Genomic DNA, 141,374 nt, shown 5'->3' on the forward strand with positions numbered 1-141,374 from the left:
TATCTATTATAATAAGTATTTATATGCAAAACTGTTAAGTTTTACTTATTTGCCATATTTCTGGTCTCTCTCGCAAGAACATCAGCTCCGTGAGGGCAGGGAAAGAATCCCTAGCACCTAGCCCACAGCTTGAACTCCATAAATGTCAAGTGAATGAACTCCTTGGCTACCTGAGCCTCAGTCTTCCCATCCGTAGGATGGGTGTGCCTTTACATCTGGAGGTACCCCATGTTCCACATCCTTTTTCAATCCCCCAGAGCGCAGCTCCGGGAATTCCACAGTCAGGGTTTACATTCTCCCATACTCTGGGCGCTGTAGCCCACCACGTGCACCAGGCACGGGCCAGACAGGACTACCACCCCCAGCATGCCTCGCGCGATAGGGACGTACCACAGCCCGTAGGGGTGTCTGGGTCTGACACGGGCGCCGACAGCACGGGAGCAGAGGCGGGCGCCCCTCTAGCTAAGCATCTGTGGTACGTCCCAAACTGGGGGCCCTTCAAGGCCCCGCGCTTCCGAGCTCCGCGCAAACTCTGGCTCTTGTACGACGGAGGTGGTTTGCTCTTCCGTTGCCCCGTGGCTTCGGCTCATCTCCAGCAGGAAGGCGAGGCTTCCGCCCGGCGCAGGGGGTGAGCTGGAGCACGGTGCCCCCAAACCCTAGACAGCATTTGGGGGAGGGGACTCAATTTGGGGGATCCCCTGATGGGCACATTTGGAGGCTCTGGGCCCGGGGTGGCGTTTAGGGGTGGTTGTGTTCGAGTGGTCCCTTAGGAAGTGGCATTTGGGGACCCCAGGATAGTATTTTGAGTCTGTTTTAAGGAGTATCACTGGGAGGGAGGCAGGATTTATATACCCCTCGGAGGCAGGCGTTAGGGGGATGTTTGAGGAGACCCTTAAGGTCCGTGTATGAGTTCTCTGTCCATGAGGCAGGATATGGAGGTGCTCTCCAAAGGGAGAAGCGAAGTTTGAGGTTCCCGAAGTCCAGGCGGAATTTGGGGAGAGCTTGTTTCAAGCAAGGTCCTATGACAGAGGAAACGTTCGGGACCGACGTGGCATTGTGGATGTATCTGTGGCCTTTGTGACCTCTAGTTTTATGATGAGGTCCCCCCGCGCTTAGGTACTCGCGGCGAGGCGACCGGACACGTCGGGGCCCACACGTTTTTAGGGAGAGGGACCCCCCCAGCCCAGGCTGTTGAAGGGACGCTGGAACCCAGTGTGCTGGGCTCTTCCCGAGGGGACGGCGTGCTACCGGGCCTCCGTTGGTCGCGGCTTTTTTCATTATTCATGAGGAGGTGGGATTGCTAAGGAAGCCCATTTTTGCCGCTTTCACACCTGGTCCGCTGGAAGTATCGGCTTGTGAATTATTCACGAGGGGGCGGATCAGCGTGCTGGAGGGATGTGCTGAACGGGCATTCTGCAGTCTCCCGGGCAAACTAGAACTCATTGATTAATCGTAAAGGTGAGTAGCGCCCCGAGTTTTCTGTGGCTTTTGTAGGGGCATTGTGCATAATTCATGAGGGGCGTAGCTTTTGCAGTTTCACCTGCATGACCCGCTGTTAGCTTTCCCTTACAGGTTCCAAGATTTAAGCCTTAAGTCAACCAAAGGGACGAGGCCTCCTACATTGTTCATTCCTTATGGCCCAGTAATTCCAGATTATCCACAAAGGCTCTAGATTCAAATCCCATCGATCCTTGCCAAGCCCTGTGATCTTTGGCAGATCTTTCTGTGAGCCTGAAAATGTGTATGGGCACAATAATGATCAGATGAGTTTACACTCATTTCACACTTTATTAGCCCATTTAATCCCCACAACAATCCTAGGAGATAGGTTATTATTATCCCATTTTATAGATGAGGAAACTGGGACACTGGGAGGCTAAGTAATTTGCCTAAACTTACTTAGTCAGTGAGTGGCTAGGCCAGGATTCAAACCCCATCAGTCAATCTAGTTCCAGAGTCTGTAGTCTTAATCAAATACCGTAATGTACCCTCCACCACCACTTTAATTGCATATACTACTACTGATGTTAGTCATATAGCACTTGTGCATGGCACTGTTCAAAGCCTTTTCTGCCTATTTACTCACTTAAACTCCCATCACACAAGGTAGGTTACTATTGTTCTCATTTTATGACTGGAGAAACGGTGGCCCAGAAAAGCAAAATGTCTAGCCCCTGGTCACACAGCCAGTTGTAGGTGGGTGGAAATGATTTTTGTGAGGGTTCAAGAACTCTCTAAGGAGGTCGCCTTTGAGCTAAGACCTGAAGGCCAGGAAGGAACCAATTTCCTGCTCTGCATTCCTGAGAACAGTGGCACAATGCATGGGAAGAACACATCACCATAATACGTGATCTGTTAAATATGATCTATTATTATTTGAGAGAAGTGTATTGGGTGTTTATTGTGTACCTGAGGCTTTGGTATATAGTTGTATCTCTCGTGACCTGGTCCTCTATCCATCTTACCTATTCAGTAGACATTGGAGGCTTTAGCATTCTGTTTTCCATTGTCCTTCTGTGGTTGGTTGACTCAAGGCATTGTTTTCTTTTTCTTTTCTTTTTTTAAAGACTTTATTTATTTATTCATGAGAGAGGCAGAGGGAGAAACAGGCTCCACACAGGGAACCTGATGTGGGACTCGATCCCGGGACTCCAGGATTACACCCTGGGCCAAAGGCAGGCACTAAACCACTGAGCCACCCAGGCATCCCTCTTTTTCTTTTTAATGCTGAATGATATTTCATTGTCTGGTTAAGACATTGTTTTTTAAATAATGCTCCCAGTTGGGGGTTTCTCTGGTGGCTGAGTATACTCTCACCCGTAACCAGTTTTATATTAATATAAATATATATTTACATAGTTCTTTTATGTTATTATATAATACTTTAATTAAACAGCGCCCTGTGTCAGCATTGCCAGCTCACTCCCTAATCCATATTCTCTGATTTTCATAATAGCACATTTTGCCTTTATGAGGTAAATGGGTTCTATTTCCAGCCCCATTTTACAGTTTTGGAAACTGAAGCACCTGCCAAAGTCATATTAGTGAGTCTGGATTCCGTTGGACCAAGACAGCCCTGGTTCCTGTGCAGTTAGTCAGGGGTGGGGAGAAGGCATCTACACTTCCCCTGGGTTTCCCCTGTGGCTCTGCAGTATCGGTTTTCATTATTCATGAATAGGAAGGCGTGGCTGTGTTGCCTTGGCTGGAGTACTATAATCTCCAGTAGCTAGGGCTGTCTTGAGTGTTTCTGTCCATCCAGCCTCGTACATAATTCATAAGTAACTAGGTGGGACCTTTCTTGACCTCTCTGAGTTTCCAGGTTGAGCCGCTGCAGCAGCAGCATTATTCATTATTTATGAGCCAAGGGAGTGTGTTTTCCCTGTGGTAGCCCTTTTTCCCTGCTTACAGGGTATTAGATGCAGCAGTAGGAGGACCTGTATCTTTTGTTCCAGCCCACCGGGCCTCATGCATTATTCATGAAAAGATGTGGCCTTAATCTCCTTGGCTTCCGGGCTGCTGTGAAGTTATTAATTATTCATGAGCAATGGGGCGTGGCTTCCATGTTTTAACATTGGCTTTCAGGTTGCAGGGAGTTAGTCCTACCACCCGGCCTCGTGCATAATTCATGATCAGGAAGTGTGGCCTTGAGGTCCCTTCTTCGCTTCCTTGGCAGCCTGGATACAACAATATATTCATTATTCACGTTCCATGTGGCGTGGCCTCTGCGTTTTTTGGTGGTTTTTTTTTTTACCTGTTTTCATAGTTACTGCCACCTTTGCCACCAGGTGGAGCTCTTCCTCTTCGAATGAGTCACAGATGGGCCGGGACCATATACATGATTCATGAATAGGCGCGGCCTTCTTGCATCCGGGTTCCTGGGGGGTGGGGCTCAAGGTTTTGTCCCGGCCCCGGGCTCAGCGGTCGCCATCTTGTGTCGGCGGCGGAGGTGAAGGAGGTGGCAGGGACGAGCACAAGTACTACCGCCGGGGGAGGAGAAGGCGGCCCAGGCGGCGGCGATTCTACGCGGCCCAGGCGGCGGGGAGGAGGAGGAGGAGGAGGAGAAGGAGGGTGGCGGCCGGGCTTGGCTTCGGCTCCTAGAGGAGTTGGCGGCGGCGCGACCCGGGGAACCGGCATTGGTAACAAACGGCCTTTCTCAGCGCCTTGGCCGGGGCAAGGGTTTCGGGAAGCATTGGAGGAGCCTGGGTCGGTGCTGGGCCAGGCTGATGCCGGGATGGGCGGTGGTGACTCGGATGCTAGGGATTCGTGTGGAGGGGGGTAGATTTTGGGGCGGGGTCGACATTTCCCATCCTGGACCAGCCCTTAACCTCCGAAATCTGACCTTGGGGTCAGACCCCCTGAGATCTGGGTTTAGAGACTCAGGCCTAGTATCCCTAGTCAGGGACCGGAACCCTATCCAGAACCTTGTATCGCAGGTCAGAACGCCCCTCAATCGCCTGTAGAGACTTAAGGGATTGGCATTTTTGTTGGAAGCCCCCCACCAATGTATGCTTAAAGCCCTACCCCAGAATCTTCTTTCAGGCCCTCCTAGTTCCTCAGTGTTTGCTCACTTCCAAGAGGGGTTAGACCCCGGGGAGGGCCTTCATTTCTGTAAGTCCTCTCTAGTATATTCCTTCAGACCGCTCCCTCAACTCACAGGCATTCTCTGCCCTCAGAACTTCCAAGGAAACTAGACTTTGAAAGACGATTTGGGCCTGGCTTCCGTGTCAGAGATTCCTTCACATCTATAACCCCAACCTGGCCCTAGCATCTTCCATCAGAAAGCCCTCTGGGTCTGGCCTTTCTAGTCAGAGGTTCTCCTTTGCAATTACCTTTAAGATTTTCTTTAATTCTTAGTATTTGCTTTTACAGACTTTTTACTCTAAGGGAATGCCTTGTTTCATGGTCTCCGTATTCTTTTCAGAGACTACCTCTTGTGAGCCTTGGCATCTTCCTGATTACACACTCCTCTAACTCCTGGGATGCTCCCTCAGAGCCTCCCAGAGGACCAGATACCAGGGCAGAACTGTTTGGATACATAATTCTCCCATCACCAATCAGTCTGCCAGCAGCTGCCCTTGCAGACCCTGTTGCCTTCTAGCTCTCTCTATCAAACTCACCTCAAACCCCACCCTTCACTCAGCCTCTGCCTTCAAAAGCCAACCAGGATTGCAGCTTCTCACACAGATCTCTTAACCTCACATAAGGCCCCAGAATCTGCCCTCGGAGTCTTTCAAGGTCCCCAGCATCAGTTAGAGGGCTTTAGGTTTGTAGGATCTCAGCATCATTGTCAGATGTAGATGTCCCTTCCCCCAACAGGCCCAGTTGTCCTCAGTCAGAGTAGACAATCCCCTTCTCAGTGTCTACTCTCAGAGCCTCCATAGGATTCCACAGAATTGGTCAGAGAAACCCAACCCTACTTGGAGACCTAGCTGGTATCTGCTTACCGAACTTTTTAGGGCCAGAACCGTCTGGGCTCAGCCTTCCCCTTCCACTCTGTCAAGCAGCTGGTGTACCTAGCATGTACCAGTCAGAGATACTATCACAAGGCCTTTGTGCTCCATTAGAAATCCTTCCCAAACTCTACCCTAGGACTCCACGTTTGCCTTCATAGCCTTCTGCGACTCTGACATTGATGTCATAGGTTCTTCTCTTCCTACGTGTCCCTGTTATTTTTGGTGAGAGGTTTTTCTGTGCCAACAGCATCCGTTTACAGAGACCACTAGGGCCCTAGCATCCTCCTGATGGAGAGCACCTCTCCCTGCAGGCCCTAGCATTTTCCTGTGGCCTTCTTGGGCCCCAGAATCCCCCACCCATCCCCTGTGTAGCTTCCATGGGGCTCAGCTACTGCCCTCCTACCTCCCTGCAGCCTCAGGGGGCCTCTAGTGCAATTTCCTGGCCTTCCCCTAAAAGATTCTTTCCAAAGAGCTAGATAGGCGTCTTAACGACCTGGCCTGGCTCTGTCCTGCCTTCCCCCCATGACTTCTAACCCCCTCTTCCGTCTCCCTCTGAGCCTCCATGGGCTCAAACAACTATCTCCTGACTTCTTTCTTTTATGTTACCAGGGACTTCTCAGTTAATCCCTCCCAGGAGGCTTGACAGGCCCCAGCATCCTGTTCCCTAACTTCTCTATTCCTGATAACCTGACCCTGTGCCCGCCCCCTCTCAAACCTGCTCCAGGACTCCTCCCTCAAACCTTCTCTGATTTGGGTGGTAGAGAATGTTCAGGCTTCAGAATCACTAGTTTGGAGACCTCAGGCAAGTTCTGAAACTCACTAAGCCCAGTTCAGCTTTGTTGAACAATGGATAGTACGTGCATCCTACTGGGGCCTGAGCATATGTTGAGGGAGAAATGGGGGATCTTTAGCTCCTTTCTGGGGTTTCTGCCCCAGAATCCTCTTGCTTGCCTTGAGACTGGGCTGTTCCGAATCTCTGCAATTGAAATCTCTGCAACAGTCACCCAAATCCTGCTTAGACCCTTGCTGGCAGCAACAGGAATCCTAAGGTAAAAAAATGCAGATATTAAAGATCTCTCTGGACCTGGATCATCTCTGATCTAGGAAGCAAGAGAGATGGTATGTCCCAGATGAGCAAACCAGTGACAAGACAAGGAGATAACTGAGTAACAGAGGCCACTGCAGGTATCCAGGGAGGATCTTACTTAGGTCTTCAAGTTGCTGAGTTTTGACCACAGAAGTAGGCTTTTTTTTTTTTTTTTTTTTTTTTACCCTTCCCAGCAGCCCCTTGAGGATAGTTGTTTGTTCCTGCTTTTGGAGAAAGTAGGGCTCTGAGTAAATGAGATCCCTTCCCCAGGTCAGAGAGTCAGTGAATGGAAAAATCATGATTTGCTTTTGTCTCCATACTAATTCACCAACTTTTTCTTGTCTAGGTTGGTGCTTTGCATTCCCAGTAATTAGGTTGATTGGCTCCAGGGTCCTAGCCAGCCTCCTGCCTTCTGGGTCCTCCTTCCTCACACCTCATCCCTTAGCTCTATGGGCTGGGCCCTGAGCTTGGTCCTGACTCTCTTCTCCCGGGAGGCATTTGGCAAACAGGCCCGCACCAGCTGCATGACTGTGGGCAAGTGATTGAGTTCTCTCTCTGAGCCTTTGTTTTCTTACTTGTGATGTGGGCATGAGGTTATCTCGTTCGTGGGCATTGTTGGGATTAGACAAAGCCCTTTACCCTGTGATTGACGGGCAGTAAGCTCTTGGTAGATAATAGGGAGCTTCTGTTCTCCTGGTTAGTGTGAGAGTGTGACAGGTGCCAAGATGGAATCTTGGGTACCATGGGCGTGTTCGGTGTGTTTGGGGGTCAGGAAAGTCTCAGTGTAGGTGGCTTACAGTGGGGAGAGCATCGGTGGCGAGGGGAAATGATTGAGGGTCCTGTTGTCTCTGGCATGGGGATCTGGTCATACACAGATCTCACTCCCACAGCAGACTCCATTGTTCTGTCTCTGGGACCCAGTGTGTGATGCCTGGCAGGTTAGCTCAACCTCACGAGCTCAGGTTTTCTCATTTGTCTGGCAAAGGTGCTCAGCCCTGCCTTGCAGGGCCGGGACCATCGAGGGGATGAAATGTGATAACCTCAGGCAGCAGCCTAGGCTTCAGGGTCAGCAGATCCTGTCTTGGGCTCTGCTTGGCCACTGTGTTTATGGGAACCTTGGTCGAATCACCAAATGTCCCCAAGTGAATTTTTTCCCTCAACTCTGAGTTGGGGGATGTTATTGATGGTAGTCCAGATCTCACGGAGATGCCTTAAGGACAAAGTGAAGCAAGGCTTAGCGTGACATCTGGCACTGGGAGGATTCCTAATAAATATTCATCTGCCATTATTGTTAACCTGTTTAAGGGACTCCACAGGCAAAAGTGTGTATTTTTTCTTCCCATGACCTTTTTTATTGGCTTGGGCCTTTCCCCTCCCAGAGCTGGGTGGGGGGAGGGGGCTTTGGAAAACCCTCTTCCCCAAGCCCCTCCGGGTACTGGGTCTCCGGCAAGGTGTCTCCTGCCATCATGCTACCCTGATGGAAGTCTAAGCCACATTTCCCTCCTGCACCCCTGTCACGGGGGTTAAGGGGGAGGAGAACGGCTGCTTTTTGTTGCCTGCCTGCTCTGTGCCAGGCTCTGTGGTCTGGGCTCTCTTTCATCACTTCGGCAACTCCGTGGGGTAGGTAAGTGGCACTGTTAGCCCTTTGCACAGGTGAGGCAATTGAGCCAATGGGGCTTGAATGAGGTCTGTCAAAGAGTGGCAGGGTCTGACCTGAGCTGACACCCTCCTCTGACTTTCCCACAAGGACATTCTTCTTGTCACTCCTCTCACCCCGCAGGACTGGAGTCTCTCCCTCATGCTGGGCTGGGGAGAAAGGCGAATGGCCTAGTGGTCAGCAGCATGGATTGCAAGCCAGACCACCTGGGTTCAGATCTTAGCTCTGACAGCTGTGTGACCCTGGGCAAGTCACCTCACCTCTCTGTACCTGCCTCCTCTTCTGTAAAATGGAGATACCAGCCCTTAAGTCTTCCCTTCCCCTACAGTCACCACTAACCAACTGTAATACCTACATGCCCTAGGCTCACCTCTGATACTCCTTTTCCCTTCCAGATGTCCAGCTCGCCGCTGTCCAAGAAACGTCGCGTGTCCGGGCCTGATCCAAAGCCGGGTTCTAACTGTTCCCCTGCCCACTCCGTGTTGTCCGAAGTGCCCTCGGTGCCAACCAACGTAAGTGTCTCCTTCCTGGACCCTGGCAGGTTAGGGTAGTGAGAGTGGTGGGTGGGAGAGCCTTCGGTATCACCGTGCATCTGTCCACGCCCTCCTCTGTTTCTACCCAAACCTGTTCTTCTCCTCTGTCTCTAGGGAATGGCGAAGAACGGCAGCGAAGCAGACATAGATGAGGGCCTTTACTCTCGGCAGCTGTAAGTGGGGCCTCAATTGGGCTAAGCACGGGGAGGGGCACTGGGAGGGGCACTGGGAGGATTGGGTCTGGAGGACGAGACCTTGACCTGGAACACCCCCCAACCCCTCAGGTATGTGTTGGGCCATGAGGCAATGAAGAGGCTCCAGACATCGAGTGTACTGGTGTCAGGCCTGAGGGGCCTGGGCGTGGAGATTGCCAAGAACATCATCCTTGGCGGGGTCAAGGCTGTCACCCTACATGACCAGGGCACTGCCCAGTGGGCTGACCTCTCCTCCCAGGTACCTCTTGCTAGTCCTTCTCCCTTGCTGAGGTGCTGGTCCCCCACCCCCAGACTCGACTGCCACTCCCTTCTTCCCTGGTTCCCCTTTGCAGTTCTACCTGCGGGAGGAGGACATCGGTAAAAATCGGGCTGAGGTCTCACAGCCCCGCCTCGCTGAGCTCAACAGCTATGTGCCTGTCAGTGCCTACACTGGGCCTCTGGTCGAGGACTTCCTTAGTGGCTTTCAGGTACCTTGGGCGCAGTGGGGGGTTGCACACCACCCAGCCTCCTGCCCAGTTTTCTCCAAACCCACTTTTCCTTTGATCATTTGTTCTCTATTAAATGGGCCAGCCTGTGTGCCAGGTTTCACACTGGAGATGCAGGTGGGTTTTAGACCCTGGACCTGCTTTTTCGGAGGGCAGGGGTGTGAATGGGCAGGCCATAGAGCGTAGTGATTATGAGCACAGGCCAGAGCCAGACTGCCCTTGAGTGGGTCTCCAGTTCTATTAGTATGATCTCAGGCAGGTCACTTGATCTCTTCTGCTTTGTTTTCTTTTTCTTGTTTGTGGACTTGGGACCGGTAGTAGTACCTACTTTGTAGAGTTTCTGTGAGGGCTAAGTGCTTAGAATAGCAGCTGGTGCATGATAAGGGCCATCTGGTTATTTGTTAAATAAAAACTCTGAGCCCGAAAGAGGAGCTATGGGAGCTGAGTTTGTGCCCTGGGGCATCCCAGTGGCCGGACCCTGCTGCTGAACCTGAAGTAGTTGTAGGAGCTCACCCTGGTGGGCAAGGGTGAGCATTCGGGTAGAAAGAAAAGTCCCAAGGTACCTGGTTCAGCAGGCATTGTCTGGAGAATTGGAAGCAAATGGGTGTGGTAGGAGTGAGCTCAGACTTTGGCTGTGAAGGGAGGTTTACTTCTGTGTCTCCCAGGGCAAGGCAGGCCTGTAGGCGGGCAGCAGTGGGTGTTGATGCGTAAATGAGTCAGCTCCTCTCTACACTCTCCCCTCCTGGCTGCCTCATTACCTTGTCTGCTACCTTGCCCGCCCTGGTGTAGGGATTCGCATTTCTTTTTGCTGGGTTTCACCCTGGCCGAATGTGATCCGTAGTAGATGCTTTGGGAGACAGTATCCACGGAACCATAGTAGATAATTCTGTGAAAGCTTTAAGGACTCTTCTGAGTCCCCCCTGGTTCCGGCCTTCCTGCATTATTCTCTCCCTCTTGCCCCAGTGCTGGGCCCTTGTCCTGAGCCTCCACCTCTCCACAGGTGGTGGTCCTCACCAACACCCCCCTGGAGGACCAGCTGCGGGTCGGTGAGTTCTGTCACAGCCGTGGTATCAAGCTGGTGGTGGCAGACACACGGGGCCTGTTTGGGTGAGTGCCCCTATCCTCATCCCCCGACCCTTGCCAGGCCTGCGCCAAGACCCCTAAGCTCTCATTGCCTTGCCCCTTGGCCACCCGGGTTTCAGATTCTGTGTGTCCACCCCTCCCCACGTAACATGAGTGCTGTGTGATTCCCAGCAGTGATGGACTGAATTTGCTCAGCAAGTATTTGTTCTATCTCAAGGGATATGTCCGGTCCCCATGAGCATGGGACTCTGGGGCTTCAGCCCTGTTGCCTCCCTTTACAGGCAGCTCTTCTGTGACTTTGGAGAGGAAATGATCCTCACAGATTCCAATGGGGAGCAGCCACTCAGTGCTATGGTTTCTATGGTCACTAAGGTAAGGAGATGAGCCTCAGGGGTCCTAGAATGCCAATGGGCAGCAGCAGGCCTTCTGTCTGCTCCTGGTACCCTGAGTCTGCCTCTGAGGTTCACTCCTCCTTTAATCAGGATAGCCCCGGTGTGGTCACCTGCCTGGATGAGGCCCGACATGGGTTTGAGAGTGGCGACTATGTCTCCTTTTCAGAAGTACAGGGCATGGTTGAACTCAATGGAAGTCAGCCCATGGAGATCAAAGTCTTGGGTGAGCTAAGGCCATGGAGGAATCAGGGGTGGTAGGAGGAATCAGGGGTGGTAGGAGGTATGTCCCTGGGCTCTGAGCGAGGGGAGAAAGACACATGCTGGGTGTCTGAGATGAACCAGGACAGAGTCCCCTGGGTCCAACCAGAGCTGGTGGGCATGGGGTAGAGGTACTGTCTGGTGTTTGAGCTATTCCTAGGAGAATAGGTCCTTGGCGTCTGCGCTAAGCGGGGGGGAAGGTCTTTGGTGTTTAAACAGAGCAGATCAGAGACGATCCACTTCCTGTCTAAGCTGATGTAGACAGGGGCAGAGAATGTCTTCTAGTATAGACTTGGGTCCAAGGGCCCAAGGGGGTTGCAAGCCTGTGTCTTGGGCAGAGGGGACATGGTTTCTGATGTCCCAGCAGGACCTGGGGTGGAGAGTTGGCTCCTGATGACTGAGCTGGGTCAGGGATGGAGTTTGCCTTATCTTGGGGGTATTGTGGGTTTTAGGGGAGGGCCGGTAGCTTGACAGTTTCCTCCTCTACCTAGGTCCTTACACCTTTAGCATCTGTGACACCTCCAACTTCTCCGATTATATCCGTGGAGGCATTGTCAGTCAGGTCAAAGTACCTAAGAAGATCAGCTTTGTGAGTGTGGTGGGTAGTGGGGGTGGGGAGGGGTTGGTCCTGGGCATTTCTAGGCTCTGATGTCCCATCCCCCACAGAAATCCTTGCTGGCCTCACTGGCAGAGCCTGACTTTGTGATGACAGACTTTGCCAAGTACTCCCGCCCTGCCCAGCTGCACCTTGGATTCCAGGCCTTACACCAGTTCTGTGCTCAGCATGGCCGGCCCCCTCGGCCCCGCAATGAGGTGGGTGAGTGGGTGGGCCAGCCAGGCCCAGTGACCTATGTATGCCTCTACCTGTCTGCTCTCCCTTCCTTTTGCATCCCCCCCAATCCCTCTTCCCACAGTGGCCTGACTGAGGTCTTCTTGGTCTTTCCTGCCCCACCAGGAAGATGCAACAGAGCTGGTGGCCTTGGCACGGGCCGTGAATGCTCGAGCCCTGCGAGCAGTGCAGCAGGACAGCCTGGATGAGGACCTCATCCGAAAGCTGGCCTATGTGGCTGCTGGTGATCTGGCCCCTATAAACGCTTTCATTGGGGGCCTGGCTGCCCAGGAGGTCATGAAGGTCAGCACAGTGGGGAAGGGCAGGGCCAACAGTGGCCCAGGCCTGTCCCTGATTCCATCACTTACTGTCCATCTGCCTCAATTAACCACTGACCGCTTCCTCCTCCCCACCCCGCAGGCCTGCTCTGGGAAGTTTATGCCCATCATGCAGTGGCTGTACTTTGATGCCCTGGAGTGTCTCCCTGAGGACAAAGAGGCCCTCACAGAAGACAAGTGCCACCCGGTATGGGAGTGGGGCCCATGGGGAAGATGTCATTGGGGGCATTTCTGGCGAGGCTCCCCCCACACTCTGACCCTCCTCCCTTCGCATTCCTCAGCGCCAGAACCGTTATGATGGGCAGGTGGCCGTGTTTGGCTCAGACCTGCAAGAGAAGTTGGGCAAACAGAAGTACTTCCTAGTGAGTGTGACCCCCTTAGACACCCACTGCCTTCATCTCCCTGGGCCTCTGGCCCCCTCTTCTGGAGTCTCCTGCGTCCCAAGGGAGGGTCTTTTGGTTCTTGTAACTCTGTTGCGTGCCTTTTGCCACTCATTTTTTTATCTCAAGAGAAAGCCTTGTTTGTCCTTCTGTTTCCTCCTCTGGCGCTGCCTTCCCTCAGATGGCTCTGGGTTATTTCTGATAGCCCTGGGACTTGAGGATGTGGCACAAGCCCCACTCCACCTCTCCTGTTGTCTTCTGTCATGGGTAGGGGGTGGGGAGTGTGGAGTGATGCATACTGTCACATTCCCCTGTGTTACCCCAACCAGGCTCTATCTGTCTTCTTCGCTACCTTCTAGGTGGGTGCAGGTGCCATTGGCTGTGAGCTGCTCAAGAACTTCGCCATGATTGGGCTGGGCTGTGGGGAGGGTGGAGAAATTGTTGTCACAGACATGGACACTATTGAGAAGTCAAATCTGAACCGGCAGTTTCTTTTCCGGCCATGGGATGTCACGGTGAGTGGAATGAGGAGAAGGGAGTGGGATTTTATCCTCTCCCTTTCCTCCTGTCTTTTGTTTCCATTCTTTCTGGAAAGGAGGGAGGCCTCTCCATCTTTTTCCTTCAGCTCTTTCAGTTTCTCTGCGACACTCCTTTAGCAAACATTTCTTGAGCATCCTTGCGTTGAATCTACCATTTTTTCATCTTTTTCTTTTTGACCTGTTATCAGTGCTGGTTGGGCCAGTGTGTTGGGGGGTCCCCCCGACCACCCCCAAGTCTGATGATTGACTAGGAGGACTCACAGGACTCATCTTCTAGCCCTATTCACAGTTATGATTTCTTCTAGCAAAATGATGCAGAGCAAAATCAAAGGGAAAAGGCATCTGGGGGAGACCAGACACAAGCTTCCGAGACTCCTCTCCCAGTGGAGTCGCACAGGACACACTTAACTCCCCCAGTAGCAAGTTGTGACAACACGTGTGAAATGTTGCCAACCAGGGAAGCTCGTTAGAGACTCAGTACTCAGGGTTTGTACTATGGGCTGGTCACGTAGGCACCGTCCACTGGGCACATACCCAAATTCCAGCCTCCCAGAAGGAAAGCAGGAGTTCAATAGAAACCACACTTTGCATAAGCAGTCTAGGTACAGTGAGCTGCCCTTAGAAGGTAAGGCCTGGTGAGAACCCTCTGGAAATCCAGGTTCCCAGATGCCGACCAAGGGTTGATCTTGCCAGTAGGCCTTCCCTAGGAGAACGTTTGTGTTAGGGTCACTCTTCTCTGCCAGATGGAGTCTAGGTCATTCAGGGGCTCGAGCTGGGAAGCCTTCTATGGGGGACAGTGCCCTGTTTGCCTGCCTGGGATCTGTTCCCCTTTCTTTTTTCTTTTTTTTTTTTTTTTTAAAGATTTTGTTTATTCATGAGAGACACAGAGAGAGGCAGAGACACAGGCAGAGGGAGAAGCAGGCTCCATGCAGGGAACCTGACTTGGGACTCTATCCCAGGTCTCCAGGATCAGGCCCTGGGCCGAAGATGGCACTAAACTCACTAAACTGCTGAGCCACCCGGGCTGCCCTTTTTTTTTTTTTTTTTAAAGATGTTCTCCTTTCCATTCAGTGATGTCATCGGTAGTCATTGGCCTAGGCACCGCTTTCGGCACTTGGGATACAGCAAGGAAACACAGGTTCTAAGGAGGGAGGACAGACCATAAGCAAGCAATACAGTATAATAAATTTGTAGTTAATGTTGATGAGTGCTGTGCAAAGGAAACAACCAAAGCAAGCTAAGGGAAGTTGGGCCTGTCTGGAAGACAGGTTGGCAGTTTCGATTATAATGGTTAGGAAAGGGCTCAGTCCTGCACACCTGGAGGGTAGAAGGGAGTAGAGACCCCTTTTCTGGGTTCAGAGCACCCTAGGCCAGGATCCTGTTGGCGGGGTGGGATGTAGGAGATGAGCTAGAGGAAGTAGGGGCTAACTCATTTTCTCCTCTGTGGAGGGGGAAGCCAGAGGAGGGTTTTGAGCAGAGGAGGGATGTGACTGACCTAGGCTTTGGAAAGATCCTGTTTTGTTTGAGAGGATGGACCCCAGGCCTGGGTGCTATTACCGGAAAGAACAATAGGTGTTGGGTAGTCATAGAAACAGATGGTGGCCTCTTGCTTCTCGTCTACATTTGTTCATTGCTTCGCTTTCCACTGAGCCCCTGCCACTACTGTCACAGCCCTAGCCATGTGGTACTGTCACAGACTATCTCCTGCTAAATCAGGGAGCCTTCTGAACTCAGAGCCTGGTTTTTCCCAGGCATTAAGTAAACCCATTTTTAGGAGGATGGCCCTGTAGAGGTTTGTTGGGTGAATGCATGAATAACTGAGTTCTGTGTTTCCCTGTCCCACCCTTATCCCCCTTAGAAGTTAAAGTCTGACACAGCCGCTGCAGCTGTGCGCCAGATGAATCCGCACATCCGGGTGACAAGCCACCAGAACCGTGTGGGCCCTGACACAGAACGCATCTATGATGATGATTTCTTCCAAAACCTGGATGGTGTGGCCAATGCCCTTGACAACGTGGATGCCCGTGAGTTTGGAGGCGGGTGAGGAGGTGGGCGGGGGGAGGTGGTGTGCATGTGTGCCATCAGGGATGCCTGTCTTTCCATCCTCTGTTGACATTCCTGTCCTGACACATGTGCCCCCCCCACACACACACACCCTATCCTCCTTAGGCATGTACATGGACCGCCGTTGTGTGTACTACCGCAAGCCGCTACTGGAGTCTGGCACACTGGGTACCAAGGGCAACGTGCAGGTGGTGATCCCCTTTCTGACAGAGTCCTACAGCTCTAGCCAGGATCCGCCTGAGAAGTCCATCCCCATCTGCACCCTGAAGAACTTCCCCAACGCCATCGAGCACACTCTGCAGGTGATCAGCTTTTTTGGGGGGAAGGGGCAGGGAGGGGAGGGAGCAGGCACCTTCATGGCAACTAGGCCCCCTCCCCCTCCGGTGTCACCAGCCAAAGCTCAAGATGTGCTTTCTCTCCAAACTTTCCTCCCTCGCTTCCCATCCCAACAGCCTGGGTTTCTAGAGCGATTTCATTCATCTTTCATTTTGAAAAGTTTTCAACACAGAAAGACAAAGAGCGGTATGGTGAACACTCAGCGTTCGTCACCTAGATGTAATAGTTAATGTTTTGACACATTTTCTTCTTAGATTGCCATATCTTTCCTTCTTTGTGCTGAAGTGTCTCATAGGTATCACAACACTTAACTCCTTAACATTCTAACAGGCATCTGTGAGGGAAGTATGTTCTGCCTAACAGGGTCTCTTCGACCTCGGCATTGTTGACATTGGGGGCCAGGTATTTCCTTGCCAGTGCAGGGTGGATGGGTGGGTGGGTGGCTTCTGCACTGTCTAGTGCTTAGCGGCATCCCTGGCTGCAGGAGGGTGCGGTTGCGGCTACTCACAAGGTCTCCAGACATTGTCAGATATCCCCCCACTCCTCCAGGGGGCAAAATCGCTCCCAGGTGAGGACCACTGCTATCTAACCCAAATCCTGCTTGCACGCTGAACAAAATTACTGGTGATTACCTCCTGCAGTTATTTAGGTCTTTAATGTTTTAGTTCTTCTTCACGTGTCACCAGGTGATGCTCAGAATGGCTTCAACAGCTAGTTTCTCAGGATGATCCTGTGCACCTCTCACCAGGCTGAGTCTTGATAAAGTGAACGCACCTATGTAACTGGTATACCAGGGCCACGAAGGAGAACCTAAGGGTGACCTGAGGATAACGATTGTGCTATCAGAGTGACTGTAGTCTTCGAGAACAAACCATTCAGAGTGTTCAGTTAGGAGCAAGGGGGGGGTTGGCGAGATCCAAACAGGGCAAAACTGGCTTCCTCGGCCACCTTCCTTTCTGCCTGTAGTTCCAGAGTATGCACGTTCATATTTGTGGGCCCTCCATGGTCTCACTGAGCCGTGTGTGACTTTGGATTCTACCTCATCGTGCCTGACTCTTCTGTGAAACGGGGCTGACAGCATTGTCAGTCTCATGGTTGCGAAGCACTTGGCATTTACTTGTATTTGGTGCTGTTTAAGCGAATTTTTGAGTGGATACATCCTTGCTCATTTCTTTGCAAGCCCACCTCATGATAGGTATTACTGGTAACGATATCTGTTTTAGGAAGGAGAATGCAAAGGTAAGTGTTGCTGTGTGTTTCTAAAGTCCCAAAACTAGATACTAGGTAGGAGAGCTGGGGTTTGAACCTAGATGTCCTCTCCTCCCAGCCTTCCACCAGTGAATGCATTTACTGTCTTTAGGAATTTTCAGAGTACAGGAATTCCTTAGGAATTTACAGAGTGTCTGGTTTACTGCTCAGCCCCAGGGCCTGTATGGCAATCATTTTTGATTTGGGTCTGATGGTTTTTTTCTTTTTTAAAACTGGTAAAATATACATAGCTAAAAGTTTGGTTTTTGTTGTTTTTTTTTAATCGAGACATAATGGATCTCTAGTGAGGTACACAAATCCTTAATAATTTTATTCCGTGGCCCAAATCAAGTTCATTCGTTTTTAAATTGAGGCACTGGGGGTGTGGGGAAGATGGGGGAGCAGGGGCGGAAGGTTTCTCTTTGCTCAGAGCAGCGGTGTTCTTCTAACTGGGTTTATTTACGGACAGTCTTTTTTTTTTTTTTTTTTTTTTTTTTTTTTTTAATTTTTATTTATTTATGATAGTCACAGAGAGAGAGAGAGAGAGGCAGAGACACAGGCAGAGGGAGAAGCAGGCTCCATGCACCGGGAGCCTGACGTGGGATTCGATCCCGGGTCTCCAGGATCGCGCCCTGGGCCAAAGGCAGGCGCCAAACCACTGCGCCACCCAGGGATCCCTACGGACAGTCTTTGTAATGACAAATAGCCAGTTGTCAGCTGTCACTCCATGCAGTCCATCTGCTCTGTCTTGCAGTGGGCTCGGGATGAGTTTGAAGGCCTCTTCAAGCAGCCAGCAGAAAACGTCAACCAGTACCTCACGTAAGTAACCAAACGCCCCTTCAGCCCACCCCGCCTGCTAGCCAAGGCATCCCGTCTATTTTTCTTGCCAGTAACACCCAGCACCAGGCACACTTTGCAAATGAATCAGTGAAGGCTCGGGCCTCATACCACTGGGGGTCAGGATTAGCTTTCCCTGGAGAAAGTGGGGTTGCCCTGGAGCCCACTCCTGGGGCTGCTGTGTAATCCTGCCCCTTTGACCCCTCCAATTCCTGATAGAGACCCCAAGTTTGTGGAGCGGACCCTGCGGCTGGCGGGCACCCAACCCCTGGAGGTGCTGGAGGCTGTGCAGCGCAGCCTGGTGCTGCAGCGGCCACAGACCTGGGCTGACTGTGTGACCTGGGCCTGCCACCACTGGCACACCCAGTACTCTAACAACATCCGGCAGCTGCTGCATAACTTCCCTCCCGACCAGGTAATGCCCACTTGCCAGGTCCATTTGGTACAATGCATTTTCCCTGAAATAGGGACCTGCTCTAGGCTCTCCACATGCTCTTTCTGTCAAGCCAACTGTGGCAGGTACCCCCAGGGCATGGGGAATCTCAGAAGAATGATTAAGTCTGACCTGTTTTTCCCATCACCTTGCCTTCGAGCAAGAAACTTGCATTTCTATTTCCTTTGCCAGTGGCAGACTCTGAGCCCTACTCGACTCCCAGGCTGTATAGATTATGGGGGAGAAATTTTGTAGTCAAGAGAGTAGGAATCAGTATGGGTTCAAATCCCAGCAGCATTTGCACTTGGGCAAAATCACATAACTTCCTCGGCACCTCAGTCTTGTCATGTGTGCAGGAGACCTAACAGTAATTTTCCTCATGGGGGTTTTTGTCAGAATTTATTGGTACTTAACTAATAGTAAGTCGGTCTGGTGCGTGGTAGTCGGTAAGAGTTTGTGAGATGGCTGTGTATCTTGCACAAAACAAAGTGCCCAGGAATTTGGCAGTTGTGTGCTCAGTGAGGTCCCTGATTAAGCCTGGCATCAGAACTTCCATCTATAGGACCCTACAGGTGAGGTCTTTCATGACTGACTCCACCGCCCTGTGTGTGCCCAGCCGGGGGTAGTGAGGGCACATCTGGGGCCAAGGCGAGGAGTTAGGCTTGTTAGAGAGGCCTCTGCTCTCAGGTCCTGCCCCTCAAAAATCTCTTTACTCCTTTAGCTCACGAGCTCAGGAGCTCCATTCTGGTCTGGGCCCAAACGCTGTCCACACCCGCTCACCTTTGATGTCAACAATGTAAGTCTCTTCCCTGTGAGTCTCTTAGGTCTGGTGGAGGGTTGGAAGGGGGAAGGAAGGGAGGGCAGGAGGGAGGGAAGGAGGCCTACTCTTCAGGCAAGAGCCGATGTGCTTATTACCCTTCTGGGCCCTGCCTTCTCCCAGCCCCTGCATCTGGACTACGTGATGGCTGCCGCCAACTTGTTTGCCCAGACCTATGGGCTGACAGGCTCTCAGGACCGAGCTGCTGTGGCCACACTCCTACGGTCTGTGCAGGTCCCCGAGTTTACCCCCAAGTCTGGTGTCAAGATCCACGTCTCTGACCAGGAACTGCAGAGCGCCAATGCCTCAGTTGGTGAGGGTGTTTGGCCAGACGGCCAGGAGTCACCACTTCACTTGTCCCCTGCCCGGGCCAGGCTCCCCACCAGTTCTCCACCTCTGGCTCAGCTCTTGCCACCCCAGGCCTGAGGCTTCCCCACACCTTCCTTTGAGCCTCTCTCCTTCTGAAGTGTGAAGAAGGTGGTCAGTTGGGGCAAGTTGTCTCTCTCACTTCTTCCTTCTCCCTACTCTCTGGCCTTCTGTTTGTATTTGCCTTGGAAAGCACAACTTCTGTTTCTGTTTTATGTTTCTCTGGGGGGTATGATCGCCACCAGTGGTCTCTCTCCCTTGACATCTGGCCCCCGAGTTCCTCTGTATGTGTCTTCACCCTAATATCTTCCTCCATATCTTTCCTCAGCACTCCCTCCCCATCTCCCTCCACCATCTCCCTGCAACTCCCCATCTCTCCATCTCTTTCCTCTAGCTCATGCTGCATATCAGGTAAGAGGCCAAATAGTAACTCTCAGGCTTTGCGGGTTATAGATTGTATGCAGCTAATCACCTGTCATGATTGAAGCACAAAAGCAGCCATGAACAACGTGTAAATGAATATGTGTGGCTGTTTTCCAGTAAAATTTTATTGATACAACACAGGGCGGGTGGGCTGACCTTGGCTCGGGGCCTTCGTTCGTTGCTGCCGCCCTGCCCTCCCCCACCCCCCCGGCCCTGTAGATTTATTTATCTTCTCTTCCATACCTTTTCTTATCCATAGACTAGATACTGCACTCGCAGCTGTGGGGATCCCCCTGCATTTACCTTTTATGCCCCCCATCTTCCTCTCCATGGATCTTCTCGCTTCTCCTGCTGTCTCCCCTATCGTCTCTCCATCTCCCTTCCCAAATCTCTGCCCTTTCATGTTCCTCTCTGTATGTTTCTTCCCATCTTTCCTTCCACATCTCCCTTCACTTCACTCCTGTATTTTCTCCACTTTTCTCCTCATAGACATGTGCATACGTGCATGAAGCTGTGTAGCTGTACACGAGATTTATATAACGTATGTAACATATATGTAAAATGTATATAAATGATACATGTAAAGCGTGTATGAAATGTAGAACACCTACATGTCTCATGTCCCCATTCTCCCCTTTTTGATCTTTCTCCCACGCCATATCTTTCCTCTATCTCCATGTCTGCGTGTTCCCCCCCAGTATCCTGTCTGTATATTTTTTTCATCCCCTGTTTCCTTCCCCCTCACTCATATTCTCCGTGTCTCCTCATCTCTTTTTATATAACATTCTCCCTAAGATCTGCAGCTCTCCCATTAGGATTTATCCATGTCCACTTCATCCTGATGTCTTCCTTAGTGTCTCTGGAGAGCTCTCTTTTGATATACCCAACCCCCTTTCTGTCTCCTTCAGGTTTGTGCTCTCTTGTCCTGCTCTGCCTCTCCCTCTGGACCTCCTTTCTCTCCCAGGATAGGTTCCTTTTCAAGTCTTCTCTACGTGAACATGTTTTGCCCTTCCTGATCCCCCTGCCCCAGGGCCCCCGTTTCCACCTCAGACACTGGCCTGGATCTAAAGGGGCTGATGGTGTCCCTTTCTTCCTGCAGATGACAGCCGTCTAGAGGAGCTCAAGGCCACACTGCCCAGTCCAGAAAAGCTCCCTGGATTCAAGATGTATCCCATCGACTTTGAGAAGGTGCTGGGTGGGAGCCGTGGGCAGGCAGGGGGATGGGCTAGACAGAACTGACCTTTGGGAATCTGATGGCAGCCCCAGGCCCTTATGGGAATTGGATCTTGGGCCTGCTATATGGCCCTGAATGTATAGATGTTCCCAGCCATGCCTTTGTGATCTGAGAGCCTGGCAGGTAATTGCAGTGGAGGATACTTGTCTGCAGAGGCCAGGAATCCTCTTCCTCCTCTGACACTGATCCTCTCTCATCCTCTCCCCACCCTTCCCCTTCTCCCTCCCTCATTCATAAAAGGATGATGACAGCAATTTCCATATGGATTTCATTGTGGCTGCTTCCAACCTCCGGGCAGAGAACTATGACATTCCCCCTGCAGACCGGCATAAGGTGAGGGGAGTCTGGACCTGATTCCCCCCCTCACCCCTGGCTTGAGTTCTCTACATTCCATTCATTCAATGTAGGCTCTGAGCCGCTTCCACCTTAACTACCGTGTTTCTTGATCTTCCTGCCTCACAGAGCAAGCTGATTGCAGGGAAGATCATCCCAGCCATTGCCACAACCACAGCAGCTGTGGTTGGCCTGGTGTGTTTGGAGTTGTATAAAGTGGTGCATGGGCACCGACAGCTTGACTCTTACAAGAATGGTTTCCTCAACTTGGCCCTGCCCTTCTTTGGCTTCTCTGAACCCCTTGCTGCACCCCGTCACCAGGTAAGGGCCTGTATCAGGGCAGGTAGGTTTGTGAGCAGGGGGTTTCTTCTGTGGAGCTGGCTTTAGTTTGCTTGCATAGCCTATCACCAGGTGAGGGTTTCTGTCAGCATGCACCTACTCCTTTTGTGCACACCTTATTCATTTATTTCCTTGCCCTGTTTTGCGCTAAGCACTGATGTGAATCTGCCTGTAGAAGCCCTCAAAAAAGATGGAATATTTTAATTGTACCCTAAGAGGTTATTAATAACATAATAATAGCAATCAACATTTACTGGGTGCTTATGGCAAGTACCTTTACTCACTTTATTCATTAACTTCAAATGTTTGCTGAGCACCTGTGTGCCAGATACTCTTGTAGGTAGTAGGATTGTATTTGTGCAACAGATTTTATAACATGATAAATGATTTTAGAACCTCCCAAGAAACAGCAGGGCAAGGAGGACTTGAGACTACCAGGTGGCAGGGGGATGGGATGGGGCCTTCAATTGTGGGATGGTCAGGAAAGGCCCTGCTGAAAAGATGACCTATAAGCCCAGACTTGGGCTCCCTCCCTCCAGAGGGAGACAGACCATGCAGGCTCCTGGGAGGAGAACATTCCCAGGCCAAAGGGACCATTCTCTTCACGGGTCCCAAGGTAGGAGGATGCTTGGTGTGTTTGAGGAAGAGTAAGTTGGTAGAGCGGGGGCGGGATGAGGGGTAGGAGGTTAGGCCAGAACAGGCTCCCAGTGCCTAGGCTTGTCAGTCATTGGTCACCGAAAGGTTTCGGTTGCTAGCTCAAGTTGTGAGAGAAGCCACGTTTTTGATGGAAGAGGCTTGCAGTCTGAGCACATTAGCCTGAGTGGGGGTGGGCAGCAGGGGTGAGGACAAGACTGACGGGGCTAGGCCCTGTGCTGGCCCCTATCCCATCAGCCCACTTCTTGCCCCACAGTACTATAACCAGGAGTGGACGTTGTGGGATCGCTTTGAGGTCCAGGGTCTGCAGCCTAACGGTGAGGAGATGACACTCAAACAGTTCCTTGACTACTTTAAGGTGAGGCCCCTTTCTCACTCTCACCCCCACCCACAGGCAGAGTGTGCTGGTGAGATTCACTAGGCTGCCCACCCCCCGTGACACTGCTGTCCCCCTTCCCCCTCCTCCAGACAGAGCATAAATTGGAGATCACCATGCTGTCCCAGGGTGTGTCCATGCTCTACTCCTTCTTCATGCCAGCCGCCAAGCTCAAGGAACGGTTGGATCAGCCGTGAGTTGGGGGGCTTCTGCTCACATCTGTTCCAGCCCAGTTGGCTGCCCTTTGCCTCTTTCCCTGCCACCCAGCCCTCCCTCACTTTTTGCCTCCCTGACCCTCTGTTCCCCCCACCCCTCAGGATGACAGAGATCGTAAGCCGTGTGTCGAAGCGAAAGCTGGGCCGCCATGTGCGGGCGCTGGTGCTTGAGCTGTGCTGCAACGACGAGAGCGGCGAAGACGTCGAGGTTCCCTATGTACGATACACCATCCGCTGACCCCTGTCCACGCCCATAGGCTGGCCCCAGCCCTGGCTCCTACCCCACCCCACCCCCCAGCCCAGGGCTCCCATCAAGCCTCTGGCAGTGGTCCAGCTAGCCATGCCTGGTGTCCCCTCCTCATCTCCCTCCCTGCACCCCTCTTGCCGCTGCTTTCTACCTTATTTGGAACCTGAATCCTAATAAAGAATTATTAACCCAGACGTGGCATTCCCTGCTGGTTCCAGGGAAGGAAGAGACTTCCCAGAGCTGTCCAGTTCAGGTGGTAGCCCAGAGGGCTCAACCCCACCCCAGCAGCCAGTTGCCTGGGCAAAGAAAATGGGAATTGCCGCTTCTTCCTCCCACCCTCCGTGTTTGGGAAGAATTGGATGGAGGCATAGGGTGGAGGTAGCTGGGTCCATGTGACTGTATTGGAGCTGGGTTCAAATTCCATCTTGTCCAGCTCTAGCTCCCAACTCCCCACCACCATGTTGATTTTGAGAGGTAGTGAAGAGTCATGTTTGAGCAAGCCCCGCAGCTTCTCTAACCTTGTCTTTCGTGAAGAAGAACGTTACTGCAACCCGTCGACCAGGGCTTGGTTAGCATGGCTTATGTCCTTGGGGGGCAGATCCCTTCCCATGTGGCTTAAAGCACTGAGACTCCAGACAAGTCTTAAAATCATGGTTCCCAGGACCAAGTGCCCAAGGTCAACTTCCCAGCTACAGGGGGCTCTAAACAACTGTTGGACTGAGGAAGATCATGACTGTTCAGACTTTAAAGTTTTTATGAAAATATTTGGCTGAGAACATCTGTAGAGGAAAAGCCCCTTTCCCACTCCACCCTGCTCCCCCTCGTGCCTGGTCTGCTTGTCCCAAGGCTGCCTACCTTTAAGAAGAGAGTGGGCTCTGGGTTGTTGGTTAGATAGAGCAGGCTCACCACAGGCTCTACCAGGACTGCAGAGCTGCCCACGCTCGTCCTTGGTCTTGACTGAGTACTCCAGACAGCTGAAAGCGCCAATCAGACTGGCTACCTGGTGTTTGAGGATGCCAATCCTACCTCTCCCTCAGCCAGCCAGAAGCCCAACTTTTCTCCCACTTGGAAATAGACCCCTCGTTCCTTCATTCAAACCTGGGTACTGGGAATAGTATAACCTATCCTGGAACTTGGCCGGGCACTCATCACAGCCTGCCCCACATCTGCTGCCTCCTGGGCCAGCTCCAGACCCCAGGCACAGTGTATGCCCTTGTCCACCTCCATCCTGTGATTATATTTTTTTCCCTTGGCCTACTCTGCTTGGGTGACTTCATCCTTCCATACTTCCTTTTTATTCCCCTCCAGGACACTGGGGACTGAAGTGCTTTACCTCTGGCATCTATTTAGTGGTGATGCTAACTGTTTAAGTGGAGAGGTTTTCCCACCAGAGATACTTTTTCCATTACTGCTGCTCCAGAGTACCCCACACCTCTGTCCACCATTGCTACCATCTGAGACTTGAACAAAAACTTCCTCTGCTCCCTTTCTCTACTATCCCAGCTCTTTGTCCATGATCTATCTCCCCCATTACAGCTCTTGATTCTCCAGACACTTCTGTCCCTTTGTTCAGCACCCCAGCTCCTGGATCCCCTTTACTACCTTACTCATACCTGAAACACCAAGAATAGCTTCATCAAGAACCCCTGAATCCTGGTTGCATTTTAGCTCTCCAATGTGTGCCATTTTCTGTCATGTTTGGCTACCATTGTAACACCAACAAGATGGAAGACGAGGGTTAGTGGGCAGGATTTGGGTCACTTCACTGAGCCCGCCCCCTGCACCCAGCAGGCATGAAGGAAAGGATGGTACGTGGTTTTCTCTTTTCTTGGCCTAGAGCTGTTTGCCACCAAATACTTGCCACAGCAATCCTTGAGTGCTTACTATGTGCCAGGCACTATTCTAGGCATTGGAGACAGCAATGGATCAAAAAAATCCCTGCCTTGGGTGTGTGTTGGGGAAGGAGGGGGGTGCTGCTTATGTTCTGCTAGGGTGAGACCCAGAATAGACAAACACAAGTAAATTGTAAGAAGTTAACTGGTATCATTCGAAAGGACCAGGCCTGGGGGGTCTAGAATGTTGGGGGTGCAGGTAGGCATTTTTAATGCAGGTAGGGAATTCAGGGTAGGCTTCATGAAGGTGACATTGAAGTAAAGACTTAAGTGGAGGTATTAAGCATGTGGGTATCTAGAATATACTAGGCAGGGGGAACAGCAATTGCAAAGTCCCTGGGGCTGGATTGTGGCTGCTTTATTCAGAAACAGCTAGAACGAAACGAATATGTCTGGAGTGAGACAAAGAAGGGTAGGAAATGAGAATGAAGTCAGAGAAATGATGGACCTGATGGTCTAGCCCACGGTGGACTTTAGTCCTTGTCAAGTATTTCCGCTCCCATCGTACTCTGGTAAATCCTCCCTAGTATGAATCTACCAGTGTGATCAAGGCTGCCATAAAACGAAGCCCAGAAGAGGCGGGGAAGCTGGTTTTGGACTGGGGTACAGTGTAAAGATTAAAGATGTCCCAGAAGGCCTGCCAAAAGCTGCCGCCATTTGAGCTGGGCTTGTTGATAGAGTTTTCCAGGCATAGAGCTGTGAGGGATTTAGGTATGCTGTCAGTGCTTTACACACACAGGCATACAATAAATGAAACAGAAAACCGCAGACCTGGGAAGAGCCACGGGGGCGGGGAGACGACTCTGGCAGGCAAGTGTTAGCTGAGAGGTAGCAGGAAAGAAAACCCAAAACCGGGTGCATACGCAAACGCTCCTGTGAAGCGGTAAAGAGGTCTCCCGACCTAAAGTCTCAAGCATGCGCACTAACGCACCTTCCCCTCTAAAGGTCCGCCTTTCCTCTTTTCTCAGCCTAAGCTCCGCCTCGGGAGTCTTGTAAAGGGAAAATGGGAGGGGCCAGAGGCGGGACTAAAGGCGATTGAACGCTCTTTTGGCCAATCATCTTGTGGAATATTCGGCCTATAGTGAGAGAGGCGTTCAGAACAAAAAGAAATGCCCGCCTCCGGCGCTGAAAACCAATGAAAACCGGGCAGAGGCGGGGGTGTGGGGGGCAGTGAATCACGCCTCTCCAGCTTAGCCACGCCCTTCATTCTTGCGCGGCCTCACCCCAGGGGGCAAATCCGATTGGCTGGACGACAACCTCAAAGGGCGGGGCCGCACACGTTTACAGTGGGAATGAGCTAGCGGAGGGGGGGGGGAAGCTGGGCGGGGTTAGACTCTGTCCTATTTAAGGTGGTAAAGGCAAATGATTCTCCAGGTTGCTTCTCCTAGAAAAGTCATCTTCTCGCGAACCTTTAAAATTCCTGCCTTCTGAGGCAGCTCAAGGGACTCAAACTGACAGTCTCATCAGTCTTTTTCTTCCTTGCAAAAGTCCCGTTTGCCACCATGGGGATGTACCAAGTGAGATCAAGTAGGGGGACCGAGTGGTGACCGGCACGCTGATTACTGGCTGCTGCCCACTTCGGTGGGCTAGCAAACTTCTAGCGAAATCGGGACTGAGTACTAAACAACCTCTACACTTCCCCCTGGCGCCGTTCCAGGGCTGGCGCCACATTCCACGGTGGGCGCGCAATGGCCGCGCCCCCTCCCGGTGCGGACGGGTCTTTTGGTACATGCAGTCCGAGGTGAGTCCCCTCCTTCCCACTTCAGCCTTTTCGGCGCGTGCGTGCGCATGCGCGGAGCGCGGCGCGCGCGGCGGTTGGGCCGTTGGGTGTTCGGCCCTGGGATCCGCCGCGTCTCCGCAAGCAGTCGGCTCTGAGCCGCGAGCCGCCGTGAGCTCTCGGATTCGAGCGGGCGCCAGCGAGCCCGGGGGCATCGCCCGCAGCGGCCAAGCTCATGGCCGGCTGAGCGGGACGCCGCCTCCGCCTCAGCCACCGCCGCCGCCGCCGCCTCCTCCTCCTCAGCCGGCGGCGGCCCGGGCCCAGCAGCCATGGCCGAAGACTACTGGGACGGGCGCCTGCGGCGAACAGGAGGAGAAGGAGGTCGCGCGGCCTCATCCCGGGCCGCCGCCCCAGGCGCCGCCGCGCCGGCCCCGCGGCGCTGAGGTTGCTCGCGCGCCCCCGCCGGTGAGCGCGTCCGCGAGACGTGGGGTGGGGGCTGCCCTTCCTCTTGCAGAACCAACCCAGACCCCGGGCGGTGCCCAGGGGTCTGGGCTGCACAGCTGGCATGTGCCCCCTCCCCCAGCGAATTTCCCAGAGTGCACCGGGGCAAGGGTCATTCGGGGCCTCCCTGACCTTGGCCCCGCCCTGGGCCCGGTCTGGGAGCTGGGGATGGGCAGCCCTGTGGGTGCTAATGGGGAGCAGGGTGATCAAAAGACCAAAAGATGTGGAAGTGGGTGGTGAAAGGCTCAAGGTTTGCTAATGGCTTGAGCTTTGGAGGGGTCGGAGCCGGTGATAATAAGTCTTACCGCTGTGTAGGGCTTGACGCCCAGCGTATGCTAACCGGGGGGTGGGCAGTGGGTGGCCCCGACGGTGTGTGATAGGGGAGAGCATGTCAGAGGAATGCTGAGGTATGCAAACGGAGTTATAGGTGCAGAGAGACCCCGTGTGTGTTAATGGGGGATAAGGTGGTAGAGATAGCAGGAGGTATGCTAATAGGATCAGAGTTCTGAAGCCCTATGTGTGGTAATGAGCGTTCAGGATGGTGTTAATACTATGTATTTGTCCATGAGGGACTGCAGCGTGTGGGTCTGGAGAGTGCTCCTGGAGGTCAGGATAGTGGAAGAACTTGGAGCGTTGAGAGTGTGCTAATGGGGGTCATAGCTGTAGAGGGTATGTTCCTGTGTTTATAATAAAGGTCTGGGTAGTATGAGGCCCAGTATATTGCTAATGGGGACAGAGTGGTGGAAGACCTGAGCTGTGTTACTGGGTATCAGAAATCGGTCTATGTGGAGTGGGAGGGCACAGTGGTGAGGGAAATGTCTTAGCAGTGTAAGAGGTTCAGTCTATTAAGGGTTAAGATGGTGTGAAGTTAGTGTGTATCGATGAGGACAAGGGTTATGAGATTCTGGGATGCGATAAGGGACAGTTATGTATGAAATTCTAATGACAGTTGATATGGGTTTAGAGCCTTAGAGGTGCTTAAATGTGTGCCATCAGGGGAAGAGTCAGCAGTATGAGGTCTGGAAAATGCTAGTGAGTGTCAGAACATTGCGAAGACAGTATGTGTTTGTGTCCACGGGGAACTGGGGTGTGTTGAGGTTCCAAAGGGTGCAGTAAGGAGGATCGGGGTCATGAAGGGAACAGGCCTAACTGTGGAGGAGTTGAAGCAAAGAGAAATTAAGGACAGGAATATGTGAAGGTCTAGGTGTGGTAAAGTGGATTTAGAACGATGGAGGGCTGAAGTGTACTAATGGGGCTCCAGGCTGAATGAAGACCTGTGTGCGCTAATGAGGGTCAGGCCATTATAGAACAGTGTTTGTGTGTCCATGGGGAATGGGGCTGAGTAAGGGTTCAGGATGTGCTAATAGGGAGTACTGTGTGAGTTCCAGTGTGTGTTAATAGAGGTCAGGGTGAAGTGAAGGTCCAGCTTGTGCTGACAGGAAGTGGTGGGAACAGGGTAGTGTAGAAGGATCAGAATATGTGTTTAATGATGGTTATAGCCGTGGAGGGGTCTGAGTGTGGGCAAAAACAGGTCAGGGATTGGCAAGTTTCACTTTGTGTTAATGAGATTCAGGGGAGTGTGAAGGTCCAGTGAGTGCTAATGTGGGTCAGCTGTAGAGGGTCCCAAGTGCGTGTTAATAGGGGTCAGAATCATGCACGGGGAACAGTGTGTTAATGGGGGTAAGTGCTTTGGAGAAGCAAACAGGCGGCTGGGCCTGGGAGGCATCCAAGAATGTGGGGTGGTAAGGGTTAAACTAGAGGGGCCCGAGCATATTCAAACAGAATTCTCTGCTCTTTGGGGGCTCTGTATGCTGATGGGGGTTGGAAATAAATGGAGAAATTGCAGGTGCTGAAAGTTAGAATGCAGGGAGGCCTTCTTGAGGGTCCAATATGTGCTTACGGGAGTTTGGACAGGCTGAGGGTGATGTGTTCTTGGTGGGAGTGAGTAAATGTAATGGCTATGTCCTCAGTGGTCAGTGTGGTGTGAAGTGATGAGTGCCCTTGCGTGTGAGAGTATTCTGAGGATGGGGGTATGTCCTCAGGGGTCAGGAAGGACATATGCCCTTTTTTGGTGGAGTTGTGTATCCAATTTCTTGTTCCCTCCCTCACTATTCTAAAATCTAAAAAGCTCAGAAGATGCAAATAATAACATCTAAAAGTTTTATTGTATATTAATGTTCAAGTGTCTCTGTTCACAAAGGTCTGCCCAGGGCACCCCTGCTAGGAATGTTGCATGATAAGCAGGTTTTGTATCCTGTCTTCCTAAAATCCCCAAAAAAACTGAACTCTGGAACATGTCCAGCCCTTGGAGTTTCCAGTTAGAGGTCATGGACCCTGGCTCCTTCTGGCTCCCTCCTCATCTTCCATCCAGCCCTACTTACCGTCCCCCCAGATGTCCCATTCCCTGCCACAACAGGCAAAGCGACTGGGTATTTGTACCATGGATGCAAGACTGCCTTTGGGGGCTGGCCATGCTTCTTCAGCTTCAGGTCCAGTGTGTGGCCTACTGGGTCAGGATTTTTGTTGTTATTCTGGGTTCTCTGAATGGACCTCATCTTCTTTACTGGGGTCTTTCTGCTAGGCTGGCCCCTCCTGGGGGTGGTGAGGTCAGGTAGGCGGAAGCAGGGTGTAGGGACCAGTGAGGTAAGCACCTGATTTCAAGGTAACAGATGACCCACTTCTCTCCTCGAATCTAGCCTCAGCCCCAGCCCCACCTTCCTACCTTCCCACCTTCCCACCTCCTATCTAGCTCTACTTCCCTTGGGCCCAGGGCCATCGTAGGCCCTGCTGTGAGTCCAGATGGTTCCTAGGCCAGGTCTTTCCCCCTCCTTGTTGGCCTAGAGCCCAGGAGGAAGCAGAAGAAGGCCAGCCTAAGCCTTTTGGTGGCCCTGTTCCCTCCAGCAGCCCCATCTAGGTCATCTTCCTGCCGATGCCAGTGTCCCTGGGCCACCTTTTCTGGAGTTGTTCACGAAGAGCCAACTTTACCCTGCCCATCCTGGTAGAGATTGGTCTTAGGCCCTCAGTACCCTGATTCATTAATTTCTGCCATAAGCAATTTTTGAGCATCTACTCTGTGTCAGTCACTGTTCCAGGTCCTCAGGATATAGCCGTGACCTAAACAGAAATCTACCCTGGCGGAGCTGATCTTCTAGTTATGGCGGTGAGGAGACAGACAGTTAAGAATACAGAAACCAATAAATAGATGGTGTCATTTCTGAGGAGGTGATAAGTGCTGGGGGGGGTAATTTGACAAAGAGAGGGAGCTCAGTGTAGTTGAGATTTTAAATAGGGTTATTTGTGCAGGGTTATCCATTAAAAAGGTGATATTTGAACAATGGTCCGAAGAAGGCGAGGGAGTGAGCTATTTTGAAATCTGGGGGAGGGGTATTCCACATACCAGGAATAGCCAGTGCAAAGGCCCTGAGGTAGGACTGCTGGGTGTGGTTGCAGACCAGCAACTAGCAATGATTGAGGGGGAGGTGAGGCCAAAGAGATAATAGGGGTTAATAGGGTAAGACCTAGTGGGCCACCCTTGAGGACTGGGACATTTATTTGGGATGATAAGGGAGATGTATACTCTCAAGTAGAGGAGAAATGAGACCTGGCTTATAAAAATCTGGATGGGACCCATAGAGTCCTAACCTGATTGAAACTTTCCAGCAGCCCTCAGGACAGCTGGTATGCTTTGAGATCCATGCCCCCCACACACACAACCCTACCCAGTGGTTGGGTCTAGGCAAGACTCCCCTCTCCATGCACCCCTCACTCAGGTAGACCAGTGGGGTAGTCCACTTAGTCACCATGACGATGGTTGTTAGGGAAGGTAGGAGCGTCCTTGTGGTTGTGGGGAGCATTCTGCCCTGGCAGTTGGGGGTGATGTGGGGCTGGTGCCGGCGAAACATGCCATTCTATGGGCATGCCCGGGGCCGTATTGGTGGCCCTTCGGTCCTGGGCGAGCCTCTCGCCCCATCCACAGCTGGGTCCATCATTGCCGCTGCACCTGAGAAGGCCTGCTGTGGAGGCCTCTGCTCCCACAGTGAGGCTGCCCCCATAGAGGCCAACACTTCACCGGTTGGGCCCTTACCCTCAGCCAGCCACCCAAGCCTCAATACCCAGGTGTGCTACTTAGGAGCAGGGTCCCCAGGGGCTGGTGGGAGGTACTGACAAGGGTCCCCATCTATGGCAGGTTTCTAGGATTCCCGAGCGGTTCCAGGGCTCAACAGTGGTTGGGTGGGCACTGATACAAATCCATGTCAGTGTGCCTCACTAAGTTGTCTTGGGTTTTAAGGGTACCCTTTAGTAATGGGTACTAACATGGGACCCATTCCCATCTCTATCCCCTGCTCAGGTCGCCATGGATCGGATGAAGAAGATCAAGCGGCAGCTGTCGATGACACTCCGAGGGGGCCGAAGTGCGGACAAGACCAATGGTGCCCCTGAACAGATAGGCCTGGATGAAAGTGGGGGTGGCGGTGGCACTGACCTTGGAGAGGTACCCACTCGTGCCGCTCCTGGGGAACCTCGCTCTGGACGGGGCCCACTCAGCTCTGCACCAGGTAGGTCCACCGACCACTCCTGCCCCCCGAGTCTGGCCCCCAGGTGCTGCCTCCCAGCCGAGCTCCCCCTTAGACTTGTGCTATTTCCGTTTTCCTTTCTCCATTTTCTCTCCTTTCCCTGCCATCTTCTCCACACTCTCTCTGTCCATCTGTGTCCCTTTCCTTGGCTTTGTGCCCAGGCCTCAGGGGGAGAAAGAGTGCCCTGCCTGCTGCAGCTGCCCCAACCTTCCCTTTGCCCTTCTCCTGCACTCTGCACCCCCTTAGGCCTATTGGTGCCTGCCTTCCCAGGGCCTTTGGCTACTCTGCCACTGCCTGCCTTCTGGCCCTGGGCCAGCACCAGTCTCAGCTCACCCCTGGAATGGGGTGCTCCACTAGGTGACTATTGTCCCTCCACCCCTATCCAACCAGTCTCGACCTGTCTGAATTTCCCTGGGCCTTGCCTCCCTCTCCCTGAGGGACTCCAGGCTGCTCTGGGGGCTTGTGTGTACATGTGTGATGAGGGAATGTGTTCTGCTGGGGAGGGGGGTTCCTGGGGCTCCAGACCTCAACTGGTCTGCCCTCCTCCCCCTGTCCTCACTACCAGAGATTGTACATGAGGACTTGAAGATGGGGTCTGATGGGGAAAGTGACCAGGCTTCAGCCACGTCCTCGGATGAGGTGCAGTCGCCAGTGAGGGTGCGCATGCGCAACCATCCCCCACGCAAGATCTCCACTGAGGTGCTTAACCCCCTATCTGGCTGGTGGTGGGGCTAGAAAAGAGGGTTCAACCTGGGGAGGTGGAGCTCATGGCCCTTTTTCTCACCTGTCTTGCCTGCTAGGACATCAACAAGCGCCTGTCACTACCAGCCGACATCCGGCTGCCTGAGGGCTACCTTGAGAAGCTGACCCTCAATAGCCCCATCTTCGACAAGCCCCTTAGCCGCCGCCTCCGCCGCGTCAGCCTAGTGAGCATCTCCTGTTCTGGTCCTCTTCCCCGCCCCTCACGGCTTCTCCCCCACCTCCACCCCACTTCTCTCCCCAGCCAGTCCCCTCCTGTGAGCCTGCTTCAGCCTACCCCTTTACCCCACAGTCTGAGATTGGCTTTGGGAAACTGGAGACCTACATCAAGCTGGACAAGCTGGGCGAGGTGAGAGACAGTCACAGGGCCTGTGGTGGGGATAGGGGTCTGTGAGAACTTCCTGCAGCCTCAAGCTCCTCTCCTATCACTCTTCCCCACACCCCAGGGTACCTATGCCACCGTCTACAAAGGCAAAAGCAAGCTCACAGACAACCTTGTAGCACTCAAGGAGATCAGACTGGAACACGAAGAGGGGGCACCCTGCACCGCCATCCGGGAAGGTACAGACACCCAGGAAGGCTGTCCCAGGCTTCCCAGGCTCTCCCCATGGCACATTATCATGCGCGTGTGTGCACACATACACACATGCCCCATAGTGAGAACAGAGACTGGGGCTTTGGGGACTTCCCTCCTGACACTCCGGGCTTCAGGAGAAAGTGCCCATCATGCAAATATTTAGATAATAAGATAACCAGGAATCTGTTCCTGTTTGGAGAAGAGGCCAAGGAATTAGAGAGCAGGGTACTTGCCTTGGTTCTGAGAGCACCCGTGAAGATGCTCACCAATTTCCTTGACACAACAATTTCTAGTCATAATATCACATGGAATGAACCTGAATTGCATAGGTATTATGTGTGCAAACTCAGTTTCACACAAAGCTGCAGGCCTCTGTAGTGAGGGAAATCAGTACAGAAATAAAAAACAAGTTGTGAAAATCTAATGTCACATAAAACTGGGGCTGCAGTCCCAGGTTCTTGCTCCACGCTCTTCTCTGAGCCTTAGTTTCCACATCTGGAACATAAGGAAACACCTTCTTGGTATTAGGTGGGAAAGAGCCAATGGCTCTCCATCAGCCCAGAGTGCTCAGGGAAACAAGGAAACCCTGGGCTCATCCCTGTCTGGTCCTTGCTCTCACTTCTATCCTGAGGGTGAGGTCCTGACTCTTCCCCATCTCACCCTCATGCTTCCTGCAGTGTCCCTGCTCAAGGACCTCAAACACGCCAACATCGTCACACTACATGACATCATCCACACGGAGAAGTCCCTCACCCTTGTCTTTGAGTACCTGGTAAGGTTGGGTGGCAGTGAGTCCTGGGGGGAAGATGAGGATATGGCCACTATCTCCTCTTCTTTCCACTATCTCCTCTTCTCTCCTCAGGACAAGGACCTGAAGCAGTACCTGGATGACTGTGGGAACGTCATCAACATGCACAACGTGAAAGTGGGTGTGGGGCAGGAAGCAGGGGCACATGGGGGCCCCCACTCACCCACTCCACCCCACAAAATCCCAGAAACAGACTTTTCCCGTTTGGCTTTTTTTGCTGGGAGCCCTTGGAGGGCATTGGGACCCTGTCCTCTTTTGTGAGATAAGGCTCTGAGCTCAGTGTCTGTGTTTGGGAGGGGGAACAGTATCTGCTGGGGGTCAGGCTACTGGATACCCTTTGACCTCTCCCTGCCCTTCCTGGGTCCTAGCTGTTCCTGTTCCAGCTGCTCCGTGGCCTGGCCTACTGCCACCGGCAGAAGGTGCTACACCGAGACCTCAAGCCCCAAAACCTGCTTATCAATGAGAGGGGAGAGCTGAAGCTGGCGGATTTCGGTACCCTGGCCTCCCCCTTCCTCCCAGTGATCCCCCAGCCTTACCCTCTTGTTTTCCCCCTTCCTCATGACCACCTCATCTCAGTTCCTTTCAGCTTTTCTGAGCTTTGCTTCAGACGCCCTTAGTCCCCAGCTCTACTGTCCCCCAGACTGCCTGGGACCTACTCAATTCCAGCTGCCCCTTCTCTCAACCCTTCAGGCCTGGCCCGAGCTAAGTCAATTCCAACGAAGACCTACTCCAACGAGGTGGTGACACTGTGGTACCGGCCCCCCGACATCCTGCTTGGCTCCACAGACTACTCTACCCAGATTGACATGTGGTAAGGACATGTGGAAGTGTGGCAGGAGCCAGTGTGCTGAAGGGGGTGGCTCGTCACAGCAGCCAACCAGCTGACCGCCTCCCCTGTTCACTGTGTTCTCCCTGCTTAGGGGTGTGGGCTGCATCTTCTATGAGATGGCCACGGGCCGGCCCCTCTTCCCAGGCTCCACAGTGGAGGAACAGCTGCACTTCATCTTCCGCATCTTGGGTGAGGATGGTTGAGCCCACTAGGAGCCATGGAGACATTTAGAGGTGCCCTGTGAACACTTAAGAGTAATTTTTCTTCCCTACCAGGAACCCCAACTGAAGAGACGTGGCCAGGCATTCTGTCCAACGAAGAGTTCAAGACATACAACTACCCCAAGTATCGAGCCGAGGCCCTTTTGAGCCATGCACCCCGGTGAGGCTCATGGCAGGGGGTGGGGGGGGCTGTTAAGGACCAGAATGCCCAAACTCAATTTAAAGCAGGTCCTCTTGTCCTTGCGGTAGACTTGACAGTGATGGGGCTGACCTCCTTACCAAGCTGCTGCAGGTAAGCCCACCCTCCTGGGCCAGCCTTGGGGGTTAGGGGATCCTAGGTGTGGGGAGACAGGGAGCTCCAGGGGGAGGGTCTGGGGTGGGGAGGAAGAGAGGCCTACTTGTTGAAGGTGTCAATACACCACCAGTGCTGCCACCGCCCCTGCCCCTATCCCTCTTTCCCCTACTCAGTTTGAAGGTCGCAATCGGATCTCCGCGGAGGATGCCATGAAACATCCATTCTTCCTCAGTCTGGGGGAGCGGATCCACAAACTTCCTGACAGTGAGTGGAACTGGTAGGGGGGTGTGGGGAACAAGACATGGGGCAGATTGTGCAGGGCTCTGGCTAGGTCATCTCTGAGGGGGCACATCCTTGTTCACAAGTGTGGTGTGTTTATTACAAAAACTATTTAGCTTTCAGTTACTTTTTACCTTTCATGGAAATTTTTAAATCTACATGAAAATAGATGCAACATCACTTTCCCTTTTTTTTGTAAATATTTTTTTATAAAATACATATTGAGGGATCCCTGGGTGGCTCAGCAGTTTAGCGCCTGCCTTTGGCCCAGGGCGTGATCTTGGAGTCCTGGGATCAAGTCCCACATTGGGCTCCCTGCAAGGAGCCTGCTTCTCCCTCTGCCTGTGTCTCTGCCTCTCTTTCTCTTTCTCTCATGAATTTATTTCTCTAAATAAAATCTTTAAAAAAAATACATATTGAGAAATGCACAGGTCATAAGTATACACAGCACAGTGAATTTTCACAAACTAAACACACCCATGTAACTGGCATACAGGTCAAGAAATAGGATGTGAGGGTACCTGAGTGGCTCAGTTGGTTAAGATCTGCCTCCAGCTCAGGTCATGATCCCAGGGTCCTGGGATCAAGTCCCATATTGAGCTCCCTGCTCAATGGGGAGTCTGCTCCTCCCTCTCCCTCTGCCCCTCCTTCAGCTTGTGCTTTCTCCTCATTGCTCTCTTGCTCATTCTCACACATGAATTTATTAAATCTTTAAAAAAGGAGAGAAAAAATATGAAAGGATATGAGAAGCTCCCTTGAAGTGCCCTCTTGTTTGCTTTAGGTATTCCTAGCCTCTTCTTAAGGGTTACCCCTATTTGGACTTTTTTTTAAGATTTTATTTATTTATTCATGAGAAGCTGAGAGAGGCAGAGACATAGGCAGAGGGAGAAACAGGCTTCATGGAAGGAGCCCGATGTGGGACTCGATCCCAGGACCCCGGGATCACAACCTGAGCCAAAGGCAGATGCTCAACCACTGAGCCACCCAGGTATCCCCACTAGTTGGATTTCTAACAGCATAGATAAGTTTTCCCCATCCTTGTACTCTACAGAAATGGAATCACACAGGGTATTCTCTTTTTATACTTGATTTAAAAAAAAAGATTTATTTATTTATTTTAGAGAGGACAAGAGTGAGCAAGCAAGTGGAGGGGAAGAGGGAGAGAAATCCTCAAACGAACTCCCAGCTAAGCATGGAGCCCAACTGGGTCTTGATCCTAGGATCCTGAGATCGTGACCTGAGCCGAAACCAAGAGTTGGACACTTAACTGACTGAGCCACCAGGCACTCTAAAGATTTATTTATTTTAGAGGGAGAAAGAGAGAGTAGGCAGTGGGGAGGGACATAAATATAAGGAAAGAATCTTAAACAGTCTCCATGCTGAGCACACAGCCCAACACGGGGCTCAATTTCAGGACCCTGAGATCAGGACCTGAACCAAAACCAAGGGTCTGATGCTAAACTGACTGTGCCACCCAAGTGCCCCTTCATGCCTGATTTAAAAAAACTTCTTAATATGGACACTTTAAAATTATATATATTTAGGGGTGCTTGGCTGATTCAGTCAGTGGAGCTAGGACTCTTGATCTTGGGGTTGTAAGTTTGAGTCTCATGTTGGGTGAAGAGATTACTTGAAAAAAATTAAATAGAGGCCCTTGGGTGGGTCAGTTGGTTAAGCGTCCAGCTCTTGGTTTTGGCTCAGGTCGTGATCTCAGGGTTGTGAGCACCACATCAGTCTCTATGCTCTGCATGGAATCTGCTTGTCCTTCTGCCTCCCTCCTTCCCTCTCTGCCCCTCTCCACACTTCTCTTTCTCTTGCTCACTCGCTTGCTTTCTCTCAAAATCTTATTTTAGAAAATAAATGATACTTATTTATATATTAGATGAAATACTGTGAGTCCCCAAGTACTCTAACATCTCATCAACTTGTGGCCAATCTAGTTTTATCTATATTCCCTCTGATTATTTTGAATCAGATCCCAGATATATCATTCATCTATAAATTTAGCATGTATCTCAAACATTTAATAACTATCGTTATTATAGCTTTAAAAAATTGGCCCACTTCCTGTATCTCCCCAGTGGTTTAGTCTAAATCAAATCCCAGTGTTCATCACCTGGACTCAACAGATGGTAATTGCAACACTGTTATCACACTTGACAAAATTACTGATTTCCCAGTGTCCTGTAATAATCCATATTCCCTAGTTGTAGCTGGTTTGTGTGTAAGGATTATTTGACAGGTGAAAGCCATGCCTCTCAAAGAAAAGGCAATTTTTGGTAATTCCAATAGGGCCATGTGGGCAGTGATCCTGGATGGGCCTATGGGTCATTTTCCACGGTCTGTCTTCTACCCACAGCTACTTCCATATTTGCACTAAAGGAGATCCAGCTACAAAAGGAGGCCAGCCTTCGGTCTTCGTCAATGCCTGACTCGGGTAGGTGTGGCCTCGCCCTCTTTCCCTGCCCCAGCCACCTACTTGCTTACCTACCAACAGCCATCCGCTCTGCTTTCCCCTGCAGGCAGGCCAGCTTTCCGCGTGGTGGACACCGAGTTCTAAGCTGAGTTCTAAGCCACAAACCGAGGCCCCAGCAGGCAGCAGCAGCTGGAGGGATGCCACTCCCCTCACAGGGCAGCCCCCAACTGCATCCTTCTTGCTTGCTGCCTGCCTATCTGCCTGACTCATGCTCGCCTGCCCACATGTTCCCTGCTGCCTGTCCGAACACCCGACCATTGGCCTGTCAGCCCACCCATTGGCCTGTCTGCTGGGTGCTAACAAAGCTCTCATCGCTCCTTCGCCTGGTTTGTCTGTCTGTCTGTCTGTCTCTGTCTCAGTCTCAGTAGTTGCCGGCGGACAGCATGGTTGTGCCAGCCTCCCACACTGAGGCCAGGCCTACCCCTCTTCCCCATCATATCCTCCCCCAGGACCACTGACCGCTACCCGACGGCCAGCCAGGGGTCCGGAGCTAGTCCAGGCTGGGGATCTCGGCTCAGACAGGATCTGGCAATGCCTTGGGTCTGAGGCTTCCCTTGCCTGCTTTCCTGCCTGCCCCACTTGCCTCATGTTGTGTGGGCTTTTTTTTTTTTGTTTGTTTCACTCATTGTCGTTTTTTAATTATTTTAAATGAGGTTTTCATTTTTTAAATGCAATATCTCTGTATACAGACTGGCTGGGCCCCACCCCCTGCGTGTGGCCCTCCCACAGTATTTTGTGCAATGAAGCCCCGCTCTCAGCCTTTCCAAGGCAGGGACACAGCCCCTATTTGGAACCCTGACCATCACTAGACCCTGGGGTTGGCTAAGGGAAAGCATGCCTCGACCATTCGCCTTCCTACCCCACCCCACCCCCACCTGCCATCCCCAGCAGCAGGGGGACCTGGGGACTACGGGAGACTCTCTGGGAGGTGGATGAGGTGGGGGGGGCCCCCACTCTTTCCTTCCTGCAGTCCCACAGCTGGGGCCTCCTTCCTTCTCAGGGTCTCCTTAGCCCAACCCTCCTGCCCCTGTCCCACTCGGTGCTGTTGAGTAGGGGCCCTGCCAGGAACTGACCAACTCTTCAAGGAGCCATAGTGTGTATATGTGCACAAGCAGGGGCAGAGGGGTGCATGGGGGTCTGTGCCCAGGCATTATCCCCTAACCCCTGGGGAGGGTGAGGCAGGGCAGGGACAGTCTCTGGGGTCAGTCCCAGATGGGTGATTACCTCCCCGTCCTCCACTCTAAACCTGGGGCCCTCAAATGGGGTGGGAGGGCTGGGGTGGGGGCCCTCCTAGTGGGGTTTGGGGGGTTGGGTTCCTGAATGCACCATAATCGCTGTATGAAATATTAAAAAGTCTAAAGTGAAAAACCTGATTGCAAGTCCCTGCAGGGGTGGGGGTGGGCTCAGTCCAAGGTGAGTTCTAGGACCTTGGAGAATTCATACCTGGCCCCCGACATCTAGGAGAGCACTGAGATGGGCCAGGGACATGGCATGACTGAAAGCCATCTGAGGGGTTGCACACACAATAGTGGAACATTTTTGTTGAAGCAGGTAGGGCAGGCTGAAAAGAGGATGAGCTAAGAATCCAGGAGAAGAGTGAGATTTACCCAAGAATATGAGAATGCCAGATAGTGTGGGGACAGGTGTATGTAGAGGGACTGTGAGAGACACTTGGAAGACTCCGTTAAACCAAGAGGTGAGGCAGGGAGGACCAGTATGACCACACATCAGAACTGGACACCATGAGGCAGGCCAGGTGGAGAGAGAGTATGAGAGGAAGGATAGATTTTTGGACCACTGAGTAGGTAGGGGAATCATAATGGATCAAATTCAGGAATGGAGCCACTGATGGATGGAACTGGAAGTTTGGATTATTGGTGTCCAGGGAGTAACAGAAATCCTGAGAAGGATGCAGCGGCTTGTGAGAGGCCAAATAGCACAGCCTAGAACTTGGACTCAAGTGTGAGGATAATGGGGGCTTTGATTACCTTTGTCCTGGGAGTTCTGGCCTCTGTCCCAACATCTGGGCAAAGCCAAGGACAGCTTTTCAAACAGAAGAGGTGGGGGTGGGCAGGGCCAGGCAAATACTGCAGGTAATAAACCTAAGGCTGGTTACTGAAGTCCAGGGGTGGTGGCCCAAGAACTTCTAATCATTCCACTGTGCCCCTGTAAACATTTTGGTGATCTCTCGGTTTGCAGCCTTATGGTTGCATGACAGCTGCCATGTTCCCAGAGATGGGGAAGCAAGCGAGGAAAACCGGACACCCTATTTCCTTGTAATAGGGCTGAACCTTCCACAAACTTCTTAGCAGACTTCTCGAGCCATTCTATGGCTAGAATAAGATGATATGGCCACCTCTGGCAGCAAGGGATGCTGGGAAAATGAGGACCCTGCAAAGGGAGACAGGATTGCCAAACCAAACTTAGAAAGGCTGGAATTTACACATCTGCTCTGGGAAGTGGTAGGGTCATTGCTGTGTGCAGAGGTTGGCCTTTGGAAGGTGAGGAAACCAAACAGTCTAGGCCTGGGAAGGGAGGCCTCTTGAATTGTAGGAAGGACCGGCTATCCAATAAATGGGGAGGGAGAGTCTGCAGAGGGGCAATGAGGAAAGGCAATTCAGAGGACCTGACCAGATTAAGCTGGGCTTCAAAAGCAGCTACTTGCCATGTGCCAGACCAAATTCCATGCCATTATAGAGAACCCTGGATGAAAGGGTTGTTCTCTTTCCCTCCCCAGAATTTACACAACTGAGTTGTAACCCCACGGCTGTTCAGGTCTGGGCCAGGGGCTGGAATCACAGTAATAAAGACAATCCCTGCCCTGTAGAGGTTAACTGAAAAGAGTTATGGTATCTAGTGGATGGGTGGGATTTGAAATTGTTCAGGGAGAGGTGAGGGTATTCTGGACACTCCAGGCCCAGGGAGCTGTGTGCACCAGCCTAGAGGTATAGGAAGGCAAGCTGTGTGGTCTTGCTTGTGGGAATGGGTCACTGAACCAGAGCCAGAATAAGTCACTGAACCAGAGCCAGAATCATGAGCCCATCTTGGGGGAGTATGTGAGACGGTCAGGTGGGGCAGCCAACACAGGTAGATAAAGAGAGCCAGAGTGTGAAATGCTAAAGTTATCAACAAGAGGTAGGGCTAGAAGCCTCAGCAGAAAAGGATGGCAGAGCCTAGTGAAGTGGTTCTCAACCAGAGATCTCCACCCCCAGGGAACACTGGCAACGTCTAGAGACACTTTTGGTGATGAGACAATTAGGGGATGATACTGCTATCCAGTGGGTAAAGGGCAGGGATGCAACTAAATATCCTACAATGCTTCCCACAACAGAAATGTCAATAGATCTTGATTGAGAACTCCTGGCCTGGGGCAATGGTTCTAAACTTTTTGGTCATGATCTCTTTAATAGTCTTAAAAATTGAGGACATCTAAAGAGCTTTTGCTTATGTAGCCTCTCAGAATATTCCATCACACACGCAAGACAGCTTGACAATGAAAAAGTATTGTGAAAATAGTTTTGACTTTGTGAATCCTCCTGAGAAGGTCTCCTGAACCAGTAGGAAGCCTAAAACCACAGTTTGGCCTTGTGCTTAAGGTCACAGCTCTGAGTTCGAACCACAGCTCGGTGTTTTTTACTAGCTGGGGCAAAATGAATGTTTCTGGTCCTCACTTTGCCCCTTTGATGTCCGTAGGGGACGGTGATGTTCATCTGTTGCCTAAGGCTACCTTTTACGTGCAATAAAGCATTTAAACAGGGCCAACTATTATTAGTTATCATTGCTATAATGCCAACAAATACACTGGGCCTGAAGCTGACTTGCCTTCAACACGTTTGTCAGGAAAATAAATCTAGTTCAGGCAGGGAAGCAGCCCGTAGGCTTGGGTGGTGACCTTTTTTGTATTAGGTTCTGATGGACAAGAGCAGCGCAGTGAATAGGGCATTCTGGTCAGGCTAACAAAAACTCTCAGGGTAGGGGCCGTGGTTCCCAGCAAAGCATGGGACCGAGAAAGCGCGGAACCTTCGTGTCCCTGAGCACTCCCCAAAATGTCCTCGTCCATAACGGGACCTCAGCCTCCACCTTTCCACACCACCTTTTGCCCTGACTCAACATGGCTTTAAAATCCTACAAGGCACCTTTGTCTTCCTTAGTCCCTAACTGGAGGTTTTGCCCCGCCCATTGGCCGCAGGGATCACCGCCCACAGTCCCACGCCCGCCTAGCCGGTCCACGCGTGCGAGCGTGGGGTCCCTTTCCAAGATGGCAGTAGCCCCCTGGCTGTTTGGGGGGCTCTGTTTCCGTTTCCGGGACCAGAATCCGGAAGTGGCCGTTGAGGGGCCTCTTCCTATCTCCAGCTGCGGTGGCTGTGAGAGGAGGGCGAACGGTGATGGCGGCGGTCGCAGCGAATGTGGCGGCTGCGGCTGAAGACCGAGAGCCGCAGCGCGAAGCGGTGCCGGGCCTGGAGAGCCAGTGGCGCCAAATCGAGAACAGCGAGAGTGGGCGAGAGCGTCCACTGCGTGCGGGCGAAAGCTGGTGAGACAGGGCTGCGAACGGATCCTCGGCTGGGGGAACGTGGAGGCTGAGGTCCGAAGAATTGCTGCGGGGGTGGGGGAGTGGCCTGTGAGACTGAGGACGGGAGGGGCGGGGAAGTGCCTGTGAGTGGATCACCTTGTCTGGGGAAAAAGGCGGGGCCTGTATGGTGGTGCCCCAGGCCTGAGAACTGGAGGTTTGTTTTGGAGAGGCGAGGGGGTGGGGCCGGGAGTGCGTGATGGAACTCGCAACCTGGGAAGGGGCGGTGCCCGAGGCCGAGGGGCGTGGTCTGCGTGGCGTTGAGTAGCATCTGGCGGCGGGGCGGCCTGCGGTTTCTCCGCGCCTGAGAGCTAGGCGGGGATGACGTCAGGCAGAAGAGCGGAATCCGAGCCGTGGGGCTGTGGGCGGAGGGAAGGAGTCGGAGCCTGCGTGGTGGAGGGAGCTGGCGCCTGGGAACGAGGCTTGTGACGGACGCTGAGGGGCGTGTCCTGAGGCCAAGGAAAGACTGCAGAGGGGAGGTAGTGCCTGTGAAGCAGAAAATGGCGCCTGCGAATGAGCAAAGTTTGTGACGCGGCGAGGTTTTTGCCTCTGGCCGAGGCCTTCTTCCCAGGACGGGAGAAAGTGCAGGTGATTGGCACGGGAGGGGCCTTCGCTATTACATTTGTTTTGTGTTTTAGTACTGCTTCGTTTTTGTAATCAGGAGAAATAGTTATTTTAAAAAATGTCAGTGCGTGTCTTGATAAATTGGCTTGTTTTACTGATTTCTTGGCTAACCAGTACTTGAAATACACTGTTTCTGGGTTTATTTTATTTCTCGCCAAGTTGCATCTCATTTTTTAAATTGTGATATACGTAAGACCTAAAAAGATTGCATAAAACGTTTACGTAGCCCAGATTGATGGACATTCTGTAAAAATAAACGGCCTGTGCTTTTCAAAAATTTCAAGGTCGTGAAAGACAAAGGATGAAGAACTGTTCCAGATTGAAGGAATTAATGGGATTTAAAGAATCATAACTAAATGCAATGTGTGATCCTGCATTGGATCCCGGAGCAGAAAAATAAATTATTTAAAAATCAGGATTTTTCTCATAAGATTGATTTCTCTTTTTTTATTGTAAAAGATGTTAATGGGAAAATTGATGAAATTTGACTGAGGCTTGTAGATTAGATATTAGTAGTGATAATTTCTTGCTTTGGATAATTGTGGTTATGAAAGAGAATTTTTTTAAGGGAATACATGCTGAAATTTTTCGGATAAAGAACCATTGTGTAAGCCGCTTACTCGCAAATGGTCGGGAAAAAATAGCGTATGTAAAGATGTATTTAAAGAAACGATGAGGCAAATGGCTAAAATGTTAAATTTGGGAAATGTGGATGAAGGGTATACGGGAATTCTTTATATTATCTTTGCAATTTTTTTCTGAGTCTATTTCAAAGTAAATAAAAGAATAATAAAAATTTGTGAATTCACCATTCAGGTTAAGATTTCAGACCGTTAGCTTAAGAAATCTCCTCCCTGATGGAAATCCCTCTCCCTGCGCCACTATTATTCTGAAGTTTTCAATTTGTTAACATTTTTCCGCTTTTGTATGCATCCCTAAATAGTATTTGTGGAAAAAAAAATAGTATTTGTGGTCTAAGCTTTCATTTCATGGAGGATATATGTGAAATCCTATGCCTAGAGGCGTACCGTGTGCCCTTTGCATCATATCAGGTGGTATACGGTATCCACATTACGTCATTGGTGACGTTAACCTTGAACATTTGGTGAAGATGGTATCTGCCCTGTTTCTCCACTATAAAGGTAGTATTTTTCTCTTTCCGTATGCGGTAATTCTTTTAAAAACATATTATAGCCATTCATTCCTCAAAACGTTTTAACAGCGTCCCATCGTGCAGTGTAAATGCTAAAATTCTTACAACGACTAGCAAGTCTGGTCCCCCTGCTCTGATTACCACTGCCCACCCCCCCAACTCTCTCCATCCAGCCATATTGGACTCCTGTTCCTCAGACACCGCAGGCATGCTCTCACCTGAGGGCTGTTCTGAGTGAGTTTTGCTTATTTTAGAGTTCTCTAATCACAATGTGTTACTCTCCCTGTTACTGGAGAGTTCAGAGACAAATTGAAATTCCCCAAATAGAGAATACGAAATCTTTTTTTTTCTTTTTTAACTGTTGTGCTGTAGCTCTCGGGCAAGGAAAAGCCTCATTCCACCCTGTTGAAAATAAACAATAACTGGATCATCTTTTATAGTTTATTTGGATGTGTTCAAACAGGGTTGGGGGCTTTGGTTCCTGATGCATCATGCCTTTACAGCCTCCTTGTGACAGTACCCTTTAGTTACCCCACCGGTATGGATTTCCTTTTTTGGGTGTTGAAAATGTGTTGGAACTAGATAGAAGTCACGGTTGCACAACATTGTGAATGTACTAAATGCCACCAAACTGTTCACTTGAAAATGGCTAATTTTATGTGAATTTTTAAAATTATGTTCTGTCAAATGAGTGAAAATATCAGTGAGGATGACAAAACATGAGAGACACCTAACTCTGGGAAATGAACAAGGGGTAGTGGAAGGGGAAGTGGGCGGGGGGTTGGGGTGACTGGGTGATGGGCACTGAGGGGGACACTTGGCGGGATGAGCACTGGGTGTTATGCTATATGTTGGCAGATTGAACTCCAATAAAATAAATAAACAAATAGAATTATGTTCTGTCAATAAAAAAAATTACCCCACCAATGTTGGTTCAGTATTAAAGCCAGTTTATCTCTGCTATTGTAGCTGATACCATGAAGCATTTTTCCATAGCTCCATTTTTTAAATGCTTATCTACTTAGGTGAGAGCAAAGCATCTCAAGGTTCTTTAATTTGTTGTTCATTTGATAGAGGTTTGCTGCAGTGGTCAGGAAATTTGTGTTTACAAAGTCACAGACTAATAATCCTCAAATCATATCTAATACCAATATTAATATTTTACACCTTCTTTTCGTCAGCTGGCAGATCTGGGCAAGGGGAAGTAATTTGAACTGATTTAAATCTCTAGGAGAAGCTTATATTTTAAGAGTAAATTAATATCTGTGATAGTATAGCTTCCTTGGCAAATTCCAGTTTTTGAGGATGAACCATCTACAAACATAATTAAATCTGAACTGATTTAAATCTCTAGGAGAAGCTTATATTTTAAGAGTAAATTAGTATCTATGATAGTATAGCTTCCTTGGCAAATTCCAGTTTTTGAGGATGAACCATCTACAAACATAATTAAATCAGGGAGAGGAAAGGGAGTCTCTAGATGGTTTGTGCAGGGTGTGGGTAGTTTTCTAACAGGTAAGCAGCAGGCAAGAGATTCTTTGTTCAGGTAAAAGAAGGAGTGTGGCTGGGTTCAGTGTTGCAGAGTGGATAGTGATGTGTGAAGGGAAAGTGACAGTGTTCCATTAGAGGTGAAGGACTAGCCTTAGAAATGTTGAGCCTTTTCTGTCAGTGGAGAAGTCTGTACAACATGGAGGACCATTTTAAGTGTAACGAAGATGCTAGAACTAAATCAACAGTTTTCACTTCTTTGGTGATTGCTGCGTAGCTCTTAAACAAGGTGGCTATCCCTTGATTTCTGGATATAATGAAAGACTGAAATAAACAAAGACTGGCAATTCCCTTGTCATTGAGTTGGTCCCCCTAGTGCTTGTTCAGACTTTTCATGAACTGGGGGGAGAGAATTTATGAGTTTAGAGTCCTGGAGTGGGAAATCTTTTGGTAGACAGTAAATGTACCAGTCTTTGTTGCTTGAACAGGAGTATGCTTTTTAGCTTGAAAAATAGGCAATTATTGAAAGATATTTGTGTATCTAATTATAATTAATATAATTAAGCTAGGAAGATAAATTTGCTTTTTGATTTGTCATTTTTAAAAAACATTGTTTGTTAAAGAGTACATTATGAACACTGAGTAACGTATATAGAATTATTGAATCACTATATTGTGCACATGAAACTGAGTTAACTATACTAGAATTAAAATTAAAAACTTAATAAAATTGAAAGAAAATACTAAGTTTGGAAAATAAAAGAGCTTTTATAAAAGTTTTAAGTTCATTGAAATTTGGAGAATTTTAATTAAACTTAATTATGCCTATTGCCATTCCTTTTATAGGTCAAAGGAGCAAATCTTTGTGTTATCTCTCAAACATAGTTTAGCCATAAAAGAACATTTTTTAAAAGATTTTATTTACTTATTCATGATAGACATAGAGGGAGAGGCAGAGACACAGGCAGAGGGAGAAGCAGGCTCCATGCCGGGAGCCCGACACAGGACTCGATCCTGGGACTCCAGGATCGCGCTCTGGGCCAAAGGCAGGCACTAAACCGCTGAGCCACCCAAGGATCCCCATAAAAGAACATTTTAACAGTATTATTATTCTGAATTTGGTAAAGACAAATCAACAATAGTCGTTAGGAAAAAAAGGGGATCCCTCCCTCCTTTGGTACATTATTCATGTAATATTTTATAGTAAATAATTCATTTATATGCCTCTGTACATCTATTTAGGCTTATACGGATACATAAATGGTAAGCTTAGAGCAACATGCTATTAGATTTACCGTCTGAATAAGCTAAGCTAACAAAGCTTTGGATAAGTCAGAAATCCTATCTCTTCATTTAGGTCTATATTTCTTTTTTTAAGATTTATTTATTTATTTATGATAGACATAGAGAGAGAGAGAGGCAGAGACACAGGAGGAGAGAGAAGCAGGCTCCATGCCGGGAGCCCAACGTGGGACTCAATCCCGGGACTCCAGGATCGCGCCCTGGGCCAAAGGCAGACGCTAAACCGCTGAGCCACCCAGAGATCCCTATGTCTAGATTTCTATTTCTGATCGTTGTATCTAGTAAATTAATTGATGTATATTGTTATCATAACCAATTTTCTTCACACATGAGAGAAACTAGAGGACAAAAAACATTGCTAGCAATTTTTTCCATAAGCACATATTTCATAAGCATTTCAGCAAATTTGAGGAAATACACATAAGTGGCTTTAGCAAGATCTGTTGTATTTCTATATACTAGCAGGAAGAAGTAGGAAAATTTAAATTTGAAAGATATACCATTTATGATCGCATCTGCTCAAATCAAATACCTAGAGATAAATCTAACAGTGTGGGTGCTTCCCTCTCAGACAATGACAACTATGTCATGACTGCCATCTGGTCTGACAGATGATGAGACATCCCAATTTCAGAGGCATTTTTAAAGTGTTCTTGAAGTGAAGAAATCTGGTAGTCCTGTGAAAATTGGTATAAAACTTGAGTCTCCTGTGAAGACTCTAGAAATTCAGGTTGTAGCCAGGTATGGGGGTTTTGCTAAGGGCTGCAGAATGATTTTTTTTTAATTGCAGTATAGTTGATGTACAGTGTTATATTAGTTTCAGGTGTATGCTACAGAGTGATTTTAATGTTGGTTTTCCTTAAAAATCTGGCTTAAAAAAGAAAAATGTTGAGCAATGATGCCCTTTGCGTTGAAAGTCCCGGTAACCATAATGGAGCTTTACTGAAGAAATTAACCTCATAGACTGTCAGTGGAGGCAGTGAAAGCCACGAGGGTGAGGGATGAGTGGTGGAGGGGTAGGGTCAGTGATGGGGTATTCCAGAAGAGTGATGGGAGATTGGGGCATGTGCCACTGGGATAAGGAGGATGTGTGTTCCTGGCATGAGTCATGTGCGGGGTCTGTGGGGCTCAGTGCAGTAAAAACAACAAAACCCCACCAAAATGTGTGCATGCATGCCTGTCCAGGTTACTCATGACTATTGCAAGGTTTTCTAGCCCTCCGTCTCCCCCATCTCCCTCAGCCTTTTATGAATACAGGAAAGTTGTCATTTTAAAGAATCCCATTTAAGGGTTAAATTGCTAGCACACTAATCACTACAGTGTGAGAGTAGTATTTTAAAAAGTGTTTATTTGAGGTGGTTAACTATTTGGGACAGCCTCTTATGTATCAAAAATCCCGTAGCAGAGCAGATTTCTAAGTGTGGGACCGGGTTTGTGTGTCTGTGTGAGAGAGAGAGGGGCAAATTTGAGCTTTGAGTTCCAAACCCTGGGATTGAAACAGTAACTTGCTAAAATTTATTTAGCATTTTTACTCTGTCAAGTCTTTTCCAGACTTAAGAATTGCTCATGACATTTTATAGAGCCAGGCTTTAGCAGTCCTAAATGTTTATCCTAGGTATAGTGCATACCCAGGGATCCCCCAAAATAAACTTTTCAACACAAAAATCATGAAACATGGTGAGATGCAGTCTTTGAAGGAAAACCTTACGATTCTTTTAGCATTTTAAATTCCTCTCAGTGGGATCCCTGGGTGGCGCAGCTGTTTGGCGCCTGCCTTTGGCCCAGGGTGGGATCCTGGAGACCCGGGATCGAATCCCACATTGGGCTCCCAGTGCATGGAGCCTGCTTTTCCCTCTGCCTGTGTCTCTGCCTCTCTCTCTCTCTCTCTGTGACTATCATAAATAAATAAAAATAAAAAAAATAAAAATAAATAAAAATAAATTCCTCTCAGTTTCTGAGCAGGTTTCCAAAATTTAAATTTCTAAATTTCTAAAAAAATTAATTTCTTATTCTCCATTTATATATTCTTTACAAAGACTGCACACTTAATGAATGGCTAAAGCTTTATAACATTAGGTGTAAATAACAGGCAATTTTCAGCCTAATTCTTTGTTCTATAATAAAACCTCATATTTCCTGGCACCATGGGTGTGAGTTGGTGGTTTGTTTTGTTTTGTTTGGAGTTTTGCCATTTTTTGTTCTTAATCCAGTCTCTTAGTATCCTAAGAAATTTGGTAATCTATCCAAACCTGAGTTGCACTGAATATATTTTGCTTTCAATTATTTTCATATGATGGTGAAACTTTTTTTTCTTGTTGAATTCTGGGAGAGATTTCCCTTTTTTATTGAGTTATAATTGACATATGCCACAGTATTAGTTTTAGGTGTACGTGAAACTTGACATCTTGACTTGCAGCATGTTGATTCTTTTAGTCTAATAACCATGGGAAGTGGTGCCACTAACTCCAGGTAACCATGTGATACCCTTGTTACCTGTCTGGTCCAGGTTCCTCGTGGAACAGCACTGGTACAAACGGTGGGAAGTGTACGTGCAGGGAGGAGACCAGGACTCCGGCACATTCCCTGGCTGCATCAATAATGCTGACCTCTTTGAAGGTACCTGGCCTCTCCCTACCTAGCCCAGCCCCAGAGTTCTTGTCCCCTCTGTCCCTACAACAAATGATCATAAGCCTCTTCACTGAGCTAGGTCATTGATGAGATGGCCAGAGTGACTTACCACTTTCTTACCCTGATTCTTCCTCTGCCCCCGACAGACCAGGTAAACTGGCGCCTCAAGAAGGGTCTAGTGGAAGGTGAGGACTATGTGCTGCTCCCAGCAGCTGCTTGGCATTACCTGGTCGACTGGTATGGTCTAGAGCATGGCCAGCCACCCATTGAACGCAAGGTAGAGCAAATGAGGGAGGGTGCTCGGGTTAGATTCTTGAGGAATGGAGTAGGAGAAAGGCCCTGTAGGCCCAGGGTGGGTCTAGACCTGTGTGTTCACGGGTCTCCATTATGCTGTATAGATACACCTTGTCTGCACTCCTTTCCCCTCAAGTATCTCAGTGTTTCTCAAGTGTGTGTTTGTCTATATGCGTGCTCCTCTGATCTCAGAGGTTGTCGTGCTTGTGCCTGTGTATATGTGCCATGTGGGTACACCTGTGTATGTACCTCCCACCTTCCAGGTTGTGGAGCTGCCCAGCGTCCAGAAGGTGGAAGTGTACCCAGTAGAACTGCTGCTTGTCCGGCACAGTGATATGGACACACCTCACACTGCTCAATTCAGCCATACAGATTCTGTTGGTGAGTCTGAGGGTCACAGAGTGAATTGGCGTTCCCATAGCTCAATGATCTAGGAATGCCTGGGTTTTGGCTATGACCAACTGAGAAGGCATTGGTCAGACTTTGGAGGACCAAGAAGGTATTGGTTAAGTTGGGCAGAGGCCCTGGTTGGAGGGGGTGCCTTATGGTCCTGAGGGTATGTGAGTTGCAGCCTGGTGGCTTAGATGGTGTGGCAGAGAATATTTCCTGGGGGTCCTAAGTCCTGAGCATGCATCAGTCATTTTGCTCAAGGACACAGGTATTGACTCAAGTGTGCAAGGTATGTGAGGATGCATCAGGGTCTGATGCTGAGATGGGTCGATCATTCAGGGTCCCAGGAAGACCTTGAATGTGCTCTGCCACCTTCCACAGACCTCGTTTTGCGCACCGCCCGAGAGCACTTCCTGGTGAGCCCTCAGGAAGAGACACGGCTGTGGATCAAGAACGCAGAGGGCTCTTTCGAGAGGTTGTGCAACACACGTGTCACAGTGCTTGACGCTGCCCTCAAGACAGGGCAGGTGAGGGTGGGGAGGGCTCTCCTGCTCCCCGGCAGTGCTCAGGTTGGTGGAAATGAGGGTAAGGTTCCCATAGGCCCTCCCTGAGTGCCTTCCTGCTTTTCTTTCTCTTCCTCAACTCAGGTGGTCATTATGGAGACCCGAAACAAGGATGGCACTTGGCCCAGTGCCCAGCCACAGGCCGTGTAAGCACATGCAGTATCCATCCCAGAGTGGGGTCCCCCAGTAGGCAGGATGACAGTGCTCATGAGCCCATCACACCTGCATGTAATTGGCCTTCAGCTGATGAGAGTTCCCTTCCACCCTAGGAACACTGCATTGGAGGAGGAGGAGGATTTCCAGGGCCAGCCAGGCATCTGCGGTCTCACCAACCTGGGCAACACGTGCTTCATGAACTCAGCCCTGCAGGTTGGGCGAGTAGAGCTGTGTCTGGCACAGCCACAGGGGTGGGCTCTGAGTGATGAGGATTGAGGGGGGCAAGGGATTGCAGGGCAAGGGTTCAGGTTGGAAGCTGGGGCCCCACAGGTCAGACTTGACTTAGCCATAGTCCTCCCAGAATCACCAGTACCTTTCCCTCTGCTTGCCCCTGCTTTCCTGGTTTCTTCTCTCCTTTGTCACCACATTCTTCCTTCTCTCCCCCGCCTCCCTGCCCACCCCCCTTCCTCTTTGCTTCCTTATTTCGGTCTCTACCTTATTCATCGCCCTCTCTGCCTCATTTTCCTGGGCCCTGCCTCCTGCAGTGCCTCAGCAATGTGCCACAGCTCACCGAGTACTTCCTCAAAAACCACTACCTGGAAGAGCTCAACTTCTGCAACCCACTGGGCATGAAGGGTGAGATCGCAGAGGCCTACGCAGACCTGGTGAAGCAGGCCTGGTCCGGCCACCACCGGTCCATTGTGCCCCATGTGTTCAAGGTGTGACTCAGCCCTGGGCTGCCCCTGCCCCTCCTCCACCCTCCACCCTCCACCTCCACCCCGCCCCAACTGGCGCTCTCTCACTCTGACCACCCTACCCATCTTCTCAGACCAAGGTTGGCCACTTTGCATCCCAGTTTCTGGGCTACCAGCAGCATGACTCACAGGAGCTGCTGTCGTTCCTCCTGGATGGGCTACATGAGGACCTCAATCGTGTCAAGAAGAAGGAATATGTGGAGTTGTGTGATGCTGCTGGACGGCCAGATCAGGTAGGCACTCCTCAGAGATCCCATCTAGAGAGCTCCATTAAAACCACCCGGGATTTTCTGGCCTCCCCAGGGTATCCCACACCCCGCCTGACATCATCTCCAACCCTAGTCCCAGACTGGGCTCCAGCCCAGAGTTGACCCTCAGTCTCCTGCCCAAATAAAACCCAGTCTGATAGTTTCAGATACCCCTAGCTGTAATTCTGTCTCTGGACTTTGCCATGGCCTAACCTTGACTTCAACCCCATGCATATCCACCCCAAACTATGGTTTCCCCTGCCCTGGGCAAACCTTGACACCCACACTGTCAATAGGAGGTCGCTCAGGAGGCCTGGCAGAACCACAAACGGCGGAATGATTCTGTGATTGTGGACACTTTCCATGGTCTCTTCAAGTCCACGCTGGTGTGCCCTGATTGCGGCAACGTATCTGTGACCTTCGACCCTTTCTGCTACCTCAGTGTCCCACTGCCTGTCAGCCACAAGAGGGTCATGGAGGTCTTCTTTGTCTCCATGGATCCTCGCCGCAAGCCGGAGCAGGTATGAAGTGATGGTGATACGGGAATAGAATAAGAAGTATAGTCAGTTTGATTACTCTGCCATACTTTAATGTTGCCCACACTAACTCATCACATACCCTTCTGCTCTTTTGTGGATACTGTTCCTCCCTCAGCACCGGCTCGTGGTCCCCAAGAAGGGCAAGATCTCGGATCTGTGTGTGGCTCTGGCCAAACACACTGGCATGTCACCAGAAAGGGTGAGGCTCTGCAGGCACAGAGAGGGTGGGATTTAGGGGCAGGGAGGCAGAGGGCCTGGGGAGACCTTGCAGACTGACCAGCCTCCTCTCTGCATTCCATTCCCAGATGATGGTGGCTGACGTCTTTAGCCACCGCTTCTATAAGATCTACCAGCTGGAGGAGTCTCTGAGCAGCATCTTGGACCGCGATGATATTTTCATGTGAGTGAGGGGACCAGGGAATTTAGGGGCTACTCAGGAATCTCCTCGTAACCAACTTCCCTGTCCCCTTTGGCCTGACTCCCATGGCACCTGCCTTGTTCAGGGCTTTAGCCATGTGCCTTAGTAGGGCAGGAGGCTTGGGGCTGTCAGTGGGGTGGGCAAGACATCGTTTTATAGGGTGTTCTCTGGTGTTCTCTTTCTTCTTAAATGGTGGAGGCTCATGTTTCTTTATTTTATTCAGTCACTAAGTACCTCCTGTGTGTATCAGAAGCTCGATCTTCATTCCTTAACTCCTGTTGCAGTCCTCAAAAATCAAAAGTGATTTGTGAAATAGGGAACACTAAGATATTTTTTGAACATAAGAGCATTCAGAATAAATTTGAAACCTTTGGACAGCCCAGGTGGCTCAGCGGTTTAGCGCCGCCTTCAGCCCAGGGTGTTATCATGGAGACCCGGGATCGAGTCCCACGTCGGGCTCCCTGCATGGAGCTTGCTTCTCCCTCTGCCTGTGTCTGTTCCTCTCTCTCTCTTTCTCTCTCATGAATAAATAAATAAAATATTTTTTAAAAAATTTGAAATCTTTGGGTAGTGGGATGCCTGGGTGGCTCAGCATTTAAGCGTCTGCCTTTGGCTCAGGGCATGATCCTAGAGTCCCACGTTGGGTTCCCTGCATGGAGCCTGCTTTTCCCTCTGCCTATTGTCTGTCTCTTTCTCTCTGTGTCTCTCATGAATAAATAAATAAAATTTTTATTTAAAAAAAAGAAATCTTTGGGTAACTAAAATATGAAGTGCAGGGGCGCCTGGATGGCTCAGTTAAACGTCCGACTTATGATTCCAGCTCAGTCATGATCTCAGGGTCATGAGATGGCGCCCTGCATTCGGCTTCCCGCTCAGTAGGGAATCTGATTGAGATTCTCTCCCTCTGCCCCTCCCTCCCACTTGCACTTGTGCACACATGCGTGCTTTCTCTCATTCTCACTCTCTCACTCAAATAAATCTTAAAAATAAAAAGCTAAAAAGAATAAAATAGAAAGTGCATCTTGAGTGGAGAAGATATATTTTTTTAAGATTTTATTTATTTATTTATTTATTCATAAGAGACACAGAGGCAGAGAGATAGGCAGAGGGAGAAGCAGGCTCCGTGCACAGAGTCTGATGCAGAACTCCATCCTTAGACCAGGATCACACCCTGAGCTGAAGGCAGATGCTCAACTGCTGAGCCACCCAGGCATCCCCGAGATTTTTTTAAACCAAGGAGTGTTTTCCAAAAACAAAATGGTTTTAGATCCCTTTGTCACTAAAAATTGGTGTTAATCTTCTCAGTGTTTTCCTAACACCAGAATGCTTTGTAAAACATCACAGAAACCAGGTGTTGTACCGTCTACCAGTTTGTAAAGCACATAACGCTGGGTGGCTCTTCAGACCCTTTAAAACACAGTTCTAGGCTGGACTGTGTGGGGTGAGTGGGTGGGGCAACTGGGGCAGCGTCCACAAGTCCCTCTTGAGTGTCCTGATCAGGTGTGACCTGATGTGTCCCCCCCCCCCCCCCGCCACAGATATGAGGTGTCGGGCAGGTCTGCTATTGGTGAAAACTCCAGGGAAGACGTTGTGCTTCCTATCTACCTGCGGGAGCGCACCCCAGCCCGGGACTACAACAACTCCTACTATGGCCTGATGCTCTTTGGGCACCCTCTCCTGGTGTCGGTGCCCCGTGACCGGCTCTCCTGGGATGCCCTCTATCACATCCTGCTGTACCGCCTCTCGTGAGTCTGCCTTCTGAGGGACAAAGGAAGGATGGGGTTTGAACTCAGACCTGGGTGTCGAGTTGCTTGTTGCCAACCCCCATCCACTTCCAAAAGACAGCTAAGCTTAACGTGGCCAGAGGGGAGCTTGTAGGGTTTGCTTAACGTGGCCAGAGGGGAGCTTGTAGGGTTTTTTTCTTTGTCTAAACCTCTGGGTTTACCTCCCTCTCTCCTGGGTGTTGGGGATAACAGGGGTCAACAAAAGGGACAAAGTATACACAACTTTGTCTTATACATGATCGCTCTCTCCTTAAGGGGCATGGCTATTTGGATTTTTACTAAGAGATTTCCATTGTACCTAAAATCCTGAGCGGTGCGTTCTCTGGCTTAATCTCTCCCCATGTTTCTCTGGCTTAATCTCTCCCTAACGAGTCTGTTGCTCAGAGGCCTTCCCTGATCAAAGTTTACAGCAGATCGTGTGTTTGTTTAAAGTGGCTTATCGTACTTAAGGTCCATACTCCTTAGTCATGGCTCACGAGATCCTACCTTGTCAAGCCACCTCTTCATGCGTTTCTATGTCATCTCAGCTGCTCATGTGGGGGTGTGCCAGTGGTTTCCCATCATAAGCAAAGTAGAATCCTGGGCCCTGGCCTCTCTGCCCTTGCATCCCTCCTCAAGAGGCTCCTGTGTTCTCTTGGCAGGCGCTATGTGACCAGACCCAGCTCGGATGACGAAGATGACGGGGATGAGAAAGGTAAGGAAGAGGAAGGAGAAAGGATCGACAAGGATGAGGGTCTATACAAGCCATGCCAGGGCCCGAGGGAGGGTCATGGGGGTGGGGGTCTGGGGTAGGTCCACCTGGATGCGTACTGCTATCTCAGCCGCCTGGGGCTCACACAGACCTGTGCCTGCCACCCTCCCCTAATCCTAGCAGACATAGAGGATAAGGACAACATCCCCAAACCAGGACACGTGGCTGGGGCCAGCTCCCAGGATTCTGGGCCGGAGCAGGCGGGGCCCAGCTCTGGAGTCGCAGGCGGAAGCCGTGCCCCCGTGGATAACTCCCCTGGACCATCTCACTGGCCCCAGAGGGCACGGCGCAAGCACCTGTTCACCCTGCAGACAGTGAACTCCAATGGGACCAGCGACCGCTCAACCTTCAACGAGGATACCCATGGTGTCTCCTTCAGCTGTGAGCCAGGGTTGGGAGGCGGGAGGGGGGTTTCCTTGGCAGCAGGGCCCATGACCACCTCCCTCGCCCCCAGCCCAGCCGTACATTGCCATCGATTGGGAGCCAGAGATGAAGAAGCGTTACTATGACGAGGTGGAGGCCGAGGTAAATGAGATCCCAGTTGTTTCCATCCCCGAAACCCTTCATACCCGCCACTCCCATCCCCTCCAAGCCATGACCACGGAGCTCCCAGGGTCTTGGATTCCTAGCTTCAGAGTCCATGCCCTTCACCACGGGGCATGTGTCTTCTGCCTCCACTCCCTTTCATCTACTGTCCTCACTCCCGGCCATCTACTGCTTCTGGCCTAGGGCTACGTGAAACATGACTGTGTTGGGTACGTGCTGAAGAAGGCTCCTGTGCGGCTGCAGGAGTGCATTGAGCTCTTCACCACTGTCGAGACTCTGGAGAAGGAAAATCCCTGGTGAGGGACCAGTATGGGGGTCTGTGGTGGGTGTAGTTGGGTAGGATGGCCTGCCCAGATCCCTCTTACCTGCACATTTCCCTCCTTTGCCCCACATTCGGACCCTTCCTGCCACTCTGGCCACTAACACCCAGGCTTAGTGTCCCACCTGAGAGCACTTGTCTATTTCTTCTTCCAGTTCTCCAGCTGTGTGCAGGACTGGACTCCTTTGGCTCATATCAGCTTATCAGAGCTCTTCTCTTACTACCCTGTTAGAAGCCTGACCTATCCCTCCCTGTGCCCTTTCCATCTAGCCAAGCATTACTTTGTTCCAAGCTCTGTAATACCATTTGGTGTCATGTCCTAGATCCCCTTTTGTATCTTTCTTTGTTTTTTGTTTTTTTGGGTTTTTTTTTTTGCGGAAGAGTAAACCCTTGAGGGTGAAGACTTCTAATTTAAGTTTTTACCATGTGTCTCTTCTCACTGATCATAATGGTGGGTAGAGGGAGAGGTGCGGGACATGCTCAGTAGATCTTTGCAGAATAAACAAAATATAAAGGGCAACCGAGAAGGTAAAACTAGTCTCAAAAGTTAGAGCAGCATCTCCGTGGAACAGGAGGGGAACAGAAATACAAAATAGTGGCCAAAGGAGTCAGCCATAGGTGGTCAGCTGGTAAGTCCCCAGCAAGTGAGCGAATGGAGAAAACGGAGAAGTGGAGGGACAGAGGCATGCTCTAAAATAAGATGAACAGGGGATCCCTGAGTGGCTTGGTGGTTTAGTGCCTGCCTTCGGCCCAGGGCATGATCCTGGAGTCCTGGGATCAAGTCCCACATAGGGCTCCCTGTGTGGAGCCTGCTTCTCCCTCTGCCTGTGTCTCTGCCTCCCTCTCTCTCTCTCTCTCTCTCTGTCTCTGTCTCATGAATAAATAAAATCTTAAAAAAAAAAAGAATGGCTTGTGGAGCAGAAACCAAGCAAAACACACACTAGTATAAAAGCAATGTAGTACCTGATGAATGACAGGATTTGAATGTGTCAGGAGAGCAGATGAGAGGAAGGGGCAGGTGGGAAGGAAGAGCAGCATCTCTGTGGACTGCTCGGGGCCCATGGGACCCACAGAGAATGCGGTAGATGCCCAGCCAGTGTGTGTGCTGACTTGGGCTCTGGTTTGTAGGTTCTGCCCCACCTGCAAGCAGCACCAGCTGGCCACCAAGAAGCTGGACCTGTGGATGCTGCCCGAGACACTCATCATCCACCTGAAGCGCTTCTCCTATACCAAGTTCTCCCGCGAGAAGCTGGACACCCTTGTGGAGTTTCCTATCCGGTCTGGGCTAGGGCTGGAGAAGGATGGTTGGGGTGGGGGGAGGCAGGGAGTACGGAAGGGGCGCACTGGGAGTAACTGTCCTCTCCCACAGGGACCTGGACTTCTCTGAGTTTGTCATCAAGCCGCAGAATGAGTCCGCTCCAGAGCTGTACAAATATGATCTCATCGCAGTTTCCAATCATTACGGGGGCCTGCGTGACGGACACTGTATGTGCCGGGCTGTGGCAGGGCTTCCCCGGGGTCGGGGGGCAGGATGTCCCGTGTGTGACTAAGATAAGTGAGCCGGTGGCAAGGTCATCATGGTGGGTGGAGTGGGGAGGGACCGGGGGGACCCTCTCTGGGGTAGGAGAGTAGGTGTGGACAGCACCCCTCTCTTGCAGACACAACATTTGCTTGCAACAAAGACAGCGGCCAGTGGCATTACTTCGATGACAACAGTGTCTCACCTGTAACTGAGAATCAGATCGAGGTGTGATCTCCACCCTTCCTTCTCCCCCTCTCCTGACCTCTGGCCCGCAGCCAGCCCACGCTGACTCCTGTCCTTTTCTTGCAGTCCAAGGCAGCCTATGTCCTCTTCTACCAACGCCAGGATGTGGCGCGTCGCCTGCAACCCCAGCCCAGTTCATCTGACCCCCCGGCATCTCCTGCCTGCGGTTCCCCACCCAACTCTGAGTTCATGGATGTAAACTAAGGGGCTCTGTCCCTGCCACAGGGAAGGAAGCCATCTCTGCTCTCTTCCTTCCCACATCCATCCACCCCCACCCTCGCCCTCCTACCCGCGTTAGGTGCCCCGTGCCAGGCATTGCAGGCCTGATTGTGGCTACTGTTCTCCTGTGCCGCTTATATTGCTCTCTCCCGGGGAAGAGGAGGTTGTGTCTCCTCCCGGCAGTGTGTTCCCCGCCTGTGTTTGCCCCTTAGAGCATTAATCTTCCCTTCTCTTCTCTATTTATGGTTGTCCCCTTCCCTCTGTCCTCAACCTGGGGTGTTCTGAGGGGGTGGTGGTGGGGTGCACCTGAACACAGAGTGTATTTTCTTATCGAGACCCTGTACCTTCTGCTGTGTATATATAAAGTGCCAGTGTGTTCCTTGGCAGTGTGGTTTTTTTCCCCCACTTGGTTACTAAGCGCCAGTTGGATGCCTGTGTGCTTATGTGTGCTCATTGAATGCCAGGTGTGTGATGAGTGCTTCTCCGAGTGCTCGTTGAGCACCATTTTGGGAATTCTTTAGCACCATCTGCACGGCAGACATGCTTCTCAGCACCAACTGCGTACCCAGGGTTTTCCAGAGCATCTTACACACTGACTCATAATCCTCACAACTGTCTCATGTGGGAGTTCTCTCCAGTTTCAGTTGGGGAAACTGAGGTACAGAGATCAAGTAATTGCTCAGGTTCTGTCAGGAGATCCTGCCTTGTTAGTTACACCAGTGTTGGTTCCTTGGAGGGGGCATTTGACCTCTCTGGACCCAAGTCATAAATCTTTCTGTGGACATGGCCTGCCCTACAGCTGATCTGAAAAAGGTGCCCTGGAACAGACAGGCATCCATGTGGGCAAATGTGTGGTTTCTGGACACAGAGTAATCATACCACCTCACAGACTCCCAGTAGTGTACTCTCAGGAGAACTGCAGAGGTGGTACACCTGACCCAAGCCAGCCAGCCTGATGGACAAATGTGCTTTCTGTGTTGTCCCTGTACTTAGCCTTCCTGCTCACCGACCAGGCACAGTCCTTCCAGCCCCATCCCAGGGAAGAGGGAAATGGAACACCTACCACAGAATGGGAAAAGCATAGTGTGTATGGGTATAAGACACCGTTTAAACATACCTCCCACCTGACCCATTCTGTAGGCACCAGCCACCTCCTCTGAAAAACGGCTCCTGTGAGAGCCACTGGGGAGTGGAGCAGTGTAGACAAGCCCCCAGCCCTTCACACTGAGGAAGGGAATCTTGCACAGTGGTGGTTGGTTAAAGGACTGTTGGCACAGGAGGGGCCTCCACATCCCTCTAGTGAGTCCCACACTGAGGGTCACTCGGCCCAGCATTACCACTGGCAAACCTCCCATCCCAGTCACGCCATTGACCCCCGGCAAGAATGGAGGTAGTTGCTGTGAGGAACCCAACTCAATAGACACTAATTCCCGGTACGACCAGATCCAGGAACTCAAAAAAGTGGTCATTTAATCCTCACAAAGACCATTATGATTTGAACACTATTACCTGATTTTTGTTTTTTTGTTTGTATTTTAAGATTCCATTTATTTATTCATGAGAGACACAGAGAGCGAGGCAGAGACCTAGGCAGAGGGAGAAGCAGGCTCCTTGCCGGGAGCTGGATTCAGGACTCAATCCTGGACTCCGGGATCAAGCCCTGAGCAGAAGGCAGACGGTCAACTGCTGAGCCACCCAGTTGTCCCTCTTAACCACATTTTGCAAATGAGGAAACAAGTATAAAGAGCTAGTTCAGAGACTCCTGGGCCTTGGCGATCGGTGGGGTTCGCCTGCGCAGCTGTGGGCGCCGCAGGTTTTTGAAACATGAATCCTTCACTCTTCTTGACTGCCCTTTGCTTGGGAATAGCCTCAGCAGCTCCCAAATTTGATCAAAGCTTAAATGCACAGTGGTACCAGTGGAAGGCAACGCACAGGAGATTATATGGCATGAATGAAGAAGGATGGAGGAGAGCAGTGTGGGAGAAGAATATGAAAATGATTGAACTGCATAATCGGGAATACAGCCAAGGGAAACATGGCTTCACAATGGCAATGAATGCCTTTGGTGACATGACCAATGAAGAATTCAGGCAGGTGATGAATGGCTTTCAAAACCAGAAGCACAAGAAAGGGAAAATGTTCCAAGAACCTCTCTTTGCTGAGATCCCCAAATCAGTGGACTGGAGAGAGAAAGGCTATGTAACTCCTGTGAAGAATCAGGGTCAGTGTGGTTCTTGTTGGGCTTTTAGTGCAACTGGTGCCCTTGAAGGACAGATGTTCCGGAAAACGGGCAAACTTGTGTCACTGAGTGAGCAAAACCTGGTGGACTGCTCTAGGGCTCAAGGTAACGAGGGCTGCAATGGTGGCCTGATGGATAACGCCTTCCGGTATGTTAAGGACAATGGAGGCCTGGACTCAGAGGAATCTTATCCGTATCTTGGAAGGGACACAGAGACCTGCAATTACAAGCCTGAGTGTTCTGCTGCCAATGACACTGGCTTTGTGGACCTCCCTCAACGGGAGAAGGCCCTAATGAAAGCAGTGGCAACTCTAGGGCCCATCTCTGTTGCTATTGATGCAGGCCATCAGTCTTTCCAATTCTACAAATCAGGCATTTATTTTGATCCAGACTGCAGCAGCAAAGATCTAGATCATGGTGTTCTGGTGGTTGGCTATGGCTTTGAAGGAACAGATTCAAATAATAAATTTTGGATTGTCAAGAACAGTTGGGGTCCAGAATGGGGCTGGAATGGCTATGTAAAAATGGCCAAAGACCAGAACAACCACTGTGGAATTGCCACAGCAGCCAGCTATCCCACTGTGTGAGCTGATGGATCGCAAGATTAGAGGACTTGAAGGCAGCATATCTGGAAGAATTTTATCTTAAAGCTGACCAGACTCTTATTGTGTAAGATAAGACACTTGAATCATTGAGGATCCAAGTTGTGATTTGAATTCTGTGACATTTTTATCAGGGTAAAACATTACCACTACTTTAATTACTGTTATATATGGCTTTATAACGTTGAAGACTCATTACTTAATTCTAAGACTTTTGACTTCTCATTTTTTCAAAAGATATATAAAACTTTGCCTTTTGAAATAAATTTTAATTCAATATGTAAAAAAAAAAAAAAAAAAAAAAGAGCTAGTTCAGAATGCTCTTTAAGTACAGGAAGACCTCATTACCTATGCATAATCAGTCCTGGACAAAGGCCTAAAGGGAACCCATTTAAAATTACTTGCCTGATGTAACCAAAAATCTCTTGAAATGACAACACGTCGGGGCCTGGGTGGCTCAGTTAAGCAACTGTGTTTGGTTTGGGCCATAACTCTGAGTTCTGGCATCGATCCCCCAGTTGGGCTCCCTACTCAGTGGGGAGCCTGCTTCTCCCTCTCCCTCTGCCCCTCCCCACCTCTCCTCTCTCTCTCTCTCAAATAAGATCTCTTTAAAAAAAAAAAAGGAATGACAACACGCATAAGAATCAGAAGTGTGAGGGGCAGTCCTGGTGGCTCAGCGTTTAGCCGCCTTTGGCCCAGGGCGTGATCTTGGAGACCCGGGATCGAGTCCCACATCGGGCTCCTGGTGCATGGAGCCTGCTTCTCCCTCTGCCGGTGTCTCTGCCTCTCTCTCTCTCTCTCTCTCTGTGTGTGTGTGACTATCATAAATAAATAAAAATTAAAAAAAAAAAAAAGCAGGGGCACCTGGCTGGCTGAGTTAGTAGAGCTTGTGACTTGATCTTAGGGTTGTGAGTTCAAGCCCCACATTGGGCATAGAGCTTACGTAAAATGAGTAAATAAAATATATAACAGTTAGAGGTTAAGTGTACCAAGGAAAGTATCTTGCAGATTTTAAGTTGGACTAAAAACTGTATTTTGATAAACCAAGGGTAACCAATTAAAGAATAGGAAAGATACACATTTCAAACAAATAGAGGGAAATAGAATGATGAATTATCAATCCAGATAATCCAGAAGGGAACATAGAGTAAGGTGGATGGATAGAGAGCACATAAATGATCATTTACAAATAAAGTCATCTCTGTCCCCTCAGTTCAAGGAAGGGGACTGGGAACTGGGCTGCCACTTCGAGAGCATGGCTGTCACCGTGCCAGGGAGAGGGTCGGATGAGGGTGGGTAAGAATGCCCAAAACTTTCCTACAGCTTTGAAGGTGGCTTTCTCTTAATTGGATGCTTGCTCCATTGCTGTAAAACTCCATTCTCCAGGGCTCTGACATGGTTTGTTCTGATGTTTCTTGTCGGTGTTTGGTTTTTGGTGTTTCTGTTGGAGAACGAGAGCTTGAAGGTTCCCAGTCGGCCATTTTGCTGATGCCAAAGTGTATTTAAGTGTATTTAAATGTATTTCTTTTTTTTTTAAGATGTTATTTATTTATTCATGAGAGACACACAGAGAGAGAAGGGCAGAGGGAGAAGCAGGCTCCATGCAGGGAGCCCCACGTGGGACTCGATCCTGGGTCTCCAGGATCAGGCCCTGGGCTGAACTCAGGCGCTAAACCATTGAGCCACCCAGGGATCCCCTTAAGTGTATTTCTTAACACACTTAGGTAGCATTTAGATGGATCTTTAATCTGATCTGACAATATCTGTGTTTAATTGGAGTGATCATTCAGTTAATGTGATTATTGACATTTAAGCAAGTTGAGTCATCTGGCTGTTGGTTTTCTATTTATCCAATTCCCTCTTTTCCTTTTCCCTCTTTTTCTGCTTTATTTTGGATTAGGTATGTTTTTTTAATGATTCCACTTTAGCTCTTTTGTTGGCTTATTAACTGTAATTCTTGATTTTATTTACTGATTGCTTTGAGGTTTATAGTATACATCTTTAACTTCAAGTGATAGATACCACTTTGCATATAGTATAAGAACTTCCCTGGGGTACCTGGATGGTTAAGTGGTTGAGCATCTGCCTTTGGCTCCAGATCCCAGAGTCCTGGGATGGAGTCCCACATCAGGCTCCCTACAGGGAGCCTGCTTAACTCCCTCTGCCTATGTCTCTGCCTCTCTCTGTGTCTCTCATGAATAAATAAAATCTTAAAAAACAAAACAAAAAAAGAACTTCCCATAGTGTGCTTCCATTTCCCCCTGCTTGGACTTTTACATGTATAAACCCCAAGATACATTGGGTATTTTTTCTTTAAACAGTTAATCGCTTTAAAGAGATTTAAATATGGCAGCCCAGGTGGCTCAGCGGTTTAGCGCTGCCTTCAGCCCAGGACCTGATCCTGGAGACCCAGGATCGAGTCCCACATCGGGCTCCCTACATGGAGCCTGCTTCTCCCTCTGCCTGTGTCTCTGCCTCTCCCTCTCTCTCTCTTTCTGTGTGTCTCATGAATAAATAAAATCTTTAAAAAAAAGAGATTTAAATAATAAGAAAAGGAATTATGTATATTTATCATGCCATACCATGGTTACCATTTCCAGTACTTTTCCCTAGCTCCTGATTTCCATCTGGTATCCCTTGCCCTCTGCCTGAAGGGCATCCTTTATTTTTATTTTTTTAAGGGCATCCTTTAATATCTCTTAGAGTGTAGGTCGGCTAGTGATGAATTCTCTGTTTTTGAATGTCTGAAAATGTCTTTGTTTCACCTTATTTTTTAAGATTTTATTTATTTATTCATGAGAGACACACAGAGAGAGAGAGGGAGATAGGCAGAGGGAGAAGCAGGCTCCCTGTGGGGAGACCGATGTGGGACTTTATTCCGGACCCTGAGATCATGCCCTGAGCTGAAGGCAGATGCTCAACTGCTGAGCCACCCAGGTGTCCCTCACCTTATTTTTTGAAAGATATTTTCATGGGTATAGAATTCTAGGTACACAGTTTCTAGTTCCTTCAGTACTTAAAGATGTTACTCCAGTGATGTTTGGGTGGTTCAGTCAATTATGTGTCTGCCTTTGGCTCAGGTCATAGTCTTGGGGTCCTGGGATTGAGCCCTGTATTGGGCATCCTGCTTGGTGGGGAATCAGCTTCTCCCTCACCTTCTGCCTCCTCCCCCCTGCTCTCTCTCTCTCTCTCTCTCAAATAAATACAAATCTTTAAAAAAAATTTTAAATTAAGATGTTATTCCACTGTCTTCTTGCTTACCTTGTTTCCAGTGGGAAATCTGTCATCCTTATCTTTGTGCTTGTGTACCTAGTATGTCCTTCTTGGCACTTGGCTGCTCTGAATATTTTGCTTTTTAGCACTGGTATTGAGCAATTGGATTATGATACGCCTTGGTGTAGTTTCTTCATGTTTATTGTGTCTGGGTTTCTTTGAGATTCTTGGGTCTCTGGATTTCTAGTGTTCATCAGACTTGGTAACATTTTGGCCAGTATTTCTTCAAATTTTTTTTCTGAGGTTACCCTCTCTCTTCTCTTTCATGGACTTCAGTTACTCATGTATTAGGCTGCTTGAAGTTGTCTCATAGCTCACTGATGCACTTTTAATTTTTTAAAATTCTTTTTACTCAATGTGTTTCATTTTCTTTTCCTTTATATAGAATATCTCTATCTATCTATCTATCTATCTATCTATCTATCTATCTATCTATGTAATCTCTTACCCATTTTGGGACTCAAACTCATGACCCCGGGATCAAGAGTTGCATGCTCCATCCATGAGGCAGTCAAGAGCCCAATATGTTTCATTTTCAGTAGTTTTTTTTTTTTTGGGGGGGGGTCCTTTTTATATTCTCAGTGTCTCTATTTTACTTTTTGAACAGATGGCATATAGTCCTGCTAATAACCACTAGTGACTTTCTCTGCTAATTTATCAAAGTCAGTTCTAAGTTAGTTTTCATTAATTGCTGATTCTCCTTATTATGGGTCATGTTTCCCAGCAAAGGCATTTATGGTCATCTTTGGCTGGATTCTAAATATTGTGGATTTTATTTTACTAGTTGCTGGATATTTTTTTTTTTGTCTTCCTATAAATCTCCTGGATCTTTGTTCTGTTAGGCATCTAATTTTCTTAGAAACAGTTTGATCCTTTAAGGTATTGCTTTTATGACTTGTTAGGCAGTTCCAAAGAAATGTTGGTTCTAGGGCTAATTATTCCCCGCTACTGAGTTCTCTAGCCCAGGACTTGTGAATTAAGAGGATTTCCAGTCTTGCTAGTGGGATTAGCCTCTGTTCCTCACCCTGAATGAATGCTAGGCATGGTTCCCATAACCCATTCAGATGGCTCTTTCCCCAGGCTCGAGTAGTATCCTCACACACAGGCTCTGATTGATACTCTGAAGACTGTTCAAGGAGGACCCTCTGCAAATCTCCACGGTCTTCTGTACATCAATCTCCTCTGTGACTCTGTCCTATGGACACTAGCCATGCTGGTCTCCATGGACTCTCTGCTCTGTCTCCTTGAGTTGAAGGGTCTGCTGGGCTCTGCCTGGGTTCCTCTCCCTAAGTTGTGGCCTGGACAATCCCTCCAGGCAGTAAACTGAGGAATTCATAGGGCTCACCTCAATTGTTTCCCATCTCTCTGGGATCACTGTCCTTCATTTCCCTGATGTCCCTTATTTGGAAAACTACTGTTTCATGTGTGTGTCTCGTTCTCTTGTTTCAGGCAGAAAAAGATAAATCTTGTCCCTGCTGCTCCACTGCTACTGGAAGCAGGATTACTTTTCCTCAACTTTGTTAAATTTAGCTTCCTTTTTCTCACTTCTTGAGATGGAGGCTTAGCCCATTAATTTTTCCAACTTTTTGTCTTGATATATTTGTACTCTTAGGTACTAAAAGACAGGAATATGGATTGTAAAAACCTCATATACATTGATTTATTACTTTTTTTCAAAAGATTTTATTTATTCATGAGAGACAGAGAGAGAGAGAGAGGCAGCAACACAGCAGAGGGAGAAGCAGGCTCCCTGCAGAGACCCCAATGCTGGGACTCAATCCCAAGACCCCAGCATCACACTCTGAGCCAAAGGCAGACACTTAACCACTGAGCCACCCAGGTGCCCCTGATTTATTACTTTTAACACTGTTGGATTATTTAAATTCTTTGAATAAAAAGTGATACATTTGTGAAATGCTTACAGGTTTTTTGTGCTATCACAGTCCTTATCTTGAAAAAAAGTTTCCTTACAACTGCACAAAAATGGATATAAACATGAGTATCTATATTTTATTCTATTCTGTAACACAGTTGTTTTTAAAAAGATTTTATTAAAAAATAATAATAAATAAATAAATAATTTATTTATTTGAGAAAAAGAGAGCAAGAGAGAACACATGAGCAGGGGGAGGAGCAGAGGGAGAAGCAGACTTCCTACTGAGCAGGGAGGCCAATGCAGGGCTCCATTCGAGGACCTCAGGATCATGACCTGAGCCAAAGGCAGACGCTTAACCCACTGAGCCACCCAGGTGCCCCAAGTATCTATATTTTAAAAACATTTTCTTGGGGTGCCTGGGTGGCTCAGAGGTTGAGCATCTGCCTTTGGTCCGGGGCGTGATCCTGGAGTCCTGGGATCGAGTCCCACATCGGGCTCCCTGCATGGAGCCTGCTTCTCCCTCTGCCTGTGTCTCTGCCTCTCTCTCTCTCTCTCTCTCTCTCTCTGTGCTTCTCATGAATAAATAAATAAAATCTTAAAAAAAAGAAGCAGATTGATGCTTAATTGATTATAGAAGGAAACCTGGAATATTTGTGCAATTGAAAAAACACAATTAAAATTCCATTGTTTATAAATAAATAAATAAAAACATTTTTTATATCACCTTCTAAAAATTGTACATTCTTCCAGTGCAGTAAGGAGATAGGAGAGAAAGCAATCTGGAAGTTAAAAAGAAGTATGGAAAGAAGAAAGCAAGAAAGGGGAACTGAAAAGTAGGAAAAAATGAATAGCACATGGATAAGGTTTACAATTACAGTTTCCTCAGAACGTGATGTACCGCTGGTCACGGTCCACATGCATTTGCCAGCCACCCCACCGAGTGAGTTGCTGCCTACATTAACTACTCTATGAAATGGTAAAAGCACCATAGAAGAAAACTTAACTGTGAATATAGGTTTTTGGTGTTAAGAATGAACAATGTCTGAAAACAGGGTTTTAAGGGACCATCCTTCCCCCTACCCGCCATTGCCATAGAAGATCCATGTCCCAATCTCTGAGCAGCTCTAGAATCTTGATTCTTTCCATTCTAGATCCTAACAAAATTTCGGTTTGGGTTTGCTACTAGCAGTTATACTCACCAAGGGGCTTCTCCTCCCCCTACCTTAGTCAATAGGCCCTACTGTGCCCAGTTGGAAGTGGGGGAGGGATCAAGAGGATCTTTCCTTCCAAAAGGAGACTGCTTTGAAAGCAGCAGATTTTGTATCCATTTGGAAACACTCCTGCCTTTTCCCAAGCTCCTGCCCTTGGCTTTCAGCCAGCCCTTTCTTTTTGTGTGGTTTGAATAGAGCTTGAGTTTCAGTGAAGGTAAAATATGTTTCAAAATAAAATGTTTTTGAATCTGCCCTGGAAACAAAAATACTTTAACAATTATTAAAAACTGTACAGCTCTGTCATAAATACAATTAGGTAGATGGGACTTCAGGAATTCCAGATATAGGGGATGCCTGGGTTGCTCAGTGGTTGAGCATCTGCCTTCAACTCAGGTCGTGATCCCGGTGTCCTGGGATGGAGTCCCACATCAGGCTCCCCACAGGGAGCCTGCTTCTTCCTCTGCCTATGTCTCTGCCTCTCTCTGTGTCTCTCATGAATAAATAAATAAAATCTTTTTTTTTAAATAAAATCTTTAAAAATAAAAAAAAAATTAAAAGGAATTCCAGATATATTCTCATTGGCCCTCGTGATAACACTATGGAATGTGTTGTTGCCATGTTAACAGATGATGGAGCGGCTGCTGAGGCTAGGCAAGTCTGCCCTTGCCCAAGGTCATGTAGCAAACAAGTGGTATTTTTTAGCCAAGTCTTCTGCCCAAAGCCCTACTTTTCCTACTACTCTATTCCTTCTAGCATGTGCTAAAAAGCAATCTTATTTGTTTAAAGAAAAAGAAAGCACTTTCCGTCCTTCTACTGCTTTTTGTTTTGTTGTTGTTTTTAAAGATTGTATTTATTTATTCATGAGAGACACACAGAGAGAGGCAGAGACATAAACAGAGGGAGAAGCAGGCTCCCCACGGGAAGCCTGATGCAGGACTCAATCCCAGGACCCCAGGATCAGGCCCTGAGCTAAAGGCAGATGCTCAACCACTGAGTCACCCAGGTGCCCCCACCTACTGCTTTTGATCTTGTGTAAGCTTTAAAAAAAGGAAATGTAGTCCTATAATTTGAAGGAGTGAGCCATGTTGGTAGGGCTGAATGTTTAGAGATCAGTTCATTATTTTAGATCATTTCATTGCTTAGCTTTACTACTTTGCACCCTGCCAGGTGAGATTAATGCCATTCTAGTTTCTGAAAGGCTCTTTGTCATAAGATGGTCAAGGGAGGGATGTCTCTGGGATTGCTACTCTCTTGGTGGTTCTGGCATGAGGTTTGAAAATCAGCAGATTAGGGTAGCCCGGCTGGCTCAGCGGTTTAGCGCCGCCTTCGGCCCAGGGCATGATCCTGGAGACCCGGGATGGAGTCCCACATCGGGCTCCCTGCATGGAGCCTGCTTCTCCCTCTGCCTCTCTCTCTCTCTGTGTGTGTCTGTAATGAATAAATAAATAAAGTCTTCTTTAAAAAAAAAAAATCAGCAGATTAGCAAAACCTGCCTTCTCTAGAAATATTTCCCCCAAAATTTCAGCTATTTGTGTAGCTTTTTGTTTTAACCCAGAATCAAAAGAGGAGGTGGTTATTTTGTTGCCCACACAGAGAGAATATCAACCGCTGACCACTACAGTGTAAGGCCTCCATGTCTTCATCCCTATCTTTGGCTTTTGTGAATTCCCATGATGGAACAGCACAGGGCTGCTTCTCTGTTTTAACAGGACACAGAAATACTGGAAGCTTCAGACTGTGCTGTTATATTCAGCTGAAGTAACTTCTTTTAAAAAAAAATTATATATTATATATTTAAGTAATTTCTACACCCAACGTGGGGTTTGAGCTCATGACCCTGAGATCCAGAGTCATGTGTGCTTCAGACTGAGCCAGCCAGCCACCCCCTTAGCTGCAGTAATCTTACTTACAAGACAAGTTAAAAGAAAATAAAGATTATTTTGTGTTTAGAAGAGTTTATCATATAATCATAGCCAGAAACTCACATCTTTTCTGATATTAAAACTCAGCAGAAAAAAATAAATAAATAAAAAATAAAACTCAGCAGAGGGGCACCTGTGTGGCTCAGTCAGTTAAGTGTCTGCCTTCAGCTCAGGTCATGATCCCAGGATCCTAGGATCGAGTCCCACATGGGGCTCCCTGCTCAGGAGGGAGCCTGAGGAGCCTGCTTCTCCCTCTCACACTGGCCCTCCCCCCTGCTTGTGCGTGTGTGCTCTCTCTCTCTCTCTCTCTCTCTCTATCTATCTCTGTCAAATAAATACATAAAATCTTTAAAAAAATAAAAATAAAACTCAGCAGAAGGGGAGCCTGGCTGGCTCAGTCAGTAGAGCACGTCACTCCTGATCTTGGAGTCATGAGTTTGAGCCCCATGTTGGATGTAGAGATTACTTTAAAAAGAAAAAACTCAGGACAGCCCCGGTGGCTCAGTGGTTTAGCGCCGCCTACAGCCCAGGGTGTGATCCTGGAGATCTGGGATCTGAGTCCCAAGTCAGACTCCCTGCAGGGGAGTCCCCTCTGCTGAGGGAACCTGCTTCTCCCTCTGCCTGTGCCTTTGTCTCTCTCTGTGTGTCTCTCGTGAATAAATAAATAAAATCTTAAAAAAAATAAGATAAAACTCAGCAGAAAACCGACAGTAGTTGTTTTGTTGGCAATAGGTCAGGAACCATCCCACAGAGTTAGACACATCTGGTAGGTGACTTTTATTGGGCTTACTGAATTAACTTGATGACAAGGAAATGTAGTGGGTGTATGTACTACTTGCTGACTACATCTGAAGCCCCATATCTGAGCAAAGAGGGTGAGTCTGCAGGGCAAGTGAATGCTGAACCCACAGCAGGTGTGGGTTCTCCTGAAATCTTTATATTTTTAGGGTTTTTTTGTTGTTGTTGTTGTTTTTCCAGTTTTATTGAGATATAATTGACATATAATATTGTGTTAGTTTTCAGTTTCTGAGATGATAATATGGTTTATATATACTGTGAAATGATCACCACAATACATTCAGTGAACACCTGTCACCTCACACAGCAAGATCTTTTTGGAGGAAGAACAGACATCTTTAATTTTTATTTTTATTTTTTAATTTTTTTATTTTTTTAATTTTTATTTATTTATGATAGTCACACACAGAGAGAGAGAGAGAGAGGCAGAGACACAGGCAGAGGGAGAAGCAGGCTCCATGCACCGAGAGCCCGATGTGGGATTCGATCCCGGGTCTCCAGGATCGCGCCCTGGGCCAAAGGCAGGCGCCAAACCGCTGCGCCACCCAGGGATCCCCAATCTTTAATTTTTATTGGAATGCTGTGATGTTTCTTATTTTTCCCATCATATCCTCCTGCCACCCCTCCTCATCCCCTCACCTACATTTCTTCCAACAGTTTTCTAAAGTAGAATTTGTGGGAAACCTGTGTTTTTTTAATGTTGGAAATTTTTAAAGATTTTATTTATTTATTCATGAGAGACACAGAGAGAGAGAGGCAGAGACACAGGCAGAGGGAGAAGCAGACTCCACTCAGGAACCCCAATGTGGGACTCAATCCTGGGACCCCAGAATCATGCCCTGAGCCAAAGGCAGACACAACTGCTGAGCCACCCAGGCATCCCTGTGGAAAAATTTTTAAAGATTTTATTTATTCATTTTTTTAAAGATTTTTTTATTATTTATTCATGAGAGACACACACACAGAGACAGAGACACAGGCAGAGGGAGAAGCAGGCTCCATGTAAGGAGCCTGCAGATTTTATTTATTCATTTGAGGGCATGGAGAGGGAGGGAGGGAGAGAGAGAGAGCATGAGCAGGGGGAGTGGGAGAGGGAGAGGAAGAAGCAGGCTCCCTGCTGAGCAGGGAGCCCAATGTAGGGCTCAATCCCAGGACCCTGGGATCATGACCGGAGCCAAAGGCAGAGGCCTAACTGACTGAGCCCCCCAGGTACCCCTAAGGTTGGAATTTTATGAGCCAGTCTCTTATGTGATAAGTATTCCCAAGAAATCAGGAGTTATGTTTCTATTTTAAAAGTACAATTTTAAAAACTACAGCAGTCACTTATTAATTTCAGTGAAAATATAGCATCAAAAAGTGATATCTGCACTTTTAAAGCTTTATTAGATGATAAAATATGAGACAGAGGAATAATTCACATTTCAGAGCCCAGTAGTGTCTTCAGAATGGTGCTTTATTTATGATAGACCTCATTCTCCAAAGCCACAGGGTGCCTCCTCTGTCAGAATTTAGCATTTTCTAGAGGTCTCCACCATGCCCTCTTACTCTACGTCTAGTTAGAAGGCTGCTCCTAACTCCCATCCCTGGCTTCTCATTCTCTACATCTGTAAACATAATACATTGGGTGATGCTGTAAACACAGAGCTCTTGCTGCTCTGAGTTTTCATGCTTCCAAGATCACAAATGAAAGAACAATGTAACCTAAATTCTGTAGAAATGTGGCACTTCAGTGTGTGTGTTGGTATTCTAGGAAGAATATAGTTATGTGGATGCATTCCTGAGCAATGATAAACAGTAAAACTGGGAACAATATAGCTGACTGTATCTATGGTAACCTCCACTGGCTCTGAGTGTACCTCTTTCACCCATTTTGTAATTCGTATTTTAAAATATAAATGATTTTATGCTCATGATCATGCATTCATGATCATCAATTACTTGTAATCGCAGTGATTATTGGTCTTGTTTCTGCTCTGGAATCATAAGAGCTGTGGAAGCGGTGGGTGGCAGAGATGCAGGGAGAGAGATGATTCATTTTAACCTTTTCTGGAACAAACGTGATTACTTCAGAAAAAAGATGATTTTAGTATCGACTTCCCCTCACCAACCACCCCTCAAAACCTTTCTTTAATGGTAATGTCTTTCTGCATCGACTCTGTCCTTCAACCAAGGCTGTCAGGCTGGGGCTTCTTTTCTTTAATTAATTAATTAATTAATTAATTAATTAATTTATGATAGACACAGAGAGGCAGATGGAGAAGCAGGCTCCCTGCGGGGAGCCCAATGCGGGACTTGATCCCAGGACCCCAGGATCACAACCAGAGCCAAAGGCAGTGGCTCAACCACTGAGCCACCCAGGTGCCCCTGGAGCTTTTTTTCAAGTGCTGCCTAGACTTAAGAACACTTTGCATTTAAGTGAATTTGGGGGAATCTTTTTGGCTGAGCTGCTCAGTCATCTTATGCTTGTTGGGGACAAGTCTCTGAGGTCTTCATTTGGTAAAGTCTCCTCATGAGAGTTTAAGAACTACCACAGAACATCCTCATCACCCTCCTTAAACCAGGTGGCTGAACAAATTGTCACATTGTGAACATGAGCTCATAAGTAAAACAGCCAGTTGTACACTCAGGCCACGACTTCATCAAGGCACAGGTAGCTGGTAAGTCATTTCTCTCCATGGCCTTCTGGTAGCTTTCACGGTGCTATTAGAAATGTACCTAGAGGCCCTGATGAATTTACCAAGCTTCACGGTCATCCCCTAGGTGAGCTGTGAAAATGCATATTATCTGAAGGACCCACAGAGAGCAGGAGTCCCTCTGTGATCTGTGTTGGCCTAAGGAAGCATGCTTTTATTTTGTTTGTGTGCTGGTGACACCAGAAGTGGAATTGAAGCTTTGCGCAGTGGCAGTATCGTAGCCAATGAGGTTTATCCGAGGCGCGATTATTGCTAATTGGAATTGACAGTTGAGTGGCCTTAAGTATCACAAAAGGTGGTGTTCCTGAAGCCTTTATTTATTTTTAAAGATTTTATTTATTTGTGAGAGAGAGAGAGAGCACAAGCAGGGGGAGTGGCAGGGAGAGGGGGAAGCAGACCTCCAGCTGAGTGGGGAGCTCCATGTGGGGCTCAGATCCCCAGACCCTGGGATCATGACCTGAACCAAAGGCAGTCGCCCAACTGATTGAGCCAGCTGCCTCTTTTATTTTATTTATGAGAGACACACACACAGAGAGGCAGAGACATAGGCAGAGGGAGAAACAGGCTCCTTGCAGGGAGCCCGATGTGGGACTCGATCCTGGGTCTCCAGGGTCACACCCTGGGCCGAAGGCGGTGCTAAACCACTGAGCCACCGGGGCTGCCCACCCTGCCTCTTTTTTTTGAAATAAGTTTTATTTATTTATTTGAAAGAGAACAGGAGCACGTGAGTGGGGGAGGGAAGCAGAGGGAGATGGAGACAAGCAGACCTCCTGCTGAGCATGGAGCCTGATGACAATGATGACACTGGGCTGGATCCCAGGACTCTGAGATTAGGACTTGAGTTCAAGCCAAAAGACACTCAACCAACTGAGCCCCCCAGGCGACCCTGAAGCCTCTTTTCTTATAACACCTAAACAACCATGCAGAAATGCCAATTAGCTTCTCTCTAAATATATATATATATAAATAATGCTAAGGGATCCTGGGGGGCTCAGTGGTTAAGTGTCTGCTTTTGGCTCAGGCCGTGATCCTGGCCGGGGTCCTTGGGATCGAGTCCCACATTGGGTTCCCTGCATGGAGCCTGCTTCTCCCTCTGCCTGTAGCTCTCTCTCTCTCTCTCTCTCTGTCTCTCATGAATAAATAAATAAAGTCTTAAAAAAATAATGCTTGGGATGTGAATGTTCCATCACAGATTTCTTCTCATCAAGAAACCCTAGGCTTTTCCATTTTAAACCTCCCACGTTTCCCATGGCAGGACAACCAGTCCTCATCGGTCTCAAAGGCTACCAGAGCTTTTCCTCACAGACAGCTGTAGCTGTGAAAGCATTATAAAGCAATGATAACATATTCAGAAGTCTTGCTTGTGGCTTGAGGTTTCCAGCAAATAAATCTCTCTGCCATCTGCCTGCCTGCTTTTTCTGTCCCTCCTGAAATCCTGACCCATGGTCAAAGCTGCTCCAGTGGCTATTTGGATTTGCTTCCTGCTTTTCTCACTCCCTTTCTAGCTTCCATGCTGCTGTCAAACTCAGCCTCTTATTCACAGTAATTCTCTTTAAAAAAAAAAAAGATTTTATTTATCAATTTGAGAGAGAGAGAGAAGGGAGGAAGAGGGGGAAGCTGACTCCCCATTGGGCATGGAGATGGACATGGGGCTCGATCCCAGGATCCTGAGATCATGACAGGAGCTGAAACTAAGAGTCAGGTGCTTAACTGACTGAGCCACCCAGGTGCCCCTCACAGTAATTCTTAGTGAGACTCCTAAGAGGTTTCTATTCTCAAGATGTAGAACCTGATTTTCCTGCTTGTTCTGACATTTTTTTTCCTTGTCCTCATTACTGTACTTAGACCCAGAGAAGTAACATTTTCTTCTGCGTTGGTAAAAATGTCTACTTTTCCTCCCAAAGATCTTTCACCACAGTGGGCTATTTGAACAGATAACGCATAGTATGTACCATGCATTGCTTTTCTTAGGCCTTGAAAATAATCTTCAGCTTTTGCTCTGGTATATTGTTATTGCCCACGACTTTTTAAAGACCACAGTGATTTAAAAAGCAAACAAATGGGGGTGCCTAGGTGGCTCAGTCAATTGGGCATCTGCCTGCCTTCAGCTCAGGTCATGATCCCAGGGTTCTGGGATTAAGTCCCATATTGGGCTCCCTGCTTAGCAGGGGGTTGGCTTTTCCTTCTGCCTTCTGCTTATGCTTCCTCTCTATCTCAAATAAATATATAAATAAAATCTTTAAAAGAAAGGCAAACAAATGAAGCTCTCATTTTATCACTCCCAGAGCCCTAATGTATCCGACAAAGATTATGGAATGGACAGGGAACAGTTTGTGCTCCAGAAAGGATATCTTTGTTTCTTAGCAGAGTGGTAAAATGCAGGCACCTATAACTCAGCTGGATTGTGACACACTTTCTCCATTGTGAAATGAAATTATCTTCAGATTTAGTGGCAAATTTTTTGCATTCCAATTCTTGGAAAAATTAATAATCCAGGTGTGGTATGGAGGGTAGCATTTCATTAATCAGATTAGTGAGCTGCCGGCAGCCCGGGTGGCTCAGCGGTTTAGCGCCGCCTTCAGTCCAGGGCGTGATGCTGGAGACCCATGATGGAGTCCCACGTTGGGCTCCCTGCATGGCCTGTTTCTCCCTCTGCCTGTGTCTCTGCCTCTCTGTCTCTGTGTCTCTCATGAATAAATAAATAAATAAAATATTTAAAAGAAATTAGTGAGCTGCTGGATCTCAATATTCTCTGCTTTAGGGATCCCTGGGTGGCGCAGAGGTTTAGCACCTGCCTTTGGCCCAGGGCGCGATCCTGGAGACCCGGGATCGAATCCCACGTCGGGCTCCCTGCATGGAGCCTGTTTCTCCCTCTGCCTGTGTCTCTGCCTCTCTCTCTCTCTGTGACTATCATGAATAAATAAAATCTTTTAAAAAATATTCTCTGCTTTACCAAATATAGGAGCTTTCTGTAGAACTTTGCTAGACCCAAACAGGCTTTTCCTCTGAGTCCTAGTAATAAAGTTGTCTCAATATGTGAATTGCAGAATTCTTGTTTTCCTCTGGAAAAAAAGTTGAAAGGTGAGTTGGAGGATTTTGTGAACATACGTTTTGTTTCTTTTTAAAAAAAGATTTTATTGGGACACCTGGGTGGCTCAGCGGTTGAGCAATTGCCATCAGCTCAAGGTGTGATCCCAGGTCTGGGAATCAAGTCCCGCATCAAGCTCCCTGTGAGGAGCTTCCTTCTCCCTCTATGTCTCTGCCTCTCTCTGTGTGTCTCTTATGAATAAATAAACACAATATTTTAAAAAATTAAAAAGATTTTATTTATTTAAGAAAGAGAGTAAGCACGAGCAGGGGGAGGGGCAGGCTCCCCAGCTAAGCAGAGAGCCTGACCTGGTGCTAGATCTCAGGACCCTGAGATCATGACCTGAGCTGAAGGCAGAAGCTTAACCGACTGAGCCACCCAGGTGCCCCTTATACTTTTTGTTACTTAATGACTGCTTTACCTTATAGATTAACTCAGCTGCTATGAGAAGTAGCCAGAGAAAGGAGGCAGAAGGCCACCTGTTAGGGTCCCTCATTTGCTAGGCTTTGAACAAATGGTCAGTGAATAGAACCAACCGAGGGCAGCTCGGGGGGCCCAGCGGTTTAGTGCTGCCATCAGCCCGGGGCCTGATCCTGGGGACCCGGGATAGAGTCTCACATTGAGTTCCCTGCATGGAGTCGGCCTGTGTGTGTCTCTCTCTGTGTGTGTCTCTTGTGAATAAATAAATAAAATAAAAAAAAGAACTTACAGAATGGGTGTTAAAGTGATAGTTGCAGCCTTTTTCTTTTTTTTGCATATTTCATTCATTCACTCATGAGAGACACAGAAAGAGAGAGAGAAGCAGGCTCTGTGCAAGGAGCCCGATGTGGGATTCGATCCTGGGACTCCAGGATCACGCCCTGGGCTAAAGGCAGGTGCTTAACCGCTGAGCCACCCAGGGATCCAGTTGCAGCCTTTTTATAAATTTTAAGATTGGCCCTTTGAACATTTGGATTTCAGAGAGTACCATTCAAATGGATCAATTTACAGGACTGATCTATCTTAAACCCAATGGAATAAATATCCACCCCCCCCCCCAATTTTTGTCACCACAGGGCAATATTTTGAATTGAAATGTCCCATAATGCCAGCCCCTCTTTTAAAAAATGATTTATAATTATTTGAGAGAGAGCGCGAGCAGGGGTGGGGAGCAGAGGGAGAGAGAGAGGGGAAGCAGACTCCCTGCTCAGGGAGTCTGCCTCAGGGCCCGAAATCTCAGAACCCTGAGATCATGACCTGAGCGGAAACCAAGAGTCAGATGCTTAACTGACTGAGCCACCCAGGCGTCCCTAATGCCCCCCCTTTAAAAAAAACTCACCCATAACAGTGCATAATTATGTCATAATGGAAATGTGTTCACCATAAATCCTTCCTTTGACACATTTATGTTGTGTGAACACTGTGGAATGTATCAATTTCCGTTCCCATTAACTGTGTGTTTTTCCTATCTTTTATGGTTTTTCCACTTACCACGCACAAGGCATAGGAGAAACTACTGGAGCACTGGAGTCAAGAGAACTGGTTGGAGTCCCGGCTTAGTGACCAAGTAGGGCTAGAAACACTATAGCAAAGGGCCACAGAAGTCCATTCTCTGAAGTTGGTGTGTGATATATTAATTGATAGCCTAATTTTCCCAATGATTTCCCCTCAATTCACTCTGTCATAAAGATTTTTTAAATTTATTTTAAATTTGGGGGATCCCTCGGTGGCTCAGTGGTTTGGCGCCTGCCTTCAGCCCAGGGCGTAATCCTGGAGTCCCAGGATCGGGTCCCACGTCGGGCTCCCTGCATGGAGTCTGCTTCTGTCTCTGCTTCTCTCTCTCTCTCTCTCTGTCTCTCATGAATAAATAAAATCTTTTAAAAATTATTTTAAACTTATTTATTCCTGAGAGACACACACAGAGAGGCAGAGACATAGGCAGAGGGAGAAGCAGACTCCCCACGGGGAGCCCAGTGCAAGACTGGATCCCAGGACTCCAGGATGAGAGCTTGAGCTAAAAGCAGATGCTCAACCACTGAGCCACTCAAGTGCCCCAAGATTTTTTTTTTTAAGATTTTATTTTTTCAAGTAATCTCTACACCCAATGTGGGGCTCCAACTTACAACCCCAGGATCAAGAGTCAATCACATGCTTCACCGACTGAGCCAGCCCGGTACCCCTTTGTCATAAAGATTTTAGGTGTGAATGGAAGAAAAAAGGAAATCCAGAGACTCTGATGCTTTCTTCATGATTTCCAGAGCTTTAATATATAGGATATATACAAAAACTAGGTATTTGGATTTCATATTATATCTGTTACATATGACACAGGTGACATACCTATGTGGCACACATACATATAAAACATATACAAGGGATCCCTGGGTGGCTCAATGGTTTAGTGCCTGCCTTCGGCCCAGGGGGTGATCCTGGAGTCCTGGGATTGAGTCCCACGTCAGGCTCCCTGCATGGAGCCTGCCTCTCCCTCTGCCTGTGTCTCTGCCTCTCTCTCTGTGTCTTTTATGAATAAATAAATAAAATCTTAAAAAAAACACATACATACAAGATGATGCAGTGCTGATTTCATTAATTCGTGTGCAACCATCACTACTTTTGCCATATCCATATACCACATAAAAGTTATCCATTTCATCTGTTTATTTAAACTGATGCTCATTTTAAAAATACTTTAGTTTTTTTTTCTTTAAGTAAACTCTATTCCAATGGCGGGGGTGGCTAAACTCACACCCAAGATCAAGAGTCTCATGCTTCACCAGCTGAGAGCCAGGCAGGCATCCCTAAACAGATGCATATTTTGAAGGTTAAATAAAATGACGCTCAGTCCTAAGTGCAGGATGCTTTTATCACTGATGGTAACTATGGACACAGCACTAAATATCAGTGAATCACAGGATGAGAGAGATGGCACCTTCCCCGGGCTCCTTCAGCATCTGTGGCTACAGCAGGTAGAAAGCCTCAGTTTGGAATTTATGACAACAGAAGAGCAGGCCTCAGGCTCAGAGCCTCCACCAAATGGTAGGATTTAGCTATGACTCAGTAGGATTATTTTGTTTTCATTGTACTGACCCCCAGTATATAAAGGGAGGAAAAAGTAATAACTTAGAAACAAAAGCGGAGTGTCTGGGTGGCACAGTCTGCTGGGTATCTGATTTCAGCTCAGGTCATGATCCCAGGGTCCTGGGATCAAGCCTCGCATCAGGTTCTCTGCTCAATCAAAGAAACTAACAATTGTAGAGATTTTTCTTTCCTTTCCTTTTCTTTTTTTTTTAAAGATTGGGCAGCCCGGGTGGCTCAGCAGTTTAGTGCTGCCTTCAGCCCAGGGCCTGATCCTGGAGACCTGGAATTGAGTCCCATGTAGGCTCCTTACATGGAGCCTGCTTCTCCCTCTGCCTGTGTCTCTGCCTTTCTGTGTGTCTCTTATGAATAAATAAATAAAATAAAGATTTTATTTATTTATTCATGAGATATGCGGAGAGAGAGGCAGAGACATAGGGAGAGGGAGAAGCAGGCCCCTTGTAGGGAGCCCAATGCAGAACTCAATCCCAGGACCCTGGGGTTCACGACCTGAGTCGAAGGCAGACAACCACTGATCCACCCAGGCGTCCCTGTAGAGATTTTTCAAACAGCCACACTGAAACTCAGAAAAGAAATAGGAATGCCAAAGGAAAAGCCAGATCTTTCCAGTATTTTGCTTCTTTCTCAACTATCTGAGACTATGTTATATAACAAACTGTGAGTTGCTATACTGGTGACCCTTGAACAACACAGGTATGAACTGTGTAGGCTCACTATATACAAGATTTTTTTTTTAATAAATGCAGTATAGTGCTGGAAATGTATTTTCATTTCCTTATCATTTTTTCCTTATAACTTTCTGAATAACCTCTTATTTTCCTAGCTTACTGGATTGTAAGAATGCAGCATATAACTGATAAAACAAAAAAATGTGTTCATTGGCTTTTGTCAGTAAGACTCCTGGTCAATAGTAGGCTATTGGTAGTTCAGGTTTTTTTCAATATTTTTTTTAGTTTATCTTAAAAAATATTAATATATTTGAGACAGAGAGAGAGTGAGCAAGAGAAAGAGCATGAGCTGGGTGAAGGATAGAGGGAGAAGCGACTTCCCTCTGAGCAGGGAGCCCGATGTGGGGCTCTATCCCGGGACTCTGGGACCATGACCTGAGCCAAAAGCAGATGCTTAACCAACTGAGCCACCCAGGTGCCCCTAGTCATTAAGTTTTTAGGGAGCCAAGAGTTACACACGGATTTTTGACTGCATGGTGTGGGGACCAGCACCTCTAACCTCTGCTTTGTTCAAGGGTCAACTAACTGCATAGCTATTGTGCAATTCTGATTAATGTACTTGACCAAAAACTGCAAATAAAATAAGCTTTTGGTTCTCTTGCTAATCATCCTTCTCTAAGGCCGTATATCCATTTCAGAATACACCAGGCTGGGGAGGGATGACAGCCTCAGAACAGAGATTGGGAGCGAAAAGGCGGCCAGGCACAAAGAAGTCATTCTAAACACAGGAAGACCAGTGTGTAGACGTCTGGCGCCCTTCATGTATGTGCACAGTGCAAAGACTGGCTTGCACACCAATTGTTACAAGACAGCACCTACTGGTGCTACACATTAGTGTTGGCAACATGACCAGAGCATGCCAAGTAGTCTCATTTGTAAGGCAGGCATTTTCTGTAAGGGTGAAAGCGTTCATCTATTTGCCTGCTTTGTTTCATGTAACACTGTAATGTTTTAAAAAACTAATTCCAGGGGTGCCTGGGTGGCTCAGTCAGTTAAGGGTCAAACTCTCGATATCAGATCAGGTCAGAGGCAGCCCCTGTGGCCCAGCAGTTTAGCCCGGGGTGTGATCCTGGGGACCTGGGATCGAGTCCCACGTCAGGCTCCCTGCATGGAGCCTGCTTCTCCCTCTGCCTGTGGCTCTCTCTCTCTCTCTCTCTCTCTCTCTGTGTCTCACAAATAAATAAAATCTTAAAAAAAAAATCAGGTCATGATCTGGGGGTCCTGAGATCAATGCCCTCTTTGGGGCTTCCCACTCAGCGGGGAATCTGCTTCTCCCTCTGCCTCTGCTGCTTCCCTTGCGTGCTCACTCTCTCGCTCACTCTCTTTCTCTCAAATAAATAAATAAAATCTTTTTTAAAAATTGCAATTCCCGTAAAACTAACACACACTGTTATATTAGTTTCAGGTGTACAAGATTCAACACTTCCATGTATCACTTACTCAGTGCTCGCTAGGATGTAAGTGAAGTCTTAATCCCCACCCCCTATTTCACCCGTTCCCCCCACCCCCACCTCCCCTCTGGCAACTACCAGTTTGTTCTCGGTGTCTAAGAGTTAGGCTTTAACTTTTCAAAGGGGAAGAGAATCAGAAACCGAAGAGCCGAAGAGTGGGCACATATTCTTTGTTGTCATTGTTGCTGTTTGCTCCAGCAACAACAGCTCGTGTAAGGAGCCAGGCTGTAGGTGCAAGAAAGGGACAATCGTCAATCCCAACTCCAGGCCTGGGATTTCGGACAAGGCACCTTACGGTGTTCTGTGGCTCCGTTCCTGACCTGTAAGACAGGTCCCGAAAGCCTTGCCTGTTTGATTGAGGCTGCTGTTGGCTGAACTACTCTCCAAATACCCTTTTCACTGTCAAACGTCTGTGATCTGTGATCTTACATACTAACACGGATGAACTAATTTCCTTCCATTAGGGTTGTTGTCTAGAAAAAATGGCAGGGACACCTGGGTGGCTCAGCTGGTTGGAAGTCTGCCTTCCGCTGGGGTCATGGCCCCGGGGTCCTGGGATGGAGGCCCAGGATGGGCTCCCTGCTCAGCGGGGAGTCTGCTTCTCCCTCTCCCTCTGCCACTCCCCTCCTGCTCAGGCTCTCTCTCTCTCTCTATCTCTCTCTTTCTCTCTCCTTCTCTCTCTCTCTCTCTCTCTCTCGGTCAAATGAATAAATAGAATCTTAAAAGAAAAAAAAAGAAAAATGGCAATTAGGGTTTCCTGTCTTGCCCTTTAGAATCTCTTAAGCAACCTCCCAGCTTCCAGGGGGCTCGCAATGGCTAACGTGCAGCAGAGTTCTGCATTCCTCACGGGTGGCGGTGCGTCCAGGGCAATGTGACTCCGGGAACTGACATGGGTAATTGTAAGATAAGGTGACATTGGGAAGATGTTTCATCCAAATGCCAAAGTATGAGGAAGCCTATCCTCCCTCGCATTTCAGAACATTTATGTCACTCAGGCAAACAGTTCTTAAGCAGCAGTGTGGCAGCAGCTGCTAGACTAGCTTGTCACATGTCCCCAGATCCAGCCAAGAAAGAGACAACAAGCCCAAATACATTCAGTTTTTTACTTACAGAGGCAACAGAAAGTAAGACCAGCATGGTGACAGCTGCATGTCCCTAGTCCCACAGGATGACACCAAACCAGAGAAGCCAGATGACAGGCAGCACAGGCAGGGAGCCACTCTGTTACTGAAGAGCCAATTCTAAACAGAAGGAGTTCTGTTTCCAGAACTACAAAACTCCAGTTTTGTGGACTTCCACAGAAGCCTGAGTCTGGACCCTACATGTGGTCAAGGTGGGAAGTCCCAGCTGCGACCAGAACCAGGGAGGCGAGGGACACTCCTTACCAGGCCTCACCAGGCTGCTTGTCTAGTCATGTCCCAAAGAAGATCAAAGGACCTTCTGCCAAGACTCCTGTCAGACTTTGGTCAGGACTTCGCCTTGTGGCCTGTGTGAGGCTGTGCCAAGTCACCATGGCGCCATGACAAAAGAGCTGTTTCCCTACAACCGACTGCCCATCTCTCATGTATTCACCTGAGAATTTAGAAGCATGGGCCACCCCATCAGATGCCCAAGTAACTGTGATGTGGGAAACAAAAGCAGAAGGAATGTAGATAAAATTAAATGTCCAGATCACCTGCAGCCCATTGACAAATACTTGAGGCAGGCAAAGTACAGGTTCCTCCAGGAAGTTCCTAACTATCTTCCTGTTAATGTCTTGCTAGAGGGGAAAGTAACCTTGGTTTGACAATAGCCAGGCCTCTGGTATCCTGTGTCTTCTTTAGCATATGAAGATCCTTTTGGAATTTCCCTTATCTTTACTTCCCTCAATCCCCAAATACATAATCATCTGCTCCTAATAATCTCAGGCCATCAGATGCAGTGGGGAGCAGCAGGCAGCCACAGCTCTTTCTGTGGGTCCTGTCCTCATGCTTTGAAAAAAAAAAAAAAACACCATTTTGCACTGAAGATGTCTCAAGAATTCTTTCTTGGTCGTCAGCTCCAGACCACACCAGACTAGATAGATAGATAGATAGACAGATATTAAAAAACTACATCAATTGTAACTGACAGAGGCTTGAATGAAAGCTTTTCCATTTCTCTTGAGTAAAATCAGATGGGTGTATCATGGCTATGACTCCCAGTAGACAGACAGACCACAGCCAGGCTCCTGGTCCAGAGCCAAGCCACCTAAATATGCCATGAATCCAGATGTAGCAAGACGTGTTGGCAGCTGCACACAGCCTGCCTTGGGTGGCCACCGGCAAGTCCAGGGCAATGGGATTGTGCATCCCTAGGCACGCCGGCGAGTTGGGACTGGTTTGTGTGTGGCAGGCAAGTACAGGCCTGATGTCCGTGTTAGAAGTGATACCCTAGGGGTGCCTGGGTGGCTCAAATCGTTCAGCATCTGCCTTCGGCTCAGATCCTGGGATCAAGTCTCACAACCCGCCCCCCCAAAATCAGGGTCCTGGCTCAGCAGGGAGTCAGCTTCTCCCTCTACCTCTGCCTCCTCCACCCTGCCCTGCTTGTGCTTGCTCTCTCTCTCTCTCTCAAATGAATAAATAAAATCCAAAAAAAAAAAAAAAAAGAAGAAGAAGAAGAAGAAGAAGTGATACCCTATTGGGACAGAAGCTGTAGCAGGATGGAATAATTTATTACATTTATTATAACCAGAATAAACCAATTTTGCATCCCTTAATACAGACAAACCGTTTGAACGGGCTCAAATGTTTCTGCAGAGAACTATTAGGCTAGCCCAGGCAGCCCAGCCACCTGCCACGGCCTGCTCGGTGAGACCTGGATTCGGTTTGTAGCCAACTCTACAGCAGCACTTTGTTGACTTGGGCTCTAGAGCAAGGTTTCCCCAGCATTTGGAGATGACAAGACGAGTCGGGTGTCCTGTGGCAAGAGCCAAGCAAACCTAATGGTTCCCCCACACACACACCCCTCGCTACACCAAACCCCCCTAGCCTGACATGTTCCTTCGCCCAGGACGGCACTGTGCTCTGGTGGCCGCGTGATGGGCATGTCCAGTCTCTGAAGCACTCAGGCATTGTCATCTCCCCCATATCCCCCCGCCCCCGTGTGTATAGACTCATCCTGAGATGGTCCAGTGGTTTCTTTTTTTTTTTTTTTAAGAGTTTATTTATTCATGAGAAACAGGTAGAGACACAGGCAGAGGGAGAAGCAGGCTCCATGCAGGGAGCCCGAAGTGGGACTCGATCCCGGGTCTCCAGGATCACAAACCCAGGCTGCAGGCGGCGCTAAACCGCTGCGCCACCAGGGCTGCCCTGTCCAGTGGTTTCTTTATGTAGCTGGGGCCTTCCTAGGGTTGGGTGCACCACTCCAGGACCAACGGAGGAGTCATTACCTCCTGTCTCCTGTCATTGTCATCAGTCTCTAACCATCCAGTCCTGCTGGCTAACGGGATGGGAAGAGAAACACCAGGTTAGTGTCTCCTACCCCCTCACCCCATCTCTTCTCAGTCACTCCAGTTGTTTGGCTTCCTGTTCAGGCGTGGGAGGGGAAGAAATAAGGTAAAAAGGACCCCTCATGTGATTCGGGTCTCTTACAGCCAGTCTGGGCCTCCTCCTCTTGCCCTCAACTTTTTTTTTTTTTTTTTTTAATATTTTTTTCTTTATTTATTTATGATAGTCACACACAGAGAGAGAGAGAGAGAGAGAGAGAGAGGCAGAGGGAGAAGCAGGCTCCATGCACCGGGAGCCCGACGTGGGATTCGATCCCGGGTCTCCAGGATCGCGCCCTGGGCCAAAGGCAGGCGCCAAACCGCTGCGCCACCCAGGGATCCCTGCCCTCAACTTTGTAATTAAACATTTTCTTCAAGTGGGAGGTTTTCTTGAGGAGAATTGCCACGTCTGGAGCCCATACAGCCTGCTTAAAATGTGTGCTCCCCGCGAGGAGCTGTGCTGTGGTGGCCCAGGTGTCTAATTTTTTCTCTCATGGGGCAGCCCTGGTGGCTCAGTGGGTTTAGCGCCGCCTTCAGTCCAGGACGTGATCCTGGAGACCCGGGATCGAGTCCCATGTCGGGCTCCCTGCATGGAGCCTGCTTCTCCCTCTGCCTGTCTCCGCCTCTCTCTCTCTCTGTGTCTCTCATGAATAAATAAAATGTTTAAAAAAAATTTTTTTCTTTCATGAATCTGTTTTATTATTTTTTTTAATGGCATTCATAGCTGGAGGTGATACAGGCCAGGGAACGTTCTGTGACACAGCCCACTGCCTGGTCATCTGCGCTCAGAGGCCGCACCGTTTGGTGTGATCAGATGTGTTGGGAGAAGTTTGTAGCCCAGCCCAGTTAGGAGTGCTAGGGTGCTAGGTCCCCACCTGCTGTGCAGACCTTGAGTGGCCGGGCCATGCCCTGAAGAGGCGCCTACTGCAGTCAGCGCCCCCCACCTTCAAAGAGTCAAAGAGGGAAGGATTCTAGAGGGCTCTGGGCCCTGACGCTCTCTTTGTCACCCTTACTGTGTAACCAACCTGCAGCCTCAGCACATTTGCTGGGTTTCCTGGTCTCCTGTGCTGGAATCACGGGCCTTGTTCTGGGGCCCAGTCGTGAACGGTGGCCAGTTCCCAGGCCCTGTGCAGCCGTGTCTGGGTGTCCGTGGTCCTGATGCAGGCAATGCAGGGCCAACTAGCTGGTCGATCCATTGACACATCCCAAAGTGGGTCCTGTTCCGGGGCATCCGTTTACATAGGTCACAGACAGGGGTGTAGGTCTTGTGCGATCTGCCAGAAAGTTTGTCCCTGTGGAGGCTGACACATGGTCACCCTGTGGCCTCGCTGCCAGGCCCCTGTCTGAGTTCGGGGCAGCTCCACAGCCTGCAACTCTGCCCACAGAATGCAGCCTTCCTCTCCACACAGGCTGCTTTAAAATTTTTTTTTAATTAAAAAATTTTTAATTTTGAAATAATCATAAATTCACATCAAATTGCCCCCCCCCAAATGATACAGAGATTCCATGGGTTTTTTTAATTCTTAACATTTTTTAGACTTTTTTTTTTAGAGTTTTTTTTTTAAAAGATTTTATTTATTGATTCATGAGAGACCCAGAGAGAGAGAGAGGCAGAGACACAGGCAGAGGGAGAAGCAGGCTCCATGCAGGGAGCCTGATGTGGGACTCAATCCCCCGACCGGGGATCACGCCCTGAGCCAAAGGCAAATGCTCAACTGCTGAGCCACCCAGACGTCCCAAATTTTTAAAATTTTAGATTTTGAAATGATCATAAATTAACACCAAATTGCCCCATGTGTCCTTTTTTTTTAGCTTTTGCATGACTATAGTACAATATCAAAGAGAGGAAACTCGGGGCACCTGGGTGGCTCAGTGGGTCAAGCAGCCAGCTCCTGATATAGGCTCAGGTCATGATCTTGGGGTCCTGGGATCTCAAGCCCCCCCCCACCCCTGGGGCTCCACGCTCAGCAGGGAGTCTGTTTGAGGATTCTCTCCCCCTCTCTCTCTGCCCCTCCCTCCACTCGTTTTCTCTCTCTCTCTCTCTCTCTCAAATAAATATAATAAATCTTAAAAAAAAAAAGAGGAACTTGACATTGGCACAACCCAACTTTGTTCAGATTTCACCAGCTTTATGTGCACTCGTGTGTATGTGTGTGTGTAGTGCTGTGCAATTCTATCACAAGTGTAGATTAATGGCACTGCAGTAAGGGCGGGGAACTGTTCCCTTAGCACAAAGAGCCCTGTGCTATTGCCTTTACAGTCCCCCTCCCCCATCCCTGTCTCCTTGGCAACCACTAATCCTTTCTCCATCTCTATAATTGTGTTATTTCAAGAATGTTACATAAATGGAATCACACAATATGAAACCTTCTGAGATTGGCTTTTCCACTCAGCATGATTCCTTTGAGATCCGACTAAGTTGCTGCATGTTTTAATAGACCGTTGCTTTTCATCCCTGACTATATTCCATCGGACGGATGTGTCTGCTGCTTGTTAACCAGTCACCCACTGAAGGACATCTGGGCTAATTCCAGTTTTTGCCTATTATGAACAAAGCTGCTAAGACCATTCATGTACACGTTTTTGTGTCAATGTAAGTTTCCATTTTTCCGGGATAAATGCCCAGGAATGCAGTGCCGGACCATATGGTAGTTGCATGTTCAGTTTTATAAGAAACTGCCAAACTATTTTCCAGGGTAGCTGGATCATTTTGCATTCTCTCTAGCAATGAACAGTTAACCCTTGAACTGCACAGGTCCACTTATAGGTGGAATTTTTTCCATAAATACAGTACAATAGTATAAATATATTTTTCTATCTTTATGATTTTCTTAATAACATTTCCTTTTCTCTAGCTGCTTAATTTTAAGAATACAGTATAAGGTACATATAACATATGGAATATGTGTTCATCGATTTTTTAATTATCAGTAAGACTTTTGGTCAATAGTAGGCTATTAGTAGTTAAATTTTTGGGAAGTCACAAGTTATACATGGCTGGGTGGGTCAGTGCCCCAACCTTGCATTATTCAAGAGTCAACTTTATACGTGATCCAGTTTCTCTACATCCTCTCCAGCATTTAGTATTATCATTATTTTTTATTTTAACCATTTTGGTAGGTATGCAGGGATATTTCATTGTGGCTTTCATTTGCATTTCCCTGGTGGCTAGTGATATTGACATTGTTATTTGCCATTTGTACATCCTCTTGGGTGAAATGTTTCTTCGTGTCTTTTGCACCATCTGCTAATGGAATTGTTTGGTTTTCTAATTGGGTTGTTTGGTTGAGTTTTGAGAGCTTTTAAATGTATTTTAGATACAAGTCCTTTGTTGGATATATGTTTTGTGGCTATTTTTTCCCAGTCTGTAGCTCATCTTTTCATCTCTTCCAGGGCAAAAATTTTTAGTGGTTTTTTTTATAAAGATTTTATTTATTTATTCATAATAGACACAGAGAATGAGGCAGAGACATAGGCAGAAGGGAGAAGTAGGCTCCCTGCACGGAGCCTGATGTGGGACTCGATTCCAGGACCCCGAGATCACGCCCTGAGCTGAAGGCAGACACTCAACCACTGAGCCACCCAGGCATCCCCAAAACTTTTAGTTTTGATAAAGCCCAAGTTGTCACATTTCCCTTCTATGGATTTTGCTTTTGGTGTCATCTATAAGAACTCTGTAGCCTGATATCCTGAAGATTTTCTCCTGTTTTTTTTTAGAAGTTTTACATTTTATATTTAAGTTTATGATCTATTTTGAGTTAATTTTGTATAAGGAGCAAGGTTTGGTCCAGATGCATTTTTTTTTAATTCCATTGATGCCCACTTGGCTCTAGCACCTTTGTCAAATAAGCTGTCCCTCCCTTGAATTGCTTTTGTTCCCTTGACCAAAATCAGTTGGGCACATTTGTGTGGGTCTATGCCTGGGTTCTATAATCTGTTCCATTGATCTATGTGTCTATTCCTCTGCCAGTACCATGCTCTCTTGATTCCTGTAGCTATATAATAAGCCTTAATATCAGGTAGAGTGATTTCTCCTGCTGTTTTCTTCCTTGCTCAAAATTATTTTAGTCTTTGGTATTTTACTCTTTGCTTTTCCATATAAGTTTTAGAAAAAGCTTGTCTCTATCTATGGAAAACTTTGCTGGTATTTTCATAGTAATTGCATTAACCCTATAGATCAATTTGGGGAGAATTGACATTTTTTACCATGTTGACTCTTAAAATTAATAACACGATATATCTCTCCATTTATTTAGATCTCCTCTTACTTTCTTCATCAATATTTTATAATTTTTTAGCATACAGACCCTGTATGTTTTTTGTTAACTGTATACCTAAGTATTTTATGTTCTTTGGAGCAATTATATGGCATTGTGTTTTTACCTTTGTTAGCATATAGAAATGCTATTAGGGTGTGTGTGTGTGTTGCAAAAATACTTTACTTACAAAAACAGACAGCAGTCCATATTTGTTCATGGGCCATAGTTTGCTGGTCCTTATTCTAAGAGAACACGAAAATAACTTAAAGCAGAAAATATTCCGAGTTTCCTCTCAAAGGCAGATTTCCATTATTACTAAATAAACAACAAAAAAGGCAATCAACTGTCTTTCTAGTTTGAAAATTTCTAAAGTATAATTCCCAATAGTAATATTACAGGTATTTAGGCCACAGGTACACAACCTAATGCATAACTCCGTGGCTAAGTCATATAAATTCTGAATCCTGGGGACATATGGGTGGCTCAGGCAGTTAAGCATCAGTCTTCGGCTCAGGTTATGATTCCAGGACTCTGGGATCAAGCCCAATGTCAGGCTCTGTGCTCAGCAGGGAGCCTGCTTGTCCCTCTTCCTCTGACCTTCCCCCTGCTTGTGCTCCCTCTCTGTCAAATAAATAATAAAATCTTTTTAAAAGTTCTGGATCCTTTTCATAGTTCCCCTAATCAAATGAAAATAATCTCTTTTATTTAAAATATTTTATTTATTTATTTATGAGAGACACAGAGAGCGCGGCAGAGACACAGGCGGAGGGAGAAGCAGGCTCCATGCAGGGAGCCTGATGTGGGACTCGATCCCGGGGCTCCAGGATCCCACCCTGGGCTGAAGCCGGCGCTAAACCACTGAGCCACCTGGGCTGACAGAAAATAATCTCTTTGATGCTTTTTTCCTCTGGATGAAATATTTAGACAGAAGATCACTCATAGCCAGGAATGTAAATAGCTTGTCTTTGTTACTGTGATATTGTGACTTATAATAAGAAATACTATTTATTTGATCATTGCTCCGGGTTCCCTAATTAATGCTAGAAATAGGGAGAGGTGTGTCCACTCCATCTTTTCCGGGCACCAGAAGTCTGGCTGATGGAGTTTGTCAAATGCTGGTGGGGTTGTGTGTGTGTGCGCGTGTGTGTGTGCATCAATTGATATGATCATATGATTTGTCTTCTTTTGATATGGTGAATTATGTTGACTGATTTTTTACCTAGAATAAATCCCACTTGGTTGTGGTATACTGTATAATTCTTTTTAAACATTGTCAGATTTGATTTGTTACTATTTTGTTGAATTTCTCTGGCTGAGTTAGTGAGATCTTTCAGTCTGGTGTGTGTGTGTGTGTGTGTGTGTGTGTGTGCTTTTTTCCTGGTTTTGGTAGCAAAATGAAACTAGCCTCATAAAATGAGGTGGGAAATGTCCTTTTATTTGGAAGAGATTCTACAAAGTTGGTGCTAATTTCTCTTTCAATATTTGGTAGAATTCTCCAGTGAAAACATCCGGACCTGGAGATTCCTTTCTTGAGGGCAAAACAACACATGTAATCTTTTCAATGGTTCTAGGACTATTTGGAGGAGTCTGGTAGTTTGTATTCTCAGAGCACTTGGTCGATTTTTTTCTAAGTTGTTGAATTTATGAACATAAAGCTGTTCACCAGGTTATCTTACTATCTTTTTAATAGGATCTGCAGAGAGGTCCTGTATTGCATTCCTGATATTGGTGATTTGTATTTTCTCTCTTTTTATCTTTCTTGGTCTTGCCAGAGGTTTTTTTTTTTTTTAAAGATTTTATTTATTTATTCATGAGAGATACAGAGAGAGAGAGAAGCAGAGACCCAGGCAGAGGGAGAAGCAGGCTCCATGCAGGGATCCCGATGTGGGACTCAATCCCGGGTCCCCAGGATCACGCCCTGGGCTGAAGGCGGCGCTAAACCGCTGAACCACCCAGGGATTCCCTTGCCAGAGGTTTTCAGTTTTACTGATCTTTCTAATGCTCTACCCCTTTGTTTCACTGATTTTATCTATTACTTTTCTATTTTCCATTTTCTTGGGTTTTGCTCTGATCTTTATAATTTCGTTCCTCCTGCTTGCTTTGGATCTGTTTCACTCTTCTTTTTCTAGTTTCTTGGGGGTAGGAATCAGATTATTGATTTGAGAACTTTCCTCCCTTCTTTACTTTTTTTCTGTTTTTTTTTTTAATTGGAGTAAAAATTTTTTTTAAGATTTATTTATTTATTTATTCAGAGAGAGCGAAGAGAGAGGCAGAGACACAGGCAGAGGGAGAAGCAGGCTCCATGCAGGAAGCCCGATGTGGGACTCGCTCCTGGGTCTCCAGGATCACAAACCCAGGCTGCAGGCGGCGCTAAACCGCTGCGCCACTGGGGCTGCCCCTAATTGGAGTAAAATTAACATACAATCTTACATTAGTTTCTTTTTTTAAAAATTAGTCAACTTATTTTTTTAAGATTTATTTATCTATGAGAGAGAGAGAACAAGCAGGAAGGACAAAGGGAGAAGGAGAGAGAATTCCAAGCAGCCTCCACACTGAGCACAGAGCCCAACACGGGGTTTGATCCCACAACCCTGAGATTACAATCTGAGCTGAAACCAAGAGTCAGATGCTTAACCAACTGCGCCACCCAGGCGCCACAAGCTAGTATAGACATTTTAACAATATTTGCTCTCCCAATCCATGAGCATGGAATGTTTTCCCATTTCTTTCTGTCCTCTTCAATTTCTTTCTTAAGTGTTTTATAGTTTTCAGAGTACAAATCTTTTATCTCTTTGGTTAGGTTTTTCCTAGATATCTTATGGTTTTTGGTGCAACTGTAAATGCTATCAATTCCTTGATTTCTCTTTCTGCTGCTTCATTATTAGTGCATAGAAATGCAACAGCTAAAAAAAATTAAAGAAAAAGAAATGCAACAGCTTTCTGTACGTTGATTTTGCATCCTGTGACTTTATTGAATTCATATGTTAGTTCTAGCAATTTTTTGGGAGTCTTTCAGGTTTTCTATATAGGGCATCACATCATCTTTGAAGAGTGAAAGTTTGCCTTCTTCCTTGTTGATTTGATTGCCTTTTATTTCTTTTTGTTGTCTGCCTGCTGAGGCTAGGACTTCCAGTACTATGTGAAGTTACACCAGTGAGAGTGGATATCCCTGGCTTGTTCCTGACTGTAGAAGAAACGCTCTCAGTTTTTCCCCCATTGAGGTATTAGCTGTAGGTCTTCCATATATGGCCTTTATGATGTTGAGATATGTTCTCTCTATTCCCACTTTGTTGAGGGTTTTTATCAAGAATGGATACTGTAGGGGCGCCTGGGCAGCTCAGTCACTTAGGCGTCCAACTCTTGATTTCAGCTCAGGCCATGATCTTGGGGTCTTGGGATCAAGCTGCACATCAGGTTCCATGCTCAGTGCAGAGTCTGTTTGTCCCTCTCCCTCTGCTCCTCCCCCTGCTTGGGCTCACTTGTACTCTCTTAAATAAATAAATAAATAAATAAATAAATAAATAAATAAATAAAATCTTAAAAAAAAGAATGGATGCTGTACTTTGTCAAATGCTTTTTCTGCATCTACTGAGAAGATTATATGGTTCTTATCCTTTCTTTTATTAATGTGGTGTATCATGTTGATTGATTTGTAACTATTGAAACACCCTTGCAACCCAGGAATAAATCTTACATGATTGAGGTGAACAATTCTCTTAATATACTGTTGGATTGGACTAGCTAGTATTTTGGAGATTTTTAAAAGATTTTATTTCTGGGCAGCCCGGGTGGCGCAGCGCTTTAGCGCCGCCTTCAGCCCAGGGCCTGATCCTGGAGACCCGGGGTCGAGTCCCACCCACATCGGGCTCCCTGCGTGGAGCCTGCTTCTCCTTCTTTTCCTTCTTCCTGTGTCTCTGCCTCTCTCTGTGTGTGTCTGTGTCTCTCATGAGTAAATAAATAAATTTTTTTAAAAAAGATTTTATTTCTTTATTGATGAGAGACCCGGAGAGACAGGCAGAGATAGGCAGAGGGAGAAGCAGACTCCCTGTGGGGAGCCTGATGCAGGACTGGATCCCAAGACCCGGGGATCACGACCTGAGCTGAAGGCAGATGCTCAACCACTGAGCCACCCAGGTGCCCAGCTAGTATTTTATTAAGAATTTGTGCGGGATCCTTGGGTGGCGCAGTGGTTTGGCGCCTGCCTTTGGCCCAGGGTGTGATCCTGGAGACCCAGGATCGAATCCCACATCAGGGTCCCGGTGCATGGAGCCTGCTTCTCCCCTCTGCCTATGCCTCTGCCTCTCTCTCTCTTTCTCTCTCTCTGTGTGTGTGACTATCATAAATAAATAAACAATTAAAAAAAATTTGTGCATCTGGGATCTCTGGGTGACTCAGTGGTTTAGCGCCTGCCTTTGGCCCAGGGCGTGATCCTGGAGTTCCAGGATCGAGTCCCGCATCAGGCTCCCGGCATGGAGCCTGCTTCTCCCTCTGCCTGTGTCTCTGCCTCTCTTTCTCTGTGCCTCTCATGAATAAATAAATAAAATCTTTAAAAAAAAAGAATTTGTAAAAAAAAAAAAAGAATTTGTGCATCTATATTCATCAGGGATGTAGGCCTATAGTTCTCTCTCTCTCTCTCTCTCTTTTTTTTATCTTTGTCTGGTTTTAGAATCAAGGTAATGCTGGTCTTGTAGAGTAAGTTTGGAAATTTTCCTTCCATTTCTATTTTTCAGAACAGTTTGAGAAGAATAGGTACTAACTCTTCTTTAAATGTTTCATAGAATCCCCTAGGAAGCCATCTGGCCCTGGACTTCTGTTTGTTGGGAGATTTTCTATTCCTGATGCAACTTCTTTGCGGGTTATGGGCCTCTTCAAATTTTCTATTTCTTCCTGTTTCGGTTTTGGTAGTTTATAGGTTTCTAGGATTTTATCTGTTTCTTACAGGTTGCCCAATTTGTTGGCATAAAGTTTTTCATTATATTCTCTTAATAATTGTTTGTATTTTCGTGGGTGTTGGTTGTGATCTCTCCTCTTTCATTCATGATTTTAGTTCTTTGGGTCCTTTCTTTTTTCATTTTGATAAGTCTGGCTAGGGATTTATCAGTTTTATTAATTCTTTTAAAGAACTGGCTCCTAGTTTCATTAATCTGTTCTACTGGGTTGGGTTTTTTTGTTTGTTTTTGTTTCTATATCATGTATTTCTGCTCTGATCTTTATTATTTCCCTTCTTCTGCTGGCATTAGGCTTCATTTGGTGTTATTTTTCTAACTCTTTCAGTATAAGGTTAGGTTGGGCATTTGAGATTTTTCTTGCTTCTTGAGGAAGGCCTGTACTACTATATACTTCCCTCTTATGACTGCTTTCGCTGTATCCCAAGGATTTTGGACCATCATGTTTTCATTTTCATTTGTTTCCATATATTTTTCTTTAAAGATTTTATTTATTTATTTATTTATTTATTTATTTATTTATTTATTTATTTGAGAGAAAGAGAGAGAGAGCACATGAGCAGGTTTAGAGGCAGAGGGAAAGGAAGAGGAAGAAGCAGGCTCCCTGCTGAGCAGGAAGCCCAATGTGGGGCTCAATCCCAGGACCCTGAGATCATGACCCAAGCCAAAGGCAGACACTTAACTGACTGAGCCACCCAGGTGCCCCCTTTTTAATTTCTTCTTTATTTCCTGGTAGACTCCTTCATTCTTTAGTAGGATGCTCTTTAACCTCCATGTATTTGTGGTCTTTCCAAATATTTCTCTTTTGCTTGACTTCAAGTCGTCACATTGTGGTCAGAAAATATGCACGGTATGATATCAATCTCTTTGAACTTGCTGAGGGCTGTACATACTGATAACAGTATGTTATCTATTCTGGAGAATATCTCATGTGTACTGGAAAAGAATGTGTATTCTGCTGCTTTAGGATGAAATGATCTGAATATATCTGTTAAGTCCATCTGGTCCAGTGTGTCATTCAAAGGCATTGTTTCCTTGTTGATTTTCTGCTTAGATGATCTGTCCATTGCTGTGAGTGGGGTCTTAAAGGCCCCTACTATTATTGTATTATTAACAATGAGGTCCTTTGTTATTAATTGATTTAAATATTTGGGTGCTCCCAAGTTGGGAGTGTAAATATTTGCAGTTGTTAGATCTTCTTGTAGTTCCTTTCTTCATCTCTTGTTATAGTCTTTGGTTTAAAATCTAGTTTTTCTGGGGTGCCTGGGTCTTTCAGTCAATTTAAGTAAGCATCCAACTCTTGATCTTAGCTCAGGTCTTGATCTCAGGATCATGAAGTCAAGCCCTGCATTGGGATCCACACTGGGAGTAGGGCCTACTTAAAAACATTTTAGTTTTTCTGATATAAGTATTGTTATGACATTCATTTGCATGATAAATATTTTTCCATCCCCTTTAAGATGTCTTAAAGTCTAAAATAAGTCTCTTGTAGGCAGCATATAGATGGGTCTTGTTTTTTTTTATCCATTCTGATAGCCTGTGTCTTTGGATTGGAGCGTTTAGTTCTTTTACATTCAGAGTAATTTTTTCTTTTTTTTAGATTTTATCTTTAAGTAATCTCTACACAAAAAGTAGAGCTCAGACCTATAATCCCAAGATTAAGAGTTACATGCTCCACCAACTAAGCCAGCCAGGCATCCCCAGAGTAATTATTATTATCTTTTGGAGTAATTTTTTGATATGAGTTTAATGCACTTTATTACTTGTTTTGTTGTTTCTGGAGACTTTCTCCTTTCCTTTCTAGTCTTTGCTGCTTTGGTCTTTCCTACTCACAGAATCCCCTTTAATGTTTCTTGCAGGGCTAGTTTAGTGGTCACCAACTCCTTTAGTTTTTGTTTGTCTGGGAAACTATCTCTCCTTCTATTCTGAATGATTGCCCTGCTGGGTAGAGTATTCTTGGCTGCAGATTTTTCCCATTCAGCACGTTGAATATATCCTGGTGCTCTCTTCTGGCCTGCTAAGTTTCTGTGGCAAGACCTGCTGCTAATCTTATTTGTCTTCCCTTGTAAGGGAGGGATGTCTTTTGTCCTGTTGCTTTAGGATTTTTTTCCTTATCTCTATATTTTGCAAATTTAACTATAACATGTCTTGGCTTGCTTTTACTGATTTTGTTGGGAGTTCTCTGTGCCTCCTGGATTTGGAGATCTGTTTCCTTCCCTAGATCAGGGACGTTTTCAGCTATCATTTCCGCAAATAAACCATTTGTCCCCTTTTCCCTCTCTTCTTCTTCTGGGATTCCTATGATACAAATGTTATTATGGGGAATCCCTGGGTGGCTTAGCGGTTTAGTGCCTGCCTTTGGCACAGGGTGTGATCCTGGAGTCCCGGGATGAAGTCCCACATCAGGCTACCTGCATGGAGCCTCCTTCTCCTCTCTCTCTCTGTCTGTGTCTCTCGTGAATAAATAAATAAAATCTTACAAAAAAAATGTTATTATGCTTTATGGAGTTGCTGAGTTCAATCAGTCTATATTCATGATCCAGTATTTTTCTTCCCTCTTCTTTTCATCTTCATTATTTTCTATAATTTTATCTTCTTTATCACTTATTTGTTCCTCTGCTTCTTCCATCCTTTTGGTCATTGCATTCACTTGGTTTTATATCTCAGTTCTAGGATTTTTAATTTCGGCCTGACTAGTTTTTAGGTCTCTTATTTCTGTAGTAAGGGACTCTCTGGTGTCTTTCATGCTTTTCTCAAGCCCATTTAGTATCCTTATGATTGTTGCTTTAAATTCTGGATCAGGCATATTACTTAATCTGTTTTGATTAGATCCCTGGCCATGACCTTTCCTTGTTCTTTCTTTTGGGATGAATTCCCCCATCTTGGCATTTTGTCTAGGTCTCTGTCTTCTTTTGTGTATTAGGAAAGCCTGTTAAAAGGGAGCCTGGGTGGCTCAGGCAGTTAGGCATCAGGCTCTTGATCTCAGCTCAGATCTTGATCTCAGAGTTGTGAGTTCAAGCCTCAGGCTGGGCCCTATGCCCATGGGGAAGCCTACTTAAAAAGAAAAGGAGGGGCATCTGGGTAGCTCAGCGGTTGAGTGTCTGCCTTGGACTCAGGCCGAGATCCCGGGATCCTGGGATTGAGTCCCACATCGGGCTCCCCACAACGAGCCTGATTCTTCTTCTGCCTCCCTCTCTGTGTGCTTCATGAATAAATAAATAAAATATATTAAAAAAAAGAAAAGGAAAGCATGTTATGTTTCCTGCTTCTGACAGTTAATGGCTTAATGAAGAAGAGGTCATATACTGTCCGGGGCCTGGCACTTCAGGTAGGGTCCCTCGTATATACTATATGCACTCTGCTGTTGTTTTGTGGCTGCTCTTTCCCTCAGGTCAGTCCTCTGCAGTTTCTCCTTGCCTGCAGTAGGGAGTGTTTGGACCTTGTCCTGAGTGTGGCAAGTTTTAACTAGGTGTACTCTAGGGTCTATTTGTTAAAACCAACCTGATGCTTATTCCCACTAGAGCTGAAGCTTTAGACCTCTATGGTCAGTAGACGTGATGCATGTGGTGGGGGGTTGTGCTGGTCTTCTGGGAAGGGGCCACTGCTGTGGTTCTCAGACACACTCAGAAGCACCTGCAGAGGGCTGGGGGTGGGGCTTGGTGTAGCAGGTTAGCACACTGTTGCTTACTGAAGTTAGTTTATGCTGAGGGGTGGGGGAGGGAAATGGTGCCAGCCAGCTCCCTCGTCCCAGAGGGGAGTTTGCAACCTCCATTGTCTGGGAAGTCTTTAGACTTCAGTGGAAGACACATCTCCCCTCGTGTGCCCCAGGTGTTCCTCAGCTCGCTACTTTCATCCTGTGTCTGGGCCATCTGCCCACCTAGCAGGGCAGTACACCTTGGGCTCTATCCCTGGCAGGCCGCCTGAGTTTCAAAACTCCAAACTTTAGGCACCTGGCATGTCAGGGATCCATGATGGTCCCCTGGGGCAGGGTCTTGCTGACCTGGGACTGATACAGGTTTGTATCAAGTGGGCAGTTGTGCCAAAGTGCAAGGGCATGGTGTTTGGAGTAAAGTGAGCAAAGAGCTGGCATCCAGGTTAGTCACCCTCAGCAGGTGTCTCTGCCCTTATGCTGGAGGGTGGGGGAGGGTAATGGTGCCCACCAGTTCTTATCCCCTGAGAGGCAATGCCACTTCTTCCAGATGGGCTCCAAGAAGGGGGAACCATCTCTCCCAGAGGGATCCTCAGATTGTGCTGTCTGCCCCAGGTTCTCTGCCGCCTCCACGGGGCCAGTGCTGTGTCTTCGGGGCTCCCTAGCAGCCACACCCCAGATCTCAAAAAGTCCAGTCTCTGAGCACCACTGGTTGTAAAACCTCACAAAAATCAGCCCCTCTCGTTTTCCCAATCAATAGTTTTTGGGAAGTATTTTCCTTGTGTGATACCCTGTGCACTAATCTCTCTTGCCTCTCTCTGTGACCAGGCCTCCCTCCTCTCTGCAATACCAGAGATCTGCTTCTCCCCCAAGCCACATCTCCACACCTCTTCCCTTCCACAACATGGCCTCCTCTCTTCCTCTTATTGTGCAGTTTGTTCTGTCCAACCTCAGATCGATTTCTTGGGTAATCAGAATGATTTGACATTTTATCTAGGTGTGTTTATTTTTTTTAAATGTATTTATGATAGTCTCACACACACACACACAGAGAGAGAGGCAGAGACACAGGCAGAGGGAGAAGCAGGCTCCATGCACCGGGAGCCCGACGTGGGATTCGATCCTGGGTCTCCAGGGTCGCGCCCTGGGCCAAAGGCAGGCGCCAAACCGCTGCGCCATCCAGGGATCCCTCTAGGTGTGTTATTGAGAAAGTTTAAGGTCCTCCTACTACTCTGCCATCTTAGCTCCTCCTCCCTAATTGTTTTTTAAAGATTTATTTATTTATTTTGTGATAGACACACACAGAGAGAGGCAGAGACACAGGCAGAGGGAGAAGCAGGCTCCATGCAGGGAGCCCAATGCCGTACTCGATCCCAGGTCTTCAGGATCATGCCCCAGGCTGCAGGCGGCGCCAAACCGATGAGCCACCCAGGGATCCCAAAGACTTTATTTATTTATTCATGAGAGACACAGAAAGAGAGGCAGAGACACAGGCAGAGGGAGAAACAGGCTCCATGCAGGGAGCCTGACGTGGGACTCGATCCCAGGTCTCCAGGATCATGCCCTGGGCTGAAGGCGGGGCTAAACCACTGAGCCACCCGGGTAGCCTGCTCCTCCTCCCTTAAAAAAGATTTTTTTTTGTATGTAATCTCTACATTCAATGTGGGATTTGAACTCATGACCCTAAGATCAAGAATTTTTTTTTAAAGATTTAATTTTTTTAAAAATTTTTAAATTTATTTATGATAGTTACAGAGAGAGAGAGAGGCAGAGACACAGACAGAGGGAGAAGCAGGCTCCATGCACCGGGAGCCCGATGTGGGATTCGATCCCGGGTCTCCAGGATCGCGCCCTGGGCCAAAGGCAGGCGCCAAACCGCTGCGCCACCCAGGGATCCCTAAGATCAAGAATTGTATGCTCTGAAATGGGCAAAAGACATGAACAGAAATCTCACAGAGGAAGACATAGACATGGCCAACATGCACATGAGAAAATGCTCTGCATCACTTGCCATCAGGGAAATACAAATCAAAACTACAATGAGATACCACCTCACACCAGTGAGAATGGGGAAAATTAACAAGGCAGGAAACAACAAATGTTGGAGAGGATGCGGAGAAAAGGGAACCCTCCTACACTGTTGGTGGGAATGTGAACTGGTGCAGCCACTCTGGAAAACTGTGTGGAGGTTCCTCAAACAGTTAAAAATATACCTGCCCTACGACCCAGCAATTGCACTGTTGGGGATTTACCCCAAAGATACAAATGCAATGAAACGCCGGGACACCTGCACCCCGATGTTTCTAGCAGCAATGGCCACGATAGCCAAACTGTGGAAGGAGCCTCGGTGTCCAACGAAAGATGAATGGATAAAGAAGATGTGGTTTATGTATACAATGGAATATTACTCAGCTATTAGAAATGACAAATACCCACCATTTGCTTCAACATGGATGGAACTGGAGGGTATTATGCTGAGTGAAGTAAGTCAGTCGGAGAAGGACAAACATTATATGTTCTCATTCATTTGGGGAATATAAATAATAGTGAAAGGGAAAACAAGGGAAGGGAGAAGAAATGTGTGGGAAATATCAGAAAGGGAGACAGAACATAAAGACTGCTAACTCTGGGAAACGAACTAGGGGTGGTAGAAGGGGAGGAGGGCGGGGGGTGGGAGTGAATGGGTGACGGGCACTGGGTGTTATTCTGTATGTTAGTAAATTGAACACCAATAAAAAAAAAAAAAAAAAAAAAAAAAAAAGAATTGTATGCTCTACTGACTGAGCCAGCCAGGCAACCCCAGCTCCACATATTTGTAAAATTTCCTTTTTTAAAAAAATAACTTTATTCATAGAGACACACACAGAGAGAGGCAGAGACACAGGCAGAGGGAAAAGCAGGCTCCATGTAGGGAGCCCGATGTGGGACTCAATCCAGGGTCTCCAGGATCACACCCCAGGCTGCAGGCAGCACCAAACCACTACGCCACCAGGGCTGCCCAAAATTTCCTTTTGATTTCCACCTTCACCCATGGATTGTTGAGAAGCATGATTTTAAATAAGTGTCTTAGAGATTTTACTGTTGTTTTTCTGTTGTTGATTTGTAGTTTGATTTCATACCATCAGAGAACATACACTGTATGATTTCAATTCTTCTGACTTTGTTGAGGTATTTTTTCATGGCTCAGAAATTGGGCATCTGGGTGAATGTTCCATAGGCACTTGAAAATAATGTGTTGTTGTTTGGGGGACACCTGGGTGGCTCCACGGTTGGGCCTTCGGCTCAGGTCGGGATCCCTGGGTCCTGGGATAGAGTCCCACATCAAGCTCCTCACGAGGAGCCTGCTTCTCACTCTATGTCTCTGCCTCTCTCTCTGTCTCTCTCAAAAATAATTAAAAAAATATGTTGTTACTGGGTTGAATGTTCTATAAATATCAATTAGATCCTGTTAATCAATTTTTCTTTCAGTTTTTCTTTATCAGTTTTTCTTTATCATTGCTGGAATTCTCTCCATAGTTCTATTAATTGCTGATGTGGGGTGTTGATGTCCTTAATTATAATTGCGAATTTATCTATTTCTTCTTTCAGCCCAATCTCTGTTGCTTTGCATTTTTTGGAACTGTTTTGTTGGTGCATACATGTTTAAGATTGCTATATTTTCTTGGTATATTCTTCTATCGTTATGTAATGTTCCTCTTTGTCCCTATAAGTTTTTTTTAAGATTATTTATTTATTTATTCATGAGAGACACCCACAGAGAGAGAGAGAGAGAGGCAGAGACACAGGCAGAGGGAGAAGCAGGCTCCATGCAGGGAGCCTGACATGGGACTCGATCCGGTTCTCCAAGATTACACCCTGGGCTGAAGGCAGCGCTAAACCACTGAGCCACCCGGGTTGCCCTGTTCCTATAAGTTTATTTGGTCTGAGGTCTACTTTTTAAAAATTCATGTTAACATTGCATCTTTTTCTTTCCCTTTACTTTCCACCTACCTTTGTCATCAGATTTGAAGTGACTTTCTTGTAGACAGCATATTGCTGGGGTGTGTTTTGTATCTATTTTGCTAATCTCTGTCTTTTAACTGACATGTTTGGACCATTTACACTAAAGGTAATTAGTTAGATATGTTTGGACTTATGTCTATCATTTTATTATTTGTTTTCTACTTGTTCCCTCTGATTCTTATTCTTCTGCTTCTGTCCTTTTACCTTCCTTTGGGTACACAAATATTTCTTAGAATTCTATTTTTATATATGTAATTTTTTAGTATATCTGTGTTATTTTCTTAGTGGTTGCTATAGTATTACAATGTGCAGATATGACCTATCACAGTCTACTGATAGCAATGTTTTACCACTTTGATTAAAGTGGAGAAAACTTAATTTCTTTTGGGTCCCGGGGATCCCTGGGTGGCTCAGAGGTTTAGCGCCCGCCTTTGGCCCAGGACGTGGTCTTGGATACTTGGGATCGAGTCCAGCATCGGGCTCCTGGCATGGAGCCTGTTTCTCCCTCTGCCTGTGTCTCTGCCTCTCTCTCTCTCTCTCTCTTTCTCTGTGTCTCTCATGAATAAATAAATAAAATCTTTAAAAAAAAGATTTCTTTTGAGTCCCTTTACCCTTCTGACTTTTATTTTTTTAAAACATTTTTTACATATATTTTTAAGACTTTATTCATCCATTTGACACAAAGAGAGAGAGCACAAGTAGGCAGAACAGCAGGCAGAAGGAGAGGGAGAAGCAGGCTCCCCATTAAGCAGAGAGCCAGACATGGGGCTCAATCCTAGGACCTTGGATCATGACCTGAGCTGAAGGCAGATGCTTAACCTAGGCACCCCAACGATTTTGTTTATTCATTTGAGATAAAGAGAATGAGTGGAGAGAGGGACTGAGGGAGAGGGAGAAGCAGGCTCCCTGCCAAGCAGGGACTCCTCCAACATGGGGCTCCATCCCAGGACCCTGAGATCATGACCTGAGCTGAAGGCAGATGCTTAACCAACTGAGCCACCCACGTGACCCATTTTATTTTATTTTAGTAATGCCTACATCCAACATGGGGCTTGAACTCATGAGCCCAATATCACGAGCTGCATGCTCTTCTCACTGAGGCAGCCAGGTGCCCCTAGTTTTCAGAAATTGAATTATGATATATTGGCATGGGTTTCTTTTGGTTTATCCTACTGATATTTTCTCAGCTTCTTGAATCTGTGTAGGTTTATGTCTTTTGCCAAACTTGAGAAGATTTCAATAATTATTTCTTTTAATACTTTTCCAACACTACTCTCTCTTCTACTTCCAGTAGTCCAAAGATATGAATCTTAGATCTTTGTTATTGTCCTATATGTCCCTGGGATTCTTTACCTTTTTTTTCCAGTATATTTTATCTCTGTTAGTCATATCAGGCAAGTTTATTGTTCTATCTCTAAGATCACTTCTTCTCTATCAAATTTATTCTGCCATTGATCCTTTTTGGATGAGTTTTAAATTTCACTTATATTTTTCAATTCTGTCGTTTCCATTTGGTAATTTTTAAAAATTTTTTAAATTTATTTATTCATGAGAGACACAGAGAGAGAGGGAGAGATATAGGCAGAGGGAGAAGCAGACTCCCTGCAGGAACCCCGATGCGGGACTCAATTCTGGGACTTCAGGATCATGACCTGAGCCAAAAGCAGATGCTCAGCCACTGGGCCACCCAGACACCACCCATTTGGTTCTTTTTAATGTCTTATTTAGTGAGATTGTCTCTCTCTTTATTTGTTTCAATTTTTTAAAAAGATTTTATTTATTTATTCATGGGAGACAGAAAGAGAGAGGCAGAGACATAGGCAGAGAGAGAAGCGGGCTCCATGCAGGGAGCCCGATGTGGGACTCCATCCCAGAACTCTGGGGACACACCCTGAGCCAAAGGCAGACAGACACTCAACTGCTGAGCCACCTGGGTGTCCCCATTTGTTTCAACTTTATTTGTAATTCCTTGTTGAATCATTTTTATAATTACTTTAAAATCCTTGTCAGAGGGGTGGCTCAGCAGTTGAGCTTCTGTCTTCAGCTAAGGTTGGGATCCCCGGGTCCAGGATCGAGTCCTGCATTAGGGTCCCTGTGGGAAGCCTGCTTCTCTCTCTGCCTCTCTCTCTGTACCTCTCATGAATACATAAATTAAATCTTAAAAAAAAAATCCTTGTCAGATAATTCCAACATCCAATTAATCTTGGTATTGGCTTATGTTGATATCTTTTCATTCCCATTGTGATTTTTTTTTGTTTTTTTTTTTGCTGTGAGATCTGATTTTTCATGTTCCAGACATTTTGTCTATTGTGTGACAGGACTCTGAATCTTACTTAAGTCTTCTGTTTTCGCAATCAATTATCGTTTAGGTTTAGCATGCAAGTCTTGACTGTTTTGGGGCTGTGGTTCCAATGACAATTTAGTTTTCAGAGTCCTTGCAATGTTATTCCGGTCTGCTTCATTTACCTGGTGCTACTAGAGCACCATCTCAGTCTTTGTTGATGGCAAGCGTGGATGTTGCTTTCCTGGCCCATGGGTGTAGGATGGACGATGTGGGATTGGGAGGTGGGAACACTTTTTCCAGTTTCTTGGAAACTGGAAACTGGAAACTGCTCCATCTGTGCTGGTGTTGCCTTCAGGGGCACAGCACCTTCCTGGGTCTGCATGCTCCGTGGAAAGCTTTAAATAGTTTTGTTTTGTTTTGTGGTGGTTGCATTGCTGCAAGTGGCCCAGAGTGCCCCATCAGACTTGAACTAAGTTGATCTGTCTGTGAATCAGGTCGTTATACTCAGGAATCTTGGTGTACCAAAGCAAATGCCATGTGCAGAACCATAATAGAGATTATGGCCTTAGTGACAACTTATTTTTGCTACAAGCTCTAGTCTGCCTAATTATGAGTCACTGACACTTGTAATTCAAAAAGCTTATTAGGCCTGACTGGCCTAAGCAGGATAGCAATCTGTTGGATTTTTTTTATTATTTAATTTTACTTTATTATTATTACTTTTTTTTTTTAAAGAAAGGCAGACTGCCACATCCAGCAATTCATTTGGATGTGTCTGAAGTCTTGGAAGCTTGACTGCCCTACATTCTCCTACCAATGAACCTTGAGAGCTTGTTTGGAGGTTCTAGCAGGGGAGTGCAGCTACTCGTGTACCCTTGACCAAACAACTGTTCTCCAAGGGACCCCTGGGTGGCTCAGCGGTTGAACATCTGCCTTTGGCTCAGGTCGTGATCTCGGGGTCCTGAGATCAAGTCCCACATTGGGCTCTCCGTAGAGAGACCCCCGCTTCTCCCTTTGCCTATGTCTCTGTCTCTCTTTCTGTGTCTCTCATGAATAAATAAATAAAATCTTAAAAAAAAATTGTGGTGTTTCTCCACTGGAAACGTTCCACACAATCAGAAGTATTACTCCTACTTAAAATGTCTGATACCCCAGTAACTTTCAACAACATCTGTTACAACCGTTTGAGTTGTGTGTTCATCAAGTAAAACATGGCACAGTTTGAACAAATATCAACTGTGATGAGGTCCCACTGATAACCTGAAAGGGTATCACACAGATCTGATGTTGATCTATTAGGAGTGAGTGGGGCCAATGCCCAGTGAAATGGGAATATTTTGGTACTAAGACTTTGCCAGAAGCTATCAGTCTGACATGCACTAGTGGTTTCTTATCAGAAACATAGAGTTCTTACTTTGTAAGAGACAGTAGGTTGTGTTCTTTGGCTTCCACAGGGACTGAGTGTTGTCAATTCATCCATGTGGATCCAAAAATCTTTACTTGGCAAGCAGGACTCTGGATTTTGTTGGGGTTGATCAGCTACCCCTACTGGTGAAGGTGAGATGACACCATAGTCAGGGCTGCTAAGATTAAGGCTTCTGACTTGCCAACCGGCAGAACATCATCTATATAGTGAAAGCTTTGGACATCAGAGGGTAGAGGTACTTGCATTAAATCTTGACTCACACATGGTGACAAATTGTGGAGGGAGGTTTCCCCCATGAGTACTTTTTACATGTGGCAGTGCTGAAAAGAGAAAGAGCATCCACTGCCAGATCCCAGGGCGTCTCCTAACTTGACCTGCTGGACTCTTACGTCTTTTCTCCAAAAAGGCATTGTGACTTTACTGGCCCCACACTGGGTGCCAATTTGTCAAGTGCTCAAGCCGTCCCTAAGCAACAGCACCGTTAAGTTGGCTTGTCATATTTCCATGGATCCAGCCGGTAAGGAGACAATGAAGCATAGGATTTATTATTTACACAGACCATAAAAGCAAGGTCAGTATTGTGTCACCCCCCCGTATGCCCAGTCTCACAGGGTGACACTGAACCAGAGGGGCCAGATGAGAGAAAGCATTCACGATGGGTCACGATGGAACTCTCCTATCAGCTACAACCAAACAATTTTATAGACTTGCACAGAAGTTTACAGCTTACCCTAAGGATGGAGGGACAATGGAGAATGTCCCATGCTTCACCTGAACCAGAGAGGCAGATGAGAAAATGCTGTGCGGGAGCCTCTGGCAAGAGGCTTCTGGAACCTAGGGAGGCAGATGAGAAATGGCCTGGGGATAGCTCCTCACATGACCATGATGTCCCAGGGGAGGATCACAGGTGGTTCTACCAAGACTTGGGTGACTGCAGTCAAAACTTGACTATGTGACCTATGTGGAGAGAAGCAAGATGGCCACGGTGCCATTTTGAATCTGTTTACCTGCAATTTATAAATGAACATGCAGGCCTAGTAGCTTAGAGTCTTATTTGCATTTCATAGGAAATGACAGGCTAGGTGTGAATAATTAGCGAATAGAGGATTTTAAGTGGTACCACTAGCTGAAAGTTGGTCTTACTAAATATTGGTTAATATGGTTCAAACAGAAAATTCTTTGTTTAAAATATTAGAACACAAAGATAAATGTTTTCTGATTCATGTGCCGTTTTTATGACTTTGTAATTCACCTAATAAAAATGTAGAAGCAAATACATAAGATCAGAATTAGAAGCTAAATAAGGGTTCCACAATTAGCTCCAGATTTATGATAAGAGGGTAAGTCTAAAACAAAATCTTTATGCTTTTGGGCAGAATAATCTTATACATTTAAATCTGATGTTGAGGACAGCCCAGATGGTTCAGCAGTTTAGTGCCTCCTTTGGCCCAGGGCATGATCCTGGAGACCCAGGATCGAGTCCCACATTGGGCTCCCTGCGTGGAGCCTGCTTCTCCCTCTGCCTGTGTCTCTCTGCCTCTCTCTGTGTGTCTCTCATGAATAAATAAAGTCTCAAAAAAAATCTGATGTTGATTCTTTGTACAATTGCCTTATATTCATAGTCACTTTTGGTAAACCCTCAAATGGTGTAAATAAAACAGCTTTCAGGATGCCTGGGCAGCTCAGTGGTTGAGCATCTGCCTTTGGCTCAGGTCATGATCCTGGGGTCCAGGATCGAGTCCCACATCGGGCTCCCTGCATGGAGCCTTCCTCTCCCTCTGCCTGTGTCTCTACCTCTCTGTTTCTCTCATGAATAAATACAATCTTTAACAAAAAAATTTAAAAAATAAAACATCCTTCTGTTGCCACAGCTTATATTTAAATCAACATTACTGACCAAACATTCGGATTTCTTTTAACACATGGTTACCTGTTTATTTCTTCTATATTCTTCCAGGCAGTGTAAATTGAGACCCTTCTCAGGTTTTAGATTCAAAAATCCTTTGCATTGCTGGAAATATTTTCATGAAATGAAATTTTTAAAAGATTTTATTTATTTATTCATGAAACACACACAGAGAGAGGCATAGGGAGAAGCAGGCTCCTAGCTGGGAGCCCAATGCGGGACTCAATTCCAGGGCCCTGGGATCATGACCTGAGCCAAAGGCAGACCCTCAACCACTGAGCCACCCAGGTGATCCAAAATAAAATTTCTTTTAAGGATATATCAGAAGGCAGAGGGAAGGTAAAAGTTATAGGAGTAAATGAAAAGAATGAGAGAAGAAAATGAAGGTAAAAGAAAAAAGGAAGAAGAAAGGTGTTTCATTTCTTTATATTTTGGGGGAGAAACATGCTAATTGTTTAGACTTTACTATTTCTTTTTTTTAAAGATTTTATTTTTAAGTAATCTCTACACTTGACATGGGGCTCAAACTTACAACCCCGAGATCAAGAGTTGCATGCTCTGCTGATTGAGCCAGCCAGATGCCCCTAGACTTCACTATTTCTGAAAAATGTTAGGACAGTTAATCTCTAAGAATCTTAAACTTTGTAATTTCCAACAATGAAAATCACCATTAGAAAATTTATAGGAGGGGATCCCTGGCTGGCTCAGCGGTTTAGCGCCGCCTTCAGCCCAGGGCCTGATCCTGGAGTCCCGGGATCGAGTCCATGTCAGGCTCGCTGCATGGAGCCTGCTTCTCCCTCTGCCTGTGTCTCTGCCTCTCTCTCTCTCTCTTTCTCTCTCTTTGTGTCTCTCATGAATAAATAAATAAAATCTTTAAAAAAAAAGAAAATTTACAGGATTCAAGAATGAAAAATCATACTTTTAATTGAAATTTATATTCCTAGGTAATAGGGTTTCCTGTAAAAATTCTTGTTAAATGCTGGGGACTTTTCTAGAGATAATATCATGCTAGGTGTGCATTCATTATACACATTATTCTTTTGGCTATGAGAGGCTGTTAATCCTTCTAAACCTTTTTTTAAAAGACCACGTTGTAATGCAATGCAGTTATGAGAATTACCTAAAGAAGCAGTAGCAATACTCAAGTTGAAACTTGATGTATAAAAGTATAGGGGACATAAAATGTTATATGTCAAATATATTTCTAATAAAATTTGAAAAATTTGGGGATGCCTGGGTGGCTCAGTGGTTGAGCATCTGCCTTCAGCTCAGGGCGGGATCCCGGAATCCCGGGATGGAGTCCCATGTCGGGGTCCCTGCAAGGAGCCTGCTTCTCCCTCTGCCTGTGTCTCTGCCTTTCTTTGTGTGTGTGTCTCTCATGAATAAATAAATAAATAAAATCTTTTTAAAAAATTGAAAACTTTAAAAAAAATTACTCTACAATAGGGGAAATAGTGAGAGATGGATGGAAGTGGGCACTTCTTTGGGGTCTGGGCCAACTTGGAAGCAACAGGAGGTGCATTGCACTTTACCAGCCTCAGCTCTCACTGAAGCTCCTGGAGCAGCTGTAATTCTTTCAGCATTGAGCCCTCAAACTCTCCCTCCTACTGTCCCAGGAAGATAGTTGTTTAAAGCTCTTGCTATCCGTGTCAGCCAGGACACTGTTTGCAAAGGATCATAAGATATACGGACAATGATGTTTGGGATCAAAGTGGAAATCTGTTAAAAACCAAAAATCATGGGACGCCTGGGTGGCTCAGCAGTTGGGCGGCTGCCTTCGGCTCAGGTCATGATGCTGGAGACCCGGGATCGAGTCCTGAGTCAGGCTCCCTGAATGGAGCCTGCTTCTCTCTCTGCCTGTACCTCTGCCTCTCTCTGTCTCTGTCTCTGTGTCTCTCATGAATAAATGAGTAAAATCTTAAAAAAAAAAAAGAACTTGGAGACAACACACGTGTTTATCAATAATAGAATGTATAGATTGTGGCATATTCACACAATGAAATACTATGCTGCAACTAAAAGAACAAACTACAGGCCACCTGGCTGACTCGGTGGGTAGAGCATGTGACTCTTAAATATTTGTATTTTGTTTTCATTTTTTTATCTTAAAATTTTTATTTATTTATTCATGAGAGACACACAGAGAGAGACAGAGACACAGGCAGAGGGAGAAGCAGGCTCCTTCTGGGGAGCCCAATGAAGGACTCGATTCCAGAACCTGGCATCACACCCTAAGCCAAAGGCAGATGCTCAACCTCTGAGCCACCCAGGCTTCCCTTTATTTTGTTTTTAAATAGGCTCCGCACCCAACGTGCGGCTTGAACTCATGACCCCCAAGGTCAAGAATCACATGCTCTATCAACTGAGCCAGCCATGTGTCCCTAGAGCATGTGATTCTTGATCTCGGGGTCATGAGTTAGAACCCCATGTCAGGCACAGAATAGAGATTACTTTTAAAGAAATAAAATTAAAAAAAAATAAAAACAAAAGGACAAATTACAAGTATATGCAACAACATAGATGAATCCCATAACATGATGTTGAGTGAAAGAAGCAAGACATCAAACAGTGTGGTTCCACTTTTGAAGAAAGTTCAAATCCAGACAAAACCAGGGTATAGTGTAATAAGTCAGGATAATGGTTACTTACTTTGAGGAGGTGGAAGGAGATACTTGGGAGGGGCCCAAAGGGAGTTTCTGGGGTTCTTGACCTGGGCATCAGTACCTGGGTATATATGTTCACTTTTGGAATCATCCAGACAGCTGTATACTTAGGATTTGTGCATTTTTCTAATAAAAGCATTAATGAAAACTTTTAAAAAATCAACTGAAAAAAATAAAATATTAAGAGGAAAATGTCATGGAAAACTGTGCTTTATTATAGATAAACGTAAGCAGACACAAGCTATGACTAGTTTTAGGTGTCCTTTCGAAAGCTTTTTCTTTTGCCTTCAAGCTTTGTTCTCAGTCATCACTTCTTCTCACTCCATATGCTCTGTAGTGATCTTATCATTTCTATGCCTTCTGTTGGCATGTTAATAGAGCGCTCCCATGTTGCTATTCCATACTTTTCTCCCTGGAGCTCAAAACCAGTCTTTTTGAAGGGTTCTTTGGAACAAATCCCCCAGGATACTCTATGGGAAGAAAAACAGGTCTATGTTCAAATAATTTGGAGAAATGCCTTTACTCTTGGAAATTCACAATGTACATTAACATATTAACAGCTCCCTACCTGTTCAACTTCATGTAGCTTGGAGCTTTTCCCCTAACTTCTTTTATATGGAGCTTTCCTCCTTCATTTATCCTTTTAAACTTGCTAATGTCCCAGAGAACAATCATTTTTTGCCAACTGCTTTGGGATAATGCTGCCTGCCCTTAACCCTTTATCCAATTCTCTGATGGATGTCTCTATCTGGATGTTGTGTAGATACATCAAATACATTTTGCCTGAAACACATCTCATGCTATCACTATAACCTTCAGTTCCTATGTGTAATCAGTCATCAAATCCCAGGGCACATTCTTCAAATCTGTCTCAACCCACAATCCTCACTGTTTTTTTTTCTTTAGGCCATTATGACATTTCTCACCTGGTCTACTGCTGGACTATTACAGTAGTAACCTAAATATCTCTTATCTCATTCTTTCCTTCGTTCCTTAAAGTCACAGCCCACACTGCTGCCAGATGGATTGTCTAAAAATATAGGCGATGGCTATTGCCACTAGTTAAAACTAAGGATTATTTCTCCATTTGCTTCAATGAAAAGCTTGAATTCCTCAGCAGGGTCTACAGGATGCCCTGTGACCAGTTCTTGCCCAGCTGTAAGACTCTCATACCTATCTTCTCTTCTGCTGCACCATATACAGATTGCAGAAGACAGAAAACCACTTCCTACCCTTCACTCCCTCTGCCTAGAACTTCTCTACTGTCCTTTTTGATTCAGGACTGGGTTCAAGTTCTAGCTTTATTTATTTATTTATTTATTTATTTATTTATTTATTTTAGATTTTATTTATTTGACAGAGAGAGAGAGAGCACAAACAGGGGAGTGGCAGGCAGAAGGAGAGGGAGAGGGAGAAGCAGGCTCCCAGCTGAGCAAGGACCCCTATGCAGGACTGGATCCCAGGACCCTGAGATTGCAGATGCTTAACCGACTCAGCCACCCAGGTGTCCCTTAAATCCAGCTTTACATCTTACCAGCTACATGACCTTACACAAGGTGCTTTAGCACTATAGGCCTGATTTTCCTCATCTATAAGTTGGGGGATCATCATAGTTTCAGTGATTAGAGGGAAAGAAATCTATACATCGCATATTATTTATTTTTTTAATTTTTAAAATTTTTTTAAAAGATTTTATTTATTTATTCATGAGAGACACACAGAGAGAGGCAGAGACATAGGCAAAGGGAGAAAGATTCCCTACAGGGAGCCTGATGCAGGACTTGATCCCAGGACCCTGGGATTACGACCTGAGCCAAAGGCAGATGCTCAACCACTGAGCCACCCAGGTGCCCCTATATGTCACGTATTTTTTTACAAAATAAAGCTGTGACAACTTCATGCTTTAAGACTCAATTTTTATTTTTCTATTTTTTATTTTATTTATTTATTTTTAAAGATTTATTTATTCATTCAGAGAGAACTAAACCACTGCACCACCGGGGCTGCCCTTAGACCCAATTTTTAGTAGTAATTTTGCAGAATCTCTATTCAGGTTTACAGAGGAAATCAGGGGCAGCCCTGGTAGCACAGCGGTTTAGCGCTACCTGCAGCCTGGGGTGTGATCCTGGGGACCCTGGATCGAGTCCCACATTGGGCTCTCTGCATGGAGCCTGCTTCTCCCTCTGCCTGTTCCTCTGCCCCTCTCTCTCTGTGTCTCTATGAATAAATAAATAATATCTTTAAAAACAAAACAAGAAAACAGAGGAAATCAGTATTATTTTACTTCCTCCCCACCCACCCGCCCCGGCTATATTGAGATATAATTGACATATAACATCGTGTAAGTGTAAGGTGTACAATAGGCTGATTTGATACATTTATTTTTTTTTTATTTATGATAGTCACACAGAGAGAGAGAGAGAGAGAGAGAGAGGCAGAGACACAGGCAGAGGGAGAAGCAGGCTCCATGCACCGGGAGCCCAACGTGGGATTCGATCCCGGGTCTCCAGGATGGCGCCCTGGGCCAAAGGCAGGCGCCAAACCGCTGCGCCACCCAGGGATCCCTGATACATTTATTTATTGCAGTCTGATTACCACCATGGCATTAGCTAACACCTCCATCTCATCACATAGCTATCTTTCCTTTTTTGTGGTGAGAACATTTAAGATGTACTCTTTTAGCAACTTCCAAGTATATGATATGGTATCGTGAGTTAGACCTGCCATGTTGTACCTTAGATTCCCCAGAACTTGTTACTCCTCTAACTGGCAGTTGGTACCCTTTGACCAATATCCCCCCACTTCCCTCATCCCCCAGCCCCTGCAACCACCATTCTCCTCTCTGCTTCTCAGAGTTCGGCTTGTTTTGATTCCACATAAGTGAGATCATACAGTATTTATCTTTCTCTGCAAGACCCAATGTTTTACACGCAGCCATTATTCTAACTTTGAATCTAACATTCAGCCAGAAGTTACACATGTTAGGCTGAGCTCGCCCTTAGCACTGCTGCAGCATGTCAGCAACCCTGACCCCACCAGGCTTCAAGCTTTGCAAGGAGGTCCAGGCCTTACAGGGGCCTCTGAGTGTGATGATGCCTACAGAGAAGGAGAGCTGTGTGTGTGTTCCTGCCCCCGAAGGTCTGATTGCTTGTCACCTTGTTGACATCCTCTCCTTCCAATCCACCCTCTCCTCCAAACATCTGTTGTTTCTCATCTTGTTAATTTTCCCCATTCTCACTGGTGTGAGGTGGTATCTCACTGGTTTTGATTTGTATTTCCCTGATGGCAAGGGATGCGGAGCATTTTCTCACATGCTTGTTGGCCATGTCGATGTCTTCCTCTGTGAGATTTCTGTTCATGTCTTTTGCCCATTCCATGATTGGATTGTTTGTTTCTTGGGTGTTGAGTTTAATAAGTTCTTTATAGATCTTGGAAACTAGCCCTTTATCTGATATGTCATTTGCAAATATCTTCTCCCATTCTGTAGGTTGTCTTTGAGTTTTGTTGACTGTTTCTTTCGCTGTGCAGAAGCTTCTTATCTGGATGAAGTCCCAATAATTTATTTTTGCTTTTGTTTCCCTTGCCTTCATGGATGTATCTTGCAAGAAGTTGCTGTGTTCAAAAAGGGTGTTGCCTGTGTTCTCCTCTAGGATTTTGATGGACTCTTGTCTCACATTTAGATCTTTCATCCATTTTGAGTTTCTCTTTGTGTATGGTGTAAGAGAATGGTCCAGTTTCATTCTTCTGCACGTGGCTGTCCAATTTTCCCAGCACCATTTATTGAAGAGACTCTTTTTTTCCAGTGGGTAGTCGTTCCTGCTTTGTCGAATATTAGTTGACCATAGAGTTGAGGGTCCACTTCTGGATTCTCTATTCTGTTCTATTGATCTCTGTGTCTGTTTTTATGCCAGTACCACACTGTCTTGATGACCACAGCTTTGTAGTACAACCTGAAATCTGGCATTGTGATGCCCCCAGCTGTGGTTTTCTTTTTTAATATTCCCCTGGCTATTCGGGGTCTTTTCTGATTCCACACAAATCTTAAGATGATTTGTTCCATAGACCACATCTTCTTTATCCATTCATCTTTTGATGGACACCAAGGCTCCTTCCACAGTTTGGCTATTGTGGACATTTTTGCTATAAACACTGGGGTGCAGGTGTCTCGGTTTTTCACTGCATCTGTATGTTTGGGAGTTAGAGTTTATTTATTAACTTATTTTTAAGATTTTATTTATTTACTCATGAGAGACACAGATTGAGAGAGAGGCAGAGACACAGGCAGAGGGAGAAACAGGCTCCATGCAGGGAGCCTGACGCAGGACTTGATCCTGGGCCTCCAGGATCACAACCTGGGCTGAAGGCAGCAGCACTAAACCACTGAGCCACCCAGGTTGCCCCTAGAGTTTACTTAAAAAAAATAATAAATTAGAGATTCCTGGGTGGTGCAGCAGTTTGGCGCCTGCCTTTGGCCTAGGGCGCGATCCTGAAGACCCGGGATCGAATCCCACGTCGGGCTCCCGGTGCATGGAGCCTGCTTCTCCCTCTGCCTGTGTCTCTGCCTCTTTCTCTCTCTGTGTGTGACTAGCATAAATAAATAAAAATTAAAAAAATAAATTAATGTACAGTTTTAAATTTTTTAATTTTTTAAAAGATTTTATTTATTTATTCATAAGAGACACAGAGACATAGGCAGAGGGAGAAGCAGTCTCCCTGCGGGCAGCCTGATTCAGGACTTGATCCCAGGACCCTGGGGATCAGAACCTGAGCTCAACCACTAAGCCACCCAGGCACCCTTAAAAAAATATTTTTAAGCAAATAGGGGACGCCTGGGTGGCTCAGAGGTTGAGCTCCTGCTTTCGGCCCGGGGTGTGATCCTGGGGTCCTGGGATCAAGTCCCACATCGGGCTCTCTGCATGGAGCCTGCTTCTCCTCCCTCTGCCTGTGTCTCTGCCTCTCTCTGTGGGTCTCTCGTTAATAAATACATAAAATCTTTAAAAACATTTTAAGCAAATAACATAAAAGTATGGTCTGACATTATGATTTTATTAAGTTTGGCATGTTCTTAAACCTAACACAACAAGCTTAATCCCCTTAGGCTCCATCTGGGAAGCTGATAGTCTTCTGGAGTGTTCATCGAGGATTTAAGGTTGTAGATGAGTGCTTTAAACCAACATAGCAGTCCCTGTAGCTCTGTTGTGCACCGTTGAGCATCCTTCATCCCTAAACTTCAAGGAAGCAGGCAGTACCCACACAGCAGCCTCTCCTTGGGTGCAGCCATCTTGGATTATGTGTCAGCCACACCCACCTGGACTTGAGCTAACTCCTCCTCCCCCTCTGTGTCTAAATTCAGTCTTCCTCACTCCACCCTGCCATGCCTTGGTGCCAGTCCTAGTCTCCATGACACCCGTTCTCTGCCAAGCATTCCAGTCTCTGAGCGTGATGCCCATGCCTCAGTGTGACTTATCAAACATTCCAAGGGGAGGTCCCAAGCCTGAATTGCTAGTGCCCTCCCTGTAGCTAAGGGCTTGCTTGTTGCTGAGAGTTTTGCTACAGCTCAATTCCAGCCTGGGGACTTCGGCTGCTTTATGCCAAACAAGACCTTGAATATCAGACCTAGGTGCAATGTCAGTCCCCAGACTCATCACCAAGCCCAAACTTGTGCACCTCAACTAACTGGAGTCCACACAGCAATCAGACTCACCCACCTGACTCTACTCTCAGACCCACCTTTTCCTTGAATGGTAAAAATTAGTCTCAGCGTGGTACTCTGGACCACGTCTGAGTCTCCATTGGCCATCTGGCCCCATTCTGAAGTGGATAGCAGGGTGACATGACACAGAAGAGTTTATTCTGGCCCTTTGCCAACTGCTCAGTAGCTTTGTCTTGAGGCTTCCAGGACCCCAGGCTATGTCCTCTGTTGTCATTTCTGCATGCCAGGTTCAGAAAGGACCTGTGGTGGGCAGTGTTGGTGTAGGAGGGGTAGGTGGTGGACTTCTTCTCCAATCTGCCCAGACTGTGTACACTGAGGAAAGAGATATGGTACGTGGTGACAGAGAATTGGTTTGGGAAAGGTAGCTAGGGGCTAGCTGAGGAGGAGGGGCAAACAATAGGAGAGACAAAGGAGTCAGGTCCTTTCCCTCAGGGTGTCCCCTTCATCTTTGGACACTAAAGATGTCTTCCTCCCTCCTCCCTCCTCCCTCCTCCCTCCTCCCTCCTCCACAGCCTCCCAGGCATCCCTCCTTGGTCTTGCAGAACCAGCAGGCCACGACCTCACTGACCTGTTCTGGCTGTGGCCCACATACTGGGCCCTGGGGGTTGTGAGTTTTAGCTCTTAGACATGAACATACATCTCTTGTGGCTGGTCCAGGAAAGAATGAGTGGGCCTCTGCTTGAATGGCCAGCATCCACCACCATCCCCCAGGACCTTCACAAACACCTTGAGGCAGGAACCAGAGTCTCAGGAGGTGAGGGTCATGACGTTGGCATCCTTGATGCCTGTCCATTGATATTTGTCATCCATGAGACTGTGGACACGGGGGGGGGGGGGAGATGTCAGATTGTCTTCATTTTTCTTTATTTTATTTTTAAGGTTTTATTTATTTATTCATGAGAGAGAGAGAAAGAGAGAGAGAGAGAGAGAGGCAGAGACACGGGCAGAGGGAGAAGCAGGCTCCATGCAGGGAGCTCGATGTGGGACTTGATACCAGGACTCCAGGATCACGCCCTGGGCCGAAGGCAGGAGCTAAACCACTGAGCCACCCAGGGATCCCCTTAAGATTGTATTCAGCAGCAAGAATTTAATTCTGGGCTAGTGGCCCATCTCAAAACCCAAAATTCTGCTAATGCTCAAAGAAGACAAACTCCATGCCCTCCCCCCAATGCTTATAGCAGTTGTAATATTGGTTTTCATTTGCTAGATAAATAAATGAATATAACATTTTGGTGTCAAAAGAAGACATAGACATGGCCAAGAAGCACATGAGAAAATGCTCCACATCCCTGGCCATCAGGGAAATACAAATCCAAACCACAATGAGATACCACCTCACACCAGTGAGAATGGGGAAAATTAACAAGGCAGGAACCACAAATGTTGGAGAGGATGTGGAGAAAGGGGAACCCTCTTACACTGTTGGTGGGAATGTGAACTGGTGCAGCCACTCTGGAAAACTGTGTGGAGGTTCCTCAAAGAGTTAAAAATAGATCTGCCCTACGACCCAGCAATTGCACTGCTGGGGATTTACCCCAAAGATACAGATGCAGTGAAATGCGGGGTCACCTGCACCCCGATGTTTCTAGCAGCAATGTCCACAATAGCCAAACTGTGGAAGGAGCCTCGGTGTCCATCGAAAGATGAATGGATAAAGAAGCTGTGGTCTATGTATACAATGGAATATTCCTCAGCCATTAGACACGACGAATACCCACCATTTGCTTCAGCGTGGATGGAACTGGAGGGTATTATGCTGAGTTGAAGTAAGTCAATCGGAGAAGGACAAACATTATATGGTCTCATTCATTCAGGGAATATAAAAAATAGTGAAAGGAATTAAAGGGGAAAGGAGAGAAAATGAGTGGGAAATATCAGTGAGGGTGACAAAACATGAGAGACTCCTAACTCTGGGAAACGAACAAGAGGTAGTGGAAAGGGAGGTGGGCGGGGGGATGGGGTGACTAGGTGACGGGCACTGAGGGGGGCACTTGACGGGATGAGCACTGGGTGTCATACTATAATTGGCAAATCAAACTCCAATAAAAAAATATACAAAAAAAAAGAAATGGAAGCACTATTACCTAAAAAATAAAAATAAAAAAAATAGTAAACTCTACCACTAATGTGGGGCTCCAACTCACAATTCCAAGATCAAAAGTCCAGCGCTCTGCAGACTGAACCCAAGACCATACTTTTAAAGGGAAGAACTTTTATACCTATAATTGTATGCCAATACATTTAGAAATGTGCGTGTTTTACTATATAACAATGTCAATATTTGGTAAGGCAAAAAAATATGATGAACAAAGTCACCAAAGAAAATTTAGATTGAAAATAGTGTCTTTTATTTTTTTTAGATTTTACTTATTTATTTGACACAGAGCAAGAGCACAAGCAAAAGGATCAGCAGAGGGAAAGGGAGAAACAGGCTCTCTGCTGAGCAGGGAGCCCGATGTGGGGCTCCATCCAGGACCCTAGGATCACCACCAGAGCCAAAGGCAGATGCTTAACCAACTGACCCACACAGGTTCCCCATAACTCTTGCCTTGTTAACGGAAATTTTTTACTTTTGTATATTTTAGGCAAAAGACACTTCTATGAAATCTGCCTCTGGCACAAAGGCAGTGGAAGACCTCAAGAGTATTGGCCCTATTATTGAGCCAGGGCCTCAGGATCAGTTTCCCCATTGATTTACATATGCAGCCTATGACAGATTAAGATAAAGTTGATGTGGGGTGCCTGGATGGCTCAATCAGTTAAGCAGCTGCCTTCAGGGCAGCCCGGGTGGCTCAGAGGTTTAGCACTGCCTTCAGTCCATGGCAGGGGGAGAAGCAGGCTCCATGCAGGGAGTCCAAAATGGGACTTGATCCCGGGTCTCCAGGATCACGCCCTGGGCTGAAGGCAGCGCTAAACCACTGAGCCACCCGGGCTGCCCTAAAAGATTTTATTTTTTAATAATCTCTGCACCCAATGTGGGCTTGAACTCACAACCCCAAGATCAAGGGTTACATGCTTTACAGATTGAGCCAGCCAGGCACTGCCTCCTTTTACTTTTAAACTGAACTGTAAAATATAATAAGGCTCACAAATCTTGAGTATACAACTCAATCATATTTTATACACTTACACCTGTGTAGCTACCACCAAGATCAAGATATAAAACATTGCCAGGACCTCAAAAGCCTCCCTCATGCCTTCTCCAGTCAATACCCATCCCCCAATCATAACCACTGTTCTGACCTCTATTACCACAAACTAGTTTTGTCTGTCTTGGCACTTCATATATATTGAATCATGCAGTGTGTAGTCTTTTGTGTCTGGCTCAACACAATATTTGTGAGATTCACCCATGTTGTGTGTAGAGTGATAGTTCATCCTTTTATCACTGCACATTATTCCATTGGGCTAACGCACTGTGATTTATTTATCCACTCTCCTATAGATGAGCAATTTGGGTTGGTTCCAGCTTTGACTATTACAAATAGTATTTCTACAATCTAATGCATATCTTTGAGTAAGCATAAGTACCAACTTCTGTAATGTGTATAGCTATTAGTGGAATTTCTGAGTAGGCATATATTCAGCTTTCCAAACCAGTTGTTCTAATTTAGAATCTCCCAGTTGTTCCACATTCTTGCCAATACTTGGTACCATCAGTCCTTTTATTTTTAAACATTCTGGTGAGTGCACATCTTGACCTATCATTTTTATACATCATCTATGTGATATTTATATCTATTACCTATTAACATCCTGCCATGATATAATTATGCCTACATAATATCATTTATTAGTCTGCATATTTGAACTTATTTAGTTTTTACATAGAGAAGCCCTGAAAGGACAAAAACAAAGTCACAAAAAGGGCACTTGGATGGCTCGGTAGTTGAGTGTCTGCCTTTGGCTCAGGGCGTGATCCCAGGGTCCTGGGATGGAGTCCCACATCAGGCTCCCTGCATGGAGCCTGCTTCTCCCTCTGCCTGTGTCTCTGCTTCTGTGTGTCTCTCATGAATAAATAAATAAAATCTTAAAAAAAGGAAAGTGAGTCTTAAAAAAAAAAAGAAAAAGAAAAAGTCACAAAGATGGTTATTTAAAGAGGCCTGGAGTAGATCAGTTGGATGAAACAGGAGAAGGAAAATCTGCCAATCTTTACTTCTCATGTTCTAGTTTTTGAACAGTGTGCATGTGTTATCTATTCCAAATTTTAAAAGGAAAAAATGAAAAAAATATTGCAGATCCAAGTCCTACATAAGAGTTATATGTAGGGGCATCTGGGTGGCTCAGTCAGTTAAGCATTCGACTCTTGATTTTGGTTCTGGTCATGATCTCAGGGTCATGAGATCGGGCTGCATGCTGGGCATGGAGCCTGCTTAAGATTCTCTGTCTCTAAAAAAACAAAAAGAGTTATATGTAGTGAAAATCCATCACTGTCTAAACCAGCTGTTTCAGTAAGTCTAAAATTAAAAATCCATGTAATAAAGAAAGCATTATGTCAATGTTTTATTGGCAGCATTTTTTCTTGATGTTACATAAAATAATGGTGCATCTTACAGCTGTTTTAGATTTCCAGAAATACAGAACATATAGCTTCTATTATATTTTATATTCCATAGCATTAGTAATTATAGTCCATGCATGAGCTTCATTTGCTAATCTGGCCAGTCAACTTTCTGACATTGAAAAAATTCTAGTACCCAGAATGAACAATGCTATTGCTAATGAGTGTTTTGCAAAATATTTTCCATTAGAAGTTAAATACGAGGGGTACCTGGGTGGTTCAGTCCGTTAAGGGTCTGACTTCAGCAGGGTCATGATCCTGGGGTCCTGGGATCGAGCCCCTCCCCCCTCCCCCCTTCCCAGGTCAGGGTCCTGGCTCAGCAGGGAGTCTGCTTCTCCCTCTCCCTCTGCTCCTCCTCACCACTTGTATCTCTCTTTCTCTTTCTCTCTCAAATAAATAAATAAAAATCTTTTTTAAAAAAGTTAAATGTCCCCAATGTTTATAGCAGCAATGTCCACAATAGCCAAACTGTGAAGGAGCCTTGGTGTCCATCGAAAGATGAATGGATAAAGAAGATGTGGTCTATGTATACAATGGGATATTACTCAGCCATTAGAAACTACGAATACCCCCCATTTGCTTCAAGGTGGATGGAACTGGAGGGTATTATGCTGAGTGAAGCAAGTCAGTCGGAGAAGGACAAACATATGGTTTCACTCATATGGGGAATATAAGAAATAGTGAAAGGGATTATAGGGGAAAGGAGGGAAAATGAGTGGGAAAAATTACAGAGGGAGACAAAACATGAGAGACTTCCAACTCTGGGAAACGAACAGGGGTAGTAGAAGGGGAGGTGGGCAGGGGAATGGGGTGACTGGGTGACAGGCACTGAGGGGGGCACTTGACTGGATGAGCACCGGGTGTTATGCTATATGTTGGCAAATTGAATTCCAATTAAGAAATATACAAAAAAATGTGAATTACTATCTGGCAATGAGTTTATAGATAAATATACATAGAGATATATACAGATATTTAAAATAAGTAATTATGTCAGTGTTGTTAGGAACCAAGATTTTCAGACTTGGTTTATTTATAGACCTCTAAATGCAAAATCAAAGAAGCTAAGTAAAAATCCTGTAGTCTTATATTTGAATGGAAAATAATGGTATGGATTTATGATGCATTTTTTCTCTCTCTCAAATACATATCTTTCCTTGCTTGGTCCACTGAAAAATCCTGGCAACAATGACCGACCTTGTAGCAACAAGTAGCCCTAGCATCTTTAAATATCATCTCCCACTAAAAGGAGCTAAATCTCTTTGGAGAGAAGGGTATATTCTAAGTCTGTGGCAAGGAAACATATAAATGAGCCTGGACTATCCTATCATCCCAGATAGTTGTCAAAGATTACTAGAGACATGTCAATAGGACACCAGAACCAAACTGAAGGGTTCCCACTGGCTAAAGGTAGGGCAATTTTAGCATCAGTAAGGATACTAATGCTAACGACTTGAAACACAGCCAAATACTAAAATTCATGAGTTCCTAATAATCTTAGCCATCCTCCCCTCAAAAAAAATCCCCAAAATAAACAAACTTCATTGGTTACATTTGGACCAATAAAAGGAAAGAATAGTATTTATATCCTACCTTTCCTGTTTGAAATGTACAGTAGGATGAACAAACAGTTGATTAGAGGAGATTCTTCTTTGAAGTACAATGAAATTGATAAATACAGGAAGAGGACAAAATTAGCATATCACTCTCTTGCAATAAAAATCTCAGCAGTGATCAGCAACAGTGTTCAAACCATGGTGAAAAGCCGGTGGGCAGTTTTAATGGTTGGATCAGGCTCCACCACCTAAACTCACTCATCAATGTTAACATAACCCAAAGTGAGACACATTATGTGCTTCCTAGTATAATATAATAAAAGTACATGGCACCACGTATTAAGTTCTCTTGCTAGAAAAAAAAATTAATTTTAATTAAAAAAAATTAAAGCTGAATTTTATCAGACCTTTAGATCTAACTACTAGTTTAAAGGAGATATAAGGGGATCCCTGGGTGGCTCAGCAGTTTGGCACCTGCCTTCGACCCAGGGTGTGGTCCTGGAGTCCCAGGATCGAGTCCCATATCAGGCTCCCTGCATGGAGCCTGCTTCTCCCCCTGCCTGTGTCTCTGCTTCTCTCTCTCTGTGTCTCTCATGAATAAATAAATAAAATCTTTTAAAAAAAATAAAGGAGATATAAGTCTCAGAGAAATTTTAACACCATGATGATGTAATCAGAAAGCCATGAACATGAGAACATGAGAAGTTAGAACATGAGAACATGTAAGGTTCTAACCTTAGAACATGAGAAGTTCTAAGGTGAATGATCTGGATTCTTCAGCAAATAAATTTCAAGGGAAAAAAAGAGGAAAGAGAAGATCATAAGAGGCTTCATTAAGCAAATGCAATCCATGAATCTTGTTTGGAACTCAATTTGTAAACTCAAATGTAAAAATAAAACTAAAAGACATTGGTGAAACCTGAACACTGAACAGATATTTGATGGTATTAAGTAATTATTGCTAATTTTTCAAGTGTGCTATGGTATTTTGTTTTTATTTAAATTCTTTTTTTTAAAGATTTATTTATTTATGACAGACATAGAGAGAGGCAGAGACACAGGAGGATGGAGAAGCAGGCTCCATGCTGGGAGCCTGATGTGGGACTCGATCCCGGGACTCCAGAATCCGCCCTGGGCCAAAGACAGGCGCTAAACCACTGAGCCACCCAGGGATTCCCTGTTTTTATTTAAATTCTTATTTAAAAAAATAAATTACTATTTTTAAAACATTTCAAGATGTTTGACATCACATCTGAAATATAACCTTCCTTATATAACTTTTTAAAAATTTTATAATCTCTACACCCATCGTGGGGCTCACACTTACAACTCCCAGATCAAGAGTCACACCGACTTGTGCACACTTAGTCACTGACTGAGCCAGCCAGGTGTCCCCTTATACTATTATATTTTAAAAATACAAATGCTGGGGCGCCTGGGTAGCTCAGTCAGTTAAGCATCTGCCTTCGACTCGGGTCATGATCCCAGGGTCCTGGAATTGAGTCCTGAATCAGGCTCCCTGTTCAGTGGGGAGTCTGCTTCTCCCTCTCCCTCTGCCCTTCCCTGCCACTCGTGTTCTCTCTTGCTTGCTCTACCCTCTCTCTCTTAGATAAATAATCTTTTTTAAAAAAATTACAATGCTTTCCTAACTTCCTCAAATTGATGATTTCTCCTGAGAGGGAATACTCTGATGCTTATAAGTCTGGAGCCAGGTCTAAAGTCATTCCCACATTCAGAAGATATACAGGGCTTCTCCCCAGTATGAGTTCTGTGATGTAGGATGAGATACGACGTTGTGCTAAAAACTTCCCCACATTCAATACATTTATAAGGTTTCTTCCCTGTATGAGTTCTGGATGTACAATTAGTTCTGACTTCCAGAAGAAGGCTTTACCACATTCAGTACATTCATAGCTTTTCTGCCCAGCATGAATTCTTTGATGGTTACTAAAAGATGTGTTATAAGAGAAGGCTTCTTGCATTCATTACATTCATAGAGCTTCTCAGAAGTATGAATCCCAGGATGAATGGTGAGTTCTGATTTCCTACTGAAAGCTTTACTGCATTCAGAGAAGGATGAGGAAGCTTAAAGGGTCCTATAGCTTGTTGGTGCTGGTTACATAGGTCAATATATTTGTCAAATCACACTGGGATTAGGATTTGTGCACTTTACTGTATGTTTTCTTTTTTTAAAATTTTTATTTATTTATGATAGTCACATCACAGAGAGAGAGAGAGGCAGAGACACAGGCAGAGGGAGAAGCAGGCTCCATGCACCGGGAGCCCGACGTGGGACTCGATCCCAGGTCTCCAGGATCGCGCCCCGGGCCAAAGGCAGGCGCTAAACCGCTGCGCCACCCAGGGTTCCCTGCATGTTTTCTTAATATAAAACTTACTTTGGGGTTGCTTGGGGTATGCCTTCGACTCAGGTCATAATCCTGGGGTTCTGGGATCAAGTCCTGCATCGGGCTTCCTGCGGGGAGCCTGCTCCTCTCTCTGCCTATGTCTCTGCCTCTCTCTGTGTGTCTCTCATGAATAAATAAATAAAATCTTTTAAAAATATATAAAGTTTACTTTGAGAATGTCACTTAAATATATCCTGCCACTTGCTATGCATCTTTCTTCATCCCTTAAAAAAAGGAAGCCTGGGGGGCTTCTTTTAGGGCCCCCATGCCAATGATCAGAGCAAGTTGATGGCCGGGGGTTTATTAACCACCCCCAGATAAATTCCTTTTTTAAAAAAATTTTATTTATTTGCTCATGAGAAAGAGAGACAAAGACTCATGCAGAGGGAGAAGCAGAGGGAGAAGCAGGCTCCATGCAGGGAGCCCAATGCGGGACTCAATCCCAGGTCTCCAGGATCATACCCTGGGCTAAAGGCGGCGCTAAACCGCTGAGCCATCTGGGCTGCCCAAGATAAATCCCCTTTACTAGGTAGTTTGAGGACCTAGAGAAACAGGCCTCTTTTTTAAGAATTGGCCTAGGGATTGGAGGGCAGAGTGTGTGGGAGGAGGACAATTCTCCTGCTCAGGAAAGTCAAGTATGTGCACAGGAGAGGCGTGGGAGAGGCTGAGTGGGGCACAATAAATGGTCGTAGGACATGAGAGGGATGGTATTCACAGAGGGAGAAGTTGGATCCTAGAGCACAGAAGGACTCCATGGGCTCAGAGACTGCAGATAGTTCTTTTTTTTTTTTTTTTTAAAGGTTTATTTATTCATTCAGAGAGAGCGAAGAGAGAGGCAGAGACACAGGTGGAGGGAGAAGCAGGCTCCATGCAGGAAGCCCGATGTGGGGCTCGATCCCGGGTCTCCAGGATCACACCCCAGGCTGCAGGCGGCGCTAAACCGCTGTGCCACCGGGGCTGCCCTGCAGATAGTTCTGTAGAGATACTAAGGACAAGAGATTGTGTGTGTGTGTATGTGTGTGCACACATGTGCTGGAAAATATTTAACAACCAGCTCTCTAGGGGAAATGTACTATATAACTGAGTTTACTATAAATTTTACCAATATGAAGGATGTGTAGCACTCACTTTATAGTGGATAATTAGATATACAATATTCTTGTTTTAAAGACTTATTAACTGGGACACCTGGGTGGCTCAGCGATTTAGCTCCTGCCTATGGCCCAGGGCCTGATCCTGGAGACCTGGGATCGAGTCCCACGTCGGGCTCCCTGCACGGAGCCTGCTTCTCCCTCTGCTTGTGTCTCTGCCTCTCTCTCTCTGTGTCTGTCATGAATAAAAAAATAAAATCTTTAAAAAAAGAAAAGACTTATTAATTTATTTTTAGAGAGAGAGCAGGAGCTTGAGCTGGGGGAGGGGCAGGGGGAGAGGCAGAGGGAGAGAATCCTCAGGCAGACTACCCTCTGAGCACGGAGCCCTATGTGAGGCTCTATCTCTTGACCCTGAGATCACAACCTGAGCCAAATCAAGAGTCAAATGCTTAAACAACTGAGCCACCCAGGCACCTCAATATACAATACTCTTTATTTTAAATATTGTATAGCCAATTCATTATCACAGAATTCTTTCATTGTCTTTTGCCAAATTCTTGTATCTGTGGCCAAACTATCTCTTTCAATTGCATTCCAATCTGATAACTCATTTCCAAATAAATTTATGGTCATTAAATCTGATATGTGATCTATTGGGTGATTTCTCATGGTCATGCAGATTATTCTCATTACACAAAAATTGCTTCTATTTCTACTCTTTTTTTTTTTTTTTTTTTAGTTTCAGGAATAGAATTTAATGATTCATCACTTACACATAACACCCAGTACTCATCACCAGTGCCCTCCTTAGTCTCCATCACCCATTTAGCCCACCCCCTGCCCACCTCCCCTCCATCAACCCTGTTTTTTCTCTATAGTTAGGAGTCTTTTTTATGGTTTGTCTCCCTCTTTTTTAAAAAAATTTCCTTCATGTTCATCTGTTTTGTTTCTTAAATTCCACACATGAGTGAAATAATATGGTATTTATCTTTCTCTGATTTATTTCATTTAGCTTAATACACTTTAACTCCATCCATGTCACTGAAAATGGTAAGATTTCATTTTTTTAATGGCTGAGTGATATTCCATTGTATGTATATACCACATCTTCTTTATCCATTCAGCAGCTGATGGACATTTGGGCTCTTTCCCTAGTTTGGCCATTATTGATACTGTACTATAAACATCAGGGTGCATGTGCCCCTTTGAATCAGTATTTTTGTATCCTTTGGGTAAATGACCAGTAGTGCAATTGCTGGGTCATACAGTAGTTCTATTTTTAACTTCGAGAGGAATTTCCATACTCTATTCTTTTCTTTTCTTTTTTTTAAAGGTTGTATTTATTTATTCATGAGAGACACACACACAGAGAGAGAGAGAGAGAGAGAGGCAGAGACATAGCTAGAGGGAGAAGCAGGCTCCATGCAGGAAGCTCCATGTGGGACTCAATCCCAGGACTCCAGAATCATGCCCTGAGCCAAAGTCAGACACTCAACCACTGAGCCACCCAGACATCCCTCCATACTGTTTTCAACAGTGGCTGCACCAATTTGCATTCCCACCAACAGTATAAGAGGATTTTCCTTTTTCCACATTCTCGACGTTATCTGTTGTTTCCTTAGTTGTTAATTTTAGCCATTCTGACAGGTGTGAGGTGGCATCTCGTTGTAGTTTTGATTTGTCTTTTCCTGATGATAAGCGATGTGGAGCATATTTTATGTGTCTGTTAGCCATCTGGATGTCTACTTTGGAAAAATGTCTATTCATGTCTTCTGGCATTTCCTAACTCGATTATTTGTTCTTTGGGTGTTGAGTTTGATAAGTTCTTTTTTTCTTAAAGATTTATTTGAGGGAGAGAGAGAGAGAGAGAGAGAGAAAGAGAGCAGAGAGGTGGGGGTGGTGAGAGTGGCAGAGAGAGAAAGAACCTAAGCAGATTCTGGGCTGAGCACCACAACCTAAGCCAAAACCAAGAGTCGGATTCCCACCTGACTGTGCCACCCAGGTGCCCTGAGTTTGAAAAGTTCTTTATAGAGTCTGCTCAGAAGTGGAAGTTTTCCTTCCATTTCTATTTTTTAGAACAGTTTGAGAAGAATAGGTACTAACTCTTCTTTAAATGTTTCATAGAATCTCCTGGGAAGCCATCTGGCCCTGGACTTCTGTTTGTTGGGAGATTTTCTATTCCTGATGCAACTTCTTTGCGGGTTATGGGCCTCTTCAAATTTTCTATTTCTTCCTGTTTCAGTTTTGGTAGTTTATAGGTTTCTAGGAATTTATCTATTTCTTCCAGGTTGCCCAATCTGTTGGCATAAAGTTTTTCATTATATTCTCTTATAATTGTTTGTATGTCCATGGTGTTGGTTGTGATCTCTGCTGTCTCTTCCATGATTTTAGTTCTTTGGGTCCTTTCTTTTTTCATTTTGATAAGTCTGGCTAGGGATTTATCAATTTTATTAATTATTTCAAAGAACAGTCCCTAGTTTCATTAATTTGCTATACTGGGTAGGGTGGTTTTTTTGTTTCTATATCTGCTCTAATCTTTATTATTTCCCTTCTTCTGCTGGCATTAGGCTTCATTTGGTGTTATTTTTCTAACTCTTTTTTTTTTTTTTTTTTTTAAATATATATTTTTTATTTATTTATGATAGTCACAGAGAGAGAGAGAGAGACAGAGACACAGGCAGAGGGAGAAGCAGGCTCCACGCACCGGGAGCCCGATGTGGGATTCGATCCCGGGTCTCCAGGATCGCGCCCTGGGCCAAAGGCAGGCGCCAAACCGCTGCGCCACCCAGGGATCCCTATTTTTCTAACTCTTTTAGGTGTAAGGTTAGGTTGTATATTTGACATTTTTCTTGCTTCTTGAGGAAGGCCTGTATTATGGTATACTTCCCTCTTATGACTGCTTTTGCTACATCCCAAAGGTTTTTTTTTAAGATTTTATTTATTTATCCATGAGAGACACACACACAGAGAGAGAGGCAGAGACACAGGCAGAGGGAGAAGCAAGCCCCGTGCAAGGAGCCCGATGTGGGACTCGATCCCGGGTCTCCAGAATCACACCCTGGTCTGAAGGCAGTGCTAAACCGCTGAGCCACTTGGGCTGCCCCCATCCCAAAGGTTTTGAACCATCGTGTTTTCATGTTCATTTGTTTCCATGTATTTTTAAAATTTCTTCTTTAATTTCCTGGTAGACCCATTCATTCTTTAGTAGGATGCTCTTTAACCTCCATGTATTTGTGGTCTTTCCAAATATTTCTCTTTTGCTTGACTTCAAGTCATCGCATCGTGGTCAGAAAATATGCACGGTATGATATCAATCTCTTTGTACTTGCTGAGAGCTGATCTGTGACCCAGTATGTTATCTATTCTGGAGAATATCTCATGTGTACTGGAAAAGAATGTGTATTCTGCTGCTTTAGGATGAAATGATCTGAATATATCTGTTAAGTCCATCTGGTCCAGTCTGTCATTCAAAGGCATTGTTTCCTTGTTGATTTTCTGCTTAGATGATCTGTCCATTACTGTGAGTGGGGTCTTAAAGACCCCTACTATTATTGTATTATTACTATGAGGTCCTTTATGTTTGTATTAATTGATTTATATATTTGGGTGCTCCCAGGTTGAGGGCATAAATATTTAAAGTTGTTGGTTCTTCTTATTGGATAGACTCCTTTATTATGATATAATGCCCTTCTTCATCTCTTGTTACAGTCATTGGTTTAAAACCTAGTTTGTCTGATGTAAGTATGGCTACTTCAGCTTTCTTTTGATGTCCATTAGCATGATATATGGTTTTCCATCCCCTCACTTTCAATCTGCAGGTGTTTCTAGGTCTAAAATGAGTCTCTTATAGGCATATAGAAAGGTCTTATTTTTTTTATCCATTCTGATACCCTATGTCTTTTTTTAAAGATTTTATTTATTTATTCATGAGAGAGACACACAGAGAGAGAGGCAGAGACACAGACAGAGGGAGAAGCAGGCTCCATGCAGGAAGCCTGACATAGGACTTGATCCCCGGTCTCCAGGACCAGGCCCTGGACTGAAGGCGGTGCTAAACCTCTGAGCCACCTGGGCTGCCCCATTCAGAGTAATTATTGATAGATATTAATTTAGTGTCATTGTATTACCTGTTAAGTCATTGTTTCTGGAGACTTTCTCTGTTCCTTTCTAGTCTTTGTTGCTTTGGTCTTTCCCATTCACAGAGTCCCCTTTAATATTTCTTGCAGGGCTGGTTTAGTGGTCACCAACTCCTTTTGTTTTCGTTTGGGAAACACTTTCTCACTCCTTCTATTCTGATTGATGGCCCTGCTGGGTAGAGTATTCTCGGCTGCAGATTTTTCCCATTCAGTATGTCGAATATATCTTGGCATTGCTAAGTTTCTGTGGCAAGATCTGCTGCTAACCTTATTTGTCTTCCCTTGTAAGGGAAGGACTTCTTTTGTCTTGCTGGCTTTAAGATTTTTTTCTTTATCTCCATATTTTGCAAACTTAACTATAGTATGTCTTGGTATTGGCCTGCTTTTACTGATTTTGTTGGGAGTTCTCTGTGCCTCCTGGATTTAGAGATCTGTTTCCTTCCCCAGATCAGGGAAGTTTTCAGCTATCATTTCCTCAGTAAACCTTCTGTCCCCTTTTCCCTCTCTTCTTGTTCTGGGATTCCTACGATACAAATGTTATTATGCTTTATGGAGTTGCTGAGTTCCCTCAGTCTATATTCATGATCCAGTATTTTTCTTTCCCTCTTCTTTTCACCTTCATTCTTTTATTTTTAAAGGTTTTAGTTATTTATTTATTTTTGAGAGAGAGAGAGAGCACAAGCAGGGGGGAGAGGGAGAAGCAAGTTCCCCGCTGAGTAGGGGGCCTGATTTAGGACTCAATCCCAGGACCCAGCATCATGATCTGAGCCAAAGGCAGATATCCAACAGACTGAGCTACCCAGGTGCCTCTCACCTTCATTATATTCCATAATTTTATCTTCTTTATCATTTATTTGTTCCTCTGCTTCTTCCATCCTTGTGGCATTACATTCAGTTGGTTTCACATTTCAGTTATAGGATTTTTAATTTCAGCCTGACTAGTTTTTAGATCTCTTATCTTTGCAGTAAGGGACTGTCTGGTGTCTTCTATGCTTTTCTCAAGCCCATCAAATATCCTTATGATTGTTGCTTTAAATTCTGGATCAGGCATATTACTTATATTTGTTTTGATTAGATCCCTGGCTGTGACCTTTTCTTGTTCCTACTCTTGGGATGAATTCCTCCATCTTGGTATTTTTGTCTAGGTCTCTGCCTTCTTGTGTATTAGGAAAGCCTATCATATTTCTTGCATCTGAGAAGCACTTTGAGTAGTATTTCTGGTGTATGCTGTGTGCCTTCTGCCTCTGTGTTTTGGCTGCTCTTTTCTTCATATCAGTGCTCTGCAGTTTCTTCTTGCCTGCAGCAGGGAGTGTTTGGAACTTGGCCACAGTATGGTGAGTTTTAACTAGGTGTGCTCTAGGGTCTGCTTGTTAAAAGAGACCTGATGTTATTTCCACTAGAGCTAAAACTTTGTAGAACTCCATGGTCAGTAAACATGGTGCATGTGGTGCTTAAAGGGCAGGAGAGTGAAATGGTACCTGCTGGCTCTTTTGTCCCCTGAGAGGCCAACACCACTTCTCTCAGATGTACTCCAAGATGGCGGAACTGTCTTTCTCAGTGCATCCCAGGGAATCCTTAGATCATGCCATCCACTCCTGGGCCTCTGCCCTCCTTCTCCACAGGAACACTGTAGCACCCACTGGGCTCAACACCAGCTAAGGTGCAGACTTCTAAAACTCTAGACTTTGAACTCTACTGGTTGTAAAAATTCAAGATAATCAGCCCCTCTCATTTTCCTAGTCAATGGCTTAGCAATCCCCTTTGTGATCCTTTCTGTCTCTCTCTTTTGCTTCTTTCCATGAGCAGAGCTCCCTCCTCTCCATAGCACCTGTGATCCTTTTCTCCTCCAAATCACATCTCTGCATCTCCTACTTTCCATGATGTGGCCTCTTCTCTCTCTCTAGTTGTGCAGATTGTTCTGTCAGTCCTCAGATCAATTTCTTTTTTTTTAAGATTTTTATTTATTTACTCATGAGAGACACACACAGAGAGAGGCAGAGACACAGGCAGAGGGAGAAGCAGGCTCCATGCAGGGAGCCCGATGTGGGATCCCGGGTCTCCAGGATCACACCCTGGGCTGAAGGCAGATGCTAAACCGCTGAACCACCTAGGCTGCCCCCTCAGATCAATTTCTTGAGTGTTCAGAATGATTTGATATTTATGTAGTTGTGTTCAAGCATAGGGTCCTCCTACTACTCCACCATCTTTTTTTTAAATATTTCATTTATTTATTCATGAGAGACACAGAGAGAGTAAGAGAGGCAGAGACACAGGCAGAGGGAGAAGCAGGCTCCATGTGGGACTCGATCCCAGGACCCTGAGATCACAACCTGAGCCAAAGGGAGACGCTTAACCACTGAGCCACCAGGCATCCCCTGCTTCACCATGTTAAACTCCATTCTCATTATGCAAAAATTTCTTTCAGCTTTATCACTATATAAGCTGCAACTCCACTCATTGTTCCAATGATTTGAGTGATTTCTTTGATAAATTGGGTAATAGCCATAGACAATATGTAACAAATGTGCATAGCTGGGTTTCAGTAAAACTTTACTTAAAAAACAGGTCGTAGGGGATCCCTGGGTGGCTCAGCGGTTTCGCACCTGCCTTTGGCCCAGGGCGCGATCCTGGAGTCCCCAGATCGAGTCCCGCGTCGGGCTCCCGGCATGGAGCCTGCTTCTCCCTCTGCCTGTGTCTCTGCCTCTCTCTCTCTATGTCTATCATAAAAAAAATAAATAAATAAAAATAAATCTTAAAAAAAAAAACAAAACAGGTCGTAGGTCAGATTGGCCTGTGAGCTACCATTTTGATCCCTGCTTTAAACAATGCACTCTAGAATCAATTGGCTCTGACTTATAGTATTTGCTGATTTCCAGTATGTAAATATTGCCACCATGGCTGATTTCAAAGCTGCCTACATGACATCATTAAACAGAGTTGGGGAGAAATGCACAATAGCACTCCATTATATAGTATTTCCACTATACACACACAATACATGTAAATATTCTGAAGATGAAAATAACAATAAACTATATAAAAATAATTAGGAATGGTTAATTCTGAGTATGTATTACCTTTTTAAAAAATATTTTATTTATTTATTTACTTTGGAGGGGTGCTTGGGTGGTGGCTCCATGCTCAGCAGGGAGTCTGCTTCTCTCCTTCTCCCTCTCCCCCTCCATCATGTACTCTCTAGCTTTCTCTCTCTTGAGCATGGAGCCTGATATGGAACGCTTAATCCTAGGACTCCAAGATCATGACCTAAGCTGAAATCAAGAGTCAGACACTTAACAGACTGAGCTATCCAGGGGCCTATATTTGCTTATGACCTAAGCTGAAATCAAGAGTCAGACACTTAACAGACTGAGCTATCCAGGGGCCTATATTTGCTTTTAATATAACTCATTTAATTGTAAATATATATATATATATAAAGATTTTATTTATTTATTCATGAGAGACACAGAGAGAGGCAGAAACATAGGCAGAAGGAGAAGCAGGCTCCAGGCAGGGAGCCCGATGTGGGACTCGATCCCAGGACTCCAGGATCACACCCTGAGCCAAATGCAGACGATTAACCGCTGAGCCACCCAGGCATCCCTGTAAGTTTATATTATTTAATATTTAATAGTGGCTGGGTTTGATAACCAGTTCACAATTTAACAATGAAAATTTAACAATCAGCTCTTGCAAACCAGTGCAAGCCAGCTCCAGCATACCACTGTAATCTTTTATCCACTGAAGGGGCTTGGGAACATTAACATCCCAATTGCAATGAGCCCACCTGGTGCCCAGATCTCAGTTTCCCGTAACATTTTCCACCAATCAGAGCTCCCTGGAGAAATGGCGGATTGCAGGGCTGGGACAGGGAAAATATAATATGAACCTGGAACATCTTGTTATACCAAAAAGTAAGGAGATGCTAAAAAAAATTGATGGGAACTATTGTAGCCTAGAGGAGCCTAAGGGGACATGATAATTAAATGTAATGTGATATCCTGAAACATGAAAAGGGTGTTAGTTAAAAACTAAAGAAAAACAAGGGAAAAGTTTTCACTTTTTTTTAAATTGAATACAACCCTGATATCAACCTTACCAAAAGGAGAAAAAAATCAGATGGTAACTACAGCCATATTTCAGTTATGCCTATAAATACATAAATCATATATAAAAAAGTGTGAAACACACTACCCAACAAAAGAATACTACAACATGAACAAGTGGGTTTTTTTTTTTTTTCTAGGAAAGCCAGGAGGGTCAGATGAAAGGAAATCTATGACTATAAATCATATTGTATTGATTGGTGTTAGGAGATAAAACAGATTATCTCCCAGATGTCAAAAACAGATGTGATAAAAACCATTGATCATTCTGAATAAAAACTTGATATACTAGGAATAGTTGGTTATTTTTTTAATGTGATAAAGTATTTTTATCTTAAACCAATAACCAGGGGCAGCCTGGGTGGCTCAGCGGTTTAGCTGCCTTCAGCCCAGGGTGTGATCCTGGAGACCTGGGATCGAGTCCGAGGTCAGGCTACCTGCATGGAGCCTGCTTCTCCCTCTGCCTCTCTCTCTCTCTCTCTCTCTCTCTCTGTGTCTCATGAATATAAAAAAAATCTTAAAAAATTAAAATAAACCAATAACCAGCATCATATTAAACATGGAACCACTAAAGTCATTGTATTCAAGTCAGGAAAAAGATGAGATTGGTCCCTGACAGGACTTGATATGTCCTAGAGGACCTAGCCAATGTTAGTTAAGAAATTAGAGGCAGGGGGTGCCTGGGTGGCTCAGCCACTTAGGTGCCTGCCTTGGGCTCAGGTCATGATCCCAGAGTCCTGGGATCGAGCCCCGAATTGGGCTCCCTGCTCAGTGGAGAGCCTGCTTCTCCCTCTCCCTCTGCCACTCTCCCTGCTTGTGCGGGCGCTTTCTCTCTCTCTCTCTCTGTTTCTCTCTCTCAAACAATTAAATAAATAAAATCTTAAAAAAAATAAATTAGCAACAGAAACTAGAGGAGCAGATATTGGACAGACAAAAATTAATATAACTTTTCAAAAAGTTAAGTGTTCCTGCAATACCAAAACACAGAACAAACTGCAGCTGCTGTAAAGATGGAAAATGTGAAAAGCAATAAATGTCAAGCATTAAAAGAAGATTTAGAATGTTAGTTATATAAATTTGGGGGCAGGTCATCTTGACACGTCATTCTCTATATTGGGAAAGACAGCTGTATCTCAACTAGAAGTACTTTGTCATATAATATGGTAAAGGAAGCCAAGGAAATAATAAGACCTCATAATTGACTTGACAGACATCCAATCGTTCATTCATTACTCACCCCATAGACTGTTTATTACTGACCCCACAGATCTTCATAACTTGTCTTACCCACCCCCACCCCCATCATTAACCAAAGTCACCATTCCTGACAAAAGCCAGTTTCTAGACGAGTTGCAGACCCTTACTGTTTTTTATCTGCTTCTTTTCTTTCTTTCTTTTTCTTTCTTTCTTTCTTTCTTTCTTTCTTTCTTTCTTTTTTTTTTAAGATTAACTTATTTATTCATGAGAGACACAGGGAGAGAGGCAGAGACATAGGCAGAGGGAGAAGCAGGCTCCATGCAGGGAGCCTGATGTGGGACTCGATCCCAGGACCCCAGGATCATGCCCTGAGCTAAAGGTAGGAACTCAACCAGGTTCCCTTGCCCCCTTCTTCCAATCCTTGCCTATTTCCCACCAGTATGCATCCTCATTAGCAGCTGTGAAGTAACAGTTTGCCACCTGTCCTCCAGGATTGTGCTCCTGGGGGTCAGTTCTTCAAGGGTTATGGTCTTTGTGCTCTGGGATGGGGTGGCAGGAAGAGGACTAGTTTTTAGGGGTTAGGGAACTGCTTCCCAAAGTGTAAATTTGGAGAATCCCCCTGCTTACATAGGTAAATATATACATCTAATACACAAAAATTTTATAGTATAAAATATGTATAAATATATATTTATATTATATAAATAATATAATTATATATAAAGTATATATTATATATAAAAACAAAACTATGGGATCCCTGGGTGGCGCAGCAGTTTAGCGCCTGCCTTTGGCCCAGGGCACGATCCTGGAGACCCGGGATCAAATCCCACGTCGGGCTCCCGGTGCATGGAGCCTGCTTCTCCCTCTACTTCTCCCTCTGCCTATGTCTCTGCCTCTCTCTCTCTCTCTCTCTGTGACTATCATAAACACACACACACACACACACAGATTAATCACATAGATAGATGTTACATTTTTAAATATGAGGATGTCATATCTATGTGATTTATGTAGGACTTAAAAATCATTTTGGGGAGTTGCCTGGATGGCTCAGTTGGTTGAGCATGGGACTCTTGATTTCAGCTCAGGTAGTAGTCTTGGGGTCCTGGGATGGAGCCCTGAGATGGGCTCTGCCCTCAGTGGGAAGTCAGCTTCTCTCTCTCTCTCCCTTTGCTCCTCCCCCTGTAGTGCACACATGTGTTCACTTTCTCTCTCTCTCTAAAATAAATGAGTAAATCTTTTTAAAAAAAGATTTTCAGGGCACCTGAGTGGCTCAGTCACTTAAATGTCTGACTCTTGATTTTGGCTCGTGTCATGATCTCAGATTTGTGAGATTGAGCCCTGCATCCACCTCCACGATGGATGTGGAGCCTGCCTAACATTCTCTCTCTCCCTCTCCCTCTGTACTTCCTCTCTCTCCCTTTCCAAAAAATGAATTATTTTCATGAAAATTGTTGAAGCTTCTGATGGTTAAGGGCACTTGGCTGGCTTAGTTCGTAGAGTGTGTGATTCTTGGTCTTGGGGTTGTGAGTTGAACCCCATGTTTGGTGTAGAGATTACTTAAAATCTTAAAAAAAAAAAAAGAACCAAAAAACTTGTGATGGTTATATGCCAGGTCATTATACTTTTTATTATCATTTGTCCATGTGCTTAAGTTTCCATAATAAAAATATCTAAAGGGGCACCTGGGAGGGGGCACCTGGGTGGCTCAATCAGTTAAGCATCTGCCTTCAGCTTAGATCATGATAAAAATCTTAAAAAACAAAAATAAAATGTAAATAAAATATCTCAGAGCCTATGTAGAAAGTTGACAATTTTCAGAAGTGGCATGTGTCACAAAACAGGACAGAATGTCCCATCAATTGTCTTTAAAAAAATATATATTTTATTTATCCATTCATGAGAGACACAGAGAGAGAGAGAGAGAGAGAGAGAGGCAGAGACAGAAGCAGGCTCCATGCAGGGAGCCCGACGTGGGACTTGATCCCCGGTGTTCAGGATCAGGCCCTGGGCTGAAGGCAGCGCTAAACTGCTGAGCCACTCTGGTTGCCCTCAATTGTTTTTTTAATGCAGTCTCTGGAAGAGGTACAAACTGTGTGATCTAACTCTCCTTAAGGAGTCCCTCCCAGTCCTATGTTGTTATAATCCTCCAAATCAAAGCTATTTCTGTTTGTGCAAGATTGTTTCTATTAACCAGTTTTAGCTAACCTTTTATCATCTGGTGGAAATACTTTTTGAAGCTTATGAATAAACTATTTTTTAAAGCCCACATCCTATTAAAAAATTATATTACATATATATTCTCTGGGATAAATGCCCAAGAATGCAATTTCTGGAGCGTGTTGAGTTTTATGAGAAACTGCCAAACTATTTTCCAGAGTGGCTGTACCATTCTACATTACCATCAGCAATGTATGAATGAGCAATTTCTCCATATCCTACTAGCATTGGTGTTGTCACTATATTTAATTTCAGCCGTTCTGATATTTCAGCCTGATTTTGCTTTGTGGCCTAAGTTTGTATTTTCCTGGTGGCTAATGATGTCAAACATCATTCCATGTACTTATTTACCATCTGTACATCCTCTTTGGTGAAATGGCTGTTCATATCTTTTTCCTATTTATGATTGGATTGTTTGTTTTACGCTCTTGAGTTTTGATACTTCTTTTTTTTTTAAGATTTTATTTATGAGAGACACACAGAGAGAGGCAGAGACATAGACAGAGGGAAAAGCAGGCTCTTTGCAGGAAGCCTGATGCAGGACTTGATCCCCGGACCTGGGATTATGCCCTGAGCTGAAGGCAGACACTCAAACACTGAGCCACCCAGATGTCCGGAGACTTCTTTATATCTATCACATAGATAGATGTTACATCTAGTTACATCCAGAAACTAGTCTTTTGTTGGCTGTGTAGTATACCAAAGTTTTTCTTCCTTTCTGCCTTTTTGTCTTCCATTTTCACAAATGATTTTGCAGAAAAAAAGGTTTTTAGTTTTGACAAGGTGATAAATTTTTCCTTCTTTGAATCAAGCTTTTGGCATCCAATTTTAGAGCTCTTTGCCTATCCCTAGATCCCAAAGATTTTCTCTATGCTTTTTTTCTAAAAGTTTTACATTTCACATTTTTGCATTAATTTTTATGTAAAGCTTAAAGCTTATTTTTGTTGTTGTTGTTGTTTATGTCCACTTGCTCCACCACCATTTGTTGAAAATCTTATCCTTCTCCATTGAATTGCTTTTGCAACTTTGTAAAAAATAAATTGGTCAGGGTGGCTCAGTTGGTTGGGTGTCTGCTTTTGGCTCAGGTCATGATCTTAAGGTCCTGGGATAGAGCCCCTCATCAGTCTCCCTGCTCAGCAGGGAGTCTGCTTCTCTCTCTCTCTCTCTCTCTCTCTCTCTCTCTCTTTCCGACCCTCCCCTGTTCTGCTCCCTCCTGCTCTCTTTCAAATAAATAAAATCTTTAAAATAATAATAATAATAATAACTTGGCCATACTTGTGTGGGGCTTTTTCTGGGTTCTCTATTCTGTTCTACTGATTTATGTGTCTATCCTTCCTCCAAACCACACTCTTATTAATGTAGCTATATATTTTTAAAAATTTTTTGTTTATTCATGAGAGACACAGAGAGAGAAGCAGATACATCGGCAGAGGGAGAAGCAGGCTCCACACAGGGAACCTGATGTGGGACTTGATCCCAGGACCCCAGGATCACACCCTGGGCCGAAGGCAGGCACCAAACCACTGAGCCACCCAGGGATCCCTGTTATAGCTATTCTAGTTCTTTTGTCTTTCCATATAAATTTCAGAAAATTATTGTCTATTTACAAAAACTTTGTTGAGATTTTGATGAGAATTGCATTAAACCTATATATTGATGTGGGGAAATTTGACATTTTTACTCTGTTGAGTCTTCCTATCCATGAACACAGTATTCCTCTTCATTCATTTAAGTCTTCTCTTACATTATCAGCATTTTGTAATTTCTAGGTCATGCAGATATTTTACACTATTTGTTAAGTGTATACCCTAATATTTCATTTTCTTTTTCTTTTTTAAAAAAATATTTTATTTATTTATTCATGAGAGACCCACAGAGAAAGAGAGGCAGAGACATAGGCAGAGGGAGAAGCAGGCTGCATGCAGGGAGCCCAGTGTGGGACTGGATCCCGGACCGGGGATCACACCCTAAGCCAAAGGCAGATGCTCAACCACTGAGCCACCCAGGTGTCCCCATTATTTCATTTTCTTAGGACTGTTTGTAAATCATAGTGTATTTAAAATTTCAGTTTCTGTGTGTTCATTTTAAGTATATAGAAATGTGATTGTTTTGCATGTTGATTTTTATCCAGGAATGTCACTGAAGTCCCTGATTAATTCTAGGGGTTTGAGGGATAAATTTCTTTTTTTTTATAAGATTTTATTTATTTGTTTGTTTACTTATTTATTTATTTAAGAGAGAGCGGGGAAGGGGGGAGAAGCAGAGGGAAAGGGGGAGATAATCTGAAGCAGACTCCACCTTGAGTGCACAGCCCTACATGGGGCTCGATCTCACAACCATGAGATCATGACCTGAGCCAAAAACAACAGTCAGATGCTTAACTGAGTGGGTCATCCAGGTGCCCCTTTTGGGATAGTTCATATAGGCAATCATGTCACTTGCAAATAAGGACAATTTTGTTTCCCTTTTTATAATCTGGATGCTTATGTTATTTCTGTTGTATTATTGGTGTGATCAGGACTTCTCATACTGGGGCACCTGGGTTACTCAGTGGTTGAGCATCTACCTTTGGCTTGGGTGGTGATCCTGGGGTCCTGGGATCGAGTCCCACATCAGGCTTCCTGCAGGGAGTCTGCTTATCCCTCTGCCTGTCTCTTTCTCTCTCTCTCTGTGTCTCTCATGAATAAATAAATAAATCTTCTTTCAAAAAAAGAACTTCTCATATTATGTTGAATAAGAATGGTAAGATCAGATAGATATTCTTGCCCTATTCCCTAGTTTATTTTATTTATTTATTTACTTTTCCCTCAGACCATGCTGTCCACTCCTGGGCACCCTGTTCTCTATTTTAGGGGGAAACAATTTGGTCTTTCACCAATAATATGATGTTAGCTGTAGGATTTTTGTAAATGCTCTATCAAATTGAGGTAATTCTCCACTATTTCTAACGTGCTGAGAGTTTTCTTTTTTTAATCAAGAGTGTGTGTTGGATCTTGTCAAATACTTTTTTGCATCAACTAATATGATTACATGATTTTTCTTCTTCAGGTTGTACAGTAAGATATATATATTTGGTCATTGTCCCTGGTTCCTGGCATAGAGTTCCTAAAACCTTTGGGATTTCCTGAACTACAAGAATGTCTTGTGCTATTCATAATGAGCATCAGCCTTAACTACTGCTTCTATCAGGTTGTCATACTCCAGGCCTTAATCCACCTGCCCTACTCACCCCAAAGCCAGGTACCAGCCGACTAGAGACAGCCCCTTATACCCAGAGACTACTGAAAGTATTCAAATTAAACAATCTTAAACCTGAGGACCCTGCCTTGACAGTTTCTTACTGTGGAAACCACAGTAAATCTCTTACTCGTATTATTCTTATTTTTTTAAGTTTATTTATTTATTTATTTATTTATTTATTTAGGGGAGAGAGAGACAGAGACAGAGATAGCAAGAGAGCATGAGCAAGGATGAGAGGGAGAACCAGGCACCCTGATGAGCCAGGAACCCGACATAGGGCTCAATCCCAGGATCCCAGAAACCCGGGATAATGACCTGAGTTGAAGGCAGATGCTTAACCAATTAAGCCGCCCAGATGCCCCCTCATTGTATTATTCTGCTAGAGTCACCATAACAAAATACAGTGGACTCGGTGACCTGCACAACAGAAATGTATTTTATCACAGTTCTGGAAACTAGAAGTCTAAAATCAAGGTGCCAGGGACGCCTGGGTGGCTCAGCAGTTTGGCACCTGCCTTTGGCCCAGGGCATGATCCTGGAGACCTGGGATCAAATCCCATGTGGGGCTCCTTGCATGGAATTTGCTTCTCTGTCTGCCTGTGTCTCTGCCCCTGTCTCTGTGTCTCTCATAAATAAATAAAAAAAATATTTTTTATAAATAAATAAAATCAGGGTGCCAGCAGGGTTGATGTCTAGTGAGGGAACAAGACTGCAGATGGCTGCCTTCTCTCTGTGCTTATACCACCTCTTTGTACATAAACATGGAGAGAGAGGGAGAGACAGAGAGAACATGAGAACCCTAGGGTCTCTTTCTTTTTGTTTAATATGGAAAAATATATACTTTTTTTAATAAATTAATTTTTTATTGGTGTTTAATTTACCAACATACAGAATAACACCCAGTGCTCATCCCGTCAAGTATCCCCCTCAGTGCCCGTCACC

General features: G+C 46.1%; 4 protein-coding genes and 1 non-coding gene across 19 annotated transcripts; all 5 read left to right on the forward strand.

The window, feature by feature from the left end:
- Positions 1 to 473: 473 nt before the first annotated feature.
- Positions 474 to 23,365, forward strand: UBA1 (ubiquitin like modifier activating enzyme 1). 4 transcript variants are annotated; one of them, XM_025468875.3, is made up of 27 exons: positions 3,924 to 4,136; positions 8,321 to 8,443; positions 8,593 to 8,709; positions 8,845 to 8,903; positions 9,015 to 9,183; positions 9,278 to 9,412; positions 10,431 to 10,537; positions 10,795 to 10,885; positions 10,996 to 11,128; positions 11,655 to 11,752; positions 11,830 to 11,976; positions 12,119 to 12,295; positions 12,413 to 12,517; positions 12,612 to 12,692; positions 13,070 to 13,225; positions 15,108 to 15,273; positions 15,419 to 15,615; positions 17,652 to 17,716; positions 17,954 to 18,149; positions 18,889 to 18,963; positions 19,108 to 19,297; positions 20,873 to 20,961; positions 21,248 to 21,340; positions 21,470 to 21,661; positions 22,590 to 22,691; positions 22,802 to 22,902; positions 23,027 to 23,365. In XM_025468875.3, exons 3-27 carry the CDS (start codon positions 8,593 to 8,595, stop codon positions 23,160 to 23,162), a joined length of 3,177 nt encoding a protein of 1,058 aa, XP_025324660.1. In that variant the 5' UTR covers positions 3,924 to 4,136; positions 8,321 to 8,443; the 3' UTR covers positions 23,163 to 23,365. The 4 variants fall into 4 exon arrangements, with proteins under 4 accessions (XP_025324661.1, XP_025324662.1, XP_025324660.1 ...); XM_025468876.3 differs by lacking the exons at positions 3,924 to 4,136; positions 8,321 to 8,443 and adding an exon at positions 474 to 628; XM_025468877.3 differs by lacking the exons at positions 3,924 to 4,136; positions 8,321 to 8,443 and adding an exon at positions 1,135 to 1,458.
- A 3,035-nt stretch (positions 23,366 to 26,400) lies between these two features.
- CDK16 (cyclin dependent kinase 16) lies at positions 26,401 to 38,420 on the forward strand. Of its 6 annotated transcripts, none has more exons than XM_025468926.3 (16): positions 26,401 to 26,804; positions 31,630 to 31,837; positions 32,421 to 32,554; positions 32,656 to 32,781; positions 32,907 to 32,963; positions 33,061 to 33,175; positions 33,869 to 33,963; positions 34,054 to 34,116; positions 34,368 to 34,491; positions 34,690 to 34,810; positions 34,920 to 35,017; positions 35,104 to 35,209; positions 35,278 to 35,341; positions 35,518 to 35,608; positions 37,983 to 38,060; positions 38,146 to 38,420. In XM_025468926.3, the coding sequence occupies exons 1-16, from the start codon at positions 26,793 to 26,795 to the stop codon at positions 38,181 to 38,183; spliced, it is 1,530 nt and encodes a 509-aa protein (XP_025324711.1). In that variant the 5' UTR covers positions 26,401 to 26,792; the 3' UTR covers positions 38,184 to 38,420. The 6 variants fall into 6 exon arrangements, with proteins under 6 accessions (XP_025324711.1, XP_025324714.1, XP_025324713.1 ...); XM_025468929.3 differs by having other exon boundaries at positions 26,403 to 26,804; positions 35,299 to 35,341; XM_025468928.3 differs by lacking the exon at positions 26,401 to 26,804 and adding an exon at positions 26,857 to 27,245.
- A 4,003-nt stretch (positions 38,421 to 42,423) lies between these two features.
- Positions 42,424 to 58,987, forward strand: USP11 (ubiquitin specific peptidase 11). 7 transcript variants are annotated; one of them, XM_035711743.2, is made up of 21 exons: positions 42,424 to 42,630; positions 49,740 to 49,849; positions 50,008 to 50,138; positions 50,419 to 50,536; positions 50,927 to 51,072; positions 51,193 to 51,254; positions 51,378 to 51,477; positions 51,810 to 51,983; positions 52,094 to 52,252; positions 52,564 to 52,788; positions 52,922 to 53,005; positions 53,112 to 53,206; positions 54,763 to 54,969; positions 55,650 to 55,702; positions 55,880 to 56,140; positions 56,214 to 56,284; positions 56,489 to 56,601; positions 57,753 to 57,902; positions 57,994 to 58,109; positions 58,283 to 58,371; positions 58,456 to 58,987. In XM_035711743.2, exons 1-21 carry the CDS (start codon positions 42,485 to 42,487, stop codon positions 58,591 to 58,593), a joined length of 2,748 nt encoding a protein of 915 aa, XP_035567636.1. In that variant the 5' UTR covers positions 42,424 to 42,484; the 3' UTR covers positions 58,594 to 58,987. The 7 variants fall into 7 exon arrangements, with proteins under 7 accessions (XP_035567636.1, XP_035567637.1, XP_035567639.1 ...); XM_035711744.2 differs by having other exon boundaries at positions 55,883 to 56,140; XM_035711746.2 differs by having other exon boundaries at positions 55,916 to 56,140.
- A 1,360-nt stretch (positions 58,988 to 60,347) lies between these two features.
- On the forward strand, positions 60,348 to 61,728 carry LOC112673255 (procathepsin L). Its single transcript, XM_025468943.3, has one exon. The coding sequence runs from the start codon at positions 60,433 to 60,435 to the stop codon at positions 61,432 to 61,434; it is 1,002 nt and encodes a 333-aa protein (XP_025324728.1). The 5' UTR covers positions 60,348 to 60,432; the 3' UTR covers positions 61,435 to 61,728.
- Positions 61,729 to 73,417: 11,689 nt separating this feature from the next.
- Positions 73,418 to 73,553, forward strand: LOC112673306 (U4 spliceosomal RNA). The gene has a single exon (XR_003144729.1). It is a non-coding gene; the product is annotated as a U4 spliceosomal RNA (small nuclear RNA).
- Positions 73,554 to 141,374: the final 67,821 nt, after the last annotated feature.

The sequence above is a fragment of the Canis lupus genome, chromosome X (assembly GCF_003254725.2).
Source record: "Canis lupus dingo isolate Sandy chromosome X, ASM325472v2, whole genome shotgun sequence".
Lineage (NCBI taxonomy): Eukaryota > Metazoa > Chordata > Mammalia > Carnivora > Canidae > Canis > Canis lupus.

Bases quoted from the DNA above. Each gene is read 5' to 3' on its own strand.
- UBA1 (XM_025468876.3), top strand. From the start codon at position 8,593: ATGTCCAGCTCGCCGCTGTCCAAGAAACGTCGCGTGTCCGGGCCTGAT. The intron at 10,538-10,794 runs GTGAGTGCCCCT...CTCCCTTTACAG, and splicing joins GACACACGGGGCCTGTTTGG to GCAGCTCTTCTGTGACTTTG. The intron at 21,341-21,469 runs GTGAGGGGAGTC...CCTGCCTCACAG, and splicing joins CCCCTGCAGACCGGCATAAG to AGCAAGCTGATTGCAGGGAA.
- CDK16 (XM_025468924.3), top strand. From the start codon at position 31,158: ATGTGGGGCTGGTGCCGGCGAAACATGCCATTCTATGGGCATGCCCGG. The intron at 32,964-33,060 runs GTGAGAGACAGT...CCCACACCCCAG, and splicing joins AGCTGGACAAGCTGGGCGAG to GGTACCTATGCCACCGTCTA. The intron at 35,342-35,517 runs GTAAGCCCACCC...TCCCCTACTCAG, and splicing joins TCCTTACCAAGCTGCTGCAG to TTTGAAGGTCGCAATCGGAT.
- USP11 (XM_035711743.2), top strand. From the start codon at position 42,485: ATGGCGGCGGTCGCAGCGAATGTGGCGGCTGCGGCTGAAGACCGAGAG. The intron at 52,253-52,563 runs GTAGGCACTCCT...CACTGTCAATAG, and splicing joins CTGCTGGACGGCCAGATCAG to GAGGTCGCTCAGGAGGCCTG. The intron at 52,789-52,921 runs GTATGAAGTGAT...TTCCTCCCTCAG, and splicing joins CTCGCCGCAAGCCGGAGCAG to CACCGGCTCGTGGTCCCCAA.
- LOC112673255 (XM_025468943.3), top strand. From the start codon at position 60,433: ATGAATCCTTCACTCTTCTTGACTGCCCTTTGCTTGGGAATAGCCTCA.